We start from the raw sequence: 144179 nt of genomic DNA, 5'->3' as shown, positions 1-144179 counted from the left end.
TTGTTGGTTTTTTTTCCCCCTAAGTAGGTGCTTTGTGTGGAGGAAGGGCCCTATATAAGAATTCTCCCCTACCTGAGTCTCCTATAAATCTTCACTTAACTAAACTACCCAAATTCATCCACCAGACTTTCATTCCTGGTTTCAAACCACAATCCTCAGATCCTCCTGAGTATCTAGGCTTACAGAAATGAGCCACCAATGCCCAGCAAGTTTCATTATTTTCCTATATGAGCATACATTTGTTTTCCCATTGAGTTATACTATAGTTATTGTCCAGAAAAAGTTGAACAACAGTTGATCATTGATTTCTGACATCTCTAGTCCGTGACATTGACCAACTTATTAATTCTTAGTCTGTTTTGATAGCAATACTTCAGTAAATCTTGAAATCAAATTGCACATGTCCTCTAAGTTTTTGCACTGTTCTTGGGTTGCACTGATTTATCTTTCTTCTTCTTGTAATGTCTTTCTTAGGATTTTGTGCCATACCTTATAGTGTTTGGGGAAATTATTCTCTTTTCTTCTCTTGCTCCTCAGGGTTTATAGGAAGTTACTGCTATCTTCATAAACATGACATCAAATTTAACAGGAAAGGCATTGCCACCTGTAGCTTTGCATGGAAAATTCAATTTCTTTAGCAGATACAGAGTGGCAGGAGAATCTGCTTCTTCTGTTAGGCTTTGATAACTTGCCTCTTTCAAGAAATTCATTCACTTCCTTAGAGTTCATTTCCGTGAAAGCCCTTACCACATTCTCACATTATTCCCTTATTGGTCATATTAGATGGCATTTGTAAAGACAGCATCACCTTAGTGATGTACCCTTTGCTATTACTAGAGCTGGAAGGCTTTGCTTCCCTCCCCTTAGGGTTGTTAGGTAGCTAGGGGCTCACCCATCTTTAGGGGACTTATTATTCTTTCTTAGGAAACCAGCTCTGGCTGCTTGGTATTCTCCATTGCCCGTTTTCTGCAATATTGGTTTCTGTTCTTCTTTCCTTAGCATCTTAAGATACTTAGCCCATTGATTTTAAACTTTTTAAAGTTGTGCTATAAGCATTTTAACCTCAGTAATTCACCCTAAGGACTTTCAGCTGCATCTCACAAATTTTGATGTGTTGCGTATTTTTTTTTTTTTATCACCATTCGGCTCAGAACATTTTCTAATCCCCTGTGATTTCTTCCTTGATCCATGGGTTTTTCCAGGCATGTGTTGTTTAATTTCCAAATACGTGTGAAGTTTCCAGATGTGCTCTCTTCATTGCTTTCTAGTTTAATTTCATCGCAACCAGAGAAAATGCTCTGAGAAAGGGTTTCTATTTTTCAAAATGTATCGGCATGCTTCAGAACACTGCACAGAATCTATGTTGGTTGCCACTCCATGTGCACCTGCACAGAATGGGACACCAGTGGGTGTCAGGTGTGGCATGGTCCACCCATGCAGATTAGTTTCCAAGCACACCAAAGTGTGTATGTTGAGGCTGAGCTGAACATCTCCCGTAGCTCCGCCTTCCTGAGTTTGTCATTCCTCATCCCACAGCAGAAGCTCCTCCAAAGCCACACAGCTGAGCAGAGAGAATTTTTGTGGCCTGAGGAGCCATGGCCACAGCCCTATGGACACCTGGATACAGAGAATACAGTCTCCCAGAGAGACTCAGCCACACTCCAGCACAGAAAAGCCAGGGGGCTGGCTCTGATGGATCACATCTGTAATCCTAGCTACTCAGGAGGCTGGGATCTGAGGATTGCAGTTCAAAGCCAGCTGGGACAGAAAAAGACTCACATCTCCAATTAACCAGCATAAGGTGGCGATATGGCTCGAGTGGTAAAACGCCAGCCTTAAGCAAAAAAGCCAAGCAAGCGTGCAAAGCCCTGCATTCAAGCCTCAGTAAATATGTATATATGTATGCATGCATGCATGTATGTATGTATGTATGTACACACATACAGACACACATATGCCAGGAACACAGAGATAAGTAGTACAACAAAAATACTCAGGAGTCCTAGACAGACAGACAGACACTCAGGCATGCACAGAAGTACTGGTAAACTTCAACTGGACATGGATAATCCCAGAGCCAAACCAATCATCACAGACATACCTGCACACACCCAAAAACACCCAAAAACTACTGACAAAGAGACACACACAGGTAATCTGGGAAAACAGACATGGAACAGAAACCCAGTGTGGAGATACACATACACACATGTATAGACACAAAACTGGACACTGAAAGAACACAGCTCTGGGGACACAGGAAAACAGCCTTAGAAATACTGAAAGACAGTGGGCCAGTGGTGCAATGGATAACGCGTCTGACTACGGATCAGAAATACTGAAAGATATTCTTAACAGACAAATAAGGAGGCACAAGCTCATGGAACAAGTCACAGGAGATTCACACAGACAAGGTGTGTGTAAGCACACACACAGTATGCACACTCATAATCACTCACACAACCCCAACCCTGTACCTCATATACAAACCTAAGTATGTCCACACAAAGATACATGTAAGAGCATACATTTAGTTTCTTTGTAGTCCTGTGGGACCTGAAAGCCCCCTTTTTCTGTTACCTGCGTACTTGTTTATGGCTCCCCAACTTTGGGCCTAGAGTCTTCTCTACCATACTCCATTGAGTCCCCAGAACTAGTTCTGGGCTTGACATCTGTTGGGGTCCATCTTTCTCGCCTTGATGGAAGGGGCTTGATGCACCTCCCCCAGCTGGGGAATGCGGCCCTTCCACCCTCTCTACATTGGAATCCGGAGAAACCGGTTGGGCAAATAGACCCCCGACTTAGCTGGCAGCCAGCCAGGCGCCCACCAACCCCGCCCGGGTTCGGTGGGCTCAAGTGACATTAGCCCTTGGTCACGTGACAGCTCACAGCCTATCAGAATCCTGGCCAACCCCCTTCCTTCGGGATCATCTCCCTTGACCTTCTCTCAATAAAGTTAGTTCGCTCTCAGAAGCTTACTCCGTGGTCTATGTACGCTAGCTCCCAGGGAAGGATAGCGGTCACATTACCACGTAGGTCGCGCGCACGCCAGGCCGGAGTGACCCCTACGTCCCACCCTAACATACCTGCAGGCCGAGGGTTAGGGGAGAGGATGATACAGAGGGTAATAAGAGAGAAAGAAATAAGCATCTGAGCCGGATCAGAGAAAGAACCCCAGCAGACATCAGTTGAAGTAGCGAGGGACAGCCCTAGGTCTGGGTTGCAGCTGGAGGTTCACAGCAAGCCCTGTCTTGCTTATTGAAACAGGCTTTGAGGAGCTTCCACTGCCTGAAACCAGACAGCAAACACAAGAATCCTTGAACAACCCAATGCATAAATACCATGCTACAGTACATAAATTGCATTATGATCATTAATCATTATTTCAATCAGAAGCATTCCCATCTCACTCACAGCTCTGTCTCATACATAGTCCTACTAAGGCTCAAGAGACCTAGACAAGCAAGTGGGAGAAGTCTCGGAGAGAGATGGAACAAAAAACTGTGTCCGCACATATAGTTAGTGCTCAAGCTCTGGGCAGACAGTAGATGCTCCTGCAGTGGATATTGTGGTCACTGTGAGGAAAGTCACTTTTCCAATTCCTAACACCAGGGCATGTTCCAAGCACCCCAGGCCCTTGGCCCATATTGCTGAGGAGGAGAGAGCTTGAGAACTCTACACAGGGGCTGGTATGTGTGCACCCAAGAGTCAGTGGCTGCCATCTTGTGTCCCATCTGTATGAGAAGGTCTTTTTTTCATGTTGAAGCAGTGAGCCTCAGCCTGTCTCAATGTCCTCAGCCTAGAACCTGGCATACTTGCCTCCACCAGCTCTGGGCAAGGAGAGCAGGCTGATGTGCTGATGGCAGGGATGAGAGGTCTATGGGAAAGCTCACCCAGCTGCCAGGCCAGACAATTCCAGATAATGGATGGCTGTTCTTTAATGCTGCTGGGAAGATGGCCCCTTGTTAATCTGCTGCAGAGTCATTAGGAGAGAAAATGTTTGCTCCGTGGAGCTCCCAATGGCCTTTAAAAACTGCATGTTCAACACTAACAGCCAGAGAAGCTCATGCCTTAACCCTCCCCTGTCCACTGCAGGCCAAAACTTCAGGGAGACAGTGCTGAAGGTCACTGGCCTGGACTCCCTGAAAGCCCTGGATTCTATTTCCAGGCTTTTATCAGCCTGGTGAGCAGTTGGTTTGAGGACAGAAGTAAGACAAGAGAAAGGAGAGGGGCCCTTGAGGATCTGAGTCCTAGGATTTGTAGACAAGGACTTTCCCCATGATCTCCCCAGCTCAGGATTGGTTAGAGAGCTGAGCACTGTTAGGCTTGGGCTGGATGCTGGTGACTTTGGGCCACTCCCTCAACCTCTCTGTTTTTGGATTCCTGTGGGTGGTGGGATAGGGGCTCCTGCAGGGTGGGAGCTGGAGGGTGGGAGAGCCCAAAGTTATGGGGCTCATGTTTCACCAAGAGCCTGATATCACCCTCAACAAAGGTGATGTGTGTTCACTACTCTACCACCCCAATTCCTGCGCCAAACCTAGTCTCTGCTTTGACCTCATGTGGCCAGGTGGGAGGAAGAAAGCAGGTGACCTGGATGATCTAGGGCAGAAGAGGGCTCATGGTACTGAGACCCTGGGTTTCCTGCCCCGTGCAAGCTCTGCACATAAAATACTCTATACCTGCCCCACAACCACACCGTGGGGGTGGTATCACTCCCACATCCCCTCTCATACTACTAAGACTCCAAGAAGAGCAGGGACTTGTTCAGATTGAATCTGTCTGTCCATGCCAAATCCCAACAAAGCGGGGGGGGAGATAATACAAGAAAGTATGCCCCCACCCTGATCTTGCCTTTGTATCTGTACCTTCCTCCTCTACCCAACCTGCCAGCACAAGGCTGCCTTCCCCAGAAAGCCATCCCTGACCTCTTACAATCAGACATGAGGTTCTGCCAAGACAGACTACCCTTGTTCCATTTTCCAGCAGTGCTGGAGCTTTTGCCTCCTTGAGGCCCTGACAGGAGGGTGAGCTCACTGTACTGTCTCACCAGGTTAATCCAGGTGGTCCAGGCACTGACTTGGAGTGAAGTGTTGTGGGGGCTGCAGAAAGGATGGAGCAAACATCCCATGAGACTTATAGGTGCCTGGGGAGCCCACGTGATCCCAGGAGGACCTTGTCCTTTCTGACAGAGAATAAGTAGTCCATAGATGGAGGAAAACTGCTCAGAGTCACACAGTGAGCCACAGCCTGGGCAACTCTCTCAGATCCACACACCTGTCTCCGTGTCACCTACCCACAGCTCTTTATCCTCTCAGCTACAAGATGGTCCCTTTAGCCTGTATCTTTCTAGTGATACAAGTGTAACTCATGGGACAGCAGCAGGTAAAGGATTTTAATAGACTTGTCAGAATTCTGAACAGCAGGATCTTCATGTCTGCTGTTCAGTAGGGCCTCGAGTGGTACAGCCTGGTGACTGTTGCCACTATTGGCTTTAGGATCCAGAAAGGGATACCCAAACATGTTAGAAGAAGGATATGGGGTGTGGGCTGCAGATATCTGGCATGAGGGAGGAGGAGCCTTGGAACAGGAAGCAGCTGTGATACCACTTGGTTCCCTCCAGCCTGCATAGTGGTAAGGAGGGCTTGGCTGGTAGCCAGAATTCTCACATCCTGAACTGTCCCTGGGAAGCAACTTTCTCCTCACAACCTGCAGCTCCAGGCTGCTGAACACATCTCCTCAGAGTGGCAGTGATGGCAGGTTGCTCAGGGAGAAGACTGCAGCTAAGATACAGAGTTCATGGAGTAAAAGGAACTCAGATCTGAACTGGTGCAGAGATTCTGTGATCAAAAGAAGGCAGTCAGTATAGAGATCTATGATAAACTAGATGATTCCACACATGACTGCCAGTGATTAGGCAATAGTCATTCTGAACCTGTCAGAGTCCACTTTGGTCATAGACCCTTGTGAGTTTCATAAATATGAGGGGAGACTATGAGAATAAGGAATGTTGGAAGAGTTTGTCCATTTCCTTTGCTTTCAGAGGTAAGAATGTTCCCACAGAGCAGAGAAATCCTATGAAATATATCACATGTTCAAGACTGTAAATGTCTCCATTGAGATCATATTAGAAAAGCACCATAAAGGTAAGCAACACATGAATGCCTTCAGGAGAGGCAGTGACTTGAAAATACAAGAAAGAACTCGTACTAGAGAGAAACTTTACATATACATACAATGGAGGAAATCATTCACTCATTCCCATTACCTCCAAACACAAGAAACAATTCAGATTGGAGACAAATCGTTTTTAATAGCTGCATTGTGGGAAAATCTTCTTCCAGTTAGCTTCAAATACATGTAAGAACTCACACTGCAGAGGAACCCTATGACTCTAAGCAATGTGGAAAAAACCTTTAGTTATTGTATTTGCATTAAAATACATGAAAGGACTCATACTGGAGAGAATCTCCATGGATATAAGCAATATGGGGAAGCCTGTACTTATTATTTTCATTAAAATACATCAAAGAACTCATACTGGAGAGAATCCCTATGCATGTAAGGAATGTGGGAAAGCCTACACTTATTCCAGCCTCCTTTATAAACAAAAGAACTCACACTGGAGACAACCCAGAAGGAAGCAATATGGGAAAGAATTCACTCATTCCAGAAACTTTTCAAGGCATGAAAGAACTCACACTATAAATAGAAACTACTGACATAGCAATGTGGGAAAATTTTGTCATGATGATAAAGAAGAATACATACTGAAGAGAAACTCAAGTATGTAAGCAATGTGGGAAAGTCTTCACACATTCCAGTTTTCTTCAAACACATGAGAGAACTCACACAGGAATCTAACCCTAAAGCTAGAATACAGAAAGATTTCATTCAATATTAAGACTTTGTAGCAGTCTTAATGTATCATGAAGAGAATTTATATCTGTGTAAAGCATATATTTATTGCTTGTAGTCCACTCCACAATTCACTTCACAAGTGTGAAAGAAGACAGGAGAGAGAGAAATCTTGACTAAAAATACTGTACATAGTGTTTACTTGACTCACAAACACCAGAGCACCATGGATCAAAACCTGTCCTAAATGTAGTAATTTCTAGACCTCTTGGCTGAATCAAGTGTGAAACCTTTCCATGGCCATATTTGTGTATACTGCTATCCTAGCACTTTGGTTGTGGAAGCAAGTGGACCCATATTTTGAGAGCAACTTCAAACACATTAGCAAATTTTGGATCAGTCTGGGCTACATAAGAAGTTGCTGGCTGAAAGACAGTGGCCCAAATGCCTGACATACTGAAAAAACAGGTGTGTTCTGTAAACAAACAAACAAAAAACAGGATTCTGAACAGAAGGAGGAAGGTAAGTGAACTTGGATATAGGTCATTCAGCACAAATTACCTAAGTTGAGAATCAAAAGAAAAAAAGTGAATGGGTAAACATAATAGAGCTTCCAGAAAGTGTGATACAACATAACTAGGGTTACACAGAGATAGGTAGAGAAAACTATACTTGAAGAAATAAATATAGTGGCCAAGAATTTTCCAAATTTAATAAAAGACAAACCAAAAACCCAAGAACTTCAGAGAACCTCACACAAGAAACACAGACACAAAACATGGACACACATATGCACACATACGTGCATGCACACACACACACACACCACCTAGAAACTCATAGTTTAAACTACTAAGAAACAGACATCAAAATATCTTTTTTTGGTACTTCAGGCCTTTCAAGTGTCAAAAACACCTGATCTATACCTTCCTCCCAGCCAAACATTTAAACAAAATTCTTGAAAGCAGCCAAAGAAGGAGGAGCAAAAATAAGAAAAGTGACTTGTTTGTGATCTCAAATGAAACAGAAGATTATCTTTAAATTCTTAAAATAACAAAAAGAAAGTATGAAAAGAAAGAGGATGGGGAGAACAAAGAAAACAGAAAGGTGCAAGAGTCATACAAGAATACTAGGGCTGGAAGCTGGGAACTGGTGGCCTATGCCTGTAATCCTACCTACTCAGAATGCTGAAGTCTAAGGATTGTGGTTCAAAGCCAACCATGTCAGGAAAGTCCATGAGACTCTCATCTTCAATTAACCACCAGAAAACCAGAAGTAGAGCTGTGGTTCAAAGTGGTAGAGCACTAGATTTCAGTACAACAGCTCAGGGACAATGCCCAAGCCCTGAGTTCAAGCACCATGACTGACAAAGGAAAGAATACTAGGACTGGATTTCTTCAACATAGCAAAGAAGGAAACAAAATCAGCAGTGACACTTTGTCCCACCATCCTTGCTGCTCTCAGCCCCACCTCTAGTGTGTGCCTCCATCTGGGGGAATCAAGGTCCCTCCCACCTTTCTGGCCACTCCCTACCCCAAACAATCTCCAGGCCAAGGCTCTAGCTGGAGACCTATCAGAAATAATTTATTTCCCCTTCAGCCCCCGGGCTTCAGATGTTTTTTTCTCCTGTCTTTGTAGGCCCATCGCTGGCTAGCTGGGTTCTCAGAAAGAAATCAAAGGAGAAAAATCAAAACACTCAGTGACAGCTGTTGGTCCTGGATGGTGGAGGGTGAGGGCCTGGCCCTGAGACTGGGCTAGGAAATGAAGTCACCCCTGGGAACTGTGACTAGGAGTCTCTGCATGAACAAGGTTTCCCAGAAATCTGTGCAGGGGCAGCAAACCCACTCTTCCCTTCCTAGCTGGACTGGCAAGGGGATGCTTGTTGAATTGTGGGTTGCTGGTACAGGGGGAGGTGTCCTTGAGACCTTTCCTGGGACCTCAGCTCCTGGACTTTAGCTCTCTTAGCCTCAATTTGAAAGAAGGAGGAGGCTAGAGACAAACTCAAACTTCAAGGGGCAGCAAGCAGAAGGGATTTTCCAAATCAATTATAACCCCCATCATTGTGAGAAAGTGTTAGTATGTCACAAAGGATAATACACCTATTAGTAGCAGAGCCAGAACAGCCTATTAGCAGCAAAGCCAGAACTGCTGCATGCCAGTATGTCATGGCATATGAGAGGTGTGTGTGTGCACACGTGTGCATGCGTGTGCATGTGTGTGCATGTGTATGTGTGTGCATATTACTGTGTGTCTGCATGCATGCATGTTGGGCCATGACCATGGCTGCTCCTTGTGCATGATAATCACCTTGCAGGTTGCAGTTAACTTCTGAGCTGGTGGCAGCAACTCAAGGGACTCCAGATTAGCAGCTGGTGGGACCTGTAGAAAGGAGAGGGGGAAAATGGGGCAGAAATCATATCATTCTTTATTTTGTTTTTAGATTACTGAGCAAAAATTAAATTTAAGTTGTTTACAGGAAGGTAATTTTCCTAATCACTCACCCTGCTCACAGATCCACAGTTTGATTACTACTAATGAGATTAATTGAATGGTGGTGATTTCTTCTCTCTAGGAAGATCAGGGGAACTGTCTGAGGCCCAGAGGCCCCCTCCATATTTCCTCTTAGTCTGAGGTCTGAGGAGGAGGGGGTTATGGCCCTGCCTTGCCTCTCCCCACTTCTCTCCACTCCCTTCTCTGTCCTCCACGCTCCTGACAACACAGGGGAGGCCCTATCTGCTCCTCCTCTCTTCAGGAGGTGTTGCTGTACACAGAGAAGGAAGAATGAGGTGACATGTTCCAGGTCATCCTCCAAGGCTGGCAAGGCTGGTGGTAGGGTCACACATTAACCTGGGTGACCCCAGTGAGACCAGCTAGACTCCAGAATGGTCAGGCTGGAGAACCAGGCATTCTTCCCTCATCCTGAGGGCAGCTGGAAGGTGTGGCAGTACCTCTCTTTCCCAGATGACCCAAGCTGGCACCCAATTCATTTGCAGGATGTCATCTTTTCTCCTGGTTCCACCCTCTCCCCAGTTAAAGGCCCCTCCTCCACACTCCTAATCTCCTCCAGAAAAATACCTTTACATTGTGGGATTGTCAGCTCTCAGAGCTGCCCTTGGATCCTGCAGTTTCCTAGGTAGAGGACTAAGAGCTAATAGAGTTAAATTGCCTAGCTGCAGGTCTCACAGCAAGATGTGGTAGGGATGGTACAAGCCCAAGCAGGGCCCGCCCTACAGGAAGGTTCTGTTTCTGAACAAACTTCAAATGATCACCCACCATTGTGTTATCTCTATGTGTTGTCTATGGAGCTGCTTGCTAAATGCCCATCTCCTCCCTCAGCCAGAATCCCACAAAGGCAGAAGTCTCTCATTCATCCTGGTGTCCCTATCACCCAGTTAGGCAAATCACACAGTAGGATTTCATGTACCATATTCAGCCCACAGTAAAACTTCACATTGTCTATACTTTTCCAGTGAGCATCATGAGGTTGCCCAGCCCTAGTTTCCATAACAGGGAGCTGTGGAGAGTCAAATACTAAATAATAGGAAAGAAGCATCTCTATTCCTCTACACATACAACTTTTTTTTCTTTGCCAGTCCTGGAGGTTTACTCAGGAGCTGAGTACTGCCCCTGAATTTCTTTGTGCTCAAGGCCAGTGTTCTACCACTTAAGTCACAGCACCACATGAAGCTTTTTCTGAGTAATTTATTGGCAATAAGAGTCTCATAGCCTTTCCTGCCAGAGCTGGCTTCAAATCATGATCCTCAGATCTCAGCCTCCTGAGTAGCTAGGATTACAGGTAGGAGCCACCAGTACCTGGCTCTTTCCCCTTTCTTTGCCACCATCCTACATAACTCTCTCCCTCTCCCAGTGCCCCCATCCCCAGCTAATTAAACGGTGCCATGCAACATGTTTCATTTGCATTTGGCTCTGGGGCCTCAGTGCCTTTGGCTGTATGTTCATTAACTGGCTCTGGGGTAAAGAGAGCTGCTATGTAATGAACCGATTTTATTGCTGCTGTCTTCTCCGCCCAGCCTAGGGGGCAATTATATATTCAGTGGAAAGAAGGAGCCTCAACCCTCTACTAATGGAGCTTGGAGTTGGGGGTGAGTAGAGAGGAAGGTCTGGCTCTAAGGCAGGGAAAGTCTGACTGCTGTGGGGAAGGGGAGGGGAGGTTGAGCGCAGTTGGTCCCATCACTGAATGTCAGAAACCCATTGGTTTGACAAAGGTCTCAAACCCCAGGGAGTGGTTATTGCAAGCAGTCCCAAGTACCATCTGCAGAAGGGGTAACTAGCCTGGCACACAATGACCTTGCCTTTATTATGCTAGTTGCTGCTGTGATCGTAATGGCAGAGATGGTCATTGAAAAGCATCATGGGAAAGAAAACTTCTCAATGACCATTTATCCACACCATCTTTCCTTGCTGGGTCCCAGCTGAGCAGCATGACAGCAGTAGCCGCATCTGCCACTAGGAACCAGGCCCTGCCACTGGGTCACAGACTGGCAAGAGCTGTTATAACCTTCATCACAACCAGAAACATGAGCTGCTGTTACCTTGCTTCATGAGAAAGAAAACAAGATTCAGGAAAGGACATGTCCAGCACTACATGGTGCCAAGACTCAGCTGATCCAGCTTGAACCCAGGCCTTCCCCCTGGGTCCTTGTCACCACTCTATAAACTACAGTTTGAAAGGTGGGCTCATGGCACACAAGACTTCCACATTTTATATATGAATGCTGAAAATGGTCCCAAGACTCAAATTCCACAGTGATGGATTCTGCCACATGCAACAGACCCTGAATCTTCCAGCCAGACCAGAGCCCACAAACCCCTCCCTTCCTAGAACTGTGCTGGACTCTTTCATGAAAGCAAACCTAGGGGTCCCAGATGCCCCTCTCCCTGCTGCCTATCAGGTGAGTACTGTGGGAGAACCAGCCCTTGGCTCCTTGTCCCTCCACCTTCTCCCTTCCTACACAACTTTAGGGAGTGGGAGATTTGGAACTGAATTCCATATCGGTATACTCAGCCTGCTCATTGTCCCATAGCTGGCAGTGAGCACCTCCCCCTGACTGTTCTGCGAGTGACATTTTTCATGGTTATCGTCATCACCTGAGAAATTGAGTTCCTGCCAGAGGCAATTAAAATGGAATTCACTCAGCTTTCCCAGCCTTCCTTTCACTCTTAAAGCTGATGGTGAATTTCAAAGTGTGCACTTGGGCACAAGAGTTAGAAACCCAAGTTGTGAGGGGCCAGCATGCAGCATGTGTGTGTGTGTGTGTGTGTGTGTGTGTGTGTGTATGCATATGTGTGTGCATGGGTATGCCTGATGCCTGCCCTAGATGTATACTCATTTGCTTGTGGACATGAATGGATTTGTGCACTTCAGAGTGTGCATCTGAGCATCTGTTTCTGCATGTGCTCACTGAGAGGGAGGAGGGGGCCAACATTGTAACATGCAGGCAGCTCAGGAGAGGTGTTGATTCCTGAGTCTCATTTGCCAAGCCCAGGGTCTTCCTTTGCCTACCCTGTGTCACCATGGGCCAGTCGTTGCCTCTATGAATCCTCTGCCCATCTGAGACCCAGAGCTGGGGCTGGTAGCTCCCCATGTCTCCTCTGCCTCTTCTGTATGGAAATCTTTCTCCTCCACTGCTTTCCCAAACCCATTTATATCCCTTGTGCCTAATTCTTGAGTCTGCAGAAACTAACCCAGAAATCGGCTAACTGTATGTGCCTAAAAATCATCCAATGGGGAGGCCAGGTGGGCGGCTCCTCCCGCTCCACCACCCACACTCACACTTGCCATTCATTTTTCAATTCCTCCAGCATCTGAAATGACAATTAAATTCCCAGTGTAAATGCTGTTTTACCAAACTGAATTAATCACAGTTAAGGAAGGGCACAGACTCCACTGCCTCCTCAGAGCTGGGCTGGGGTTAACCTTCATAAATGCAGGTCCAGGCCTGCCCTGAAACTTGCTCCCAGCTCACAGGGGCCTCATAGCCCTCACCCTTTGTTATCTTGAAGTTGTTCTGCGGAACACCCTGCCTCTTCCCCTCCCCCTCCATGACCAGTGCTTTAGCCCAGAGAATCCTTTGCCCCAGAGTACAGCCCCTAGGGCAGCCTGCCTATGCCTCAACTGTGCTGCAAGCAAGGCATGTGCATGAACATGGGACCCCTCCCCCATACACGTACCCTGGGAAGTATTTTTAGAGCCAGGGTCAGGAGCCCCAGGCTTTTGCTGTCCCCAGCTTCCCCTTAATAAGCAAGGCATCTGCCTGCCCCCTATAGTATGGAGAAGTCCAAGCTAAAGAGACAGAATGACAGGGTAATAGGGTGGGCAGAAAAATAGCAAACCCAGGTGGAATGCAGAGTTGAGCCAACCACATGACATGGGCCAGATGGCATGCAGATGTGGACATGGAACTCCTGTGATGTTCCTGTCCCCAAGAAATTCATATCGAGAGCTGAGAAAAAAAAAAAACAGTCAATGCCATCCATGAAAAGGGAAACAGCCAATCATAAGTAGCCTAACCAAAGCCATAAACCCACCGCCAACCCTGCCTCGAGTGCTATCCTGCTCACTGAATCTCTCTTGTATCAGCAGCCTAATAAACTTTTGCTCCCTCTTACTCTTCTGTCTCAGTAAATTCTTTCATTAACTTGAAGCTCAAACAAAACAAAACAAAAGCAAGAGACAACTAAATTCGGTGATAGGCGACTTGCTGCCTATTGGAGTTGTGTCTCACCAGCTACCTGATCACCAGAGCCCAGTGAGCCCACCTCATATCAATGCACTCAGGAACTCCCAGGGACTCTGGGGAGACTCCTGAGGAGCATAAGCCCTGGTGTGAGTGGTACTCTGTACAAACTCCACAGAGACCCCCCATCTCCTCTGAAAGAGCGGAGGGAAGATCCACAAAACTATGGCTGCAAGGCCTTGATGGAAACCCATTGAAGCTGAGGAAGTGAACCAAGATGAAAATCAATACCAGTCCTGGGGAGGATCTGAAGTTTGAGCTGGCATGACTGGCTTGAGACCCAGGCTCATCCCCCTTGCCAAAAACTGAAGGTGAGGGCTGGGGATATAGCCTAGTGGCAAGAGTGCCTGCCTCGGATACACGAGGCCCTAGGTTCGATTCCCCAGCACCACATATACAGAAAACGGCCAGAAGCGGCGCTGTGGCTCAAGTGGCAGAGTGCTAGCCTTGAGCGGGAAGAAGCCAGGGACGGTGCTCGGGCCCTGAGTCCAAGGCCCAGGACTGGCAAAAAAAAAAAAAAAAAAAAAAAAAACTGAAGGTGAATTCCATCACCCAAAGCAGGCCCATTCTCCTTACCACTGGCTAGTGAGTTCTGGATAAACATGACAATGGAACATGGCTGGGTGGGCTGTAAGCGACATATTATCTCTGGGATAAGACCAAAAGAAAGACCTAAGGCAGGAGAACAGACATTGGAAAGCCAGATTCACAACACAGAGTGCCACTAGGAGAATGTGAAGTCTTCGGTATGCAGAGGGTAACCATGGCAACAACAGATGCAGCAAACAGCCGCCCATCTCCTGGCTGGAATCATGATACCTCCCCACTAAAGGCCTAGCCAAAGGAAAGGTATACGAATATCCAAGCACAAAACAAAACACACACACACAAAAATTATGTTGGTATCTAATGAGTCCTATAAAAGTTGTCCAGCTTGCAACCAAAAATTACAAGGCAAAAAGACACAGAGCCATCATTTAAAAGACAACTTGAGGGCTGGGGATATGGCCTAGTGGCAAGAGCGCTTGCCTCGTATACTTGAAGTCCTGGGTTCGATTCCCCAGCACCACATATACAGAAAATGGCCAGAAGTGGCGCTGTGACTCAAGTGGCAGAGTGCTAGCCTTGAGCAAAAAGAAGCCAGGGACAGTGCTCAGGCCCTGAGTCCAAGGCCCAGGACTGGCAAAAAAAAAAAAAAAAAAAAAAAGACAACTTGAAATAATGAGAAAAGTCTTACTTGAATTTAATAGATTATTTGAATGCTGAAAATGGTTACATTTGTCAAGACATATTGTATCCATAAACTGCTTTGTTAAATGGCAAATCCTTTGCACAACTACTTCAAGATAATAAATTCTCAAAAAAAAAAAAAAAGACAACTTGAGATGTGATGAGTTGTTGGGTACCCACCAGGAAATTAGAGAGAAATGACCAGGATGAGCACATAAAAAGATAAATAGCATGAAGGCCAAAAAGAAAGAAATACAAAAAAAAAAAGCCTCAAGTGGAAATGTTGAAAATCAAAATACCTATGTGAGCTCACTGTGGACTTGAGATTCCTGAAGTAATAACCTAACTGAAACAAGTAGATGAGAGAAAGAAAAAGAAAGGAAGAGGGAGGGAGAAAGGAAGGGAGAGAAGGAAGAGAGAGTGAAACAAACACAAAGAACATGCAAGAACTGCTTCTACATTATTCTGTTGCAGCCCCAGAAGAAAAATAGAGAAGGAAAAGGGAAAAGCATAAGAGCTGGGTGCTAGTGTCTCTTATCTGTAATCATGTTGCTCAAGAGGCTGAGATCCAGAGTCAGCCCAGACAGAAAAGTTCATGAAAACTCTATCTCCAATCAAAGCTGGGCTAGAGATGTGGCTAGAAATCCAGCTCAGTGAGAACACAGGTCCTGATTCCAAGCCTTTGTACCACCAAAGTAAGAAAAGAAAAAGCACAAGAAATATTCAAAGAAATAGTGTCCAAAAGCTTTCCAAAAGTAACAGAAACCAATTTTTCAGTCCAAGAAGCTTTGAGAACACCAAACAATGTCAATACCAAGCATAAGCAAAGGAATGAATGAATAAAACAAAAATCTACTCAAATTATTGACAGCCTGAGAAGTTAGAGTAGTATGCGTTGGCTGTTCTTCAGGAAGACGTGACAGGCCTGAATGTGTGTGCACTCAACCCCTCAGACCCCAAAACACTCCTGTTTTTCCCACAGATGGCTCACAGAGGAAATAGAAAAATCCACCATTATAGTTGAAAATGACAACATTCCTCTCTCAGTAACTGGGAGACTGGACAGGCACAAAATCGGTAGATAACCCAAGCTGGGTGGCCTGCAAAAACACGAGGACACATTCTCTTGTTCTCAAGTGCTCATCAGTACAGATGTTGTATATATAAAACAAGGCTTAGCACGTGTAAAAGAACAGCAATGGTACACATTACATTCTCAAATTTTAACAGAATGAAACTCAGAAACTAATCATTGCTGTACATCTGGAGAATAAACAAAAATTTGGAAATTGGCCAATATACTAATCAGAAAGAAGATCCTAAAGGAAATAGAAAAGATAGAACAAACAGAAATAAAAAATAATACATGTCAAAAATGTAAGGTATAGCAGTATTTTGAGGAAAATTTGTAGCATTAAATGCTGTTCTATTTGGCTTAAACTATCTCACAGGATACCACAGACCAGATGACTTAACCAGCATAGTTTATCTTCTCACAGTTTGAGAGTCTGGAAGTCTAAGGACAAAGTGTCAGCACTGTAGATTACACATGGAATCCTAACTATGTGGGAAGTGGAGATTGGGGAAGGCCTGGGCAAAAATAAGCCTATCAAGGACCCTATCTCAACCAATAAGAAACTGACTGAGTATAGTAGTGTGCACCTTTCATACCAGCCATATGAAAGTTAAAATAGAAGGAGTGCAATCCACACTGGGCCAGGCATAAATGCAAGTCTCTCTCTCTCTCTCTCTCTCTCTCTCTCTCTCTCTCTCTCTCTCTCTCTCTCTCTCTCTCTCTCTCTCTCTCTCCCTCCCTCCCTCTCTATCTCATCTCATTTTTCATTGGTATTGAGCTTTGAACTTAAGGCCTCACGCATACTAGGCAGGTTCTCTACCACTTGAACCATGCCCCAGACTTTTTTCTTTAGTTAATTTTTGGTAGGGGCTTGTGTTTTTGCTCAAGGCTGTCCTGGACAGTCATCTTCCTATTTTACACTTCCTGCATAGCTAGGATCAGAAGTACAAAGCACTGTATCCAGCTTATTTATTAAGATAAAGTCTCACTAGCTTTTTGCTCAGGTTGGCCCCAAACTACTATCCTCTCAATTTCAGCCTCCTCAGTAGCTGGATTATTGACACTAGCCATGGTACCCAAACCTCTTAAGAGTTCCTTTGATATTATTTACCATGAAAGATTAATTACTGTCTCTAAATACAGTTAGAGCTTCAAGGTATGAGTTTTCAAAAGACACAATTCAGTCCACACAATGCACCCATAAGAAGTGAAACTTTTTCAATTAGCATTGAGAAATGGAGTAAAATAGTACCAACCCTGAAAGCTTCTACTTTAAGAAAGATGAAAAATCCAAGCAAAGTAAATCTAAACAAGAAGGGGGGAAAATACAGGCAGCGAAGAAATCCATAAAATTGAAAATGTGAAAATGCTAGAGAGAAAAAAAAATCAATAAACCAAAAGCTGGTTCTTAAAAGAGCAGCAAAATTGATATATCTAACCAGGGAAACATCAAGAGAAAAGACAACTGACTGCAGTCAAGCCCGAGGGAAGGGACTCCCTGCTCACCCCCTTGGACTTTAAAAGACAGTACTTGATACCACAGAATGAGCCATGATAAACAGGTGTGTGATTGCAGTAGCAAACTCATGACTGAGGAAAGCAAGGAAGAGAGAAGATCGAAGGCTTCAAGGTCAAGCAGCAAAGCCTTACAAACATTCACAGAATACTCAACCAAATGACACACCAAATGTTTACCAATACAGACCATACTCCAGGACATTCAAAGGTCTCAATACATCTGACAGATTCACGTCACACGTTGTACAATCCTAAGGCTACCGTTGCTAGTAAGAGAGATATCTCTGGGACATTCCAAAACATTGGGAAGCCAAAGGACATGCTGCTTAAATAATCCGTGAGGAGAGAAATATTTGAAAGTATTTCAAACTGGGAAAAAAGCAAACAATGTACCTATAAAGCAATACCTAGAGAATAAACTCCTTCCTCAGATCCTGAGATTCTAGAATTGACACAGCCATGTTGGCATGTACCTGTAAATATAGAAAGAAGAAAAAACAATGTTGACTAGCATGCCATTGGCAGGTGAATATGGTGTGTTATATGCATGGCATCTCAATAAAACCATTTTCAAGAATCCAGGAAATTGTGTGTGAGATGTAGGGAATTCTATTCCTACAACTTTTCCATAGCTACAATGCCATTTGCTGTCCCTGAGAACCCACATGTTAATGGCTCGGTCCCTGAGGCTGTGCTCATGAGAGGTGGTGGTGGGCCTTTAAGAAATAGGACCTAGTAGGAGGTTAGATCATTGGGGTTCACTGTCAATTCAAGTACCTTTGTCACCATTCCTTCTCCATGGCCCAGTGAGCCGAGAACATGGGGACCCAAGTCACAGGGCTTCAATGTCCTCCAGGTCAGGGGCCCAGGTAAAGGTAGACTGAGGTGAAGGAACATCAGGCTCTGCACCTGCGTAGTTTGTGGGTCATCAGTGCAATGAGACCACCCACAGTTTCTCACAGGCTGCTCACCATCGATTCTGCTGGGTCGTGGTCACCCTTGTTCACCTCCCCACCCCTTCCTCCAGGATGCAGCTGCTTCATTTTCTCAGCTCCTTGTTGTCCTGGACCAGGGGAGTGGTGGCATACAGGTCCAGCCTGACCAGACTCCAGCATCAGCCAGAGTAGGAGCCAGTGTCACTGGGGCCGTGTGCAGTGGAAAAGCATAGATGCTCATATGTGTGGGCCACAGGGGACTCATCCTTCTTCTTGATGTAGGTGCCTGGCCAGGTCCTGACACAGAAGGTTTGCTTGGTCAAAGGCAGGGGCAATCCCCTGAGTTAGGGTGGCCAGGAGCTTTCCCAACGCTGAGGCCCAGGATCTAGGGGAGGACTCCTTCTTTTCACAGTTTTCACTGCTCTGGTGTCCCTTCTAGAACCGTACCTGGAGGCCCACCCACTTGTGTCTCCTGTGCTTTGTCCTGGTCAGTGGACGTCTAGCCTGAACTCCATCCGCAGACATGGGTTCTCTGTGATAGACAAGTGCTCCCACAGCCTGAGAAGGAAGTAGTCTCCCCTACAACTGTGCCAGGCTTTACCTTGTGCCCCAGCCCCCATAAACAAGTCGGGTTGTATACTTCTTTCTCCCCGCTGCCCTCCTCAGTGGAGGGTCTTGGTGCCCACAACCTGCAGAAAACTTAAGACCCACATAAAAGGCATCTTCTCCCCTGGGTCTGCTTCCCTCCCTTCTTTCTTTTCTTTAAGTAGTCCACTAGCCTTCATTCCTTCTTCTGTCTTGGGAAAGATCTACAAAGAATGTTGAATCTATAGAGTTCATGGATCTGGGAAGTTGTTGTGAAAAGCATGTTCATTTGCTCTGCAACAGGAAATGGCTTGGAGCAAGAGCGTGTCGCGCTGGGTCATATCGTGGTCCAGGCTGCATTGCTTGCTGTAGGTCTGTGTTTGAGCTCCTGCTCCTAACAGATCTCACAGCTTCCCTCTCAAGCTGTAATGCTCACCAGTATCTGCCAGCTTGGCCAGCCAGCCCTGTCAGGAGGCGTCAACCTCTGCTGGATGGACTCATGAGGAGGCTGGGAGGCCTCCACTTGGACCTTATTCCTTGAGGCCAAGCCCCTCTTCCCACTGACTCCAACCTTGAAGCTGCATGGTTGAGGTTTGGTTGTGCTCGGCATTGGTCTTTGGATCTGTGACTCATGCTTGGTCCCTAATGGCTTGATCCTTTGGCTTCCTGCATACTCTCCTCCCCAGCACAGCCCACCAGTGGGCAGGGTCTGGATCTCACAGCATCCTCAGACCCCTGTCTTGGGCGTTATGCCTTAGAGAACCCCCTTCTGGCCTTGCTCCCCTTGGCTTCTCTCCACACAACATGGGGTTTGCATGGTCCAGGGGAGGAGCCCCCTTGGGATGCCGGTCCCAGTTTGAGTACCTAGGAGCCTGGCTTCTCCATCAGATGGCCTGGCCCCACTCTTCTCTGTTCAGCCCAGCATAGATTGGATGGGGGAAGCAGTGAGCACCCAACTTGAGGGAGTGGCTGAGGGCCATCTGATTGCACATGCTGGGCATCTCGGCATGGAGGGAATGGCTCTCTTGTTTCTGTGCCAATCAAGGAAGAGAAGACAAAGAGAAGCAGGGAGCCAAGGACTCAACACACAGAGGACAAATGGCCTCCCATGGGGCAAGATCATTTGGAGGTGTGCAGGATGTAGGGACTTCTGGCATGTCTGGGTGTACCAATTCACTCTGCATCCCAGGCCCCAACTGGTATCAAATGTTCCCATCTTTCCACAAGCCATGAAGAGCAGAAGTAAGTGAATTAACCACAGCCCTGCAGTGGCTAGTGGAATCCTGAGGGTGCAGCCATGATGACAGCTAATTCTCTTCTCCTCAGAGGAGGAGGAAGAAGGCTCTATCAAAGCATCCAGTGGACAGGGCCTGGCTGTATCTTATCCAGGGGCCCTGAGGACCTTCCTCATTGCCACCCTACTCAACTCTGTTCACTCATTCACTCATTCATTTTGTGTGTGTGCACACACGTGCACACACACATACACCCGTGCTGATACTGGTGCTTGAACTCAGGGCCTTACATTCTTGCTTGGCTTTTTCACTCAAAGTTGGTACTCTACCACTTGAGCCACAGCTCCACTTTCAGCTTTGTGGTAGTTAGTAAGAGTCTCACAGATATTCCTGCCCAAGCTGGCCTTGAAGAGTGATCCTCAAGTCTCAGCCTCCTGAATGGCTAGCATTACCAGTACCTGGCTACTTTCTGAGAATATTTTGTGTGCTAAGCCCTGGGAACAGGGTTCTCTTATTCTGGAAACAGGGCAGAGCTAACCAGCCCATCAAACAAATAGAAAGATGAACTGAAAATAGATATATACTGCTAAGGGAGGAGGAAGGGCCTGAGCAAGAAAGAGGATGTGGGGACTTTGAGGATGCTGCTTCAAGTGCAGCCAAGAAAAGCACAAAGAAAGGAAGCCAGCACAAAGGATTTGTCATCCAGGTGGAATTATACCTTGAGCAGTGAGCATGGCAAGGAGGACGGGCTTCATGAAAGTCATTGCATGTTGGGTGGGGTCACTAGGTCTGGGGCTCTATCTTTGTGGCTCTTACCCCAAAGGATTTGACAACTGAGAAAAGACTACCTGGTGTGGGAGGCCATACATTGTGTTTTTGAGACATTGAAAGCAGATACCCAGGCAATCCATAACCTTTTACCCTTTCTGGTTTGGGGTCACCGGTGGAAAATGGTACAGCAGTCATTACTCCCTGATGGCCTATGCACAAGCTTAACATGGGAGGGTGGGCCCTCTGAGGAGGACATTGTTATCTGCATTGTTGGTCCAAGGTATGGGCCACTGGAATTTGGAATGGAATCCTGAATTCTGGGCTACTCCCTCATTCCTGCATGTGTCTACCTAGATGCCTAGGATAACAATCAAAGCCTAATTTGCAGGGGAGTCTCACCTAGAAACATTATTACACAGACTAGAGGGTCAGAGGAGGTATTCTGGCATTAAAAAAAAATGAGAAGGTTTTTTTTCTGTCACAGGAACTGTCTGTGCAGAGGCCTTGAGGCAGGAAGGGGCTTGGACATGATTGGGAACAGAGGCCTTAGGGTGGCTAAAGGAAGGTGAGAACTTCCACACACCAGGACCAAGTTGGGCAGGACCATCGATTCCCAAGTGGCAAGGTGGATGCGTTGCACAGGCATAATGGTGGCTCTAGAAGTTGTCTAGCAGCCAGGCTTCAGTGATGGTGAATGGAATCTTCTATCTCTAGGAAAGTCAGAGAGGTTAGATAACATTGCTGATGTCTGCCAAGAAGTGGTCCAGTCAGGAGTCAACTCCAGGCTTTCCAACCCCAGCTCTCCACAGTCCCAAGGTTGCTGTGGGGAGAGTTGACTTGGGACAACATTTAGTTTCTAGAGAAATCTACCCACCTCAGCAGCCCCAAAATTCCAAGAAGACAGAAGTCTGTTGAGGTGGGAAGTTCTTTTTTTTTTTTTTTTTTTTTTTGCTTCTGGAGGTCCAGCTGCTCCCTTGGTGAGCCGGGTACCTGCTGGCACAAAGGGCATAGACAATGCACCCCAGGGGGCTGGTTTGGGGTCTTTCACATCCAAATCCCAGGCTAAGGATTCAAGACCAGAAGGCAGAGGAAAGACTTGCATACCATCACAGCACACACGTGGGCTGCGTGGTCTCTAGTAAGAGCCCTAACTTCCTCTGAGCCTATCTCCTTATTGGTGAAGTGGAACTTCCATGACAATATCAGTTGGCACAGAGCCAGTTCTCTTCCCTCATCACTGTACTCTTGGGACACCCTTTATGATCTCCAACCTCCTCCCCTCCAACGCAGGAGGGGAGGGGGGGAAACCATTTGCTCCCTCGGGCTCCCAAAGGAGTGAGTTGCATACATGCTAACATCAGACTCCCTGGAGAGTAAGCAGCTGTCATGGTAACCATGTTTAACTGGTTGCTGGGGACCACTCACAGGATGCTCATGGTGAGGGAGGCAGAGGCCAGCACCACTGACACAGGAGGCTCTCTCCAACCACATGGGCCCAGGGTCTCTAAAAGTCTCACCAGTTTGGGGCTAAAGTAGGCTGGAGATGGGCTCTAGGGAAGGACAGAGATGGGAGGACTTTGAGACTAGTTCTCAAAATACTTAGAAGATCCAGGCACCAGTAGCTCCTAACCACTCAGAAAGCTGAGATCTGAGGATTGTGGTTCAAAACCAACCCAGACCAAAAAGTGTGTGAGGATCTTATCTCCAATTAATCAACAACAGCAACAACAAGCCAGATGTGGAGCTGTGTTAAGTGGTAGAGCACCAGCCTTGGGAAGGAAGGAAGGAAGGAAGGAAGGAAGGAAGGAAGGAAGGAAGGAAGGAAGGAAGGAAGGAAGGAAGGAAGGAAGGAAGGAAGGAAGGAAGGAAAGGGAGCTCAGGAACAGAACCCAAGTCCTGAGTTCAAGCCTAGTTACAGAGAGAGAGAGGGGGGGGCTCTAGCACTATGGACAGAGCCCACTGGCTAGGAGAAAGTTCGTAGGAAACAGCAGGGGGAGATCTAATAGGGAGCCATAACCTTCAGCATATGGCACTAAAATATTCTTGAGGCCATAAAGAATTCACCTGGCCTAACCAGCAATAAGCCTCACCCCTTTCATCATTGCAAATGTGCATAAAGAGTCATTGGCTGCTACTGGGAGGGTGGGCAGGAGCCAGGGTGCTGTCTGTCTCTCTCAACACAGCACATCTTGGAACCAGGGCGAGAATCCCCCTTCAGATAGTTCCCCACCTTAAAATGAGGGTGCTGTAGCAAATAATCGCTCAGGCCTTTGCCAGCCAGGAAGCTGCCTGGAGTCAGCATATTATAAACCCCACTCCCACCCTAAGGAAACCTTTTGTGACCTTTTTGTTGCATCATCTCTGCCCTCCTGTCCTTCCAGATGTGGGCTACAGTTGCATTTACTGCCTGGACCATCCATCCATGCCAAAGAGAGTGTACCACCTCCTTTTATCCCTGTCCCCCAATCATGCTGGGCTGTGGCTGGGGAGGCCCAGCCACAGACATGGAGCTAGTGGCCAACTGTGATACTTGATCCAAGCTCAGACTCAGGCAGAGTTCAGTTGGAGGTCAGACTTCACTACTTGCCCCTGTGGGATCTGGAGACCTGTTTCACTGCTGCTTCATTTTATCTCTAATACTGACCCCAGCAGAGGCCTCAGGAAGGCTTCCATCCAGTCAGTGCCCATCACTGAGGCGCCTCCCCCCACCCCATCTCCCTAACAAGAGTCATGGCTGTCATTTACTCATGGTTTTCCATTTGTGTTTCTCCATGATTAATCTATTGGCATGGAATTTGACCTCGGTGTCTTGCTGTAATAATCATTGTAATTACTACGAGCCTGTGAACTCACAACTGGTCCCCACACTAAGAAAATTGCTACCAGGGAGACGATAATAACTCCGGCTCTCATTAATGTAATAAAAGTGGTTAACTGTGCTCCCTCATGAGTATGGCCTCCATCTCAGAGTCCCTGACTGTTCTTGATGTGGGCAAGCCTCCTGTCTCCTCCTGGGAAGAACTTCCTTCATCTTCCTGTCTTCATGGTCACTGAGCAAGTCCTGCAAGTCCCTGAAGAAAGTGAGGCGATGATGCTTTGCTGTGACTCCTGCTTGGCCTCTGCCATTCACTGCTAGGGAGCACTGAGTGATTAAGCTGGGCCTGACGTGGGGTTGGGGGCTTTGCTGTTCCCCACAGAGGTGCTGCTCTAACTCCTGTTTTACAGATGTGAAAACTGAGATAGTCATAATGGCTGAATTTGGCTGACAGGATACTGAACAGGTCCAGGAAGAATGGCCCCTCACATCCTCTTCCCTCTCAGGACCCCTGCTCATGGGAGCCAGCAGAGCTCTCAAAGATCATGGATAACCCCCACATAGGACAGGAAAGTTGGGGCTGGGAGCAGGGGAGAGAAGGAGCTGCCTAAGTTCACACACAGGGCAGAGGCTAGGGCAACTCTGGGATCCCAGCCCACCTGTCATCTCAACACATTGCCCCAGCAACCACAATGGAGTCAGCTGATGGGTTGATTGGTTGGTGGCTGGTTGGGTGCCAAGTAGGTAGGTAGTTGGTTGGTTGAGTTAGTGGTTGGTTGGCTGGTCATTCATTGGGTTGGTGGTTGGTCAATTGGCTGGGTTGATGCATGGTTGGTTGAGTTGACAGTTGATTGGTTGGTTGGTTGGTTGAGTTTATGGTTGGGTGGGTAGTTGTTGGGTGGTTGGTTAGTTGGTTGACTGATTGGGTCGATGGATGGTTGGGTAGTTAAGTGAGTAGTTGGTTGTTTGGGTGGTTAGTTGGCTGATTCATGGTTGGTTGGCTAGTTGAGTAGTTGACTTGGTTCACTAGTTGGTTGGCTGGGTAGTTGGCAAGGTAGTTAAGTGAGTGGGTGGTTGAGTTGATGGTTGGTTGGTTGGTTCTGTTAAGACAGGGTCTTGCTATGTAGCCTAAGTTGGTCTCAGACCACAGTCCTCTTATCTCAGCTTCATACAACTGAGATTACAGGTAGGTATGTAGCATCACACCTAGGTTCTGTGCTGGTTTTGAAGGATAAATAGCAATTTTTCAGGTGAAAAAATATCCGTGAGCATCCCAAATAAAGGAAAGCTAATGATGTGAAGTGCAACCGCATGAATGAACTCTGTGTCACCCTCCAACTTCCACATCTGAGTCAGGGCAGAGCAGGGATGAATGATAGTAGGAACATGCCCATGAGGAACATTTGTTAGGTTCTATGTGTTACAGATGGGGAAGCTGAGGCTCTAGGAGACAAAGCTGCTTAACCCAGCATCACATGGCAAGACCAAGCCAGCCTCTGTGGGGCCCCATACCCGTGCTGCACCATGTCCTGCCACACTCTGCCTCCTCTGGTGTCGCTAGTGGATCCGGAGACTCCAGGCTGGCTGAGTCACATGATGTGCTGCATCCTCGCTCTGCGTATCCCCTGGTTGAGTATGGTGGGGTACACTACCCACACCCCCAGAACACAACCAGCTAATTGTCCTATGGCAGCACACCAGGTCCACTAGATACTGCCTGGGTGTGACATCTCTCAGGTCCCTAAGGACTGAAGCTCTGTGGGCGGGACCGGGAGACACTCCAGCAGAGTAGGGTGTTCTGGGAGCCAGAACCTAGGACCCAGCCTCCATGGCAGCTCTCACACCAGCATGTTCCCTTTACGCGCTCCAATAAATGTCGTCCATGAAACCAACAGGCGTTCCTGCACTTAGTGCATAATAACTAGTCTCATAAATCCAAATTATCCTATAAATCTAAATTAAATGCCCAGGTTTAAATGTATTCAAGAGACTTAATAAAGTGCCGCCAATGGCTATCACTAGCCCGTTTACGCTGGGCTGGCATTAATTTTTCTCCCTTTTTTTGTTAGCATGCATTGTGTGTGTGTGTGTGTGTGTGTGTGTGTGTGTGTGTGTGTGTGTGCGTGTATCAAGATCATTTTTTTTCAAATTTTTATTAACAAACTGATGTACAGAGAGGTTACAGTTTCATACGTTAGGCATTGGATACATTTCTTGTACTGTTTGTTACATCGTCCCTCATTCCCCCCTCCCCCTTTCCCTTTCCCCCCATGAGGTGTTCAGTTCACTTACACCAAACAGTTTTGCAAGTATTACTTTTGTAGTTGTTTAATCGTACAAAAGGTGTCATTGTCATATTACCATATGTGTGTGCTTTGGTCCAATTCACTCCATTACTCTCTTATTCCTTCCAACCCTGTTTAAACCATGTAAACAGTTGTTTTTAGCTAGTTTAATTATCCTATTCTCACACATGTGTATGAAGTATTCACCCCCTCCTTTCACATTCCCCCCTCACACTGGTTTCCTCAAAAAAAAAAAAACTGTCACCCCTGTTTTATATTTGTGTCATTCTTTTGCTTTTAGGACTAGATTCTGTGTCTGGACCTAGAGAACACGTGATATTTGTTTGTATCAGTCTGGATATAGCACTTAGCATTTCTAGTTCCAGCCTTTTTCCTGCAAACAACATAATTCATCCTTCTTTATGTCTGTATAATATTTCGCTGTGTCTGCATACCACATTTTCTTTATCCGTTCATCAGTGGATGGCAGGCTGGTTGCAGAGTTTGTCTGTCATGGATAGCTCTGTTCTTTCATTTTCAGAGGCTGCATTTCTCTCGCACATTTAGGTGGGAAGGAGGAAGCCCCACGTTTCCCACTGCACTTAGAGTCAAGGTCTATGACAGTGATCAAGGATGGAGAAGTTGGAGGAGGAAGCAAGACCTGCATCTTGAAGGACTTTGGGAGAGAGATGAAGATGGCAGTTTAAGAAGAGCTAAAACAAAAAGGCTGTGAGAGATCATCATAACTAATAGCTAGGGGCTGGGGATATGGCCTAGTGGCAAGAGTGCTTGCCTCGTATACATGAGGCCCTGGGTTCAATTCCCCAGCACCACATATACAGAAAATGGCCAGAAGTGGCGCTGTGGCTCAAGTGGCAGAGTGCTAGCCTTGAGCAAAAAAGAAGCCAGGGACAGTGCTCAGGCCCTGAGTTCACGGCCTAGGACTGGCCAAAATAAAATAAAATAAAAATAACTAATAGCTAGGTACAGTGTGATGTTCCTGCCATATGAACTGAACAGGAGCTAAGACCGAGAGGATCATAGTTCCAGGCCAGTCTAGGCAAAAATGTTTGTTAGAACCTCATCTCTGCAGGAAAAAGTTGGGCATGATAATGCATACTTGTCATCCTTGCTATCATAGGAAATGTAAATAAGAGGATCAAGGTCCAGGAGGCAAAATGACAGATCCTATCACAAAAATAACCGCAGCAAAAGGGGCTAGAGGTAGTCAAGCAACAGAGTACTTGCCTAGCAAGTTCAAACCCTAGTAGTGTTGTGCCAAGTTGCAAGACCACCCCCAAGAAGACCACCGAGATTCAGACACTCCGAAATGCAAAAGCAAGGCAAGGCTTTATTTAACGAGCTGCCAACTCGGGCCTCGTCCTACCCACCGACACAGCGGAGGTTAGGAGGAAGCCCCGAGCTGTGATTACACAGGGCTTATAAAGGCAAAGAACAAGGTTACAACAATCAGCTGTGCAAGCAAGATTAGAACACAGGTACAAATCTGATTGGCTCAGGGTTCGATTCTAAAATGGGGTTCACGTGGTGGGGCCTGACTTCAAAGTCTGGCACCTCATTTCCCCCTTTTTCTTTTTGGTACCTTGGGAGCCAATCATGGCTCCATTCTGTCCATTTCAATGGCTTGCATGTCTAGGGGATGATATAGAGGTAAGGCATGGGCCAGTAGGGCCCAATGTAGTAAACAAATGGCCTGTCACCATTTCTTACAAGAATATTCTCTGTACCTCTGTTTTGCATGTCTCTAGTTTATCCTGCCTCATCTTCCCAAAAACAACTCTGGTCCCTTGATTTTAAAGGGGGGCTGATGGGTGAAGATCATCCATCTTCTGTAACTTCTTCAGGCTGACTCAGGGGCGTAGACCTTACCTAGCCAGGAACCTATAACCTTAGTCTCAGTCTAACTTTCTTTTCTTGAGGCGAAGGCAAAGCGGCTGAGTTGGGTGCTTGGAGACCTCCCATGTTCCATCACGGTAGTTGTCATCCAGGGCAAAGGGGTCAGCTGGCCTGGCGTGGAAGCAATGAACCCAAGTGGCGATGCCGTCCAGGGTCCCCTCCACCGTGGTTAATCTGTTGATTGGGGGCATTGGCAAGCTGACAGGCCTTTAACAGATCTCAATAAGGACAACACAATCTCAGGTCTACAAGCTTTCTTTCCTAAACAGATGTATCAACTTAAAATTCTTACTGCCAGTCAGGGCTTTGAGTAAATGCGGGGGGTGAGATTTTAATCTATCCTCTCATTTAACAAACTTACCCTTACCAACCACTATCACATATGACTGGCAAATTCCTGCCAAGTAGACAGACATGGGCACTGGAAAGGCATGCTCATGAACTATTCTTCTAGGACTTCCCGGCTTTAACTTTTGAAAGGCCAACAGTAGTGACTCTAGGATCTGACACCATCTCTGCCATCCAAGCAGTGGCTTACTGCCTCTGGATGCTCCATCACTTTTGTCCCAGGAGGAGTGACTTTCGACTTGGACTCAGGGCCTGAGTGCTGTCCCTCAGCTCTCCAGCTCAAGACTAGCACCGTACCACTTTTGAGCTCCACACTACTCCATTCCCAGCACTCTGCTGGCTGATTAGAGACAAGCCTCTCACAGGGACCTTTCTTTGCCCGGGCTGGCTTCGAACCGCAGATTCAGATCAATGAGTCTTATAAGGGGCCACTTTACTCCAATTATAAGCAACAAGGTGGTCCACACAGAAGTAGTTTTTAAGCATGCTCTCTTACCTGGAACTTATTAAGGGTCAGTATTAGATCTTGACAAACTTGTAGGAATCACCTGTGCTTCTCTGTGGGCCTGCTGGAAACTGTTACAAAAAAACCTACAAAGAAGCTGGAATGGCAATTAAACATTTTGGTAGCCATAATTCTCCTTTTCTCACTTTGCAATAATTATTTAGGACAATTTTACTTCCAAATTTCTTCCAAAAGGCTACAAAAACAAAACAATTAATACAAAAGGAGGAAAACACACAGGCCTAAGAAAAGTTACGAGTTGGAGATCTCCCAAGCTGGCCCACAACCTCCTACAAGGGTGCAGAAGGAATGGACCCGAGTTGGCCCACAACCTCCTGTAAGAAGGAGTGGACCCGAGTTGGCCCACAACCTCCTGCAATGGTGCAGAAGGAGTGGACCCGAGTTGGCCCACAACCTCCTGCAAGGGTGCAGAAGGAGTGGACCCGAGTTACGAGTTGGAGATCTCCCAAGTTGGCCCACAACCTCCTGCCAGGGTACGGGAGGAGTGGACCCAAGTTGGCCCACAACCTCCTGCCAGATAAGCAGAAGGAGCAGACCCAAGTACAAGGTGGGCGGGTTGAGTCTCGTTTAGGAGGTCCTCCTGGTCAGTTCCGGCCAAAAACCAAACTGACTCGCGCCCTGCAAGCAAAAGCAAATCAGACAAATTACAGGACAAGACAAATGAACAGTGCTGTTTTCTTACCTTCGGAGTCTGGGATCTCGGGGTCTCTGGGGCTATCCCGGACGAGCCCCCAAATGTTGTGCCAAGTTGCAAGACCACCCCCAAGAAGACCACCGAGATTCAGACACTCTGAAATGCAAAAGCAAGGCAAGGCTTTATTTAACGAGCTGCCAACTCGGGCCTCGTCCTACCCACCGACACAGCGGAGGTTAGGAGGAAGCCCCGAGCTGTGATTACACAGGGCTTATAAAGGCAAAGAACAAGGTTACAACAATCAGCTGTGCAAGCGAGATTAGAACACAGGTACAAATCTGATTGGCTCAGGGTTCGATTCTAAAATGGGGTTCACGTGGTGGGGCCTGACTTCAAAGTCTGGCACCTCATTTCCCCCTTTTTCTTTTTGGTACCTTGGGAGCCAATCATGGCTCCATTCTGTCCATTTCAATGGCTTGCATGTCTAGGGGATGATATAGAGGTAAGGCATGGGCCAGTAGGGCCAAAAGTAGTATCCGAAAATAACTCTGGTCCCTCGGTTTTAAAGGGGGGCTGATGGGTGAAGATCATCCATCTTCTGTAATTTCTTCAGGCTGACTCAGGGGCGTTGACCTTACCTAGCCAGGAACCTATAACCTTAGTCTACTTTACCAAGGGACTGCAGGATTCACCTCACTTTGGAGTGAGCTGCCACTAGCCAGAGTAGTAAGGAAAGAAGGCAAAAAGAAAATTATAACAATATTCAGTCTAACTTTCTTTTCTTGAGGCGAAGGCGAAGCGGCTGAGTTGGGTGCTTGGAGACCTCCCATGTTCCACCACGGTAGTTGTCATCCAGGGCAAAGGGGTCAGCTGGCCTGGCGTGGAAGCAATGAACCCAAGTGGCGATGCCATCTAGGGTTCCTTCCACCGTGGTTCTTAGGATTTCAGTCCCCTGGTCTGAATAAATGGGGGGTAGGGACAGAAGCAGAATCATATCTTTTAGAGTCCAATTCATTTTCTCTACCTGTCCTGCACTCTGGGGTCTATAAGCACAATGCAATTTCCAATCCGTCCCCAGTGCTGCAGCTATTCCCTGACTTACTTTTGAGACGAAAGCCTGTCCGTTGTCTGACCCAATGGTGGATGGGAAGCCATACCTAGGTAGGATTTCTTCCAGGATCTTCTTAGCCACTACATTCGCAGTCTCATGCTTTGTTGGATAGGCTTCAACCCATCCTGAAAAGGTGTCTACAAAAACTAGCAAATATTTGTAATTTCTGTGAAATCTACTTCCCAATACACACCTGGCCTATTCCCACAGAGGCGAGCTCCTTTAGTAATCTGTTGATTGGGGGCATTGGCAAGCTGACAGGCCTTTAACAGATCTCAATAAGGACACAATCTCAGGTCTACAAGCTTTCTTTACTAAACAGATGTATGAGCTTAAAATTCTCACTGCCAGTCAGGGCTTTGAGTAAATGCGGGGGGTGAGATTTTAATCTATCCTCTCATTTGACAAACTTACCCTTACTAACCACTATCACAGATGACTGGCAAATTCCTGCCCAGTAGACAGACATGGGCATTGGAAAGGCATGCTTATGAACTATTCTTCTAGGACTTCCCGGCTTTAACTTTTGAAAGGCCAACAGTAGTGACTCTAGGATCTGACATCATCTCTGCCATCCAAGCAGTGGCTTACTGCCTCTGGATGCTCCATCACTTTTGTCCCAGGAGGAGTGACTTTCGACTTGGACTCAGGGCCTGAGTGCTGTCCCTCAGCTCTCCAGCTCTAGACTAGCACCGTACCACTTTTGAGCTCCACACCACTCCGTTCCCAGCACTCTGCTGGCTGATTAGAGACAAGTCTCTCACAGGGACCTTTCTTTGCCCGGGCTGGCTTCGAACCGCAGATTCAGATCAATGAGTCTTATAAGGGGCCACTTTACTCCAATTATAAGCAACAAGGTGGTCCACACAGAAGTAGTTTTTAAGCATGCTCTCTTACCTGGAACTTATTAAGGGTCAGTATTAGATCTTGACAAACTTGTAGGAATCACCTGTGCTTCTCTGTGGGCCTGCTGGAAACTGTTACAAAAAAACCTACAAAGAAGCTGGAATGGCAATTAAACATTTTGGTAGCCATAATTCTCCTTTTCTCACTTTGCAATAATTATTTAGGACAATTTTACTTCCAAATTTCTTCCAAAAGGCTACAAAAACAAAACAATTAATACAAAAGGAGGAAAACACACAGGCCTAAGAAAAGTTACGAGTTGGAGATCTCCCAAGCTGGCCCACAACCTCCTACAAGGGTGCAGAAGGAATGGACCCGAGTTGGCCCACAACCTCCTGTAAGAAGGAGTGGACCCGAGTTGGCCCACAACCTCCTGCAAGGGTGCAGAAGGAGTGGACCCGAGTTACGAGTTGGAGATCTCCCAAGTTGGCCCACAACCTCCTGCCAGGGTACGGGAGGAGTGGACCCAAGTTGGCCCACAACCTCCTGCCAGATAAGCAGAAGGAGCAGACCCAAGTACAAGGTGGGCGGGTTGAGTCTCGTTTAGGAGGTCCTCCTGGTCAGTTCCGGCCAAAAACCAAACTGACTCGCGCCCTACAAGCAAAAGCAAAACAGACAAATTACAGGACAAGACAAATGAACAGTGCTGTTTTCTTACCTTCGGAGTCTGGGATCTCGGGGTCTCTGGGGCTATCCCGGACGAAACCCCAAATGTTGTGCCAAGTCGCAAGACCACCCCCAAGAAGACCACCGAGATTCAGACACTCCGAAATGCAAAAGCAAGGCAAGGCTTTATTTAACGAGCTGCCAACTCGGGCTTCCTCCTAACCTCCGCTGTGTCGGTGGGTAGGACGAGGCCCGAGTTGGCAGCTCGTTAAATAAAGCCTTGCCTTGCTTTTGCATTTCGGAGTGTCTGAATCTCGGTGGTCTTCTTGGGGGTGGTCTTGCGACTTGGCACAACAGTAGGGAACAAGAGCTTGGCAAATGTCAAAAAGTCCCCTGGTCCAGGCTGTTTCATCCTGCCTGCCTCTCTCTGCTGGGTGCTCTTGTCAGCCTGGAGTATGATTAATGCTTTCCCTCCTGCATCTCATGGACCTCCTTCCATGCACAAACTGGCACTTGAGGCCTGATCCAATCCAGGGGATAGAATCTGCAGAATTTTCCAGAAGCCAGCTTGTGGGATGGGGCACAGTTTCTGGGCCTCTGAGATCCAGAGAGGAAAGTAAACAATAGCTATGCCCACCCAGAGGGGCCATACTGAGGAAGGACTTAGCCTAAGCACTTCAGGCCATGTTCTCTGTGCTAATGCTCTAGGCACCGCTTGAGGGTGAGGGGACTTGGAAATGAAGGCAGCCCCGGTCCTTTGCTCTGTGGCTCTCCCTCAGTCTCTCCCATCAAGCCCTTCACAAGGACCCAGCACATTTTTGCGTAAGATTCAGAGCCTAGGAGGAAAGCAGGAAATGACTCATCCTATCTCCCAGCCAATGTACACAAAAACGCGCATTATTAATATTTGCTTGGGGGCTTCTCCAAGGACCACAACCACAAATCATGGGAAGGAAGAGAACGGGAGAAACTCTACCAGCTCTGCCTGCCGCCTGCAAGGACTGCAAACATTCGCTGTGGCCCGGTACCCACAGTGCAGGCTGCGAGGAGTCTCAAGGCCCACTCAATCCACTCCAGAGAGGGCAGGGGAGTAGCACTCAGTAAGTTCTGTGGCCGAGAGAAGAACAGAATCCAGAGTGGGGGTGGGGGGTGGATGGAAAGAGCCTGAGGCTGTTTCCCAGGACATTAAGGAAATACATACTGCCTGGGTAAGATGTAAGAGAGAGGTAAAAGGGCTGCCCACCACACCTAGCCAGGAGCATAAATAGCATCAGCTATGGATACTGGTGGAGGCCTCTGTGCTGTGACTTGCCCTGACTCCCAGGGTGCTTTGCCGTGGCTCCAACCCTGCAGCTGAGCTAATGAAAACCAGCCTGGGAAAGTATCACTTACTCTGCACAGGAAATGGTCCTTCATTCCTTTGCCACTCTGCCCTCCCAGGGGCCAGGCAGCAGCTCCTTCACCCTGATTTCCCCCAGAAGTCCCATCGCAGACCCCAATCCTCTCCCAGGGCTCAGCAACTCCTCCTCCTCCCACCCTCTCCCCCACCCCCAGTCTGCATACCACTGCCCTGAGGTATGAAGTCCAGATGTTCTTTCCTACCTGGCAGGCTCCTGTAGACAGCCTCTGTCACCAGACAGCCATAATGGCAGCTCCCCTCTCCCCCCCGAGCCTGATCTGCACAGATTCCCATCTGCCACTGCCAGGGAGTTTATTAAATGGTTTATTAAATTGCTCTGCCCTGGTTTGCAAACCGTCTCTTAGGCAGGAAAAGAGACTGAGACCCCAAAGAGGTGAGATGAACTTCCCGCAGGCCGCACAGCTAGAAATGAACAGAGCTGTGAGTTTGAAGGGGACTAGAAAGGATGCCGGACAGGTATTCTGACTACAGTGAGAATCAGAACTGGGGAGGAAGTGGGGAGGGCAATGCAGTCACAAGGCTTTGTTCTTCTTTCTTCATTCTGCAATTACCAAATAATCACAGAGTACCTGTAGAAGGCTTGGAAGGTGCAATCTTTTACTCTCAGGCTCAGTCCTCACAAAGTCTAGGGTCCGCTGGGAAGAAACAGGTGAGCAGAATGCTGACAACAGTGTGCTGACAGGCAAAGCTTAGTAGGCTAGCCTCTCAGTAAGGGATTTTCAACCTAGGATCAGTAACAGCAGTCAATCAAGGAAGACGTCCTGGAGGATGTGGTGTCCAATCTGAGACGTAGATAGGCTGTGGGTCTGGCTCCTTGCCTGTGCAGGAGAGGAGTTTTGCTAATAATTCATGTTGCTATGGGAGACAGAATTGGACCGATATTACTGCTGTGCATGGATGTTTGTGCACGTGTGCATATATGTGTATGTAAATGGAGATGTATGTGTGCTTGTGTGTGTCTGTGCATGTGTGTTATGTGTAGGTATGTATGGGTACGAGTGTGTGTTGCACTTGTGCATGTGTATTAATGTACTTTGGGGTCAGAGAGGACGTCTGCAGGAGGCAGTGGTGCGCTGGGGGCTGAAGGAGATGTGGGCCGGGCCAGGGCACCTCCAGGAGAGCACTGGAGGAGAAGGTCATCACTGGCAGCAGCACAACTCCGCTCTGGCAGCGAGGGGGAGCCCTGCATCCTGCAGATGGCAGGGGTTCCCAGCCCAAAGGCCGGGGAGGGATGGAGGGGTCAGTGCAGGAAAACGGAGCTGGGGTCCACTAGGGGTCAGCTTGCAGAGGGGCGGTGCTGGGTCTTCTCTCTAAGGCCTGGAGAGCCATCGGTAGAGGAGAAGGGGGAAAGGATGCTTCTGCAAGCCTGAGGGGCCCCTCCAACCACCCCACACACACTTTCTTATAGTCCCTGGTTCCTCTGTCCCCCACCCCACTCCTCCAGACCCCATTCCCGCCCCCACCCCACCTCCAGGCCCTGTGCCTCCCGCCCAGGCCTGCGCTTGTGAGGGCCTGCAGCGCCACCTGCAGGCCGGAGTAGGCACTGCCCGTGGTCGCCCACCTGGCTGCCTGCAGGCTGGGTTCTGTGAATGGGTATCCCCCACCCCGTCCTCTCTGTCTCCCATCCCAGTCTCTGTCTCCTCCACAACCTCAACAGCTGTCAAATCCACTGCCCAAAGGACCAGACCCAGGACTGCTGAGCTTAGTGAGGGAGCCCTTCCCTTCCCAGCCTGGCTCCCCTGGGTCACAGCACCCGTCCTACAGGTGGGTAGTGAGGACCAAGGGGCCTGGTACCTTCTCAAGTATTTACCTGTTCTGGCACACCGGGTGGTGCAAGGGAGAGGAGGCTTAGGAGGGATAAGAACTACTGGCCAGAGAGATAGGAGTTTGCAGAGTGAAGCAGGAAAGGGCAGAGGCCTTCAGAGGAGGGGGCTCAGACTGGAGCAGGTGAAGGATCATGCTGGGGGGCGGGGGTTCAGGGCCCCCACTTAGAAAGATACAACAGAAGTCATAATGGTGTTGTAGCCGCAGTTGACTCCAGGACCAGAAACAATTCAGATTCTCCCTTCTTTCCCTAAGCTTAGGGATACCAACACCTCTACTTTAAAGGGAGAATGGGACAGATAATCTGTCCCTTTCCCCAGGCCACTGGTGAGGAAAGAAGTATAGCGTGATGTCCTGATCTTGGACCATGGAGGCATTCAGCCCCTCCTTCCTCCATCCTAGAACAAAGATTACTTCCCTGCACTCCCCACTCTGTCCTGAGGGAGTGCCATCTCGGTGGGGATGAGGTGCTAGAGAGCCCCCTGGAGAAGACCCCTTATAGATTTGAGGCATTGGCTTCTAGCCACCGTCCTCTCTGACTAATGGGTCCCTGACAGCCAAAATAGCAAGGGTTTTGCCTTCCCCTGCCAGCCTCCGGGGGGGAGGGGGGTAGCAAGCAGGGGAGAATCAGACATCATCATCCTCTCCCTCTCTTTCTTCCAGGGAAGTTAGGAATAGTGCTCCTACCTCACACTGCTTGCTTTTAAATAACTCCCAGTGTTTCCTATGAAACACTAGACAGGAAGAACTTATGATAATAGTCTAAGATCTCCAGACCTAGCATGAAACTATAGCCTTTAAGGCTTTCAGAGTCATGGAGTGTTATCAATAGAGTCCCTAAGATCATGGCATCATTAAATTATGGATTGGGAATTTTAAAACGAGTTGAACAAACAGTACAAGAAATGTATCCAATGCCCAACGTATGATACTGTAACCTCTCTGTACGTCAGTTTGATAATAAAAATTTGAGAAAAAAATAAATAAAAATAAAACGAGTTGAAGAAGTGCTGGGCCCTAGGGTTCTAGAAATTTGGGTTTCAGGGGAAGTGAGCACTAACCAACTCAAGAGTTGAGGTCACTGGATATTTGACTGGATGTCTCTGTGCCTTGGTTTCCATTTTAGTGATAGTACTGGCTTCCAACTGATGGGTTCCTGTGAGGATTTGATGATTACCTACATGAGATAGCCACATGAGGCATGTGGCAATGAAACCGGGTTTACAGAACCCAGGCCCCAAACCCAGAAGTCCCACGTGAGATCCAGCCACTCATCCCATGGACCAAGTAGAGACCTGGCAAAGGGCAGAGAAAGGAGATTTTTTTAACATGGAAGCCACGCTAAGACCCCACTTCGGTACATCTTTAGCTGCCTTTGGTAGTTCAGACATTGGCCTCTGGTTACATATGGGGAACTAGGGAAAATGGGTGGAAAAGGTAGTTAAAACAGTTCCTGGCCACAGGCATGGCCTGATTAGACGGAGCTGGGATTTCATGAGAGGAGATAGGACAGGGTACTGAGAGGCTCAAGAAAGGAAGAAACATGCCAGGCACCGTAACTCACACCTGTAATTCAAGCTACTCAGAAGTCTGAGATCAGAGGATCGTGGTTTGAAGCCAGCCTGGGCAGAAAGTCCTTGAGACTTTTATCTACAATTAATCAGCAAAAAGCTTGAAGAGGAGGGAGAAAGACAGAGACAGACAGAGAAAACAGCCCATGGTCCAGCCTCCCCTCCTCTCTGCCCCACCCACTTTACACAACTAGCAATGGTCCTTCCTGATCTTCAGATATCCCAGGTCCCCCATACTCTGCCCTTCCTTCATGCTGTCCCTCATTCCCCCTAGTAAAAGCCCCCTTTCATCCTTCCAGCCACCCCTGCTCAACATTTTTCTGACCTGCTGTCCCTTATCCCCCACCTACCCCAACCACTCACTGTTCTTTTAAGACTTTCCCAGCCCCAGCTCTTTGTATTTTCGAAAGCTCCTTCCTCCAGCCAATCAAAGATGTTGAAATCCCACATGAAACCAATGCTTATATAACTGTGTAAGCATCAACTATCAGAGCGGAAAGTGACTAGTCGACAATGTTACGTTTTGTATATATTTAATTAAACATGTATCCATTTCAATGTTGCCGTTTTCTATTTGTATTTTAATCCTATAACTTTAGCTGGCTGTTAATACTTTTTCCCTAGGCCCTTCAGCGCTCTGAGGTCCTGGCACTGTACCCAGCGCTGAGGATCTGATGGGGAGACCACCCCCCCCCACACACACACACACTCCCCACTCCTCACTCCGCTCCCACCCAGGCTGACCCAGCCCCTCCTTGGTCCTGCAGAGCTGTGCGTGTGTGAAGATTCCCCAGTGTACAGGGATGCAGTGGTGACATCTCAGCATCTTAGATGCCACCTGCTCAACCCAAGGCCAGGCAGACGAGGGAGCCCATGACCAGTAAGTCTCCTTCAGACAATGCCTGCTAGAGTTGTCCTGAAGCCAACAGCACATCCCTACACCTACATGTTATGAGGTGGCCCACTTGCACATGGACTTCTTAGGTCTTACTTCTCATGCTAGATATCAGAGAGACACTTCCCAGAGAGTCTCTGTTGAGACTTTGAAACTTCAGGGTTTGAACTTGGGGTCTCTCATGCAGCTTGCTCACTCTGCAGGCACTGTACCACTGAAGCCATGTCTCTAGCCCAGCTTTTTTTTGGAGGGGGGGTGGTTCTTTGGAAGGTAAGAGTCTAGTAGATTTTTCTTCCCAAGCTGTCTTAGAACTGTAATCCTCCAGATCTCAGCCCGAGCACTAGGATTACAGGCATGAGTCCACTGGCACCTTGGATGAAATGGAGGGATGTGTTTCCTGAGATGGTGGCTATGAGTCAGGCGTGAGAGCAGAGGCCTAGGGAACCTAGTTGGTCTCTGCACCCATCACCATTCCTGGGGGAAGACCCGATCTCCTGGGCTGGCTCCTGGGGGCTCTTTTCCCTCTTGGGCTTCTTCTTTCTTCCCTTTCCAGCAGGTCAGGAGGCCCTGGGGTGAGGCTGTAAGGAGCAGATGGAGAGGCTGTACCAGGTCTTGGAAGATCCAGCCTATAGCCATGTACAGCCCATGCAATATTTATTTGGTGCAGGACGCTTCGCATATGGGTGGCTGGTTGGCCACCCCAGGCCATCTGTCTGTATGGCCCATGAATGTTGCTAGAAAGAGCCAAATGGACTTTGGCAGTAGAAAGGTTCCCACCTCTGCTAGACAACCAGTCTGCCTCAGTTAGTGTTGGGCTGCTGTAACAGGAGACCTGAGAGTGAGTTTGTGACAAGCAGATCCATTGTCTCACACTTCTGGAGGCCTAGAGTACAAATCCAGATTCAAGGTGCCCTATCCGGCAGGAGCCTCCTTATGCATGTGGTGGACGGCAGAAGGTGATGGATGGCCCAGCCCTCCACACAAAGAGATGAGGCTGATTATCTTCCTGATGCTCCTCGCACCTGCCAGGAAGAGAGGGCTGAGGTACTGGAGGGGGGGGGGCTGGGGGACTGGAAGGGGGTCTGCTCCATGCATCCACTGTGGTCCTAACCTCCACGGAGCCTGTGCAGGTCCTCGCAGGCTTGGGGAGATGCTGGTTCCCCTCTCGCTCCCAGGGAAGTGTGGGGAGATGAATGAGTAGAGTGGGGTAAGGTGAGCAGGGCATGGCAGGTGAAGCTGGGCTCCTACCCAGAGCCCAGGCTCTTTTCTTGATCTAATTATCATCACTGAGAATAAAATGACACAGCTAAGAAGTGAGTCTCTCCCCTGGGGCATCCCAGAACTAATGCTGATTAAATATGAAATGGCTCCTGTCTTCAAGGTCCAGAGACCAGGAGCACAAAGCAGAGATGGGAGCTATAACTGCCAGCTCTGAGAATGCAATGTGTTTTCAAGTAGGGGAGGGAAGAGGAAGGGAGGAGAGGGGAGAAGAAGGGAGGGGAGGGAGGAGGAGAGGAGGGGAGGACAAAGGAGGGGAGGAGAAAAACAGAAGGCAGGGAAAGAATGGTGAGGTGAATAGAGAGGAGAGAGGGAGAGAGAGGTAGGAGGGGGGAAAGAGGAGAGAAGATGAGAGAAGGGATAGAATGAGGAGAGGAAGAAAGAGGAGAGGGGAGAAGGGAGAAGGGTGGAGAGGCAAGGAAAGAGGGAGAGAGAGGAGAGGACAGGAGAGGATAGGAGAGGATAGGAGGGGACAGGAAGGGACAGGAGAGGCCTCCTGCAGCTAGAGGCCCAGGCAGTGAGGCCCCAGTTGGCCCTGGTGGTGTAGAGCAGTCCTATAGGCTTCCTTGGCAGCCAAGACTGCCCATGAGGACATAGCCCGTCCCTGGCCAGTCCTTCCCCAGCTCTTAGCCAGGGCCTGTGCCCCCCACCCCAGCCTGAAAGTCCACTTTGGGGAAGTATGGGGTGAACAAAGCTTTCTCCACAGCCTGGGTTTCTCCCAGTGCTTATGTTTGATGCCCAGAGGGGAATGACAACTAAACAGCTGGGAGTGTCTTTACACCATGAGCTCTGTCAACCAGTCAGACAGCCAGCCCACATGTGGAAGCCACGCCAAGGCTATGAGAGCCATGTGGGTGCTGGTACAGTGAAATGACCCAGCACTGTTTCCCACGATCACTGTGCCGGAGGCAGGCAATGGATCCAGCTCTCTTCAGCATCTGTACAGACCAGAGCAAGAGACCAAGGGAGCCCTGCAGGCTGGCACCCTGAATATTAAAAGTTACAAACCAAGATAATGATGTGGTAAATAAAACAAATTCTAGCCTTTTCCCACAGCAATGACTTTCCAAGCTCTGCCCTGGAATACAAGGAGCTGAGAAGGGTGACCCCTGACCCCCTGACCCTTGACCCCTAACCCCTGAGCAGCCTGAGGAGCCCTCTTTGACCTTCCTCCCTCCCTCAGCCCAGCCTCACACCACAGTCTCACAAGATGGTAACAATCCTGTCTGCAGGCCCATGTTCTGCACACCCATCCCACACAGCTGCACAATTGGGGTCACAGAACAGATCCATGAGGGCCCTAGATGCAAGTTCTGGTCAGGCAGGTGGGAAGTTCTGGGACACCCATACATCCTGGAAGCCTGGGCCAGGCAAGCCCCATGCTCAGCCCTAAGGCATACACATGTGGATGGGCCACAGCAGGGACAGGGAGCGGAGCAAGGGCAGAAAGCCTGGAGGTATCTGAGGAGGACATTTCAGAGCCCTGGGAGCCCTGGGAGCCAGGATTGACAGTGTGTAGTGGAGCTTAAGATGGCAGAAGGGAGCCCGGGAGATGGGGTGATCAGGTAACCAGGGCCCAGGAACAAGTCAATGGGACAGTGAAGGTCAGATTTTGCATGTGCAGTGGGAGGCCAAAGTGACACAGGGCAGCAGCTGCAGGAGCCTCAGAAGGAAAGATGGCGAGTGTGGCCTGTCTAGCTCGACTAGGTGTGCTCAGCAGAGATGGACCAGAGGCTCAGGAGGGGGACTGGCAGGAGTTGGAGATGCAGAAGTGAACCCATGGACAATAGGCAGGTGTGTGAGTATAAATGCTCCCTACACCCCGAGGGAGAGGGTACTGGGAAGATGGAGGTGGGGGGGGGTGGACACTGGGAAGATCCAGAGATCCCCACCTGGCTGGTCGGCAGCAGTGTCTGTGGGAATGACCTGCTTGCTCCTGGCACCCACAGAGGTAGAGGAGAAAAGGGGTAGCCAGGAGGCAGCTGGCTCTGCTACCCTCACCTGCCAAGCACCAACTCTGCCCTCCAGTGATCTGAGTCATACCAATGTCCCCTTTCCACCTATCAGACCTAAGCCTCTTCCTTCCTAGAGAGCAGGGAGGGGGCCTGAGAAAGTCACCAGACCTGGGTTTGGCAGAGGGCTGAGGACAGAAGTTTCATTCTCAACTCTAATGAGTCAGACTATGGTAAGTGCTGTGCAGGGTACTTGCCACTGGAACTGTCTGCTGGGAATACTGCGGCAAGCACCTTCCGTTCAGCTGGAAGGTGAGGACGCCTCACAGGTCTGCCTAGCCTTAAGAATGGACTGATGCTTCAAGAAGACAAGGTGGGGTTCAGTGTGGAAGCCAGAAAGCTCAAGGCAGGAGCACACATCCATAAGACCACCAGAACCCAAAGGAACCTGGGGCAAGAATCATAATACTGCAATTTCTTTCTTTCTTTTTTCTTTTTTTTAATTCTTTTTTTAAAAAATGTTATTGTAAAGGTGATGTACAGAGGGGTTTCAGTTACCTAAGGCAAGCAAAGAGTGCATTTCTTTTGGAACAGTGTCACCTCTTCCCTCCACTCTCTCCCAACCCCTACCCCACATGTATAGTTCATTTTCAACATTGTGTCTAGTGAGTATCACTGCTGCATGTGTTCACCCTTTGTCCCATGATTTCTGGGCTCCCCCTTACCTGCCCCCAAATACATAAACTCACATCCAAGACAAAAGGTATAGAAAACAAAAACAGTGACAAAGAAAAAAACCATCTTGTTTCCATTTCATGGAATTCATTTTGATAAATATCCTTTTATCTTTAAGAAATTGACTTTCTACATGGAAAAATATCACAGTTTCTCAAAGCCTTGGAATCTCAGGGATTCTTATCAACAGGATAATTGGCTTCTTCGATGTCAGAGTCTTGTGTTTTTAAACCACAGCAATGTTGAGCCTTGGGTTGCCCAGTGGGGTCAGCTCCACCCCCTCCTCCTGGGTGTGATGGATGCATTCTCTGCTCAGTGTCCTGCCCACCTTGTGTCCTGTCGTTTCCATGACAACCCTGGGAAGCAGGGACTGTCCAAATGAAGAAACTGAGGCTTGGGGGAGGATAAATTGGTTGCTGAAGGTCAGATGCCTTGGAGGCATGGTGGCCAGTACCCACTCAGATCTCTCGGCCTCCTAAGACCACATTCCAGCCCCTGTTCCTTTGCCTGCAAAGCTTCTGTGCCAAGTGCTCAGCTCCTCTAGGCGTACCTCCAGGGATAAGGAGCTCACTACCCTTCCCCAGGGCCACCTGGGAATCCCAGCTCTGGACATGGCTGTCTTTCTCAGGGCATCTTCTCCTTGGCCCCAAATCCGCCTTGAGATCAATGGGCAGAGAAGCTTGGAACCCTTGAGGGAGAGGGGACAGCCACTGCAGTGGGCCAACAATGATGAGACATCAGGAGCAAGCCACTGGAAGACAAACACGAACAAAGCCCAAAACATTGAGTGGAAGGATAAGGGACAACTTTATAATTCAGAAATACAATTCCTCCTCAGTCAGAGTTATGGGGCCTGATGAGACTGGAATCCTAAGTGCTGTGCCTTTTAATTTCTTGGCTCTCCTCCTCAAAACTTGTTCTACAAAATGTGTCTTGTGCCATCCATCCTCCCAGATGGCTTTTTAAGTGAAGCTGTTTGTTATGGAGAAGAAGAAAAAGGGGGGACAGATGGAGCCCTGACAGCCCCCCACCCCCGCCCCAGGGGGGAAGAAGAGGGAGGCAGGACTGCAAGTGGGATGGTGGAACAGGAAGAGCCTGTGGTCCTGGGAATGCACAGAGCTGGGCCTGCCAGGACATGACCATGAGGCACAGCAGAGTCCCCAAGACCAGGGTGACCAGGATGGTCACGGTCAGTGTCTTACCTCAGGGTGGTGACTCATGGAATGAAAATCCCTGATAATGAGACCCAGATCTGGACTTCTTAATAAGCCACACCCAGATGTGTCCTGCTGGAGAGGATGGAAGCCAACACAAATGCTTGTTCCTGGCTGGTGTAGTCTTGCCATGCAACCCAACCATCATGCTTTAGGCATTTACACAAATAATGTCAAAGTTCACAAACACAGAAGAACCTACAGATGAACACTGATTGCAATTTGACTCCTAATTACTGGGATTAGAAAGCAGTAAGATAGCCTTCCATAGGTAGCTGGATAGATGGCAGTATATCCATTAACTGAAATACAATTTAGCAATGGAAAGAAATGAGCAAGTGAAATCCACAAAGATGCTATCAATCTCCTAATCTTCTTTCTGTTTTCTCTCTTTCTTCTCCTTCTCTCCTTCCTCTCTTTTTTTTTTGGGGGGGGAAGGATTGGGGGGTGGGGATCACTAGGGTTTGAACTCAGAGCTTTGTGTTTACTAGGTAGGTTCTCTACCACTTCGAGTCATACCTCAGACCTTTTGGGCTGGGTTATTTTTTGAGATAGGGTCTCACTTTTTTCCCAGGCCAACCTGGAGCATGAGTCTCCTACCTATGCTTCCCACTACAGCTATGATGATAGGTATGCAGCAGTTTTTCCCCTGGAATGGCCTCAAACTGCCATCCTCAGATTAGCTAGGATGCCAGACGTGAGCCACTGTGCCTGGAGGGTGCCATGTATCTTAAATGCCTATTATTAAGGGGGGGAGGCCATTTGCAAAGCTTATATTTATATGACATTCAGAAACAAAAGGGCAAAATCATAGCAATACCAAGCAGATTGGCGAGTAGCAAGGATTACCAGGAGATTAAGAGTGGTCGAAGAGGGGAAGTGTACAGCAAGAAAGTTATTATTATGTACAGCACTATAGTGGCAGGTAAAGAATTCCATGCATTTGTCAAAATCCTTAGAATATTACAATGTTCTGAACTTTATGTATACAACTTTATTACCAAAAACCCCACCATTTAAGTGGCCAAGAGATCCTGGAAGGAGATGTGACAAAAAAATGTCATTGACAATATATGGAGCAACCTCAGGAATACACAGGAAACAAGAAGGACTGACCTAAGTCACCTTAAAAATTATTGGAGGCCATCACATTCATCATTAGAACTGCACACAAGCACCAGGCTCAGCCTGATAAGATTGTCTCTGTGGGTATGAGTTTTGAAGTTCTAAAGAAATCATTGTATGATCCTCCTGGGAATAACCATCAAGAACACAGATGGCAGGCAGGTTTCTCACCAGTGCAGTGGATGGTTGCAAGCAAAAGAAAATGGCCAGAATGACCTATGCATGCATGGGTTGGAGGTGTAGACACCAGGGTGAACGTGCCTTAAGCCAAACACAGACACAAGTGTCCACATCAGAAATACTTATACATATGTGTCTAGGCAGGGGTGAGTGGAAAGAGGTAGACTCCCTTGCTCGGTGAGCCAAGACGCTGGCAGCAATGACACCCCAGTGCCCAAATCTCCATCTCTAATCTTCTCCATTAAGAGAAAGAATGATGACAAGATGGGACAGGAAATATACAAGGTGAGCCTGGAGCCTACTGCACTGAGAAGTCAGGATGCATGAAAAAGAAAACTCAAAACAACAGGAAGATGTCAAAGCAACATTGAATCAAGTAAAAGAGCTCTCAGAAGCAAATACTGCAATGATTGGAACACCAAAGTATCATTAGATTATCACCCAAAGTATAAAATAAATACCAAATGCTGAAATTATTAGATAGATAAGTGATAGATAGATACAGTGGTAGATAGATAGATAGATAGATAGATAGATAGATAGATAGATAGATAGATAGATGAATATAGACAGACAGAAGATGACAGATCCTGCCTGCAGAAGAATTCCAGATAATGCATATGCATTCTGGGATATTAGTAATTTGCATCTCCTCTTTTTTATTCCAATCAATTTTATTGATCTCCAAGAACCAGCTTTGGTTCCATTGAAATTTTCCATTGTTTTCTCCTTTGGTTTATCTTCTGACACTCTTTCCCTCTTTGTTCCCTTCATTGGATTTAATTTTATGTTCAGTTTCCAGGGTAGTAAGGTAGCCACTGAGGTCACAGATTTGAGATGTCTCCTCTTTCCTCTGTTAGTCATTCAGGATTGCAAGTTCTTCCCCAGAATTTCTATAACAGCACCCTACAAATTACCATTTTATGTTTAGTTAAAAACAAAAAGGTCTCTAATTCCCCTTCTGGCTTATTCTGTATCACATGGATGGTTTAGAAGTGTCCTGTTTCATTTCAAAACATTTGGAGATTTTTTTCAGAGATCTTTCCGTTATTGATTTCTAATTTAATACTGTGGTAACAAATGTTGTGCTTTGTGCAACTAGTCTAGTTTAAGTTGATTGAAATTGGTCTGATGGCCCAGAATGTAATCTATTTTGGTATATTTAGAGATACACTTAAAAAGATGATGAACCCTGCTGTGGAAGGTTGTGTAAATGTCAGTTAGACCAAGTTGGTTTACAGTGTTGACCGAGAGAGCTGTGTCTTTGAGGACATTATGCCCACTCGTTCCATCAGTTACAGAGAGTGGGCGTTAAATTCTCAGATTGTAACTGTGCTTTTGCCTATCTCTCCCTGCAGTTCTCAAATTTTGTTCCATGCCATGTGAAGTTCCATATATTGAGTCTATAAACATTTAGGATCATTATGCTCTGTGGATGTCCTGACATCGTGGCCTTTATCTTTAGAGATACTATTTGCTCTGAAATCTACTTCGTCTGATTTTACTGGAGCCCACCCACCTTTCCTTGCCAGAGACTGTGATTTTTAGCTCACTGGGCACTGCCTATCTTTGCTTTGCTGTCCATAGCATTGAGCTCCTGGGATGCAGTTGAGCTACTACTCAGCAATATGATCCTTCCACTCTTTTCTTTTAAGATTCTCTCCCCCATGCAGCTATGTCCTCTTTGGTACTGTATGCTGTAAGTAGCGGCCACCTTGGTCTTTTGAAATCTCAGCTCTGTGTCCTCCACTTTGAGCTTTGCTGAACTCCCCTGGGTTCTTCATCCCTTCCTAAAGTGAAACAGGCAGCTGCTTCATTTCTCATCATGGTCTGGTGTCCAGTGTCTTCTTGTAAATCATGTATAGTTGGTCCTCTATGTCCACAAGTTTCCCACTCAATGATTCAGCCAATCATGACTCAAAGTTATTTTTAGGTTAGGCACAGTGACTCATTCCCAGCTACTGAGGAGATAGAGATTGAGAAGATTATGGTTTGAGGCCAGTCTGGGTGTCTCAACAAATAAGCTGGATATGGTGGTTTCTACCTGTTATTTTAGCTATGGGTAAGGCACAGGTAGCAGGACTATGGTCCAAGGCTGGCCTATCTACAAAATAACTAAAGCAGAAATGGCTGTGCATGTAGTTTATTCAAATAGTATAGCACCTTCCCAGAAGCCATGAGGCCAGGAAGAAAGAAGGAAGGGAGAGAGGGAAAGAGGGAGGGAGGGAAGAAGGGAAAGGAAAATATATTTCTCTAAGCCTAAAGCCTGGACATCTAGGAGTAGGCAGGGATGCCAAAGGGGAAAAACTGAAAAATGTGTCTCTAGTGAATACATAAAGGCTTTTTTTCATTGCCTTTATTCCCAAAACAATACAGTATGACAACTGTATATACCACATTAGCACTGCATTGGGAATTAGAAGTCATCTAGAAATGATTTATAATAGGAGGCATGCAGTCTATATGCAAATACTATGCCATTTTGTATAGGGAATTTGAGCATCTTTCCATTTTGGTACCTCTTGGGGGTTTCTAGAACCCCTTTCTGGCTGGTACCTCAGGAAGAAGGACACCTGCTTTGTCACAGCTTGTAAAGGGAAGGTGAATTCCATCTCTGCCACTCCATCTTGCCTGGAGCAGGCAATCTCCACCTCTGGGATAAGAACGGATGAGTTGCTACCCGAATGGCTGAATGGCTTCGTGTTCAAATGGGGAAGCTGAAGATCTGAAGTATGGGCACTTGCTCAACGTCACACAGCAGGGTGGAAGGTATGGAACCTGCATTACCCTGTCCATGTAACAGCCCCACCTACACATGCCTCTGTGGTTTTCTCCTCTTCCCTGAACCCAACCCTCTCCTCTGCAGCTTCTGCTCCTCTGGCCATTGATGGGTCTTTTGAGGGTCTCAGGGACTATCTTTGTGTGCCTGAATTGGGACATGGTAGCACTTCCCAAGAGTTTTCACCTCTGTGAAAACAGCCAGAAGCCCAAACAGGAAGGGATGTGGGGAGGAAGTGGCTGCCCTAATCCTGCAGAAAATAAAAGCAAACTCCACCCCTACCCAAAGCTCCACTTCACCCATAGCAGCAGAGCTCCGATCCAGCAGAAGGTAAGCAGTTTTTTGACACATGAGCCAGCAGTCTGTATGGACTTTAGCTCCTGATGGAATGAGAGATGGGCCCAGGATGTGGAGATTGTTCATGCCTGTGTCCAGGGAATGGGTGCTAGGGTTCTGTGCTCTCTCGATGCAAACCTTCCTTGGGCCTAAGCTCGGTGTTTCGCAAGTCCATACTCAGCCTTGAAGCCTTCATGACCATGCTCATCCCTCCTTGCCTGACCAAGATGCGGAGATCTTGGAAAATACACTGTCCATCCTTGGGTTTTATTTTGCTGGGCTGCTTTGCAACACCAGCTCTCCAGTGGGCTCAAGAAAAGTTTCAGTTTTGTGGATTATCTGGCCTTTTTCTCATTTTGTCTCTTGGGGTTTTCTTATCCTAAATAGACACAAAAATTCATGAGAAGATGGAAGAGTAAACAGAATTCAAGAGAGCCTGAGCAAAGGTTGTCGGCATTGTAATCATGTGGCAAGATTTTCCCTTTAGAAAGGTCACTCAGTTCAGTCTTCAACAAATATGTATTGAGCATGTTTAGATGCCAGCCACTATGCTAGATGTGAAATGATGTAGGGGCAGAGAGGCCAGCTGGGAGGCTATTGTACAAACCAATAAATGGAAAGCTCCGAGAGGGAGATATAATATACCCAGGGCCACACAGTCCGTGAGCACAGCACTGGGACCAGAGCCCAGCAGCTTCACAGCCTGCCTGGGCTACCCTGCCACCAGCTGCCTTTCATCATGAGTTTTCCTGGAAGCCTCTGAGTATAATCTGATTTCTCACCCTGCCAGGAAATAGGAACCACAGGCCAGGGCTCTGTGCCTCCAAAAGATGATGAAATATAATCAGTGAAGATGCAATGAAAAGAGAAGGAGCGGGTGGATAGAGTGCAGCAAGCAAGTCTGCACACTGCTTCACAGAAGACAGTTAAGTAAGACAGATCTGGATGGAGTCTCAGAGAAAGCACGCTCATAGGCAGTGGTTCTACCTCCAAGAACACCCCCTTAGGTGAGAACTGGGCCTAGAGGTGTTCCCTTGCAGCCTGAGGCTAAGCATCCATGCAAAGCAGGAGACATCTCAGTGAAGGGCTGTTATGAAGCTGTTAACATTTGGCATTTGAAGAACTTCCAAGAAAGAGATGCACTGTAAGGTCTCAATTACAGGAATGTGCTGCCTGCTCACCTTGCAGTCCATGCCTTCAGAAAGGCTACTCATAGCAGTGGCCACATGATCAGAACACAAAAGCTTTCTGTTGTTCAAGTGCCAGGTGCTGCAAAGAGCCTCCAAGCAACAGCTCCTTTTACCCCGTAGACATTGCAGAAGAAAATGAGAAAGTTGAATGACATGTCTAGTGTCACAAAGCTGAGAGTCCAGGCTAGGATTTGCACTCAGGTCCAGAAGACTCTTAACTTCTACTGTGAAATGGAGAGACCATGTCACCGGAAAAGCCCTTGGGGAATCCATGAGTAGGATCTGGGAATCTCTAGAGATTTCTGTGATTATCCTGATAAACTGAGGTTCAAAGTCTCCCACGCCCAACTCCAAGATGGCCTAGACTCCTCCTCTGTTTGGATGCGTGCTACTCCCAAAGATGCAAAGAAACACACAGTTCTGTGGTGTGCTTCCAGTGGACCATGCTGACCACCAGGAGCTGCACAGAGGTGGACAACCTTTTGGCTGTCAGCTGGCCAGGTTCTCCTGCTTGCTGGAGCTGCCCATACAGCCATCACTTTCAGTGACAGAAAAGGGGCAAATGGCAAGGTTGGGGCATCCAGAAACCATCACTCAAGGGCACCTTGGATCAGGAGTTGGGGAGGGAACATTTCCTTCGCAGATTTGTTATTATCCATCAGCTACTGGTGCCCCTGATCTGCCCAGGCTGTCTGGGCCTTTCCCCATCCAGCTGGAGCTCTCAGGAGACACAGGCCTGTCTGTTCCCACACATGCAGAGGGATCTTATGAGCTTTCAGCACCCACCAGCTCCCCCCGCCCCCCACGGCTCTGTAGATGTCTCAGACACCTTGTTTTGATGATCTAGATGTTCTGATCTGAAATGTGCCACAGCAGCCATGCAGGGGAGTGAGGCTTCCTGGAAGGGGGTGGGGAGGGAAGGGAACATTCTGCCACACATGTCAACGGCTCCAGCTCAGCCCCCCCAGTACACCCTGATCTCCACCCCCCACTGCACCTCCCTTCTAGGGGGCTTTGGAACCTGGCCTCAGGCTGCCCATACCTCTTTCCCAGCTGGATGTAAGATCCAGTCATGTTCATCCTTGAGGCACTCCGGCTCTAAGTACTGTTGGCACAGGTGAAAGCAGAAGGAACTCTACATTGTGGGGCGCGTGTGTGTGCATGTGTGCATGCTCCCTTTACAAAGCATTTTTTTTCTTTTTAAAAATTATATAGTTGTTATCTTTAGGTAGTTGTACCAAGGGGTTATCATTCAATGTGCCAGTGTATGAGTGCAATGCAACTTAATCAGTGTCACCCTCCCCATTGCTCCCAAAATTCCACCAGCCCCCTCAATATTACAAGTTTCATAGGCTTTTTTATCCCCATGTTCCATCTTCTTGAAAGTCTAGGAGGGTTATTGGCCCCGTTTTATAAAGGAGAAAATGGAGGCATAGAGACAAGCTGCTTATACCACCTCTTTCAGTGATAGACATCAAATTCCCAATCAGAGTTTAACTGGTACAAAGCCATGGGTCTTGGCTATGTCACAGAATAGATTCTAGAGAACACACTGGGGTGGAGTTAGGGGCACAAAGCTTACTAAGGATGGAAAGGGAGGAAGAGAGGGAGGAAGCTAAGCCCACAAGAAAGGCCCTGTTTGCAGCTAGACAGAAGGACCTTTCCCTGCCAGCCTCTGGGCTGTGCAACTCACGCCTACTCCCCATGGGGAGTTCAAGTGTAAGAAAGCATAATAGAAGAGATAAAATATATGATCAAACTTATAAAAAAATACTGTAGCAAGTGCTTGTCTTCCAACTATGATAATCTTAGTTCTTTTTTATAAGGGGTAACATTAAATCTGACACTGAAAATAGCTGAAAGGACTAATAAAACTTTCTTCTCCTTAGCTCAATGTAGTATGTCAGGTCCTAAACCTATTGCAACTAAAAACCCCTTATCAAGGAAATGTACACTGTGGAAACTTATTCTAGATTCCTAGAGTCTGCTGTATGCAGTGTATCTAGAAAAATAAAAATAGAACGCCTAGCAAAAGGTTGGCTTAGCTAGTCCATATTGCAATTCCAGGAGAATTAACTGTTGGCCCTAAGGGGAAAAAGCCACCTTAATATTAGGGGTACTTAAGAAAAGAAGGGGGGGAAAAAAAGCTCAAGCCCTATGTGGAAATGGCTGGACCCTGTCAAAACCCATGATGAGGCAACCTGATTTGAAATACCTGGAGTAAACTAAGAAACAGCAAACACAACCTCCAGATTGGCTCGGAATTTCAAATTTAGGGAAGCCTTTCATTTTATATGTAACTACAAGGCATTTGGATTTCCATTTCAAGAGTAAAACATACTCTTCTTACGTTATTGTAACAGAAACAACTAAACAGATTAATCAGAGACTAAAGAATCTCATCCCTGTGAGTCATTCTAGTATTTAAAAACCAACCTCCTCCCTCCAGAAGACACTCAGGAGTAAAGAAAAACATAGTCCATAGAGAGTAATGAACCACACCATGACATTTAAAGTAGAAAATAGACGTGGCTTGCCCTCTCTACTATAGCTTATCAACCTAGTAGACCATTTCTGTGGATGGCAGATATATTCACTATGCTTTGTCTATACATTTTTGCAAGTCTTGAATGTTTTATTTCTTTTTTAAAAAAATACTGTTAACTATATAAGAAACGGTTTACTTTTTTAAAGATGATTTTCACTACTATCTCTTGGACTTCTCTTTTAGTTAAAAGAATGACTTGATATCTCCGACTACTGATCTTCTGATCCTGGTCATGGAAGCCTGGCAGCTAATTTTTGTTTCCATTTAAATGTCCCATCCTACCTCCTAAATTAGACAAGGAAATGACTTTTCCATTTCCCTTTTCCAGGTAGAGCAAATAGCCCAGTTGGAAGCTATAGAAGACAGACCACAGACCTCTGCACCCATTTTAAGATTAAAAGGAAGCCCAGCACTGGTGGCTCAAGCCTACTCAGTAGGCTGAGATCTGAGGACTGTGGTTCAAAGCCAGCCCATGCAGGAAAGTCTGTGACACTCTTATCTCCACCAGAAACCCGGAAGTGGCACTGTGGCTCAAAAAAAAAAAAAAAGAGCTCAGGGACAGCACTCAAGCCCCAAGTTCAGGAAATATCAAAAGCAAGAGACAGAGGATAAAAAGACAAATGACTACAAAAGCAGTACTTGCAAAACCATTTGGTGTAAACCAACTGAACAATTCATTGGGGGGAGAGGAAAAGGGGGAGGGGGAGGGGGGAATGAGGGAGGAGGTAACAAACAGTACAAGAAATGTACCCGAGGCCTAACATATGAAACTGTAACTTCTCTGTACATCACTATGTCAATAAATAAGAAAAAGAGATTATTTTTTAAAAGCCCCAGTTCTAGCCCCACAAGCAACAATAAGCAAAACTGAAAATTAAAAAATATATATACACATATATATGTACATATATATATATTAAAAGGGATTAAAATCCTTTGGAAGAGAAAGAAGACAGGGTGGATGGATAGGTTAAAGATAGATAAATAGATAGATAAGGATATGAGGAAATTATGTCATTTTTAACAAATATCAAAAGAATCAGACTCAGAAATGAAAAGTAGGAAGTAAAATGAAAGAGCAGATAAGCTTCTTTCCCTCCATACCTCTTTTCAAATGTTAAAGTACAAGGTTAGGAGACATAGAAGGGGCTGCTATCTAAACCTGCTTTCTTTGAAATGGTAAATGTCTGGGAACTCTTTACAAGTGGGTAGAGACAGAAAGAATGAGAGGATGTGTCTGGCAAAAGGAAAATAATCTGAAAGGTTATCTGATTTTAGGGGTGGGTTCGCCCATCTTACCCCAAAGCACTATCTATGGAGTAGACCACCTGTGTTCACTTAGCTCAGAAAGGATAAGAGCTACAAATAGGAATGAGCATTTTGAGTCTTTTAACTCCCATTTCCCATATGAAAAGTAAGAAATGTTTTTCTTTCTCTTTTTTTAAACTTCTCCTTACTCTAACCCTGTTATGCTAAAATAATTAATTGGTGAATTTTTTTTTAAAGCAAAACATCAGGATATCTGAAGGCCAGTCTCCCCACACACACTAGGGCCACTTGGATCCATTTCTCTACTCATGACACTCTTAGGGAGAATCTTCTCTGGCTTTCTGGTGGCTACTGAGCCTCCCAAAAGAGGGAATGTAGAAGGAGACATAAGAGCAAAGCAGTCAGTGGTCTTGTCCCTTCCCCGTTCCTATGCCCATCCCAGGTTACCCCCACCTCTAGGAAGCCTCTAGCCACCATACCCTTCTAAGGAGGAGTTGATGTAGCCATTCATTCACAGTTGGAGGAGAGAGTGCTGTAATTTGCCCAGTTGGGTCACCTGGGTCCCACATATTACCTTACTGCTGTCTGCTCCAATGGCACTAGTGCAGTCCTACCTGATCCTGCTGTTAGACCTCCAAGAGCCAGTGGCCTCCTGCTCTGCCTCCTCATCCCTGGACCTAATGAGACCAAAGTGGCCAAAAAAGTCACTATAGCCAATAAATCAGACTCTTATTGTGTCCCCTGGCACTTGTATGTCCCTTTGAGGAACCAGGATGCCTCTGCAGAACCCAGATTTGCAGGGATGAGAACTACCAAGTGCCCTGGTAGTGGTTGTAAGTAAATATTTCGAGCACCAGGAGTATAAACAGAGAAAAGAATCAAAAGGTGAACATAACAGGCCAAGAGATTTTATTGGACTGAAAACATGAGAAGGGTAACAAGGTGTCCTTCAGCCTGGCATCCCTGACAGCTTAAGGTTTCTTTTGACTAGACTGAAAAAGTGAAGTCAGGTGGGACAGATGGAAGCGGGGTGAGATGCAGGTGGGCTGAGAAAGCAGTATCATCTTGAGCAAGGTATTTCAAGGTCTCCACAGGACCTATATCTGCCAGGGGTGTCAGCACCAGATGTGGCATCGATCTCAGGCTCTCTTCCAAGACCGCCAGATGCGTGTATTCAGGGAAAAGGGGAGGGAGGATGATTCATCAGGGTCAGTGGCAAGAACAGTTCAAAGATAAGACCGTCAGGGAGGAAGGGAAGTGCTTTGAGTTTGTTATTTCCCATAAGTGATCACTTGGGAATGGTACATGGGCCACTTTCCCTACCCCCCCACCACATACCCCATCCTTTCTTAAGGCTGTGAGTTCTTATTGAAAACATCCGCTCGGCTCCCGCACCCCCTACTGGAAGGGGCTTTGAGGCAATTCAAATAGTGTATCTTGCAGGATGAAGGGCCATCCTCAGACTATTCTCTCCAAAGTGACTGTTAGCCAGGTCTTCTGCAGTCCAGATCAGGAGCTGCAGTGTGTGATACAAGCAGTGGACCCTTACCTCCTGAGCCTGCTTCTGGACTATTCTTAGTAAAGTGGCTCCCCTGGCCTAAAGGGCTGCTGGATGGAGTCTCATGCCTGTAGATCAGATGGTCGGGACATCCTCAGACAGTGGTGCTGCCGAAGCCCTGCCCACAGGAAATAATACAAAGCCCCACTAGAAGTGCATGTCCATTCCTGTGTGCACCTGTCCTTGTGAATGGACAAAGGGCGGCCAACTTGCAGTGAGTGGCAGATTGCTTTCCAAGAGCAGTATGGACCAGACTGGCAGTCTTCTGAGCCCCCAGAGGGGACAGGACAGCAGCAGAGACCAGTGTCCAGCCTTCGAATCTCCTTGCTTGTTTAGTGCCTCTTTCCCTAGGGATGTTTTGGTCAGCATGAACATATGGTGCAAAGATCTGAGCATTTATTGAGTACCTACTATGTAGTTTCACTCACCATCCCTAGTTTACAGGTTGGGAAACTGAGGCACAGAGAAGGTCAAGTATCTTGTCCAAGGCTAATCTACTAGAGGGTAGAAACTCCAGGATTGGAAGGATATCATCTGACCCTACAGCCAGGCTCTGGCCCCATGGTACAGGACTTCTACAAACACATGCAGTGAGTCCTGGTCCTGCTATCCCTGAGGAGGCATTTCCAACCCAAAGTGCCACAGGATAGAGAGAAGGCTCCATCTATACTCTACACCCTTCACCTTGTGGGGTCAGCCAGGTCCTTGTCCCCTATAGGTACCATTTACTCATCAAGTGCCAAGGGCAGCTCCATCAGGCTGCAAATGTACTGTAGCCTGTGGGGTCTACTCCCTCACCATCGACTATGCTCACACCCTCTCCTCCTGCTGGACTTGACAATGGAAGTCAAGAGGTCAGGTTCAACACTGCCATTGAAGCCCTGAGGGCCTTGATCTGGCTGGGTCAGGGAGGGATTCCATGCTTCAGCAAATTCAGGAATCTGGAAAGGCTCTGACTGGAAGAGGGTGAATAGGGCTGGAACACCAGTTGGGCATCTAAGCAAAGCCTTGATTCCAGCTCACTATTGTATGAGTGTAGTAGTCTAGCCGCTTGCAGGTCCTCAGATGTGGAGAGGGGTGACCTGAGAGGCTGGTGCAGCACCAGGTGGAAGCTGTGTGGTGGGAGCTGGCTGTCCCCCATCCTGGGCCCCCAGCCAGACCCATATGGTCATGTGTACACAGCTCTTTGTGACTTCCAGAATGTAAATTTATTCTGCATTCAGGCGCCAGGCACTCACCTTATCTGCATGTTACAGTCACCAGAATAAATATTAGGGACAAGTCTGAGCTCTTTCCTGTGTACACAAGTTAAATCCTCCTGCCGGCGATTCATCCAGGCAAGGATTTTGACAGAAATGCCATGCTTATATTAATTACAATGTAGGCATGGTAACTGGGCTTCTAGTCCATCAAAGGAGGAGCCAGCCCCCACCACAGGGACCAAGAAGCCTTCCCTGACTCTGCTGGGGAAGTGGAGAGGAGCATCCATTAGCAGCCTGAGTGCAGATCAGCCATCCTGCCCAGCATCTGGAGTCTCTGCCTGAGCCCTCTGCTCAGCTGCCTCAGGCTGGAGATAGAGAAGCTTTCCAGAGGGGTGGGAGGAGCAGGGAAGGCCCAGAATGGCACAGACACAGCCCTGGGCATTGGGGGGGGGAGGGGAGGCAGGGGGCTCCAGAGCCAGCCAGACAAGGGCAGCACTCAGTCTCCCCTCACTAGTTCAGCCATGTAACTTTGAAGAGACCACTTCATCTCCCTGGACTCAATTTCTTCCATGTGACCTGTGATCAATCTCTCTCTCTCTCCCTCTCTCTCTCTCTCTCTCTCTCTCTCTCTCTCTCTCTCTCACACACACACACACACACACACACACACACACAGAGTTCCGAGGGCAAGAGCAAGGTCCAGGATCTAAAAGTAGTGAGCTTCAATCCATTGACTGTTCTCCTGATGCATGCTGGGTGCTGGCTTGACTGAAAGAGATGGCTTAAGGTTCATCCTCATCATCCCACTGGGGAGATGTCACGCTGAGGTAGACATAGTGACCCCCTCCCTAGTAACCATGTTCATGGCAAAGACCATTTTGCCGGTATGTGGCTAGGGGAGGCTGTCCACTGGAATGTGAGTTTCACACAGACCAGGTGGCGCTGTCTGGATAGATAACAGAAAGCCCACAAGGCAGAAATTGCACACCTAACCTGGAGTTGATGTCACCCCCACCTGACCTCTGCCTTTCTGAGTAAAGACCTGATTAGTTTGTGTGTAACTGGTTTGGATAAAACTTGGAGTCTCCTCTTTCTTGGGATCTGAACTTCTTTCTGATATTAGCCTGGCTCAGGTTGCCGACAATAAACTCCTTTATCTTCTCTAAAAAGTGGTCTTGAACTCTCTCCTCTTCTGCATTGCCATAACATTATAGCCAGATGCACATAGACATTACATCTTTGTGTTCCTCTCTTAAGAATATCTTCCTTGGGGAGGGAGGAGGGCATGAGGGACAAGGCAACAAACAGTACAAGAAATGTATCCAATGCCCAACGTATGATACTGTAACCTCTCTGTACATCAGTTTGATAATAAAAATTTGAGGAAAAAAAATTAAACTAGTAGTACTTTATAAAAAAAAAGAATATCTTCCTTTGGTCTCACTGTGTATGAACATCTAATTGTGTATGGGTCTTGCTATTTGCTGAAGTACATAATCTGAACCTTTATCCTCTTTTTATTCTTTCTGTCTTTCTTTCTTCCTGTCCTTTCTTTTTGCTTCCCACCATATCTGAGCTGTCAGAAGCATATGAGTACACCCAGCTTCTTTTATTGCTCTGGCATCTTGAGAACTTTAATGTCCTGACTGGCCTGACATCAGGATTATCCATCTCAGCCTTCCAACTAGCTACTATGATAAGTGTGGCCCCTGGTACTGGGCAAGTATCTTTCTTTCAGATATTCTTGCTCAGTTCCTAGAGACTCGTAGTCATTATGGGCAAGCAGGCAGTCAGAAGGAGAGGCTGCTTGCCTTAAATTTAATTCTGCTTCCAGTGCCCCAAGCCTCTTTTCCCCTGAGCTATATAGCCTTCTGAGTTTCTAGGGGCATGCTGCTGGCTTTCCTTCAAAAGCCACTTGTGCTTTGGCTTCTACCTTGCTGGAGCCTCTTTACTCCCCCAGCAGGTCTCTCCCACTTTGGCCCTCACCGTGTGTGTGTGTGTGTGTGTGTGTGTGTGCGTGTGTGTGTGTGTGTGTGTGTGTGTGTCCTGGCCTGAGTGTGATCCTTGAGCTTTTTTGCTCAAGGCTTACCACTTGTGCCACTTGGAGCCACAGTTCCACAGTTCACAGTCCACAGCCACAGTTCCACAGTCCAAAGTCAACCTCATCTGGCTTCGAACCACAATCCTCAGATCTCAGCCTCATGAGAAGAGGCTTTTTCAGATAGAAGTCAGGCTGTGACATCGCTCTGCTGCAATCCTGTCCAGAGCCAGGGACCCTCTGAGTAACCCTGAAGGCCTCGTAGGAGTCTCCAAGTCCCTACATGGTATGGACCACTGCTCCTCTGTTGTCTCCTTCTCTCATCCCACATCTTGCTCTCTCCCTCCTCCAGATGCCTGGCCTGTTGGCTATTCACACACGGCAAACTCATGCCCTCTGTGTGGTGTGCTCTCCCCACTGTCAGCTGGGTCCTAGCTCTCCTCTGCCAGGTCCTCTGACCACCAGAGTCCACCTATGACCACTACACTAAATGTGCAGCCTGCCCTGAACAGTCAGCCATCATCCTCTTTGCCTTCCACATTAAGTAGAACATATCATATTGATTCTCTATGTCTATCTCCCTGCCCTGGCTGTGAGGAGGAGAAAATACAGCTTTCCCCAGCTGTTTACAGTGGGGACAGACTCCTGCACCAAAAGACAGAATACAGGAAGAAATCAAGTAATGTGTGTGGTGCACATCAAAAGAGAGAGACCTCAGTAAAAAGCAACTCAGTACAGTGGCTCCAGAATCTGCCTTCCAGACTCCAATAGGGACAAAGGCAGGAGAAGACAGGAACGTGTGGGGAAGGAAACAGACAGGAACTGAACTAGTGGAGTGGAGCATTCGCAGACTCCTGGCACCATCACCATCTGTGAGCTGATTAGGGGGTAAAGGGGAATCTACCTCACATCTTTAGGCTAGATGGGCAGAGAGAAAGAGAGAGAGAGAGAAAGAGAGAGAGAGGGAGAGAGAGAGACCTTTTGTCTTCATAAACCTCTGTTCTGCTTTTAGGCAAACATCAGGAAGATGGAAAACACCCACACATTGCAGCTTAAGCACCCGGTAGCTTCTGATTCTGCATGATAGAGGTGCATCTGAGGTGACACAATCTGGTTTCCTTCAAATGTCAACTCCAGGAGGACAGCGGGCCTTTGTGTTTCTCCATGGCAAAACACTTAGTTAACATGTGATGAGTGAAGGAGAGCCAAACTGAGCTGGGAAAGAGGTGAGTTCTGTGCTGTGAGGAGCAGGACAGATAGGGTCCTCCATGGGCCTGGGACAGTTCCTGTTCCATGGGCCTGCGAGCCCTCTTCCCTGCTCAGCCTCAGCCTCTCCCAGGATCCTCGCTCCTTCTGTTAGGCCGAAAAGCATGATGCCCCAGGGAAGTCTCCCAAAGGAAGGAGGCCTCTGCCTGGCCCTTGCTTGAGCCCAGAGCCCAGAGATTTTGTTAGTAAAGCAAAGCAAAGGAGAAATAGAAAGAGAACACACAATCCAGGCCCAAGTGTAGGCACATCTGATAATGGGTATAATGAGTGTTCTACTATTACAGATATTTATGGGGAAGGAGCAGGCTGAGGGAGGGGGATGGGGGGAGAGAGGGGCTGACTCTCCCTTTGTGCTGTTGGCCACATTGTTTATCAATGTTTCAAGGTTGGTCCACTCATTAACTTTCATAGTCCAAGCATCCCTGTAAACAAAAAGAGGTTCTGCCACATGCTCCCTTCCAGACAGGTATCTATCCCTGAGATAAGTATTTCTCTCTGTGAAGTTGTTTTGTGTTTTGGGTTTTTTTTGTGTGCCAGGAGTAGTCATTTTCCCAGGGGTTCACTTTTGTTTTTACCTCTGGATAAGCATCTTTAAAATACCCTTGCTAAGTTCCCAGAGCACATTAATTATTTGGGCAAGTGGGTAAGGTCAGAGAAGAGAGGTGTCCCCACTCCACCCCTTCTATTTCGTTTTGTAAGGTTGCTACCTGTGAGAGAGTATAAAGTTTTAAGCAAGGAGAATAGACCCTGTGTGCTTTTAGTCAAGCGGTTCATTAATATAGTATCTCTGTAACACTAGCTGCCTCATGTTTCCTGCTCTCTGCTCTCTTACTTCCAGGGGGGGCACTCTGACATCCCTTCAACCTAGAGCTCCCCCACATCCTGTGTATGCAGAGGAGGAGGGGCCAGCCGCTGAGACAACAAGCAATCTTGGGCTGGGTAGGCAGGGAGGCCCAGCTTCCTACAGAGGAGTTAAAAGATTAAATGTGGTCACTTCTCTAGGATTATATTAGCCTGTAAACTGTTTGGAAGGTCAGGTGTGCTAGTGACTCCAGCCAGTCATCCTAGCTACTTGGGAGGCTGGCATCAAAAGGATGGAGATGAGGCCAGCAGGTGCAAAAATGTTCGCAAGAACCCTTCTAAAGGACTCAGAATGCCTAGAAGGGCTATAATCCACAGAGAAGATAGAGGTCAGGTCTCCCAGAAGGGGAGCAGGGCACACAGAGGCTAGAACCTGGTCCCTCACATTCTCACTGGCCTCTGTGCTGGTGCTGTACATTCATTTCCATCACCACAGAATACATGAGTGTGTGCGTTCAAACATGTCATTTTACATAGAGAGAATGGGAGTTCCAGAGAATTTCAGTGATATGCCCAAGGCCACCCCACAGAGGATTCCCTGGAGACCACTAGCTGGGCCTAGAGGAAACTACCAGGGAAGAGACAGCCATGGTGGCTGCTTAAGTTCTCTGGCCTGGGATTCACCAGGAAGAAGTTCAACTCTTAGGGTCAGTCAGGTATAAGAAGAGATGCCCTCAGGTAGAACATGAAAAGTGGGGTACAGAAGGATTCCCTAGGGGCTGGGAATGTGGCTTAGTGGTAGAGTGCTTGCCTACCATGCACAAAGCCCTGGGTTCAATTCCTCAGCACCACATAAACAAAAAAAGCCGGAAGTGGGGCTGTGGCTCAAGAGGTTGAGGGCTAGCTTGAGCAAAAAGAAGCCAGGGGCAGTGCTCAGGCCTTGAGTCCAAGCCCCAGGACTAGCAAAAAAGAAAAGAATCCCTGAGAACCTAGAAACTTTGTGATTATTTGATGTGAGGCCCCAATGCTCCTGCCGGAAAGGTCGCTAACTTTGCCCATCTGTAACAAGGAGGCCACACGCTCACAAGTGACTCTGAAGAGGCCATCAGACCATGTTGACCCACCTAGTCAGCTCCACCAGCCACTGGCAGCGCCGCTGAATGTCCCATCATCTCAGGAACCACCTGGTCTGGGCCTCTGATTCTCCTGCAAATCCCCTCCTGTGCAGCAGCCTTGCAAAGAAAGACCCCGCCTGAGCACAGGTGAGCAAGCGAGGCACTTCCTCTCTGCTCTGCCTGAGGCTGCCTGATGCCCAGGTCCCCCAAGGAGGCCACAGAAACTGACCTGGAATCACTAAGCAGAAAACACACACCTGTTCTATTGCTCTTCCTGTGTGTGATGTGGGACTGGGGCTATTTTGGGAGCCTGATGCCTGTTTGGTGGGGGGGGGGGGGGGGAGTTGCCTCCATCTCTGCACAGATCAGCATCCCAGCTGCTGCCGAGTCAGCGATTCCTTTGCATCTCAGGCCCCTCCTGCCTCCTGCCTATCTCTGACAAGCACTTTAACGATGCCCATTAGGTAAGGACTCAGAAGTGGGTGCCTTCCTGTGAGGAAATAGCTTCTTGTAAGTGAGGTCTTCTTGTCTTAGGAAGAAAAGTGCCACTGAATTGACAAGGTCCTTTCCTGGGTGATCCCCACCCAGGGTCCCCTGAGGGAGTCGAATATTCCTGGCAGCAGAGCTCACATCTGGTCTGGCTCCCCTGTCTTCATCCCTGGACGGGAAACTCTGGCCCTGGCAAGATGCACAGAAGGAACTTGCAGATGCTGCCGGAGAGGAAGAAGGGAAGTGGGAGGAGGGAGCCGCAGTAGGTAGCTTGCTTCAGAGGCACCGTGTTAAACCCCGGGCAGGGAAGAAAATTGGCAATTAGCAGGTTGTGGGAATTGAGGACATCAGAAAGAATTCAGCATTAGAAATGGTGCACATGACCACGGCATAGGCACATGCGCTGTCAGGAGCCCGTAGTTCTGCACCCTGACCAGTTCCAGGAGCTTCTCACTTCCTGGCACTATCATTTCCCCGTGGTCAAGTCAGCCTCTCTTTTCCAAGTCAAGCACTGGACTGCTCTGCGCATGCATGAGGCTCTGGCAGAGAAGTGACCAGGTGGTCCCTCTGATTCTAAGGGTGGGTTCCGAGTGCTGTCTCAAATGGAAGATGACTGGTATGTTTCAAGCCCAAATGTGGATCTGACCTTAGCATTTCTCTGGGGGTGATCACACCTAGGAGGCATTGGCTGGGCGGGAGCACTGGCTCCCCACATAGGGAGGGAGGAGACCACCCCACAGAACCTAAGCATAGGGACATTCAAACCACCAAGCTCATCTTCCTCCTGGCCTTGACCCACTCCAGGTCCATGAAAGGGGACAATGCCCTGGCCCTTAAAGGATCATAGTCCCCTCCCCCATAAAACAAGAGACATGATGCCCTTCCCAGGGGTGTTGTGGATGCAGGGAAGTGCTTGTCTAAACCTGAGAGCAGAGGGCCTCATGGTCAAAGCTGCTTCTCTGACCTCTATGGATGCCTCCTCCTGACCTGTGACTCTGCTTCCTCAGGCCACACCCCCAAATCTGACATCCCTTTCTCATAATCCTTTTTTATCCTTGATGACACTTCGCACATGGTGCAATTATCTCATTGTTGTCTGGGTCCCCAACGGTCAGAGCTCCCCACACAGCAGGGGCAAGTGGGGCTCATTCCCAGTGGGCCAGCTCAAAGGAGGCCCCTAAATGACTCTGGAGGAAATCGGAGGAGGAGGGGGATGAAGCTGTACAGTTGGAGAGGAGCCAGGTTTCATAAACAGCCCTAACCCTAGTGGCTTCTCCCGGGAAGCCTCGAGCTCCCTCCCAGGCAAAGCCCTGCAGGATGGAAGCTGGTTGGGAGACCTACTCCAGGCAGGACCCAGGCTCCTTCATCGGTGATGATGTCCTCTTCACGGTGGTCTCCAGTGGCCCATGGAGGAAAAGTGAGGCATCAGAAGGTCACCCAGAGGACTAACCACATCAGCCAATGTGTCTACTGTCATTCCACCCATGCTCCACTGGCTGGATCTGCCCCAGGGACCAACCAGCACACACAGGGCTGGCAGCCAGCTCCCAGCACCAGCACCAGCCCCACAGTGGGAAGGCAGGGTGAACCTGGGAAAAGCAAGCCTCTGCCCCTGGTAATAGACAGCTCTTGACAGTCCTGACCACCTCCAGAGACCCCTGGCTAGGGCCTCTAGGGGCTGCAGCTGAAGGATACACTACAGCTCCCTCTCTCTCCCTCCCTCTCCCTCTCTCTCTCTCTCTCTCTCTCTCTCTCTCTCTCTCTCTCTCACACACACACACACACACACACACACACACACACACTGGTGAGATCTGAGAGGTGACAGCTGACTCTGCTGGGAACCTCCTTTGTCTGCCCACTGCTGATTCCGGAGCATCTGCCTGCTCCCAGCACTGCAGAGCCAGCAGGATGAACAAGCTTCCTTCTGAGATTCTGAGAGTGAGTTTAAGCAGCAGGAGAGGTGGGAGGGAGGGAGGGAAAGAAGGAGGGAAGGAGAGAAAAGGGGAAGGAGGCCTCAGAATCCCAGAGCCCAGGTCTCTGAGTGCAGATCCCGCAAGTGCAGGATCTGGAGTCTGTGTTGCATCCTGCTCTGAGCCTCCTGGGCACTGCCTAAGGCTGACCTGAGTGGCCCGTTTTACAGATGACACACCTGAAGCTCAGAGACATCAATGAATTTGAGGTGAAAGTTTCTTACTCCTGAGCCAAGCCAGCCTGCTCAACTGATTGTGTTTCTCCAAATGACAGTCCCTCCTGCTAGAGGAGCCTTGTCTTCCTCTCATTTCCTGCACTGACCCTTCCCCAGTTTCAGGAATTCAGAATCTTGGAATCAGAAAATCTGGGTGGGTGTTGAACAGGATGCTCAGAGACATAGCTTGCTATGGCTTGAGGCCATAGCGGTGCAAGGGAAGCACCCAGACTTAGTTGGAATAGAACTGGGAATAAGCTTGGGCTCAGTCATGCCATGGCTGTGTGACCCTGTGAGGCCCTAACAAGGAACCTCCTCCAATCTGAGCCACTGGGCACATGGAGAACAGCTGTCCAGGCCCCTCCCTCTCCCCCCCCCTCCCCAGATGACTGCTCAGGATTGTAACCCTCCACTCCAAAAACCCTGAGCCTCCACTCACCTCCACCATTTCCTCCTGGAAACCACTTCCCTTTCTAAGACTCCATACAAATGTCGCTGCGATTCCATAAACACAGTCACCAGGACCCAACATGGAAAATGCATCTCAAATTTCAGCTGCAGGATTTCTGGAGTAAAGTGGACTTGGAGTAGAGTCTAGGCACTGTTACCTACCAAATCCATGACTTTATCTTGGTTATTTTACTATGCATACGTGTCCTTACAAAGTCGAGATAATAATGGAAACATCATCTTATTCTATTTAAAGACTTTAAAAAATTAAACTGAACAGTTCTTAGCATTAGGCCTGAGATGAAATGGTAAAAAAAAAAAAAACCTCTCAGCTTTATTTTTAAGAGGCTTATTGAGGTATAAATGTCACTCAATAAACTAAACATATTTAAGGATGCAAACTTGGGAAGTTCTGATATGTGTGCATCTGAAAAACCATCACGAGCGTTCAACACTCCTAAAGTTCCCTTTTACCCCTTTGAGATCCTGACCTACAAAGATGATCTCACCCTACCCTGTCCCCAGACAACCATCCATCTGTTTTTTCTCACGAAAGATGGGCCGGGTTTTCTAGAATCTTATGTAAGTGGAACAGTACCATATGTAATCTTTCTGTCTGGCTTCGTTCACTCTGCATAATTATTTTGAGGTTCATCCATATTGCTACATGCTCAATAACTTACTCTCCTTTATTTTTGGGTAGCATTCCTCTGTATGTATCTCCAGTAGTTTGTTTTATCCATTGATGGCTATTGGTGAGCAATTAACTTGCATCCAGCTTTGAACTGTTCACAACAAAACCACTCTGAATGTGCCTGAGCAATTTTTGGCAAGCTTCAACAGCTGGCAAAGTTTTGTTTTGTTTTTTAGTCTGTTGTGCTTCAATCTTCACTCAATTCAGGGTATAACATAATTTCCCTTTGGATCTCTTCCTTTGTACTGTGGATTCTTTAGAAGCATGCTATTTTTGTTTTTAAATACTTGGGTATTTTCTAGATATCTTTCTCTTATTGGTCTCTAACTTGATGCTTTTGTAGTTAGAGAATATACGTTGTTAGAAATAAAAGGTAAAATTTGTTTTTCAAGGCCCAGAAAGTTATCTGTCTTGGTCAATGTCCTTGTACCCTTCATAAAAATGCATATTCCACCATTGCTGGCTGGAGTGTTCTATAAATGCCAATTAGGCTGAGTTGTTGGCAATGGTGTCCATGTCTTCTGCATGCTTCCTAATTCCCTGCTTGTTTTCTCAATTACTGAAAGCGGGCTAGTGCAATCTCCAGCCCAATCATCGGTTTATTTCTTCTTGAAGTTTTATCAGTTTTCTATCATAAATTTTGGACCTCTTTTATCGGGTTTGTAAACACTTAGAGTTTATATATCCCTTGAGAATTTGATCCTTTTATTATACAGAATGACTCTCTTTATCTCTGATGATGTTGTTTCTCCTGAAATCTATTTCATCTGTTATCAGTGTGGACACCTCACTTCCTTTCTATTAGTTTTGCATAGTATATATTTCCCATTCTTTACTTTTAGCCTATTTCTGTCTTTAGATCTAAAGTGGTAGATAGACAGCAACCCATAACTTGGGCTTGCAATTTTCTCCGGTATTATCATCTCTGCTTTTTTTTTTTTAATATTGGGGTTGGATTTTTTTAATATTATTCTGTTTTATTTTGTTGTTGTTGTTGCAGGACTGGGACTTGAGCTCAGTACCTGATGCTTTGCTCATTGGCTGGACTCTATCAACTGAGCCATGCTTCCAACCCCCATCTCTGCTTTTTAATTGGACACATGTAATGTGATTGCTGATACAGTCAAGTTTCAATGACCATAGTATTCTTACTCTTTGTTCTTCTACCTGTTGCTTCTTTACCTTTTTCTTTCTTTCTTCTTTCCTTTTTTTACCTTCCTTTGGATTAGTTTGGAAAGTGCTTTTGTTGTTGTTTGTGCCAATTGTAGGGCTTAAACTAGGAGCCTAGGTACTATCCCTAAATTTCTGCACTCAAAGTTAGCACTCTACCACTTGAACCACAGATCCACTTTTGGATTTTTTTTTCTTTATTTCTTTCTGCTTTGTTCTGTTTTTTTGTTGGTTGGTTGATTGGGGGGGGTGGGGTTTGTGTGTGTGTGTGTGTGTATGTTTTTTTTTAAGTTGGCCATGGGGCTTGAACTCAATGCCTGGGCTCTATCCCTGAGTTCTTTTTGCTCAAGGCTATACCCTACCACTTTGAACCACAGCTCCACTTCCCATTTTCTGGTGTTTAATTGGAGATAAGAGTCTCCTGGACTTTCCTGCCCAGGCTTGCTTTGAACCATAATCCTCAGACCTTAGTGTCCTGAATAGCTAGGATTACAGGCATGAACCACCACCGGCACCTAGCTAGTTTAGCAGATTTTATGATTGTATTTTATCTCCTCTCTTGGCTTCTTAGTTGTAACTTTTTCATTTTGTTATGTTGCTCTTTGCCTGAGGGCTCATAGTACACATTTTTAACTGGTCACAGACTTACTTTCAAGTGATAATATGCCACTTCACGTTGAGTAAGAAAACCTGACAACAGCCACTTCCGATATTTGCGCTAAAGCTGTCTTGCATTCACTTCTACATAATAAGCATTAAGTAGTCAATTATCTGTGAAAGGAATGTAGCAATTGCCGTTTTCAGAGCTCTTGATCTCTGGGTGTGGAGACCCTTCATTCCCATCTGCTGTCATTTTCCTCCTGCTGGCCTTGAAGAGTTCTTGGAACGCACACTGTCTAGTGATGAGATCGTTCCTCTTCCATTTCTGTATATTTGGAAACGTCTTCATGTTGTCTTATTTTATGAAAAATATTTCACTGTCAATAGACAGTTCTTTAAACATTTTGCTTCTTTGTTTCCTGGACTTTTGTTGGGGTTTTGTTGAGATACTGAACATAGGATTCCCCCATCTCTTCTACCCAGGTGCTGGGATTATAAGCATGAACCGCCATGCCAGCTTTGTTTTTGTTTGGTATTTTCTATTTTGGGTTTGGGGGAGTTTTTTTAGACAGGATCTTAGTATATAACACCAAGCTGTTCTTGAACTCAAAGTCCTCCTGCCTGAGCCTCTCAGTCTGTTTTGTTGTTGTTGTTTTTCAGTACTGGGGATTGAACTAAGGGCCTTATCGTTGTTATAGGCAGGTACTCTACCACTTGAGCCATACATCTAGGCCCCATTTTCACTGGTTATTGTTTTGGTAGGGTCTCACTTTATGCATGAGGTAGCTTGGACTGTAATCCCCCTGTTTGTGCTTTCTTGTGTCATTGGAGTTGACAGCCTGGATCCAGGATAACGAAAGCCATTGGTTGTGATGCTATCTTTGAACCTTGATTCCAAGCTGTCCTCAAATGACAATTCTCAATCTCAGCCTCCAAGTACCTAGGCTTACAGGCTTCAGCCACTGTGCCCAGCAACTAGCATTGTTGTAGATGACAACCCTCCTGTCCTCTACTTTTGTTGCTCTGTAGGTAATGTGTCATTTTTTTTCTCTGCCTGCTTTTAAGGTTTTCTCTTTGTCATTAGCCTTGGGAAACATTTTAGTGGTATGCTTTCCATTACTTGAGCTCCTATGTGTTACAGTTGTCATCAAATCTGGGTAGAATTTTCCCGTTTGGTCCTTCAAATATTTTTCTGATCCCTGCTAACTTTCAAAGACTGGGATTATATGCATAAGCAGCTTCAAGTTTTTCAGTTTTTATTTGTTTTGTCTGTGTGTGTCATTTTGATGCTCTGTATTTCTTTGACACTGAGTTAGCCAGCCTTCTTGTCTGCAGTGTCTAAGCTGCCATTCCAATCCTGTACTATGTTTTGTTTTGGGTTTTTTTAACCCCACACATTTTTATTTCCACTTCTTGAAACCCAGTTTTGGCTTTGCATTGATCTCACACAGATCTACTTAGTGTTTACAGCCTTTCTTCTTTGTTTCAGGATATATGTAATTCTATGATAATAACTCTTGTTCTTTGTGCCTCCTAATTATATAATTTGTGTCTATTCTCAGCTGACTTTGATTGATGATTAACTTTCATACTTATTCAATATATTCTTTTTGCTTGCCTAGAAATTTTTGATTGAATGCTAAGCATCGTAAAATTTACTTCCTGGGGCACTTGATACTTTCATTCTTGCAAATACTCTTAAACCTTGCTCTGGAGTAAGCACAGTTGAGAAACATGGACACATGACATCTTTCAATTTTTGCTTTTAAACTTGCTAAATTTGAAAAGAGTGGCTTTTAACCTAGAGCTAATTTTCCCTTGCTTCTGAAGCAAGATCCCTCTGGACACTCTGAACTGTGGCCCATGGCTGATAGACCAGTGCGGTGGGAACTGTTTGCATTTCAGGGCTGCTCCCTCCAACACTCTGGTGTTTTCCTCCAACCTTCAGTAGCAGTAGATTCCTCCCATACCAGGCAGTGGTCAGTACTCACCTCAAGGCTTGTTAATCCCTTGTTTTACTCTGCATAGGTTTCTCATCTCTGGGACTTTGCCTCAAAAGCTGAAGCTGCCTCATTCCCTGCGTCTCAGCTCAGTCTCGGCTCAGAGAAAAACCACGTCCTTCCTAGACACCTCCTTCATATCCCCAGTCTGTAATAATCTGTCCAGCCTATTAGAGGGTTATAGGGCTGTTTCCCATCTTTTGGGGATCATTCTCCCCATTGGTTGATGCCTAATGTCTTGAAAATGGTCATTTGACATATGTTGTTTGTGTTTTCAGTCAGGTAAATGTAATACACTAGGCTAGGACAGCTTACTAACGTGTATTGAGCACTAGCATATACCAGGGCCTGTTCAGAGCTTGTGCCAGATCAAATCATTTTATCTTCACAACAATCCAGGAGGTAGGAACCACCTTTGTCCCTATTTTACAGATGAGGAGAGCAAGGGGCAAGAGGTGGAACTACTCTACCTCATGGCTGGTCAGGGGCACAGCCAGCTTTCCTGATTGGCCAGGCCACTCTAAGGCTTGCCCTTTTCATCCTACCCAGCCCTTTCTAACCCTTCTTCCACCTATACATGGGGCAGACACAGACAGCAGCCTCCCTCCCCCAGGTGCTGGGGAAACTCTCTCATATTTCCAGGTGGGCCTGTGAAAGGAAGTGCAACTGTGAGATGCATCTTCCCACAGAAGGCACGGAACAAAGTAGCCACCACTGCTGCTGCCATTTGTACTGTTATTAATAATTATTATTATTAATATTACCAGTGTAACCAAGCTGGTAACGGGATACCTATTCACCCAGAAACCTGTGGAAGTGCACATAAAGGAGCACGTGGGATATAAATCCCACTGGGGTTCTTGCCTTTGGACCAGGACATCTCTGACACTGGAAGGCCCCACTTGCCCTTATCCCAGAGGAGGAATGGCTCCATCCAACCCACTCAGGGCCATCAAAGCTGTTGTCCTGTTGCCAAAACAGGTCTGCCATCCTCTTCCAAAGGTTTAAGGAAGAATGAAGACCTGTGAGGACCACTAGGTACTGGTGGTTCACACCTGTAATCCTAGCCACTCAGGAGGCTAAGACTGAGGATTGTAGTTCAAAGCTAACCTGGACAAAAATGTTCATGAGATTCTTATTTCCAATTAACCAGCAAAAAGCTGAGAAGTGGAAATGTGGCTTAAGTGGTTGAGTGCCAGCCTTGAGAGGAAAAAAAAACTGCTAAATGAGATAGAAAGGTCCAGAGTTCAAACCTCAGTACTGGCACATACACATGAAAAGACATGTAGGGAACATCAGTCACATGGACCTTGGGGACAGACCACAAAGGCTTAATTCCTGGGTCCTGTTGAGCTTTGTGACACTGAGATTCTGTTCCTTCGTTCATAAATAGGGAGCTAGAACAGTTGCTTTAGAAGACAAATCATTTAAGCCAGATCTTGAAGAGAAGCATTAAGGTGGGTCCTAGAACACGTCACCCTGCTGAGACCTGGCTCCAGGGCTCACCCAGTGCCTCTGTGGTCTCAGGAAGACAGCTCAGTGTACTAATCCTTGGTTTCTTCATCTGTAAGATGAAGCAAATGATTTGATTTTCCTCATAGTTGAATCATGAGGATGAATTGTGGTAATAACATTTGAGAAGATCTCATAACAACATTGGATGAACTGCCATAATCACATCTTTGATTCCTTGATCACTTACCTCAGCCTGTTATTTTTGCCTGTAGTAGGGTGTGAATTCCAGCAAGCCTTGTGCTTGCTTAGCTTGCTTACTTGGCTGGCACTCTACCATTTGAGCTATATCTTTAGCCCAATGTTTTGCTGTTTATCGTGGAGATAGAGCCTCCTAGATGACTGCAGAGGTTGGCCTTGAACTAAGATCCTCCAGATCTCAACATCTGGAGTAATTATAATGACAGGTGTGAGCTGTTGGCACCTAGACTTTTGGACATCTAACATATCCAACCCTTGTCAGTGACCTCCACCTTTAAATCCATACACCTTATGAAAGTTAGAAGTGAAGAGACAAAGGGTCTCATCCTGTCTCTGAGCAGATGAGGAGGGACCAGAGTATAAGAGTTGGCTGGATGCTTTACTAACTTCTTAAAAAGCCTGGTGTGGAAGCAGTAGTGTCATCTCTAATTTCTCCGATGCTCCATTTAAATGAAGTCATTACCCAAAGGCCTCCAGGTGTTTAGAGAAACAACCTAACAATATGGCAAGTGTCTCTTGTGCATGTGGAATGATGTTCTCCCCGAAGCACTGTGTGCGTGACACACATGTTTATTTTAAGACCAAGTGGGTCTCTGCTATTAGAGGCCATTGGATCTAGCAGAGGAAATTCCACCGGCCTGCAGAACACCTGGATCTCCTGAGCCCTTCTCCGCCAGAAAGGCCTGAATGGGCTGGAGGGTCAGGTAAGGGATTCTATGAGACCCACTGTGTGGCCTGACAACAACACATCCACACCTCATCTGTTCCTGGGATCCAGGTCAGCTGAGCTGGACCAGAATCGCAGAGTCTTCAGATGCCATAATCAGCAACAAGATGCGACATCAGTGACCAGTATTTCCCAAGCACTTACCATGTGCCAGAATATGTACTGTCCCCACTCGGCATATGCCAAAACCATGCCAGAGAGGAGTAAAATGACCTGCCAGTGTCCCACACATGCTAAGTCGCGGAACTGGGATTTCAACCCAGGCCATTAGGTTCCAACGCTTGCACTGGAGTCTCAGAATTGAAGTTCAGAAGGCAACACTCCTCCTTAACTTGGCCCCTTCAGATGTGTATCAGATAGCTTTCACTGCATAACAGAAAGCAAAACAACTTTACAAACAGAATATGTGTGGAGCAACAGTTTTGTAACACCAGAATCAAGGGCTTGCAAATTTCTAGAGAAAATTTAGAAAACAAATTGTGGTTAATTTGGGTCTTTGGGGTGGAGGGGCATCAGGGACGGGAAGGAGATTGCACTGGGGCTTGAACTCAGATCCTCATGCTTGCTAGATTGTAACTCTACCACTTGAGCCATAGCTCTCACTCTGTATTTTGCTGGTTTATTGGAGAATAGAGTCTTGCAGTCTTTTCTGGCAGTGCTGGCCTCCAAAGGCAATCCTCTGGCTCTCAGCTGCTACCACCCTCCACTCCATAAGTAGCTAGGATTACAGGCATGAGCCACCTTCCTGGCAATTTTGGACAATTGTAGTTCTAGCTAAGTAGCAACTACTCAGTCCATACCCCTAAACCATGCAGCAGGCAGTAATACACACACTCCTCAAGCAGCTTACACAGGGCTCCCAGAAGTCAGAGTAGATACAAAAGGACACTGTCCTCCAGATAGCAGAATCGGTGCTCAGATCTCTGTTGTTCCTGATTGCAGAACAGGCCAAGAAATGGACAGCCAGTGCTGCTATAGTGGTGTCTCCATCGACAGTGACCTCCAGGGAAGTTGAAAGGCCAGCACCCTCTGACCTATCATCCTAATGACTCAGGAAACTGATATCTGAGGATTGTGTTGGGAAGCCAGCCTGAGCAGGAAATTCCATGAGATCCAGATCTGCAATTAACCACCAAGAAGCTGGAAGCAGAGCTGTGATGGTAGAGCACTAGTCTTGAGCAAAAAAGTTCACAGACAGCACCAGACCCTGAGTGCAAGCCATGGGCATCAACACACACACACACACACACACACACACACTCACACACACACACACACACACAGAGCTAGCATCCTTTCCCTCTCTTCATTTTTCTCTTTTTTTCCATGTTGAGAGCATGAACATCCAAGACTATATGTGTTGTATATAGTATGCTAAAGGAAAATTAGAAATAACTATGCATGCCAGGGAAAAACCCAAAGAAGACTCAAGAAAGTTGGCATTTCAGACTGTTCCTTAGCACCAACATGGAATACAACAATTTTTAAAATTACACACACATTGGTGGACTTGATGGCTCTATAAGTTTCAACCACTGAGAGGTAGAAATTGGCAGGTTGGAAGCTTGAGGCCAGCCTCAGAAAATTAGATAACTCATCTCAGTCAACAGCCCAAACATGATGGCTCATGTCTGTGATCCCAGCTACACAAGAGAACTAGGAAAGAAAATCAAGGGCCAAAGCAAAAAAAAAAAAATGCAAGCTCTTACTTGAAAAGATAACTAAATTTTTTAAGTGCTGGGAACATAGCTCAAGTGGCAAAGCAATTGCCTAGCAAGTACTAAGTCCTAAGTTAGAAAAGGAAGAAAATTTGATTTCAGGGTTGCTACTTTATTGTATTCAAATATAGGACTTTTAGCAAAGATAGATAGATAGATAGATAGATAGATAGATAGATAGATAGATAGATAGATAGAGGATGCTGGAAAGAAGAAAGGCAGGGTAGACGGAGAGTCTGACTGGACTACAGGGGGGAGATGGCACCCATCGTAGGATCTGTCCATGAAGCTCTTTCTGAGAAGGAGGTGTGTGAACTGAGATCACAGTGGGAAATGGAGCAGTTAGCTCTGCCTGGTGGGTTGGGAAACCAAGTATAGAGACCAAATCTATTCTTGCCAGATGTTTAGAATGTAATAAGGAGACAGGAGGGAGTGCCAGGCAGGGAAAGCCAGCAGCCACACAGGTCCATAGCATTCTGGGGACTTTACTGTGGCCAGGAGAGGGCTGGAAGTGTGCTGGAGGCCAGCATGTAACACACCTCAAGTGAAGTGCCAAAGAATGAAACTCTTAAGGCCAGGGGTACTCTCTGATGACATCGCACCCTAGGACTTCTTTCTGGAGATTTCTATGAGCCAGGATTGCAAAAGCCATTGGCTTTAGCTGAGTGAAGATTGAATGTTAATGAACTTTTATTTGAATAGATTTCTGAGGTCCTGAGGTCCTTGGATTCAGAGACCTAAGTAGGTGGGAGGAGACAGAGTCTTGCCATCCCAGGCTTCCTCCTAAGAGGAGGGGATCTTGAGCACATGGACACAGATAAGGACCAGGACCTCCACCCAAACAGCTTTTCCATGCTGCCCTTCCCACCCCAGAAGGGCTAGCACTGCCCAGATACCATGCTTCTATTACAAATCCTTACCCAGCACCCTGAGGAACAGTCCCAGAATGCCAGCCCCAAATAACCAGCCCAAACCAGGTCAGCTTCCTCGGCTCCTATTTTAGATCAGCCCAGCCGGTCTCCCCTGGGAAGCCACATGCTCTCATTTACTCCCTGCTCAGTGAATCAGTGGGACCTGCGACTCGCAGCAGGTGGCTGCAGGGAAAAGTTTCCTGGACTGTCACACAGGCCCTTTGATGGAAAGTCAGCCTAGTAAATAATTGAGATATCCAGGCTTGCTGTGAAGCAGGATGGATGGGGGCCGTGTCCCAGTTCCTCCAGCATGGCAGAGCTTTGAGGCTCAGTACAGGAAGGGAAGAAAAGTCTTTACTGAGAATCAGGAAAAACAGGGGACTGGGTAGCTAGGGGGAGGCAAGGACAGGGAGGTGTGGCTATAGGTAAGCATGCAAATCAGGCAGGTAGCAATTAAGAGCTGGGACCCACACTCACACATGGATATCAAATTCCCAGATCACTCTCTTCCTAATGACCAGACTAGTAGAGATGCTGAAGTGGAAGAAAGTACCAGGTTTTCAGGCACCCAGCCAGAGAACACAGAGAGAGGCAAGGCTCCCCATGACCCAATTCGTAAACCCAGGGCAGAGCTCTGATTGGCAGGATGCTCTATGTGCCTACCCCTAAACCAATTAGAGTATCTACTTGGGTTTTGTGGTTGGTCACTTCTACGTCACATGCTTCCTGATTGGATGGGAAGGTTTTGATTGACAACCTGAAAGGAACTGTGGTGAGAAAGAGGAAAACAGGAAGGAAAAAAAAATGAAAGGCCTTTAGCTGGAAGGAGTGACAGACATTCTGATGCCTTTATGATGTGGCCCAAGACTACCTGTCTATCTCTCCAAGCCACACCCTCCTGCACTCCATACTGTAGCCTTCTGAGTGCTTTCTAGGGTTCTGAATGCTGCAACCCCTGCCTCACCTCCTGCCCCACCCATGCCTGGTGGCGACTCCCCTTCTGTTCATCGCTTCTGCCTGCCTCAGCAAACCTTCCCTCTCATCTCTGCCATGATGTGCTCTACTTGTGGTCTCACCCCCTTGAGAATACTCAGCTTTATTCTCTACTGTTCCCCAGTGACTAACCAACTAATCACCACTAATCAATTAATGAGCTGTGATTATTGGAAGACCAACTGCTTGCCATGTACTGTGGTTTCCCAGGTTTTGAGAGTGGGAGGGGATGTTCACATTCCAGCTAGATCCTGAGGGGCAGAAATGTCCCGCCTCTCTGACCTCTATCTCTTCATCTGTGACACAAGTTTACTGACCTGGGGCTCCAGTCATGTAAGTCACGCAAAGATTGGCCTTGGCCAGCTCAGGGCTATTCCAGGGCGTTGGACATCATGAGAACCCCAGGACGTTAGTTTCCTAGACAGCAGAGCAGGGGTGGAAGACAGATTTCTCAAGCATATAAAAGTGAAATTCTGTAGTCAAAATATTCACTGTATTTAGATGAAAATGGAACTAGAAAAAATATTGAGGAGATGGTTTGGGGCTGGGAGAGATGAAAGAGATGACACTGATCAAGACTCACATTTACCTGATTCCACTTTTACATATTCACATTGGATATTACGACATTGGATATTATTATTGGATATTATCACATTGGATATTATTGGATATTTTTGCCTACCCTTTCTCTCTCCATTAGTCTGCCTCCCTCCCCTTGATCTCAACCCTCCTCCCTCCATAACACATGTTCCAGATTCCTAGTATGCATTTAATTAAACTATAAATTAGTTGTTCAAAGGAGTTTCCCCATTGGAATCTTCCCCTGCATATAGCATACTTCAGTTAATCCATTTGTGTATATAAGCATATGACTATTTTTGCCTGTGGTAATCTGGTAAATAGATGAAAGAGTGGGACAGCCTGACAAGGGGTATCAGAGGCATCTGGGGTGATGAGTCCTCTTTGGAAATTCATTCTAAGGAAATAGTCACGATCCTGGGATCAACTGAAGCTCATGGTATGGCCCTCCTTCACCCACTGAGAGGGCACAATTGGCCCCTCAGTTGGAACCAGAGTGGATGGGCCTCTGAGTGTATCAGGGGGAGCACTGTTTCAGAATACCCAGGGTGAGGAGGGGACAGGAAGTCATAGGGCCGCTAGCTCCCCAGAGTCTTTATGCTCAGGCTTTGAGACAGCATAGAAACTTGCCCTGACCTGCAAGTCGGGGCCTACTATGGTTACCCTTAGCAAAAAGAAGAGCTTTTGTTAATTGAGCACCTACTTTGTGCCAGGTATCATGAAAGGTATCAACACTTCACATAGAGGTACAATCCATAGGAGATTATCACTCATGTAGGGAGAGCATGGCCAGGCAGCAACAATGACCCATCACTGGAACCCATGCTTTCTCTCCTGTGAGGCCTACAACAACACTGGTCCAAAGAGAAGATCACAAGACTCATTGTATGAATAAGAAGCAGGTTCCAGGGTAGGGAGCATCCAAGGATGAGCAGAAAGAAACCTGGTACACAAGATGCTCCCCCCTGGCTGAGCTGTTGGATGTCTGTTACTTACTAGTAAAGTATCTCCCCACTTCTTTCTGGAGGTACCCATGGCCTGGGCAGCAGGGTACAAGATGAAGACATCTTTGCTCATGTGTCCACTTCCACTCACAAAACCACCGGCTGTTTATGTGCTTGAATTTTCCAGACTCCAGACCCTCTGAGCACCCCCCATCTCCCACTGCCTCCTGAGACAGTGACACAGGTAGCACCTCATCTCACTGAATCAGCCTCCCACACATGGAGGGGCAGTAAGTAACCTCTGCATCAGACCTGGCCCCCTAAAAGGGAATTTGCCCACCCCTGGAGACACCTCTAACACCCTACTGCTGTCCTGCCCCTGTGGCTCTGAGCCAGAGTTGAAACCGTTAAGGATATGGATTTCCTAGGACTGAGCTTGTGAGGCCAAGGTCAAGGTGGTGATCGAGGTGTAGAAGGAGCAGGAAGAGGTAGCACCCTGGAATTATGGCTGCTGTCCTCCACAGCACTTCTCCTCCCACAGCATGGCCGGCAGCTCTCTGAGTAACCGCAGATTTGTATTTCACAAGGATTTATTAGGCAAAACACCAAGGATGTTTCTCAAAGCCTCTGCTGACTGAAGTAGAGATGAGCCTGGTGAGAAACCCACAAATGTTCGGTTAAAATAGATGTTGGGTACGCGTGCAAAGAGCATTGATTTCCAAAGTGCTGCTGAACTGAAAGGCTTCGATTAGTCTCTGCTATGCACGTTCATAAAGAGAGACCTCATGGAATGAAGAAGTTCCTTCTCAGCAAAATGGAGCTGCCTGAGGGCAGGCCTGGGACTGGCAGCTGCAGAGGCGGAAGCAGGAGGGGGGTGTTCAAGTTCCCACAAGCTTTCTGAACCCAGAGCTTGGTTGTCAGGTCCTGAAGCTCACAAGGAAAAGCCAAGCGTCGAGTGTGGTATGAATGTGAGCTCAGCCATTGGTCACCAGCCAGCTGAGTGATCTCGGGCATCAACTTCTCTGGCCTTCATTTCCTCATCTATAAAATGGGCTTGGTCATGGGCAACCCCTGAGCAGGGAGTGGTGACTTGGTGATGCATGCTGATTGGCAGAGGGCTGGGCACAAAGGGAAAGCCCACTGTGTGTGCAGAGCCTGTACTGACATCACCAAGACCCCTGAACATCAAACAGCATTCCATGTACTTCCATTACTAATCACCGTTAAACCTGAGAGCCACCTTCTGTGGTGCGATTTCCTTTAAATATGGGTGGAAAGGTTAAACGCGTCTTAGAATCTGTTGGGAAATGGCAGATCTGGGTTGCCAGCCCAGGTCTGTGTGATGTCAGAACCCACACCTGTCACGCCCATTCTTTCCTACTCAACAACTCCCCCCTCCTCCTCTTCTTCCCCCCTCCTCTTCCTCCCCCTCCTCTCCTCCTTCTTCCTCTCTTTCCCTCTCCACCTCTCTTTTCCACACCTGCTCCCGGCCCACCATCATGTCTGCCTCACACATGCTTGCCCTTCCCTCGGTCTGGCATCTTGGAGTCTATTCTCCCATCAGAACGTGGCTCTAGATAGCAGAGGTCTGTCAGTCTGCCCCCACCCCGGCCCCCACCCCCACCCCCAGGATTCTGAGCTTTGAACCAGACAGACCTGGGTTCCAACCCCATCCCCGCGGCTCCAAGCTCTGCCCTCACTGCCAAGTCAATTCCACTGCTGACTCAGGTTGTCTTAGAACCGGTCAGAACCTTGGTGTCCAGCAATACTGAAAAGGAAGAAGAGCCATGGGTGCACTGCTAGAACCAGGAGCCTCCCGGTGCAGACAGGGTGAGAGGGGGAAGGAAGAGGTGGAGGCACAGCCATCGCCATGACACCCCAGTGTGCTCACATCTCCCCAGGGTGGAGGTGGGACTGTCTTCTTGGGAGCCACGGCTTGGTGGGACCTCATGGCTAGCTGTGCACAGTGGTTGTGAGGGCTGAAGCGATGCCTGTCACTTCACTGCCTGGAGCTTCCTTTGGGGCTGGTGCAAACCAGAGTCCCCCATCTCATTTGGCACAAGAGCATCTCGCTCACCACATCTGTGGGTGACTGAGCAGACCCAAACCCTCCCAACCCACCAGCGACACTAGAAAGAAATAAAATAGCTGGGGTTTAAAGTCAATGCCAGTTGTGATCATTTGTTTTTACAGTACATGCTTGCCCACCCTAGATAATACAAACTTAAATGAGCTGCCTTCTGTGAGTGGCAGCTGAGTTAGTGCTCAAACTCACGGACTCCCATGTTACTCCAACAGATCAGGGGTGGGGACAGCAGGGACTCAAGAGCCAGTCTAGCTGTGGAGTGGGTATCTCCAAGGTACAGGTCTCCTGGCTCTCAGCAGAGATTGTCCAATAGGCACAGCCCCATGTAACAGGAAGCACACAAACGTGACAACTCAAAGCCATGCCCTGAGCCAGAGGCCACCGTCTAGGCAAGAACAGCCAGAGAGGGGGCCCCCACCCAGGAACTCAGCCCAGCTGCTCTCAGAGCAGCCTAGATAACACAGAACTTGGAGGTCGTGATCGCTGACCACCAAGAACAAAAATTAATTACTTCTCCATCCTCCACTTCCTTCTCATGAACATCAGACTTAGAGAACTCAGGGTTCAGAGCACGGCACTTCTGGGGTCAGCTATCTTGGCTATGGCACTGCCTGGCTGTGTGACCTCAGACAAATTTCTTTGCCTCTCTGAGCTACATTAGCCTCCATTGTAAATTGCAGAGAATTAAACTTGCCGCACAGAAGTTTTTGGAGGGTGGTAGGAGATGTGCTCTGATACTGTGTCTAACCCTTTACAAACATCATGGAGTCTAATTTTCTCCATTTTCTCAGCAAAGATAAAACTCGGAGTCAGAGTCGAATTGATGCCATCCCCTAAGCTCAGCAAGGCCAGGCCCAAGATGCAACAATCCAGCTCCTTGAATATTGTATTTATTTGATTTAACAGTAGAAAACAACAGTGACACAGGAGAGAAGACAGGTAAAAGGATGTGTCTCAAGCTCCAGAAGATAAACCCAGGCCAGGCCAAGAGTGCTATCTTTTGTGACATGTAACTGTGTACAAAAAAAAATTGTCCTGTGACTCAGTTTCTCTATCTGTGAAGTGGGTATTGCAGATGCTAGAAGAAGATGTGGCTCATGGCGAGTCACAGAAAATGGCTCCTTCATAAGATCACTGATAATAAAACTAATTTGTCTTCCTTGTACAGCTGGAGGCCCAGAAGGATGCTGGTCCCTATCCTACCCAGAATTCCAACCTAGAGGAAGGACATATCAGCAGAGCCGGATCTAGGGCCCATCTACAACTGACCCTCAGCTGCTGCAAGGGAAACACACAAATAAAACCCATAAGGCTCTATGAGAAGTGCTAGGGGCTGATGGGAGCTGAGTTTTAGGCCCACGGCAAGAGCTTTGTGAGGTCCCTTCTGGGCTCTCTGACACCCTAGCCCCAGCCTGATTTGACGTTCAAGGCCTCGGAGGCTTGGCTCCTCCTCAGAGCTCTTTGCCATGCAGCCTCTGGGACCACTCACAGCTGCCTCCCACGCCTTGTGCACACCTGTGCTGCCCAGCTGCTCACCTGACAGAGCAGCTCCCCTGCCACATCCACCTCCCCACCCCTCAGAAGGTCCCCAAATGTTCCCAGCTGTTATTGCTAAGCCATCCTAGGTCCCAAATGAGGCTCTGCTCCACCCAGGCTGTGCATCTTGGGTAAGTGACTTGACCTCATCTCATAGGGCTGCTGCAGGGAGGGGGACACACAGGCCAGGGCTCCAATCAGGTGTGGAGCTGGGGTTGGAGCCTGGCACACTTCTAAGCCTGCAGAGAGGGCACAGGGTGGGCATTTATTCACCAGAGAGAAGGTTTGGTTGTTTCAGAAAGGATGTGGGGAAAGGAAAACCGAATGACAGCCCTCCTGCCCAGCTTCATAAGCAGCATTGATCGGAGGCAGGAGCCTCCAGTGCTGCAGCTGTTTGGATCGATTGGGCCTGGATGGGCCTCTGGGGGTGGCGTGTGCTGCATTCACAATGCATCGACCCAGGCCATGGGCTGTGGGATTAAAGGCATGCACAAAGCTCCCACCACACACCACTGGCCTTCATGAGGGCCGTGAAGGAAGAACGAGCCCCTTCCTGAGGTTGCCCCTGCAGCCAAGGGGGCAATGGCAGAGAAAATGAGCAAACAATCCCTACCATACACAGCCACACAGCATGAAGGCACCTGCTCAGAATATGTGTTCTTTGACATTAGGGACAGCCATTTTCCTCTGGGATACAGCCTTGTGCCAGGCACACAGTAGGTACTTACTTGTTCAGTACCTGAAGTCCTGTAGGTCCTGTTTGCCTGGAACATCCAAACCAGGAACATGAGAAGCAATGTCAACGATGCTGAGGCCCAGAGACAGACACAACAGTCCCAGAACCACACAGCAAGATCTTTGCCCCAGTCAGGACTGAAAACCAGGAGTGTGGAGCATCTGTGTGGGGTTCCTGCTCACACAACCATTTAGTGTGTGCAATGATATGGCATGGAGATTTTATTAGAGTGTAAAGTTGATGTCTATAACTGAGAAAATCCCCAACTATTTATACATGTATTGAAAGCACGTTTCTCAGGACCTACACTGCAGAAGCACAAATACTTGAAGGCTCCATCCCATTCGGCAGCAATGGGCCCATCGTCCGTGTGCTAAAGTAAGTGGGGAAATGCACAGGCCGGAGGGCAGGGACCCCGGAAATGAGCTTCACAGGCTTCCACGCGTCCAATTTCATGGCTGTAGGTGTAAACGACAAAAGCATGCTGTGTTATGAACTCATCTCTCACAGAAGACTCCCAGCTTTATGGGGTTTTTTACTCTTTGGAAAGAAACTAGCAACTTCTCATGTAGAATGTGATAGGTCTTGAGGCAGAAAATATCCTCCAACAAGGAGGAAGAAAAAAAGTGTAATTTATTGGGGTGCTGCCGAGTCTAACAGATATTAGTGCTTGCAATGCATTTCTTTAAAGCCAGATCATGTATAGCAGGCATTCTTATCACCTTGGCCCAGCTTGGTGTCTGAGACACAAATACCTGGCTGATCTCTACCCTTGTCTCTCTCTCTCCACACACGTGTGTGTGTGTGTGTGTGTGTGTGTGTGTCATGTCTGTATCTGTGTGTCTCTCTCCCCCTGTCTCTCTTGTGTTCTTCTCTCTCTCTCTCTCTCTCTCTCTCTCTCTCTCTCTCTCTCTCTCTCTTGCTCTCTCTATTCTGGGAGATTGAAGTCAGTGATAAATCTCTGAGTTATACTCCCACCACTGCCCTCATATAAACTTTAGTGCCACTCTCCATGCATGTTACCCCTCCACCTGGTAAACCCTTATTCATTCTTCAAAAGCCCACCATACCCTTAGCCCACTCTCCATGAGACTCCTCTGAGTTCACAGGTGCTGGGTCAGGGCCAAAGGGTATGTATACTCATATTTCTGGGTTAAACATCTTGCTTCCTAGTAATACGGCTCCTCATTTGAACCTCTGTCATTCTGCACCCGGCACTCAGAGCCATTCCTCTCTCTCCAGGCCTCCCATGCTGCCTCCTCCTCCTCCTGGACACAGAAGCTGCGTCCACCCTGGTCCAGTTCCCAGACCACATGCGTTCGCTCCCTGTGCCTGGCTCGCAGTGTCCTCCCCTTCTGTGTGGTGAATCAGGACTCAGCCAGATTGGCTAGGCTGACCCTGACCTCGATTCGCTCTGCCCCCACAGCAGCCGTTACCTGTGGTGATCCATGGAGCCCTTGTGTGCACCTGAGCCTGCGATGCAGAAGAAGGCTCCTGAGAGGTGATAGCAGGGCCAGCATTGGAGGCCTGAGCTTTTTCTCCTCATCTAAGCCTCTGTCTGCTTTCCCCCAACCTCAGAGGAGGAAGCACGGTGGAAGGGTCAGGACATCCAGGTCCCAAAGGCTACACCTAGGATTTCAAGCCAAGAGATAACATAGTTGGGTCTTTATATTTAGTAAAGAACCAAAGGAAGGAAGAATTATATCATGGAAAGCTCTTTATTTTCCTCCCCTTCTGAAAATACATTTTACACAGCCAACAATAAAAACAAAATTCTCCCTAATACCATCCCCAGAGATAGTTCATTCTAGATATTTTCCTTACCCATACGATAGGCTTCATTGAGGTGGTGTTTTTTTCCTGTGAACATGATGACTGCACCCCCCCCCCCATGGCCAGGCAGAGTACCTGGCACTTTCCCTAATTGCCCCCCCCAAGTCCCCCAATGGGACACTGATGAAGCCAGGCATCCCAGTTCCCCCACAAGCAGCTGTGTCTGCCCCCTGGCAGTGTGGGAGAGTCAGGGAACAGGCCGCCTGGGGAGACTCCCCTGTCTCTTTGCCCCCTCCACCTACATCTCTCCACCTCAATACCCCTCTCTTGTCTACAACCTACCCACCCCAACTTCTAATCCTTTTTCTCCCTTTCCTCCTTCCCTCTTTTTCCCCCCTCCCTATGTGCCCTGTGTTTGTTTTCAGAACCTCAGAATCCTTCCCAAGCTGGTGACATTTACTCTTTGGAATTAAAAGTATTTTCTATTTCTCCTTCTCAGAGCGAGACCGGCAGGTGAGATTTCCCCTGGTGTTCATGCCTGCCCACTGGAGGTGAGATGCTGGGCCACGGATCCCAAACATCATCCCAGCCCTGACTGTGGGAGTCAGCACCCACCACACACCACGCTGAAGACACTGAAGAGCCCTGTGGAGCCCATTAAATCTTCCCGTGTCGGCTGAGTGAACTCTTCCCTCTCCAAGTGTGTGCTCACTCAGGTGAGGAGCGGGTTTGAAGCCCACCCCACTCTCACTGTGGGTTCTCTTCCTCCCTCAGCACTGCCCATGAGTTTCGGGGTGTGTTAAATGCTTCCTAGCATTAGGAGAAGACAAGGACAGACAGAGGCAGCTGCGAGAAGAAAAGACAGCATGGACACATGTATGTGGAAAGCTGTTGGTGCAAAGGGCTGGAGCCCCATAATAGGAGCTGAGTGTGGTCTGCCCCTATCAGGTCTGTGTGGGTCAGGATTTCCTGGGTGCGAGTCACAGGAAACCCAGTTTATCCTGGGTAGACTTAGCAATGCTATGACTCATGGGAGTGGGTGTCGAAGGATGGGCTGGTAGGGTGGTGCAAGGTAGGACTGCTCTCAGAAGGAAAATATCCTGTCAGTCAAGGAGGCAGCTGGACATGGTAGCACACGCTTGTCACCCCAGCACGGAGGAAGCTGAGGAAGGAGGAACATGAGTTTGGAGTCAGCCTGGACTACAAAGACTTTGTAATAAAACCAATTAGAGGAGGAGGAGGAACAAGAGGAAGAATACAATAAACAAATCACAGAAGAACACACTAAGAGCTCTCCACGAACCCAGGCACTGGGCTCAAGGTTTTGCATGCACTAACTTCTTTACCCTTAGAATTCCATCGAGTAGCCGCAGTTTTTGTCTCCAGTTTATAGATGAGGAAACAGAGGCTCAGAGAGGCTGCAGAAGTCCTTCAGGATCGGGCTGAGTCAAAGTTTTCACCAAGGTCTCCAGATTAAAAAGTCAGCCTCCTCCTAGAAGCTGAGACAGCAGGGTGTGTCCAGGCGGGAGCCAGTAAGAGTCTCTGGTAAACAGAGTAGGGGAAGGGGTAAAGACCTGCAAGAAATGCTTTGGGGGACTTGGAGTTTGTGAGCAACTGGAATATGGATTATCTTTTGCATTCTCTTTGCAGATAGAAGTTGTACCAAGAGGCTTCCTTATGATATTTCCATACAGGTGTACAATGTACTGTGCCCTTGTCAAGATTACCCTCTGTGTCCATCCTTCAGCCTCCCTCCCACTTCGTGAATCAATTTCAGCACCTTCCATTGTTCTGTTTTCATACATGTGTTTAGAGATACTTCGGTCACATCTGTCTCCCTTCACCCTCTCCTTTCACTCCCGCCCCTTCCTGCAGTATTCTCGTTCAAACCAACCACTTAACACTTCCTGCCATTGCTTTTGAAGATTAGATTCCATCTGTGAGAGACCATGCGATCTTTATCTTTCTCAATCTGGCTTATTTTGCTTCACATGATGGTCTATCTACTTTCCTACTAATAACAATTTCATTCTTTATAGCTGAATAATACTCCATTGTATATGGACACTGCATTGTCTTTATTCATTCATTGGTCTTTGGGCACCCAGTTGATTCCATAGATTAGTTACTGTGAATAGTACTGCAATAAACATAGGTGTACAGGTATCTTGACTGCATATTGACTTAGTTCCTTATGATATATGGCCAGGAGTAGTATAGAAGGATGATATAGTAGTTCTATCTCTAGTTTTAGGGGTTTTCCCCCCTTTGGTTGTAGTTTGTCTTATAAGAAAGATCCATACTGCTTTCCACAGTGGTTGCCCTAATTTATATTCTCATCAGAAGTGTGTGTGTACACATATATACATATACATATACGTATACACATACACATACATACACACACACACACACACATATATATATATATACATATATATACATATATACATATATATATATATATATATATATATACCACACACCCCATCCTGGACAATATTTGTTGTTGCTTTCATGCTTAATGATGGCTTTCCTAACTGGGATGGATGGATGGATGGATAATCAATGGTTTTTTGATTTGCATGCTTTTTCTATGGCTAAGGGTATTGAATAGTTCTTCATATATTTCTAAACTATGAGTATCTCTTCCTTTGGAAACTGTTTAGTTCACTAGCTGTTCCAATTGATTTGTTGAATTATTTATCTTTTCTTTAATTTTTGTAGCTCTTTATATATCCTGGATATAAACCCTTTATCAAAGGAATAACTGGCAAAGGTTATCTCTTATTCTGTAGGTTTTCCTTTGATTGTGGCTTTTTTTTTTTCTTTTGCGGTGCAGCAGCTTTGTCAATGTAAGCCCATTTTTTTCAATTCTTGTTATTTTCTGAGCAATTAGGATTCTATCCAGAAAAAAAATGTTAAGTGTGCTTATACCTTCAAAGGTGTTCCCTGTTTTCCTCTAGCCATTTCTAGGTTTTACTTTGATATCTTTTATCTGTTTACAGTTGACTGTTGTATGGGAAAGAGCAGAGACGTTTCTTACACTGCCCTTAGCCCTGTGCCTTTGTGCTGCTTGGACAAGTGGTAGCATGGAAGCCCATAAAGGACCCACCCTGGGTGGGCATCCTTGGTCCAGGAGGGAAACGGGCAGAGTGGACTCAACATCCTCACCGACTGGCCATGGGACAAGGCCTGGCTGCAGGAAGAGCATCCAACACAAAACAAAGGATCTGCTGCAGCCCTGCCACCCTGTCACTTCCCCAAGAGGGCAGAGGCCAGGGTGTCCTGGGGCCAGGGACACAGTCTGTCTCCCCTGGGCTCTGTTCCATCTGGCTCCAGAGGACATGAATGAAGTTGCTCTTCAAAGCCTCTGTCTTTGCTGGACATGGACACAGAAAGGTGTCTCACTGAGACAAAGCAGAGCCTGGCTCAGGAAAGGGCAGAGGCGACACTTGTCCAAGGCCAACATGGACAGAAGTAGCTCACACACACAATCTGTCTTCCTTATTGTCATCCACCCACGGAATTTCAGAAGGCTCTTTTTTTTTTTTTCAAAGATCCATCACAACCATGACAATGACAGCTCCCAAGTGACCCAGCTTAGCCATGCCACTGGCTTGGACTGTCTTCTCATCATGCTTTGCCTCTACTCAAATCCAGCACTGGAAGAATGAAAATTAAACCCACTTCCACTCGACTGGTCCTCAAGATCTCCATCCAACTGATCCAGGAGTCCTTGCTATTGCCTGTGCTCCAGCCAAACCAGGCCAGCTGGATGCATTTGTCTGCTCATTTTCCTGTGCACTCACAGTGAGTGGACTGAGTGTCCGCTGGGCATCAGGCTGCCCATAGGGCTCCAGGGGTGCTGCAGAAAACATGATGAGCATATGGCCACCGGCCAGGGAAGGAAACAGATGTCACACAAGTAGAGCTGCCCCTGCTTGTAAGCTTCCTGCCTCCTCACTCATACTTGCAGTTCCCTTTTATCCATCTATCTGTTCATCTACCATAGGCCTGCACACATGGCTATAATTGGGGATGCAGAAGCAAGAACCACACAGAGCCGCTGTGTCAGTACCGTTCCTCTTCCTCATCTCAGCAGTGGCTCCACCAACTCCACACCAAAGCTATGCATCGTCCTTCATCCCTTGTTTCCCCCATCTTCCCTTGGAATCACCACCAAGCTATTCTAAAACCTGGCCTCTTCTGGCCTGTTCTGCTCCATAGCCTTCTTTCTGGTCCACAAGGCCAGCCTGCCTCCTGGCCTCACTGACTCTAGAATCTCCATCCCCAATCCAGCCCCATGCTGGAAGTCAGAGGGAAAAACTGTGACCATATTATTGTCCCGCTCAACAAACCCCTTAATGGCTGGCTACCTGTTGGACTCAGGGTGATACACACACACACACACACACACACACACACACACACACACACACACACACACACAGTGTGCCAAGACCACCCATGTTTCAGCTTCCTTCCACACCTCTGACTCTGATTTTCTCTCTCACCACCATGAGCTCCTTCAAGTTCCCCAATGGGCAGGTTCTTTCTCCTCCATTCTGGATATTTCCTTCCTTCTTCCTGGTCACTTCCTACTTGTTCAAAAGCTTTCATAGGAGTGGCCTCCTCTGGGAAGATTTCCCTTCTTATCCAAGTTTAGTTACTATCCCTTCCCCATCACTGCCCCCAAGCCAATAGGCAGCTCTCCTCCATGGAGTGACTCAGGGACCTAGACTCTGTCCACCTTGGGGCTCAGGAAATTCACTCTCATCATCTCAGATTCTTCTGTTTCAGCTGGCAGAGGAGAAAGAGGGTGGAGAAAACAGGCCACCATAACACAATCCCCAGCCCACTGGTGGAAGCCAGTCACAGGGTTAGCCTGGGTGAGGGCCAGAAGCAGTGAATCAAGGCATGAGCGGGGCAGTGCCCCTCAGAAGGTCCTGGGGGACGATACAGACCTCTCTGCACACCGAGTGGCCTCAGTGCTCCACCTCCCAGGTGTCTCCCCACATCATCCCCCTGTGTTTTCTCTGTGTTCCACCCCCCCACCACCTGTTTTTATTTGTGCCAGTTATGGGACTTGAACTCTGGGCCTACGTACTCTCCTTGAGCTTTTTTGCTCAAGGCTAGCACTCTACCACTTGAGCCACAGTTCCACTTCTGGTTTTTTCTGTGCTTAGTTGGAGACAAGAGTCTCATAGACTTTCCTGCCCAGGATGGCTTTGAACCTCAATCATCAAGTCACAGTAGCTAAGATTATAAACATGAGCCACTAGCACCTGGCTAACTTTCCCCTTTTGTAAGGATATTGGTCATATTGAATTAGTACTTGCCCTTCTGATCCAATTTTAAACTAACGGCCTCTGTAAAGGGCCTATTTTCACATGAGCCCACATTCTGAGGCACATGGGGTTAGGAGTTGAACAGATCTTGCGGAGACACAACTCAGTGCCCAGCATCCATCATCTCCACTACATTAGCAACACCACACAGGCATTTTCACCATCACTGACCACACCATCTTGTAAGGTTGTAGTAGAGGGCAAACAGGGAGGTGGGTACAGGTCTAGACTTTGTGTCAGATGGAAGGGAATTTGAGTCCTTCTTTCTGAATCTTCTCATTGGAGGCAGTCATACAGAACTTGAAAAGGCAGGAAGTTGCCCTCTGGGAAGGGAAAAGAAGAGAAAGGAAAAGAAGGGAAGGGAAGGGAAAGGTTAAGTAGACAGGCAGGGAGGCAGCAGGAGCATAGGCCCAGCTTCCCTTCTCCCAGGAGAAGCCCCTGCACACCTGGGGAGCCATCAGGTACTGAGGAGAGATGTTGTTGGCTCTAAACACTCAGTGCCAGCTGGTTTTCCATGTTACAGGTTTTGAAATGTGATGCATTAAAAAAAAAGTGAAAAAAGATGCTATTGAAATGGAAATGCGTTATGACAGGTATAAACGGAAACTGCACTTCCTTTCAAGACATGTTTTATGTCATTCCTGAAAGAATTTCTCCTAATAAAAGAGCCCCAATGCTAATTGAAATGATGGAGAAGACTGGGTGGAGGAGGGAGAGGGGGAGGGGCAGGGGTACTGCCACTATGAATGATCTTCACACCTCCACAGCACAGGGAAGAGGGTCCCACGTGGAAAATGAGGGGCCTGGCAGGAGCCTCAAGGGTCACCAACTTACTGGGTGATCCTGGGGATGTCACTTAAGGACTCCAGGCTTCCATCTTCCATTTCCTTATGTGCCTCCAACAATGACAGCCACCCCAGCCACCCTCCCTGCTCCAGGAAGACTGAGGCCAGGGCTGAGCAGGGAAGGGATTTGTGGGATTGAGGGGTGCAGTGAGGACTTGGAGGTGGCTGAGTGTCCCCTTTCACGGGGCTGCTTACCGTGTTCCAAGTTCCTGCAGAGCGCCGAGCAGGTGAAGGCGTGGGAGGTACTCACCTCTACCCCCACAAACCCTCGGTGACTTTCTTGTATGGGTGACTCAAACCCCAGGACAGGGTGACCCAGACCCTCTGCCTCCCAGTAGCACACCATCTCCTGCACACCTGGGACCAGCATCTGTGGTGTCCTCAGAGATGATAGGGTGGGGCAGAGACACCAAGCTCCGAAGACAGCTCTTCATGAAGCTAACTTGTCTCCCCTCCCAGAAAACCCATACTCTCCTCATTGTGAAGGTGAGGAAACTGAGGCTGGGAGGCTCTGGATGCACAGTTGGAAGGCAGGGCTTCACCCCGGATCCCCTGACTCCAAAGCTGGTGTCTGTTGCGCCTCACCTGGAGCTCCCAGGAGTGGGGGACTTGCTCCAGCTTATGTGAGCCTCCAGGCTAGCAGCCAGGCTTCATTCACCTAGACCTCTAGGCTGCAGTGGTCCCCAGATCCCACTCTAAGGCACCTCTGTACTAGCCTCCTGTGAGAAGCTCACTAGGGTTGCAGGCACTGGGCCTAGTCACAGCTCCAGAGCCAGTATCATCTCTATACTCCTTAAGCACTTCCCAGGAGAGCTATGGACAAGGACCCCAGCCCTACTCTCCCTTCACACAGCCTTCCAACTGTGTCTTGAGGCTAGCAGGACAAGCACTGTGCTAAGCAGTACTTTATGACCCTATTTCATAGACCAGGAAGCTGAGCCTTTGGTTGCATAAACGTTTGCCCACTGTCACTTACTGAGCTGGGATGTGGACATGACCAGGTGGTCCAGAGTCAATGCCTTGCATCCCTACACTATGCTAACACTGATCTGCTCCCTTAAAAACATCAACAGCAATGGACAGCATTTATGCAGGACTTACTGTATGCTAGGCATGGCTTCCAGACCCTGGAAGACTCACCTCCCTGAGTCTCAGGACTGCTCATGGAGGCAGGTGTATGATCCACATTGTTCATGGGGGCTGACTTGGCTGATGCCACACAGCTGGTAGTGTCCAGAGCAAAGTGGAAGACGGGGACCTCACATCTCAGCCCTACTCTCCTCTGACTCTACTCCTTTCTGGCCATGGAGATTAACAATGCTTCATAGATAAAAGGAAATCTACTAATCATTTACTAAGATAGGCACTTACCCCTGTGCCTGGCACATAGCCCTCGAAGCACAGCTGTCAATGGGCTCTCTTCACAGATAGGAACTCCTACACAGCCCAAAGGAAGAACCCAAGTGGAACTAGTTCCTATTTTATAGAAAGGAAGCCAGAGGCTCAGAGAGGTTCTGTGACTTGGGAGAGGCAGGCTTAGGGATCAGCTGGCTAGTTTACAGAACACTGTCCAGGGTAGCCAAGCTTCTGCCACCTGTGGAAGGGAGCAAAGATGTGAAAGCACAGAGAAAGCGGGGCATGTAGCTTGCACTCCTTGATCAGCCATGCCCGGTGGCCATGCTGAGACTGTAGCCATCGGCTGTCATCTGGGGAAGGAATCCAGCTGTGCCCCAGAATCCTACTTTAATGTCACAATGACTACATGAAATCCTGGGAGGCTGACCCTATAGACGACTCAGAAGCGCAGCCTCCAAAATTCCCTAGCCAGGCTGATAGCCCCTCCAGTGACACCTAAGTCCCTGCCACAGCGTACCCCACACCTCTGGTAACAAGGCACCAGCCACCCATCATAAAGCCCCTTAGGCTGAGCTGCATTTGTCTCCTCCTTAAGATCCACCTCTGCAGCCAGAAGCAACCCAGGACAAGTGGAAACACCCATCTCAGTGTCCAGACACTAGCCTTGACAACAGCTCCACCACCAAGTTGATGTCCAGCTGACCACCAACCAGGTGCCATCCATGGGAACCCAGGCCCTCTGTCCCCCTGAGCCTCCCTGATGCAGATGAGGCTTATAGAAGCTCAAAGGTTTGTCTGAGGTTACCGTTCCATTGAGTGTTTGATACACAGTACCCAGACTTACCCTCTTCTCTCTTTTTCTTTCTTTGGGTCCTGCTGACACCTGGCGGGGGACCCTTTCTTAACTCTCCTGGTGAATGGCCTTCGAGCTGCAGAGCCCACCAGCCCTGCACCCCCATTCGGCCCTCAATTCTCCTCACGTGCAGTGATGAACATTGTTACAATACAAGTCACTTTGAGTTGTGGTTTTAATTTGGAGCCTGAGCATCCTGATAAATACAAAGGTCATGATAATTTACAGGACTGATGAGAGTGTTAGGAGATTATCAATGAGGGAGGCACAAAACCTGGAGAAAACAGAAACACGACAGTGCTTCAGAACGCTCGCCTGATTCCGTGCTCATGTGTCACAGGTTGCAGAGTAGCCTTGCTCTGGGCTCTCCTCCCCAGCCTCAGACACCATTGGAACCAGATCCACCCTTTGCAGACTCGGGGACAGAAGGGCAGAGAGGGGAAGTCCCTCGACTGGGATGACTCAGCTAGTGAAGATTAGAGCTCTGAAGCTGCCGGGTTATCTAATGCCAAACTCAACAAGCATTTCCCAGCAGCCAGGGCCCTCCATTGTGCCAGGGATTGATCGGTTTCCTCTCAATGCCACATCTGCCCTTCTCTGCTCTGATTTGGGCTTACCAAAAGCAGGGCCTTGGGAACCTGTTTCCTTCGCCAGCTGGCCTGAGGGTAGACTTTGTTAGTGGAAGTTACAGGAAGGGAAGGGCTAAAGGGGACATGCCAGTCATGTCTGGATGTCATGGGGATGCTGATGTCCACGCAGCTCCCGGGGGGCGGGGGGGGGGGGGACTTGGTTGGCTTTTCGAAGTACTGTCCAGCCCCAGCCCCACTGATCTATGGGACGCGCCAGCAAGCTCCTCCACCACCAGGTGGCGCTTTTCCGTGGGCCAGCGCCAAGTGAGCCCAAGGCAGCCTTCCTGGACACTGGCAGGAAGTGAATTCCCAGAGAAATCTGAACTTGGAGACCAGTGGGGAGGACTCTTCCAAGTTCTTGCTTTTTATGATGGTTGCTCTCTGACTTGGCTACCTGTAGACCCTTGGGAAGCCTGTATCCTTTCATAGTGGTTTAATAGTTCATCATTATGTGGAGTCTCTCCTGTTCATACTTTGGTCTCTGTCTCCTGACTGGGTTCTTTCCACATGGAATTGACCCCGGAAGGAGTGGTCCCAGGAAACTGAGTGGCAAAGATAGCATCTTGACATCAGTCTGGTCTCTGCCTGGGATTGAACACAAGGCTGAGTTTCTTTCTAGAAGGAAGTGGGTGGCTAGTGGTGGGTACGTGACCCACAGTGGGTCATCACTGAGTTCTTGCCGGGGGGAGATGGTGACAAAGGCCAGTGGAAGTGAGTGTCTTGGGGCAGGAGGGCTGTCAGGAGGCTGTGTGGCGATGGCAAGGATTTCCTGAACCAATTAAATCTGGAGGGTGACTGAGGTGCTCCTGAGTACACTGAAAACTCACCAAGGAGTCCACAGGAAAGCGTGGTGCGAGCTCAGGCCTCTCGGAGAACCAGATCATCTCTAACAGTAAAGAGAAATTATTACACACCTGGCATAGATGGCACTGAAAGTCTGAAAGTTCTGTGGATTGCAGAACACCAGTCTCAATTCAACTCACTCATCAGATGGGTCTCTCCAAGAGCCAACAAGACATGGAAACTGAGGCAGGGCTCTGAACAGTACACCCCAAGGGCAGAGGATCCTATTCCGGGGGGCCAGGGAGGACCAGAAAGAGAGTGAGAATGGTGTCCTCATTTCCCCAGGTCAGATGTGGTCACTGAGCAGAGACTTCAGAGTGAAGGGAGGTGCTAGATGCTCCTTTACCCAGCCCTGGCAGGTGTGCCTTCTCCTTACCCACTCGGGAGAGCACCAGGGAGGTGGGGGGGAAGCAGAGGCAGAAAGTCTGTCCAGCTCCTGGAGGACACAGCCCAGGCCTTCCTGGAATGGGGGTTGGTGGCTTCTCAAAAAAGAAAAAAAAAGCCTCCTGTCTCTTTGTGTCCTGAAAGGATTCATCTTTCTCTCTTTATGCCAAGGCTTGAAGGCCAAGCTTTCTGCAGAGGAGATGACGTGGACTTTTAGACAAGTGTGAGGTCAGCACAAGCTAATGGGGTCTTTTCCCATCTGTGCCCAGGTGTGGCAGCCACCAGGGGAAGGGCGGTGGCCGAGAGGGCTGCAAGGTGCTCAGGCCTGACACTGATGGCTGACCTTGAGTTTGTGATCAGCCAGTGCTTTGATCTGGGGTACACTCTGTGGACTGCTGCAAATCTGACTGTGAACTTACCCACATCCAGATGTGTGAGGCCCAGGCAACAAAGCAGGTGGAGCAGCCATGCCATCCCCACCCACAGTAACCCTCAATGCAAGCCACAAAGAATGCCAGTGATCCCTGTTCTCCTACACACAGAGGAACTGAGCTGCCTGACAGTGGAGTCCAAGCTCCCCTGTTCCAGGGCCTCCAAGGGCTTCCTGCAGCCCCAAACCAGAGAGGCAGCACTTCTGGGCTCCACAGTCCCTTATGTTATCTGTGCCAGCCACAACTGCTTCTTGGTCATGCTCACCTGCCACTCCAGGGCCTTTGAGCATACTGTTCCTGTAGCCTAGAATACTTTTCTCTTCACCTCTACCTAAGAAACTCTTGCCATCATTTCTTAATAAGAAAAAAAAAAGATTTTTCCAGGTTACCTATGACAGCTGTATAAGCATTTATGATAGACTGTTTTTGTAGCCTGTTCTCATCGTAATCTAAACTCCAGTGGTGCCGAAATCGCATTTGATTCTTCTTCCTATTGTGTCCCTGAACCTGGCACGGTGTCTGTCATGAAGTGAGAAGCTTATAAATATTGACTGACTGACTGAATGAATGAATGAATAAATGAATGAATGAGCCAATAAGGCGCTTCACCAGTGTTTCCCATGGGTGGACAATGTAAGCATAACCAACTGTCTGAGTGTTTGGGGGTCCCCACTAGCTTGAGGGGGGTCTCAGAATTAAGAGGTGGCCCAAAAGAGCACTTGGAAGGTCTAAATGAAGGCAATAAGAGATCCCCATGACAAAGTCAAGGTTGAACAAGGCCTTGGGGGAGGAAAAGGAGATGGGGAGGAGGAACTGAAGCCACCTCCTTGTCCCTCACAGCCAATCTAACCCCAGAAACACCCATATACCAAGGGCAACAGGTCTGCCGGGTCGCCTCAATGAGTCTCCCACCTTCCTTTGGTCACCGAACCCCACACTGTAGCCTTCCTTGTTCCTGTCTGCTCGGATTGAAGTTGACATTTCCCAAGGATGACAACGCCTTTCTCTCAGCCCTTTCCTGCCACCTTGAGACTGACACATCCTGCCCTCAGAGCAGGGAAGGAAAGAAAGACAATTTCTCAGGTCCTGGATAGAGCAGATGGTGATGGGTGGCTGGCTGTTCAATGTGCTCTGACAGGCCGCTCGGAGAACCAGGCACCCCCCGCCCCGCCCCCTCCAGTCTAGAGACCCACAAATAAATCCAGCATTTAGATAAGAAGGGCCTGTGGAGAGCACTTCCTGAGATTTGGTGATAAGAGGAAAACAGACCACAGATAGACCTTGATAATCACTGTGAGAGAAGTAATTACCCACTGGCATCCTGAGCCAGGATGCTGAGGGCAGGGCACCTGCCCAGGTGATCTGTCAGCCCAGACGGATGGCTCCTTAGGAAACCGTGGTTCAGGTCTCTCTCCCTTCCGGTCTACTCAAGGCAGCACTGTTTTTATTTTATCAAAATTGTCACTCTTCCTCTCCCATCCCTGAGTGAGATGGAAGGCACCCTGCCCCCCCCCACCCCCAACCTAGCCTGACTGAAGAGTGATTTGTAGTGCTCATCCAGGTAAGGAGATTGCTTCTCATTTCCGGAGTCCTCCCAGGGTCTCCTCCCCCATTCCCCATGTCAATGAGCCACTGGTGCCCAGAAGGAATGGAGGACCCAGCTTCCTGTTCCTGGTGATGAGACAGTGCCACCAGACTCAGTTCCTTCATTCATCACCTGTGAATTGGGAATAACAGGCTCTCTTTCCTCTACTGCTTGACATCTTTTTAAAATAAGAGCTGAGCACTGAACACCCAGGCTGCCAGGCTGCTCCCCCTCTCCAGGGCTGACGCCCCTATGGGTGCTGTTTTAGAATTCAATTTCTGGAGGCAAGTTGGCCAAAAGGGATGGACAGCAAGGCCTTTATGTACCATGATGAGTCCCCTGAAATCCCCATGGTGAGTTACTTTGGAGCTGAGGCATTTCAGAAGAATGGAACCCCCTCATGTCTCCGTGGCCTGGTACATTCATGCACCCACTCATCCACTCTCTCATTCAGGCACCAGGATTTACTTTTCATATAGTCCATGATGAGCCTGCCCGTCTACACCTGTTGGGGGAGGAGGGCACAGAAGCTGGTGAGGCCAGTGCGGTGGGGCACTAACTAAGGATCCTGTGTGGGTCTGGGGCAGCTCTGAGCAGAGTCAGTCTATATGTGCCCAGGAAGGTTGGGGGAAATGCACAGGACAGGAGACACTGCACTGGACTGGCTTAGGAGGGTGAGGAGAACTTTGGTAGGTAGTCATGGGGAAGAGGGCACTCCAGGTAGAAGGGATAGCACATGCAAATGCCCAGAGGCTTAAAAGTATCCAACACGTTCAAAGACAAGCCCATGGTCAGAAAGGCTTGAAAATGGGGTAAGAGGAGAGATGTCAGGCTGCAGAAGTGGGGGTTATCACTCGTCTCCCTTTGAATGATTCTCACACAACTCCTTGCCATGTTTCTGTGCAAATCCTCAGCTCTGCTCCTGCCATGCTGTGTGTCTCTGGGCAAGTGGCTTTGCTTCTCTGAGCCACCATTTTTCTAGTGACAGAATGAAGAACTGTGGCCCCTCATAAGCATGTAAGGGGAGTAAGATCTCATCCATCCATCCATTTGTCCATCTTTCTGTCCATCCACCCTCTGTCCATCTGTCTATCCACTGCTCACACAGCAAGTGCTTTTTGAGCAACTTCTCTCTGTCCAGCTTTGTGCTGGATGCAAGACTGGGATAAAGAGAATGCAAGGATGGAGAAGACACCCAATTCCATGCAACTCCTCATCTGCAAGAGATGATTTGGTTGTACAACCCACATAAACATGTGATGATAGGACTGACACAGGAGTACCGGCCTGCCTGAGTCCTGGAGGGAGGTGGGTGGATGTGTCCTTGGCTCTGGGACATCTGTCACCACTTCTTTTGCCCCAAGCCCTTGATAATCCACAGGTACTGTGATCATCTACAGCTGTAGCTGCTGCTGATAAGTCTAATGCCAACCCTGATGGCCACAAGGTCCTGGCCACTGGGCCAGAGGCGCCTGCTTGGCCTTCTCACCCACGTTGCCTCCACCTGTCTCTCTCCCCTTCCCAATGATGTTAATGCAGTGATGTTACTGTGAGCCAAGGAGACATGGAGGCTGTGAGTGACTAAGAACTCAGCTCCAGAGCCAGCCACGTCCATTGCTGGTGCTGCATCCTGTCGTCTCTTGGAGCCTCAGTTTCCTCGTCTACAAAGCAGAGGTAGCGACCGTCCCTTCCTCATAGTTAACTCAGAAAAAGCCTAGTGTGGTGCAAAGTATGCAGTAGGCACTCAATAAGGGGCATCATTGGTAATGTAATCATTCTTTAGCCCTCTCTGAGTCCCTCTCAGGTCCCCATCTGCTGGCCTCACCTCCATGCCTGTGCTCTAGGCTCTTGACTCTGCCCTTGGGAAAATCTGAGTCATCTTCATCAGTCCCAAGGGAACAGTATCTGGGCCTTAAGAAGCCCAACTCCCATTCTGTCTCCTACCACACCCCACTTCCACTCAGGTCCTCTGTCCTCCAGGGTTCAAACCTACCCTGGCCTTCTCAGGAGAGGCAGGGATGAGAGGGGAAGAGACATGCTAATGGAGGCCTTCCTGACTCGATGGTGATGTTCAGGGAAGATGTACAGGAGAGAACAGCCAGAAATGGTGAACCTGAACCTCAGAAATGCACAAGAAACACTCTCAATGCATCTTCAGTAAGAAAATACCTACGGATAAACTGAGCAAAAGAAGATACAGAGATCAGAGATCTGAGATCAAATACAGAGAAATGGACAGAGTCATGTTCCCAAGAAGAACAACTCCATGTTGTCAGGAGGGCAACTCTTTCCTGTTGAGTTACATATTATTTTGTTTTACGTATTTTATTTATGTGGTACTAAGGAATTGAGCCCAGGGCTTCATGCATGCTAGGCAAGCACTCTACCACTAAGCCACATTTCCAGCCCTGGTGAGCTACATATTAAATGTACTCCCCATCAAAATCCTGCAAAGGTTTTGCTGTTGTTGTTGTTATTTAGGGGGAGGTGGTAGAAATTGATAAAGTGACTCCTAAATTTATGTAGAAATGTGTATGATTTTGCAAGAGAATAAAGTCAGAGGACTTGCATTACCTGGCTTTAAAGCTCCCTACAGAACCATGTCAAAACAGATAATGCTGCATTGATGCTAAGTTGAGAGTCCAAAAAATAAGCCAGATATTTATGGCCAATTGATTTTCAAGAAATATCCAAGATGGTTGTATTGAGGAAAGGACAAAAGAAGGTGCTAGAAACCCACATGAGCCTGCACACACCCTTGCTTCCCACCACACACAAAAGATGCCCAGAAACAGAAGGCCAGAGACTTAAAGGGAAGATCTAAAGCTATATATCTTGGAGAAGAAAACAAAGGAGGAAATTTTCATGACTTTATGTTCAGCACTGAATCTTTCTAAATGCTACCAAAAGGGCTACCCATTAAAAAAAATCAGTATGTTACTTTAACAAGATTAAAAACTTATATTCCAAATTACAACATTAAGAAAATGAGAAGACAAGCCACAGACTGAGAGGAAATAACTGTAAATCTACAGATCTTGAATCTAGAGTATACTAAGAACAGTCAATTCAGTAGGAAGATAAGCACATTCTAAAAGCCAAGGTAATTCACCACCGAGAGGAGACTAGAAGTCACCTGATCAAAAGCTTTGACAGAGGAAAAGCCTATGGCAGGATCCAATGCCCAGAAATCATTAAGAAAAAACACTCAACTTTCAGCAACCTAGAAATTTAGAGACATTTCCTGAACCTAATAAAGAACATCTACAAAAACATAGAAAGGGAAAAAAGAAAACAGCTAACACAGTTAATATTGAGATTAAAGCCAAGAGTCAAATAAGGTTAGCCCCTCTTCCTATATGTATTCAACATTGTCTTAACTAATGCAATGGTGCAAAAAATAGAGAGATACAGAGGAGAGAGAGAGAGAGAGAGAGAGAGAGAGACGTCTATATAACATATATGTTATATATATGTATATATACATTTATGTGGAAGGATGGAAGAAATAAAAACTCTTTTTATTCACAGATGGTGTGAGATCTAGAAAATGCATCAAATTCTGTAAAACATGCTTCCTAGAATAAGTGAGCATAGAAAAGTCACAGGATACAAGATTAATACCCAAAAGGCAATTGTTATTTAAATATTATTGAAAAATAAATATTTTTTATTATTTTTATTGTCAAAGTAATGTACAGAGGGGTTGTAGTTACATATGTAAGGCAGTGAGTACATTTCTTATCAAACTTTTTACCTCCTCCTTCGTTTATCTCCCACCTTTCCCCTTCCCTAGTTCCCTCCCCATCCTCCCCTGAGTTGTACAGTTGGTTTACAGCATATTGTCTTGTAAGTATTGCTGTTGCATTGGTTCGAATTTTAAACATGCAAACTGAATACCATTTGTGCCAGTGCAAAGAAGAAAATACTTAGATATAATTCTTACAAAGCATGTACAGAGTCTAGAAGTGTAACAAATACAGAATATTTTAGTTACATAAACAGAAGATAGATATTCCATGTTCATTGATTGAAAGACTCAATAGAGTTAAGATGTCATTTCCTGCCAGCTTGATGTATAGACTTAATGCAACCCCAATCAATGTCTCAGCAAAATATTTTAGCGGTATTGGCAAGCTGATTTTAAAATTTATATGAAAAGGCAAAGGACCTAGAGTAGCCAGCAGAGTAACTAAAGAACTGAAAAAGGAGAACAAAATTGGACCTGAACAATCCAATTCCAAGATTAGCTACAAAGCTAAAGTAATCACGACAGCAAAAGTCAGACACACAGATCAATGGATCCCATAGCATACCCACAAATAGACCTGCACAAATATGATCAGTTGAACAGTTGTAACAAAGGCGCAAAGCAAGTCAATACAGAAAGGATGGTGCTTTGAACAAAGGCAACTGGAACAACTGGACCTCTATATTCCAAAAACAAAGATGAAGAAAAAGAGGAGGCGGAGGAAGAAGAGGAAGAGGAGGAGGAGGAGGAGGAGGAGGAGGAGGAGGAGGAGGAGGAGGAGGAGGAGGAGGAGGAGGAGGAGGAGGAAGAAGAAGAGGTGGGGAAAGAAGAAGAGGAAGAGGAGGAGAAGGAGGAAAGAGAAGGGAGAAGGAAGAGTAGGAGGAAGGAGGAGGAGGAGGGGGAGTGGGAGAAGGATGGGGAGAGGGAGAGGATGAGGGAGAGGGAGAAGAAGGAAGAATGGAAAAAGAGGAGGAAAAGGAGATGAAGAAGAGGAACATGAGATAAAGGAAAGTGATAAAGGCAAGATGAAGGGGAATAGAACTATGCCCAGGTCTAAGAAGAGAAGAGAAAAGGAGAATAGAAGAAGAAGGGAAGGGAGAGGAGGGGAGGATATGTTCTTCATGATTTGTCACCAATTGACTAAAACAATATTAAAGTGACACTGCACTGGAAAGGCAAAATGGTAGCATGATTCAGGAGGCAATCTGTCTGTTTTTCAATCTGTCTGTTTTTCACAAAGCTAAATAAAATAAGGTCCAGTAATCATGTTTGTACGTATTTTTCCAACTGATCTAAAAAAAAAAGTCTGCCCCAAAACACTGACACAACTGCTCATTCTGCCCAAATTACAAGCAATTAGGGCCCTTCAGTTACATGAGTGGATGGCATATTATTCAGAAAGAAAATGGGTAATGTTGCCAGGCCCCTCTTAGCTACTCAGGTGGCTGAGATCTAAGGATCTTGGTTCAAAGCTAGCCCAGAAAAAAAAAAAGGCCTGAGAGACACGTATTGCCAAATAACCAGCAAAAAGCTGTAAGTGAAGAACAAAGCTAAGGGAGAGGAGCAAGCCCTGAGTTCAAGTCCAGTTCTGACCCACAGGAAGGAAGAGAGGGAGAAAGGGGAGATGGAAGTGAAGGGCAAGTAAGGAAAGGAAAGGAAAGGAAAGGAAAGGAAAGGAAAGGAAAGGAAAGGAAAGGAAAGGAAAGGAAAGGAAAGGAAAGGGCTATTGCTCACATAAAAATGAGCAAATTTTAAATCCATGCTGCCCAGTGGAGAAACTGCCTGAAGCATGTTTACCCTGATCCCATTTATACCCCGTTCTGGAAACAGCAAACCTATGAGCAACCTCAGATCTCTTATGAGGGATCTACTCCCAGTCTTCCCCTCCATCCCTGGTCTCTGCTGTCACTGTGTTTGTAGATATCACTTCTACTTACTCAGTGACCCTAGTTGGATGCTCAGGGGTCAGCTTCACACCTCCTTTCTGTTACCCCAACACCCAGCCTCTCACCAAGTCCTGACAAGGTTACCCCAAGTGTCTCTCAAGGGCCTGTTCTTGGCCCTTCTGTGGCCACTCTTCGGAAAGCTCTGTCCTCTCCTGTCTGCATACCTGTACCATAACCAGGTCCCTGAAGTCTCTCTGTCCCATTTTCCAGCCATCATGACTGTAAAAGATCACACACACACACACACACACACACACACACACACACACACTTCTGCAGAATTGTGTGGTAGCACACACCTGAAATCCTAGCTATTGAAGATGCTGAAATCAAGAGGATCATGGTTTGAGACTATCATAGACAAACAATTAGCAAGACCTCATCTCAACAAACAAGTTGGATGTGGCAATGTGTGTTTTTCATCCCATCTATGGGAGAGGGAGGAGGTAGAATAGGTCTCCAAGAAAACAAACAGACAAACAAACTTGAGATCCTGTTAACAAAATAACTAAAGCAGAGTGGACAAGGGTTTAAGCAATAGAGAACCTGCCTAGCAAGTGGGAGCCATAAATCCAAACTAGTTTTTAACATCAAAAAATTAAAATTTAAAGTAAATACAGAGATATTGGAGATCTGAAACATCCCCAGTCTGGCCTTGCCCTCTCTCTGGATAAGCAGTCCCTCTCCACCCTGGGCTCTGGCACCTCCCGCCTCCCTTTGGTTTCTTCATTATGCCATGCTCCATTTACCACAGGGCCTTTGTACCATCATTTCCCTCCTCCATGGTCAGCTGTTCCTGAAATCCTACAAAAGATATTGCTCTATGGTTTCTGGGACTTGTTTTGCTTTTAATGGCATTTTAGGTTAACTTCAAAAACCGTCATGCCAATGCATTCCCCATAGTTTCTGGAAAGCTCCACGTGTGTCCTGGGGGGTGGAACAGATGCAACCCTCCCACTTCCCAACACCCATCCGATCTGCAGCCAAGGCCTTTCTAGCTGCTCCTTCCATTCACTCTGGGGACACCAGAGCAGCCTACCTCTTCATCCTGAGCTGCTGGCTCATTTGTTTAAGAAGCAGGAACTCATCAGAGCATCAGCTCTCCAGGTAAGTTCTGGAAGACTTGTCCTGCTTGAGAGTTGGCAGTGTTGTTCCCTTCTGAACCTGCCTCCTATTCATCTCAGTTGGTTTCCACGGCACCAAGAACAGTGCCTGCCATCTTCATGTTCACTGGGGGAAGTGCCGCCTGCATCGCCCAAAACTTGGAAAGGAAATCAAACAGGTTGCACTGGAGCATGCAGGAGATGTGTGTATGAATCAAAGTCATTTTCTCGGGGCCCCTGGAGAGTGCAGCATTCAGGGGAAGCCATGCATTCAATGAATCCTCCATGGAGTAAGGCTCTGGACACTAGGAGGCTGTGGGTCTGCAACCAGAGAAGCCCAGAAGAAAGCAGCTGAGAGCAGAAGTGAGGCCACAGTGAGCCCCGAATGAATGTCCTCTTGCAGGAAATAAAAGCGTGTAATAGCCACCTCCCTCCAGCACCCCAGTCTCAAGCTGACACCAGCATCAAACTTTGCTGTCTCAGCCTGTTCTCCAGTGTGTGGGTCAGTTGCATCTCCTATAGTTCCTTCCCCCATCTCCTTCCTTCCCACAGAGGAAGATGCAGAAACCGCCCTGCAATGGCATGTCCAAGGGTGAGGGCGCATTAGCCCCAGACTGTAATGGACGGAATAGTCCCAGCATCAGGTTGAACTCTTGAGAGCTGCTGCATCAGCACCGCGAGTTTCTGGTGCAGTGTGTCCTCTGGCACAAGGCAGCTGGAAACACCACACCACTTCAAGGTGACTGGAGCTGAGGAGACCAGAGGCCACCCAGAGCCCAAGAGAGTCAAAACGAGTCTGGGAAGGAGTCTTAGAAATTACCTGGTTCTGCAGATGTATAAGCGAAACCCAGAGAGTGAGCAACTCAACCCAAGTTACACAGCAGCTTTAGAGATGGTGTTGGGCTCTGATCCCAGATCTCCTGAGGCCACGTCTGGTTGCTCCTTTTACTCTGCCAGAGCATCCTCGGAAAATCAGATCTCTTTCCTCTCCAGGTCCCTCCTTGCCTTCCTCAGGATTCCTGATAGTCAGTCTTGAGCAATCTGTCCAGTAACATCCCTGCTTCCTTTCTGTCTGCACTGAGCTTCCCATTGGCAGCCAGCTCTTCCCCCATCGGCAAGTCCTGCAGTGGCAGGTGCAGAAGACCCGGATGGGCCTGGGGACCTCAGGTGCACTCGGATGCCCAGAGCCCTCACCTCTCTCTCCACTGGGCTCCTCTGCTCAGACCTCAGGGAGACTATCTTTGCCCAATTCAGGATCTGCCCCTCTCCTGCCTCAGCCCACAGAGGGGACTCCATCTTCAGGACATGCTGCACTCTCGGTTTTATTGTTGAAACTCCTGGACTGACTCCACTGTTGGCTTCCTATGAACCCACTCTGAGTGGAAGTTGTCAGCTGTGACTTCTGGGTAGAAACTGAGCAACTAAGAGGTAAAGTCACCACCCAGCGTCACCCACATGTCCCTATAAGGGCCTGAGAAGCCCCTAGGGGAGGGTCAGGGGGTGCACACCCATCCCCTTCCTCCATGGCCCTGACTGCTGAGGTGTTTTCTGTGGTCTTATAAATCCCCCCTGGCTGTGTTTACCTGTCATCACCCCATCCATCCTGCCAAGCTGCCAGCATCTGGCCAGCAAACACGACTCAGACCCCCAGCCCTGCTCCTGAGGAAGCTCATTTGGCAGCCATCGCCATAGGCTGTGTCAGCAGAGGGGCTGTTCCACACAGGGCTTTGCAGGAAACACAACACGGCTTATTATGGGAAATGACTGATGACAGCTAGAAGACTCAGATGAAGACCTGCACAGTGGGATGGCAAGAATTATATAGGCCATCAGTTAACCATTTGGGGAACACACAAAAGGCTGCCGTAAAAATCAAAATAAACCTTTACTTGGGTGAGTGATGGCATGTGGGACCCAGCCCCAGTGCAGAGCTGAGGGACTCTGCATTGTCCCAGGCTCCCACAAGGCAAGGCAGCTCACCCTTACAGACCTTGGGGGCCCTCTCATTTTCTCTCTTCTCCACAAATTCTTTTCTCCTTGTTTCCTGCTCGAATTTCCCCAGCAGGAAATGGCAGGTGAGAGGAGCAGAGGGGAGGGAGAAACATAAAAACAGGAGGGGCAGGGGGCTGGAGGCCGGAGCCCAGCCCACCTCTGATATAAATCACAAATCTGCAGCTTGTTGGCTGTGAAATTTGAACAAATCTTTTCACTTCTATAACAATAGGAATGTCAGTGTTCTAGGACTTACCTGAAAAAATAAGTCCCACAGATTCTACTCTTGTTTTCTCATGATTCATCCCTCCCTGCTCAGCCTACATCATTGCTCTTATTCTGTCCTTCCCCAGGACTCAGCTTACTGACAGTGCTGAGATGGGTGTTCAACCCAGGCTGGAAAAACTATCAGAATGTCTCCAATCTCTGTTTGGGAAATGGAGTCTTTGAGCTATGGAAGGCCAGCTCAAAGAGTAAGTGCTCAGGGTAGAGGCCACCCTTTTGCTATGGCCACGGAGGTTCAAAGTGATGCGCATCTACAGTGAGGAGAAAGATGAGTGAAGGGAAGAGGGATGGATCATCCTCCCCATGAGTCTGGGAGATGGAGGCAGAGTCAGAGACAGACAGACAGACAGACAGACGGAGAGACAGAAATGAGACAGAAACAGAGAGATCCAGAGGGAAAGAGGAAGAGAGGGAGGGAAAGAGGGTAGGTTACTGTAGGTGATGCCTCGGCCTCAAGATGCTTGACTGTTCTTTCTACATCTGGGTTTTGTGGGCTCACTGTGTGCTTCTGCTGAGCAATTCTTTTTCTTTTAATTTTTATTTTCTTTTTCAGCAGTTCTGCGGTTTGAACTCAGAGCCTCTCACGTGTTAGGCTGGTGCTCTACCACATGAGCCATGGCCCCGGTCATGCTAAGCACTTTTTCTACTTTGCAAATTCATGGATTGGGTTGGGGGAGGAGTCTGTGCATGAGGTAGGTTTTCTGTCTTTTGTCTAAACTAGCTTAAGCAAACAGGGATCCATTGATTCACGCAATGGAATTTTTTCTGGTATGGCTTGTTTCAGAAGGGGACTCCAGAGATGTCACTGAGACCTGGCTTTTCTCCATGCCTCCTTCAGTCTTAGGCTGTGTCTAAGATGGTGGAACAGCTGCTATCTGTGGACTTATGGAATGGCTGTGGACAGCAGTCTCATGGCTGGCTGCTCATGTGAGCACCACTGCATCTTTGGGTCCATGGGGTTGTGTGTTCTCTCCCAGTCAAGGACTGTGAAAAAATACACTGCAGAGTAGACCCATGGGCTATGAGTGCAACCTAGACAGGATAGGGACAAGAGAGAGCTTCAGATAAGCCACAGCTGCTACCAGGAGAAGAATCCAAATGAAGAACTCAAAGAGGATGGTGAGGAAGAAACAATATCCCTAGCTAAATGCATATGGAAGTTTGGATCCCAGTCCCTCCTCCTCCTCCTAACCTGGTAGCTTTTTTGAACAGTCCCTGGAGGCTAAAAAATCCAGCCCTTTGCCTCCCTCAACCAAAAAGGCCTGAAAGCTTGTCTCCCCACTGTCTTTGCCTCTCCCCCACCCCAGTCTGGAGGTCCCACTCCATACCACTAGTCTGTGTGGTGCTGGGAGGGAGAGCAGATGACTGGCTGTGGGGATGAGGAAGGATGGGCTGATACAGAGGCATAGCAGAAAGGTTTCCTTATGGTGTGCTGCATAGCTTGGCTGTTCAATGGGTTGATACCCACCCCAATGTGGATCAAAGAACTAAACACAGAGAGAGAGAGAGAGAGAGAGAGAGAGAGAGAGAGAGAGAGAGAGAGAGAGAGAGAGAGAGAGAGGGAGGATAAGGGATAAGTCTGGACAAGCTAGATTGCAGCGTGTTCGGGTCCTAGTCATAATGTCCTAGAGTTTTATTAGATGCCACCAGTGGGGAAAATGGGGCCTCAGCATGTGGAATCTCTTTACTTCTTTCTCTCCTGCAGGGATAAAGAACACTTCCTAAACCCGATTTGTGGGAGAGCCCCTAGCTGCTCTCACCTGCTGTCCTGTAGATCAAGGTCTACAGAGAGCTACCCAGCCTTCCCCTGGCTTCACTGGGATCATGGAGAGACCCCTCCCAGTGGGGGTCTGGGATGCTCTGTGGCTGTGTGGCTCTGCCAGCCCTGGGAATCTTTGGCAGTCACCCTTCCTCTCGTCTCTTTCTCCTTTGATTGTCACTAGAGTTATTTCAGATGATAGATATGTCGAGTGAGACAGAGCAGGGAAAGGCCCCTCTGATAGTTCTTACAACTTTATGTGGTAATACAGTTTTCCCAAAATAAAAAGGTTAATTTAAATAATAAAGTTAATAGATGTCAGAAAAAATCTCCATAAATTAAACTGACATCCTCAATGGTGGTGTCATTGTGCAAATAGAGTCAACACACACACACACATACACACACACACACACACGTCTAGTCCTGAGGGGCACAGGATGGGTCCCCTCCAATAACTCAGGGATGCTCTAGTCCTACAGGTCTTCACAAATCTGAATGGATTTGCTCATGGAGGTCTGTTTGTAAACCAAGGTTATTCAGCCAGAGAGCTCTAATGGCCATATACAGCAATGCTCCTTTGAGAAAATGTGGTCCAACCTCCAGGCATGAGCTACACATGCCCTCATTGGCCACTGTAAAGAAAAGGGAGAGGAAAGAGCAAAGAGAGCGAAGCCAGGTCTGTATTAGGGTTGGGGTCAGGGTCAGTAAAAAGCAACATGCAAGGTGAGATTATGTCCACTTCCATAAAAAGGACTCTGGTGAAGCCACTGTGTAGATAAAGGAGCTCAGAGCTCGAGATAACAAGAATCTTACATGAGGTCCCTGCTGGGATCTCATTCCCCAACCTGTGACTTCCTCCATCCACCTGCCCAGACCTTGGCTCTCACCCTTCTCCCCTGCTGGTGTCCATATGCAGCTTTTAAGGCTAAGAAGATCACCATATCCACCTACCAATGAGAAAATGGGGGTTCAGAGATGGAAAGCAACTTGCCCAAGATTACACAGCAGAGAAGAGAGGGGGCTTGGATGGAAAGCCCAGGGTGTCGGGCTCCTCCAGGGCTCCCTGTTCCCAGCCTCCCCAGGGAAAGTGCAGAGATGTCACTGGGACCTCCTCTCCCCATAAGCAGGGCCTCAGCCTCCATCTAGATTCATGTCATACTCTCTTCTCAGCCTCGAGGGAGAGGCTGGATAGCACTGCTTAATGTGTGCTTTAATTACTATCTTCAGGAGAAACTCAATCCAGCAAGGAAACATAAAGACCTTGCTCCTGGTAATTGAAGACCTCCCTAGGCTGCACACATGCTCCACACAGCCCTTTAAGAGCCACCATTAGGCTCTATCGGGTCAGGAGGAACAGCCACCTGATCACAGGGTGTCTCCCTGTCCCCATAGAGAACTGGGCACAAGGGGGTGGGGGTAGCAGAGTGTGGTACTCTGAATCTTACACAGGTTGATGATCCGGGTAGATCCAGAGGTCTGCAGCTCAACAACCAAAACCATCATGACAGCCCAAGCAGTTCCAGGGTAGGAGAGAGGTGGCACCATGGCTGCCATTAGCCCTGAAATCTCAGCCACAGCAAGTCCAGCACCAGTCCCAGGGAACATTACTAGATCCAACTGAATGTTCAGGCATCATTGGAGAGCTTCTGCTACTAACCAAGGGTGTAAAACAAGAAAGAGAGAGAGAGAGAGAGAGAATATGCTAACAGCGCTTGGTTGATCTCATGCCACCTCTTCAATAATGCAATGAGATTGCCCTGCTATAGCCCTGGACTTAGGAGCTGGAAGGACCTTTCACAGGCACCAGGCTCAATGCCCTGGTGCTGGGAGATAGTGGAGATGCATAAAGAGGAAGTGACTCACTCGAGGGCACTCTGCCCACCCTACTCCCAGCAGACCCCTGCCTTGGCCATGGAATTCCACCTGCCTGGGCAGGAGCTGGACTTCCCTTTGAGTTCCACTGCAGAATCTCCAGTCCTAGTGGGCCTCATCCCCAGTGATAGAAGCCATTCTTAGACACTAGCCCTAGTAAGAACAGCCCCATAAGAACAGGGCCCAGTGAGGCTATCCCTTCCTCATGCTTCTCTTCACACCCTAGACAGGAGTTCAAACAGGGAGCAGAGAGCCTCATTTCACTGGAAGTCCCTCTAGAGTCTCACCTGGGGACAGCAGGCTTAAAAGCTATCATGTGCCACATAGCTTAGGGGTTTCTGTGGATACCAGAGGTTTCGTCCTGCTCTGTGTCTTACTAGCTAGCCATGCCATCCAGGTAAGTTAATTAACTTCTCTGAGGGATTGTACAATGAGGCAAATATCTCCTTTCCAAGGCTGGGCTGGGGAAGAGGGGAGAAGTTCATGCCTATCAACCCAGATATGTGAAAGGTAGAGACAGGAAGATTGGTCTAAGGCTGTCCCCAGTCAAAAAAGTGGGACACCCTAGCCAAAAAATAAAAGCAAAAAGAGACAGGGACTGTAGCTTCAGTAACCGAACACTCGGGGCACAAGGCCCTGAGTTCAAACCTCAGGACTACCAAAAGGAAGAGCAAGATGACCTGTAAGTCTGTTGAGGCTTAGATATGAAGTATCCATAAAAAGACTCCTGGGTTGAGGGTCCCCAGCTGGTAGAACCAACCATCAAGAGGTGACTGGATCGTGGAAGCCCTGGACTAGTGTATGGACTATCCAATGATACATTCGTAATTTGAAGGCGTTCTTGAAAGGTGACTTCATCGGCAAATACTTTTATTTGTGGGGCCCAGCCGGAAGGAGTAGATCACTGAGGACATGACCTTTAGAGATCTATTTTGCCCTGGGCTTCCTCAGTCGCTCCATCTGCTTCCTGGCCACTGTGAGGTAAGGAGCTCTGCCACACCTCCACACCACTCTGATGGTCTGCTTCCACCCAGGCCCAAAGCAATGAATCCAGCTGCCCACAGACAGACACCTCTAAAACCATAAACCAAAATAAATCTGTCATCCTTTAAATGGCTTCTTCTCAGATACTTGTCACAGAAAAAAAAAAAAAAAAACCCTAACACAGCCCTCCATTCTCAACTTGTGCCCTGTGGGCCAGCAACTATTGAGATGTATATTCGAGGTCCAGTATCTCATGGAGACTTCATGCACCTACATGAACCCCCAGGCCCAACACAGCCAGGTTCAAGAAGCCCTGTAGTCCGGTCCTCACTCCACAGCTTCTCTCCTATCACACTCTCTTGTCAGATGGAACTTCCTAGGGCCTCGGTCTTCTCCAGCCTAGCCTTGCTTTTTTTCCCTGAGGATGGCTGGAAGGTCCAACCTGCTGACTCCCCAGAGACACTTGATAAACAAGACTCCAGCTCTTTCTCTGCACCACACCCAGGCCACTATGGGAAGTCTCTGAGCAGCTCACTTCCTGCCATTTGCAGGCTCTGAATTCACTGTGCAGCTCAGGCTGTGGACATCCCAGTATGAGTGCCGAGAGAGGGCCCAGGATCTCCCTGCAGCAGCCATCATCCATCTCTCCAATCCCCGCTCCTCTCTATGCCCCACTCAAAGCAGGTCCTTGCTTCCCTCTCAGTGTAGGTTCCGAGCTCGCTGTTTCTCTCTGTTTGATAAAGCGCAATTCATTTAAGGCTCTTTCATGGCTATTTCACATCTCCAAAGCATGCTTTCCATGGAAAGATCAATTCCAGGGAAACGTTTAAGGTCTGTGGAACTTAGATCCATTAACAAGTGCTAAGTGGCCCATCGCTCACCAAGGGGCCTTTTACCTAAGACCCAGAAATGATAAAACTCTGCCTTGCCGCCCCACAGGGAGCCTTGGAGACATTTACAACAAGGATTAGAAACCTTTGGGTTTGCTTGTTTCTCTGCCTGAAATTGGAGTTCCTTTCAGAGTGCAGGGAGAGAAGCTGAATAGCCACACTTGATCAAGGGAAAAGACATGTCCACATCACCCCCCTGGAAAGGGAGCCCTGCTCCCTAAAATCTGAGCATGGTTGGTGCAACAGCTGGAGCCCCTCAGGGTGGGACTCAGTCATCTGTACACACACGTGAGTAGTGTGAGCAAAAAGGGAGCCTAGAAATGCTACCTCAGTGCCACAATTCACTGGGATAGCCCACCCAGGTAGGGCCCACAACAAGGACAGGAAGAGGAAGGAGAAACACTGAGAGGGAGTGACAGCCAAGGTTCATGAGGGAAAACTAAAGTATGACATTGATCCCTGGCCCATTCTGATCCCTGGGACATATCTATGCCCCCTGACACCCGACGTCAATGTGTCATACATTATTATACTTCAGTAAAGCCTCATAAACCCAGTGCATTGCATCAGACTATGACCCTACTTCACAGATGAGGAAACTGAGACTTGGAGAAGGGAAGTCCTTTGCCTTCAACCATCTTAATTGTAGTTCAAATGCAGGTGTATCTGATACAGAAGTAAGCCATTCACTAGAGTACCTTTCTCTGACTCCTCCTTGATTACCCCCAGGATGGGGGCTAGAAAGACCACCACTTCTCATGGCAGTCCAGCCCATCTCTGAGCAGCTTTGACTATGTAAAGCCCTTCCTTCAGGCCACATGGAGGGCATCTACTGTTTCTTCCACATGGTACTCCTTTCTGTATTTGAACTGGCTCATCCTTCCAGAGCTTTTTCTCCCCCACATTCTTCAGCCCCCTCACCTCCAGATTGCTCATTAGACACCCATCTATCAAGAGGGAGGGTGGTCTCTCATCTCCTTTTTTGCGCATGACGAAGAATATTTTCCCAGGACAGAGCCTACCTGGCAGCTCTGTCTGGCCCAAGTATCCAGCAGGGACCTGAGCCATGTCTCATGATTTCCATCACTCTACCTGAATGTGGGAGCGTCTGGGGTTACTGTCATCAATGAAGTGAATTCTCCATGTCCACCACTCTCTGACTATGATCAGAAATCTTCCCTCTGGGTATCTGAATAGTAAGAGTTCTATTGAGGCATTATTGACAAAGTAAACCACATGTGTTGAAAACGTACAATTTGAAACATTTTGACCTAAGTCTCCATTCAGGAAACATCACCAGAAACAAGACAAGGAATGTACCCATCCTTCCTGGGAGTCTCATAATCCTTTGTAATCTCTGTCCCCGGTCTTTCCCTGTAACTTCCCTCAAAGCAGAGCACTGGTGTGAGTGACTGCATGCCCAGAACCCAGGGCAGAGTGCTAGGGAGTGTAATCAGCTACCTCTGCTTCGTGAGAAGTTCTGGCTACTGTCCTAGAGCTCTTGAGCTGACCGTGATGGTGCCATCTGCACTCAACAGAGTGTGTTTGCTTTTGTTTCTGGTAGAATTTATCAGCTGTTGGCTTGTGGATTTATCTGTGGTTTACAGTTCTCAGAATACAGTATATACCCTCCTTTAGGCCTTTGAGATGGGATGAGGGTAAGATCAGGAATTTATAAGGCTAGGTAAAAGCTTGGGACAAGACAGACCCATGGAAGGGGTCCACTGAAATCTGGAAAGGAGTTATTGGAAAATGTTGCATTTCTCATTTAAACAGGTGAGCTGGGACCTCTCAGATCATGGAAATTCTATGAAATGCCTTTCTGAGAGCCTAGAATTGTGTATTTTGGAAAGTGAAATGTGTGTCTTAGTTTCTGTCAATAATGTCTATCACTATTTGGGATATAAGGAGCTTTATATTAAGAACTTGTATTATGGTATTAATAAAAAGCATAGGTGATTTTGCTTTATCATTTGGGTATCTGTGAGGCAAGGGATTACCAGATTCTTGTTTTCTTTTCAGTACTGGGGTTTTCACTCCGGACCTCTTGCTTAGTAATCTGGTGTTTTACCATTTAAGCCACCTTTCCAGGCCTATTTTTTGTTGATTATTGTTGATATAGAGTCTTGTGGGCTTTTCTGCCAAGGTTTGCCTTGAATCATGATCCTTCTGCTCTCAGCTTCCTGGGTAGCTAGGATTGCAGGAGTGAGCCACAAGCACCTGGTACCAGTTATTTTTTCACCCTAAAAGGAGAGATTTTTAGGCAATAGCTCAATTGACAAAATGTCATGGATTGCATCAATACTGGGGACCAAATTATAGTTTAAACTAGGGATTCCACCAAACTTAAACACTGTATCCCTTTGCAATTTTAAGATAGTAATTCACTGTCCAATAAAGAAAACTGGCATGTCTCACTTTATCCCACAATCACATAGCTTGCAAACTCCCATTATGCTCTAACACAATAAATAATGTATTAGAATTCAAAGATAGTCTTCAGTAACTTGGTGTGGTGGCTAGCCTGTAATCTTAGCTACCATAGAAGCTAAGATCAAGAGGATCTCAGTTCAAGGCCAACCAGAGAAAAAAAAGCTTGTGAGACCCCCAGTTGAACCAGTTTTTTGTTTTTTGGTTTTTTTAAATCTGGGAACAGCTGACTTGGGCAAGAATCAAGACTTTATTCAAAAAGTAAAGAAAACAAAATGGCTGGAGTTATGGCTCAAGTGGTAGAGTACAAAGCCTCAAGTTCAAACTCTAGTACTGCCAAAAATAAATAAGTATGTAAATAAATAATTAATAAATAAATGAGACTTTAGCATTGACAGACTGGCTTGGTAAGATAGGATCTTACCATTTTCCACATTTAAAACAGTTAAGATGGTCAAAGGATGGTAATTTCATGCAGGGCTTTCAAGGGCTACAATTTATTCTATGAAACCCAATCAATAAGTCACTGACTCCCTATTGCCCCTCCATTTAACAGCCTAATTTTTCCTATATTTAAACTTGTAGGTCACTATTAACATATGTGCTGTAGTCCTCCAAAAGGGCTCCTGGCTGGTATCCAATATTATTAAAAATCATTGACTAGCCAATCAACAGTAGATGTTTTGGTATTACAGCTTTGGCTGATCTGTTCAGCTCAGCTCTTCTTTTAATAGCATTTATGATGCCATTTGTCTTCACCTCTGATACCACAGCACATGATCTGTAGGCTCCCATGGGGACCTCAGCTGATCCACATTGCACGCCACCTTTGCAGAACCCCTCTTCATTGTGTCTGTGTCTCCCCAGAGCACAGGCATAACCTGACATCAACAATGTCGCCTTGGGGGAGACTCATTTAGGTTTATTATGAACGTGCACTTATGAGTCAAATCCAACGGGCACTCTCATAAGTGCCCTTAGAGACTCCCTCACCAGAGATGAGGGCAAACTTCTCCTCTTGCCTCTGGAGTCCTGGGAGAATTTACAATGGCTAGAACTGCCTGCCCAAGTGCATCTAATGTAAGCTAATGTCCCCTTGGCCTTGTCAATTTCCTAAACAGCAAGTAACTGGTGATGCGTGAGGCTCTCTGGAAAGTAGAGGCTGTCATAGAGCATGCACCTGTGATGTTTGAGACCATGGAAACAGCACTCACAGGTAGGGCGTACTACTTATGCCTCTTTAAGATGGGAGTCAGCAAATCTGAGTTCCTAGGGTATCTCCCACCTGCAGGAAGGATGGCTTCTCTGGTCCTCAATCCTTGGCCAGATACCAGACTTCTACCTGGGCTCTCTGGCTGCCTGGAAGCCCTTTGTGATTACAAAGGGAATGGTAATGGGAGTCAGTAGATTACACGATTGCTTGATGGAGGGCCTTGAAGTGATACTGTCTTCAGTCTCTTCTCAGGGCTTCCAGTCTGCATGATCCTGAGCCATCCTTACACTGAGGCCTCACAGGTTCTGGAGGGGTGGACCCAGGAGGCTCTGAAGACTGTGCCAGGCAACATAGGCAGGTGAAGCTGAGGGAGCTCCACCTGGACCAGCAGCATGGCCTGTCCCACCTATCCCCACAGGTGACTCCAAGCAAGTCACAGCATTCCCCTAAACCTCAACTTCTTCTTCTATAAGCCTGGGCCCAAAGCACTCACCTACCTGGGGTCCCATGAAGGTTTAATGTTGAGAAGGTGCCGGCAAGAGTGGGAGGCATTGAGGACTAGAGCTGAACCTGGTGTGGATCAGGCGCCTCCACTCCAGCCCCAGCTCCTTTCCCTTCCCTCCCTCTTCCCACCCTCTCACTTGCATCCTACAATAGCAGTGCATTTGCTGAGTTCCTAAAGGCAGCTTGAATTCCTCTGAGGATGCTGTGCCTTCCCCGTAACGATGCTCATCAGTCTGCCTGCCATCGAGGCGGCTCTCGGGTTAATACGTGTAATGTAATGAGGCGTTGCTGCTCTGTTAGAAAACTCCTGAAGAGGCATGTTTGCTCCCAATGGCCTAAACTGAAGCATAGATTAATATTAATATTAGGCTTGAAAAGTCAACCAAGAAAATGAATCTAACTGGTTCCTTTTTCTTCTTCAAGTAAGAGCTGGATTTGAATTAATTTGAGTTAAAGTTGTCATCTCTTAGAAGAAGGAATAAGAGGAAGATCTCTATGTAGCCCTGTGATTTCTCCCCAACTTGCATGTTTATCTCCCCCTTCCCCCGCCCCAGCCACAGCTATGTGTTTATAAAACACCAGGAGCAGCCTGGATGTGAACAACAGCAAAGGCAAGAGCAGGAACTGGAAGCTCCTACATAAGGGCAGGGCAGCAGTCACAGTGGACAGGGCAATGGGGTCCATGGCCTATTTGAAAGTAAACAGCTAGGAAAATGGACTCAGCTGGCTGTAGCCCCCGAAGAGGGCCATAAGAGCAGAACAGGGTCCCTCCCAGCTGTATCTGCTCCACCTCCAGAAATCTCTGGATTTCTAGGAGTCTTCAGGACCCTTGGATGCATAGCCAGTGCCTTGAGCACCAGGGGGCTAGTGTCTTCCCATGATGCCACTGTACATGAAGGAATCAGAATTCAAACTCAGGTCCAATGATCTGTCCCATGGCACCAGGTCTCCCTGGAAGTCTCTATCAGTTCTCTGTATGTGAAGGCTATTTTCTCCATTTCTTCCTCTCAGACCCAATTGTCTATCCTTGACACATAAAAGGAAAAGCTGAGGCCTTCTCCAACACATCTGGTAACCCTACAAGGGTAGAACCACAGCTGGTTGATCAAAGACCATTAGTGGTCAGGAGGGTACCTGACCTGTGGACCTCCCACAAGTAACCTCCCATGGTCTCCCACAAGTCACAGAGTCAGGGGAGACCCTGCCTACAAGGAAGGCCCCAGATGACATCACAGTCTGAGCAGGAGTTTACAGAACCAGGCTGGAGGGAGCCAATATCCAGACCAGGGGTTCCTGAGTCCTGCACCAAAGCCCTAGGGAGGAGCAGTGACTTACAGAAGGAATTCAGCAGCTGAGCTGGGCACAGGGAGGTGGGGGGGGGCGCTTAATGTACCCCCAAGAGCCAGGTAAGGACACAGAGAGGACACTGAAGCTGGTCTGGTGAAAAAGGTAGCATCACACACTACTGGTGTAGTGCAAATTGGAAAATCCACTTTACCAAGCTGCTTGTCAGTATCTGCTGATGCTGAACCCCTGTATGATGCATGTTGCAGAAATTCCACCTTTACACATCACCTAGCAGAAACTCCTTCTTGTCTTCACCAAAAGCACATGCAAGAATTTCACAGAGGCCCTGCTAGTAACAGCCCAACACCAGGAAGTGTATACACTGCTCCCAGAGTCATGTGGGTAGATAGCTACATGTTCAAAGAATACATAACACACACACACACACACACACACACACACACACACACACACACACACACACACACGAATGAATAGTGCAGAGCTTAATGTACCAACCTGCAAAAATTATACTAACAGAATGTTGGACAAAGTGGAAACAGGATCCAGAGGAGTGCAAGACAGTGTGATCACAAGATGCTGAGGAGAAAACAGGATGTTGATTACCTGTCCCCACAGGGAGAGTAAGTGGCAGGCAGGGACACAAGGGGACATTCTCAGGGAGGGGGGGGTTGCCAGTCCTGGGGCTTGGATTCAGGGCCTGAGCACTGTCTCTGGCTTCTTTTCGCTCAAGGCTAGCACTCTATCACTTGAGCCACAGCACCCACTTCTGGCTTTTTCTGTGTATGCAGTGCTGAGGAATCGAACCCAGGGCTTCATGCATGCTAGGCAAGCACCCTACCGCTAAGCCACATTCCCAGCATTCTCATTCTTGAGTGCCAGTCCCATGGATATATTTACATCCAGAAAGTTCTGGCCATTCCTCTATGATTTATGTACCTCCTTTTATGTAAACCTTACAGCACATTATACTGTAATAAAATGATCCCTTTTAAAAAGTTAAGCCCTGGGATCCTTACTGAAATGCCCAGCATGTGCCAAAAGGCTTGGCTACAGTCATATCAGAAAGACTTACCCAACACATAGTCTATGAATAAGTCAGGCATTGCTGAATGGATGAATAAACAACTGAACAAATAGATGAGTGCAGGAAGCATGGAATAAATGAATGGACCCAGGGGCAATGAACCAAGGAGCAAAGTGATGAATGAAATCACACTGAAGGCCACAAGTGGATGAATGAACCCATGCGATAAAAAATAAGAGAATGAGTTGGGCACTGGTGGCTCACACCTGTAATCCTAACTACCCAGGAGGCTGAGATCTGAGTATCACAGTTCAAAACCAGTCTGGGCAGGAAAGTCCATGAAACATTTATCTCCAACTAGCCACCAAATAACTGGAAGGGGAGCTGTGGCTCAAGCGATAGTGTTGACCTTGAGCAGAAAAAACAGCGCCCAGGCCCTGAGTTTAAACCCTAGACCAGTGCGCGCACACACACACACGCACACACGAATGAATGAATGAATGAATGAATGAATGAAGTAACCATGAATCCATTAAGGAACAAGAGGAAGAAGGACGGAAGGAACATCCTGCCAGTGGAGTGGGAATTAATAGAGCTAAGCAAGGAATAAGGAATAAATTAATTCATACTCAATTTGTGAATGAAAAACAACTTTGCCAACTTGTCAACACAGCAAGTGGATAGCTATAAAAACATACAACTCAGTAATCAAATGAATAAATGCACAAATGCATGGATGGATAAATGGTTTGGTGTGCTCTGGTTAGACCTGAAGAGAAGTAATTTACCAAGCAGAAAACTCCCAACTCCAGGAAAGTGCCTGCACGTCTCTCATCTGGCACTCAGGCTCTGCAAGTGAGCAATTGTTTCTCAGAAGACGTTCCCAATGTAACTTCAGTTTGGAAGTATAAACTATATGATTGAACAAATACACAAACGCATTGAATATGCTGTTTGCTTCTCAGGATTAACTCCAGATTTAGCAGGAAGAGCTAAATAGAACTGACTGTATTGTTTTCCCAATTGTGTTGCTGGTAATAATTACCTATTATGTAGCAACCCCTGGCATGGTTTTAATACTCGCTATTTAAATAACACATTTACTCTGTCTCCTTACAAATTAACCTCGGGGAGAAGTAATTAATGTCAGCATGGAAAGATGTGCCGAATAGCCTGGGATTGAGTGGAGGGTGGGGGCTATAGCTGTGATTGTACCATGTGATGCTTCCCAAAGTTGGGTGCGACTGTGGACAGTCCTCAAGTCTGAGAACTCCTGAAGACATGGGTCTAGGAGATCAAGCAAACCCTTCTCCACCTGGGCCTCAGTCACCTCATTTCTTAATCTAGATGGTACCCTAAACTCTCAAACTCACAAGATAACAACAGTAGGACCAGAATGGGGTAAGCATTTATAACAGCCACCTCCTCCCCCAAAACTAAGGGTAGAATCAAGTCTCCCTCCTCAATGCATTGCCTGGCACATGGTAGGTTCTTAGCACATAGTAGGTATTTAGTATGAAAAACTAGCTTTTTTTTCTATTGAGTCTCAAAACTCACCCTTATAAACAAAAGGTGTTTTAATAAATAGATCATCTTTCACCCGAAGCCCTTTTCTCTGCTCTCTAGTTCTTCAGCTCCCACCTCACTCTTGGGCTGTCAGTCCTCCAGTTTTACTCTGGCCCTCATTGCCAGTCTCTGCCTTCCTGCTTCCTGTTTGATGCCTATTATTATTCAGTAGGCTTCAATGAGTTCAGAGAGAGCCCAGGGCACTGCTCCAAGTTGAAGCATGTGAAGAAATAACTCATCTCCAGGTCTCCACCTGGACCCCTGACCCAGCCCACCATTGATACATGGTCAGCCAGGGGTTGATCTTGGAGCAGCCAGGTCCCTGCTAGGGCTCAGTCCCATGGTGTGGACGGGGCCTTGGATTCCAGGCTGCATCTGAGGCTAGGAATTTCTACTGCTTCCTTCTGGAGAAGAGGGCAGGCAGTAGGGAGCTGGTAGCTCCTCCTCCTCCTGACTTTGCTAGGTTCTTCAAAATGGTCTTAATTGGCACAAATGGCTCTTTGAGGAAGCTGTTCTGAGAGAGAGAGAGAGAGAGACAGAAAGAGAGAGAGAGAGAGAGAGAGAGAGAGAGAGAGAGAGAGATGGAGGCAGCACCCAGGAAAGATGGGGGCATGAGTAGTGGGCATTTCCTACTGGCAGAGCAGGGTCCATCGTTAAGAGTTAGGAGTTAATCCCATGGTACCAGAGTCTTAGATTCTCCCATGCCTTTCCTCGGAGTCATATCACCTTCATGGATCAGAAAAACCATCCTCACCCTGTTTCCAAAGTTTCTGGGTCTAGAAAGTAGGCAGAAATGATTGAGGAGGAAGAGCCAGTTCATGCCATGGGAGGGAGGAATGAAAGGAGCAACATACCATTTGTTATCTCAATTAATTAATAAGTGCCATAACTAACCCAACTGAGGATTTCTATTCTCCAGTCACCAATGGCTCTGGGCATGCACTTACTTAATCCTTGTGACAATCGCATAAGGGAAGTCCCATTTTTACCATTATTTTTATTCATCTTTGCTCTTATTTCAGAATAAATTAATTTAACAAGAGTTAGTATTAGCCTACTGTCCTCATTACATGGTTAGGAAAGTTGGGGCACAAAAGACTTGAGTGGATCCAAGGAAAGGAGTGTGGGCTGGGTATCTACATGGACTTGGGGGTTAGAGCGTGAAGAGTTCACCTCTCGCTGGGTGCCAGTGGCACTCATCTGTACTCCTAACTACTCAGGAGGCTGAGATCTGAGGATTGCAATTTGAAGTTAGTCAGAACCCCCCCAATAAAAAATCCATAGGACAATTATCCCTAACCACCAAAAGGCCAGAAGTGGAGCTGTGGCTCAAGTGGTGGAGCACCAACTTTGAGCAAAAAAAAAAAAAAAAAAGCTAAGAAACAGTGTCCAGGCCCCAAGTTCAAGCCCTAGTACTGACACCAAAAAGAAAAACAGTTCCTATCTCTCCATTTAGCCCCACTCCAGCTGTGTGGCCGTGATCAGATGTCCTGGGTCTCTATTTCCCCTTCTGTAAAATGAGCTATGGAATATGACCCCTGAGGTACTTGCTCATCTCTTTTCCTGAAGGGAGGGTCAGGGCTACATGGCCCTGCCAAGTGGCTCTGGGCACACTGCGGTCTGGGCATCTCCAAGAGGAGGATACTGGGCCCTTAGCAAGAGACAACCTGGCTGAGCCACTTTCTGGGAGCTGGTCTCTGGTCCATGAGGCAAGCTTAGAAGGCCCAGGGACCTGGAATCCCAATGCTGCTTCCAGGGCTCAGCTTCTTTCATCTATCAGAAAATCGTTCAGCAGGAGGAGTCCTCACTGTCAAGTTCAGAGTCCTGGCAGGCACGTGCTCCTTCCCACCCTCCAGATACCCACTTTCCCACGGTCTATAATTCATTCCCTTCCCAGCACCCTGTCTGGAGATCAGTTCTTCCTCATCCCTACTGGTACTTATTTTCAGCCTTTTCCATTTTAGCCTGTCTAGCGGGGCCTTGTGGCACCTCTGGGGAGCTCGAACCAACATTCCTTTGAAGATTTATGGAGTGGAGCCCCATCTCCAGCATTTGGGGGCCATCCATACTCTTTCTCCTTGATGGCTTTCTAATGAAAATCGCATTTGCATCCAAACCGAAATTATATTGTCAGCAGCTAATTATCACTTGTCAAACAAGCCGGTACCCAGATTGTGGGTTTAATTTCCACATAGGTTTGCAGACGCCTTGCTCCTCTTTTTTGACAAGATATCTCTGAGCAAGATTCACTCATCGCTGGAACGAGTGCTTTTCTTAAAACAGTTTTAAAAATAAATAAGTTTCCTTGGTGTCTGAGTCAGAGCTCATTGCAACTAACTGAAAAAAAAGAAGAAAAAAATTGGGTCCAGTTTTAGCAGAGAGAGATTGTGTGAAAAGGGTTATCCCACAAGACTCAAGGGAGCCGTGACATCAACAGATAGAAGACCCAGCCTCACCAGGACTGAAATCCCCCGGTGGGACCCCCACCCACCCACCCATCCACACTGGGGCTCCTTGTGATTTCTCTCCCTTGTCTTCCATTGCCCTGCTCCTCACCTCTCAATGCCAGGATGACCATCCCTCCTCCTTGGAAATCCCACATCCTCAGGTCAAGGGCACCAAGATGGATCCACAGCTGAGTCACATCCTGGTTTAGCCTATAACTTGTAGAGGCCCAGCGAATCCTAGCCTCACAGGCTTTTACCTGCTAGCACAGCCAAGTCCCACCTTGCACAGCTGTATGCATTTGCATGCTGGCACACAAGTCCAACCTTTTGCTCTTGGCCAAGGAGCCATAAAAGGTGTATCTGTGCCTATCAGCATGGGGCCCTGGAAGGGGGTGGACTTAGGGGCAGGAAATGGTCAGAGAAGACTCTATCCCAATTCCTGGTGGGTTGAGGTCTAGGAGGCAGGTAATCAGGCCATGACAGTGAGTCAGGTCCTCAGGTCCAGTCCATCTTCTTCATCCTCCTCTACCAGAAGAATGCTGGATGGGGCCCAGGGCTATGACAGCTGCTATTTTGCTCTGCCTTGTAGGCTCACTGTCTCCTACAGACTAATCCAGCTTCTAAAGCTACCTCTGTCTCTGACCTTGGTTGAGTCTGTGTGACATGGAAGTATGATATGTGTGTACAGTGTGTTTGTATATATGTGCATGGAGTGTTTGTGTGTCTGTGTGTGAAGAGATGTTCATTTACATCCATGAGTGCTTATTTCTGTGCATCTACATGAATCTGTGTGTCTACAGATGTTTGTGTGTGTTCTGAGTGTACTTACATGCCTGTGTACCCATAAGTTCTCCACAGGTTTGCTGGAGACCTGACTCTAGATGCCAGACTAGTCCCTGGCTCCCTCTGTCACTTGCACTTGCCTGTGACTATGATCCTCCCCACCCCAGTCTGTCCCCACCCAGACACCTTTCCCTCCTTCTCCTTCCTGCATTGACAGAAATGCTGTTCTCCTTTTGAATCACTTGTTGCAATTTGCAAAATGATTTCTTTGGTTCTAGCAAAAGGGGCTGCAGGAGCCAGCTCTGCTGTGTTCACCCTGGAGGATCTTTAGGAAAATGTTGTATCAAAAGTGTTGTCTTGTAGCAAAGCAAAAAGAAGAAGCTGATGGAAGGAGGGCATTATGCATCCTGATGGGGAGGAAGGTGGGGAGGGATGTGGAGAGAAGAGTGAGAGGACAGATAGCAGAAGAGGCTGTGAGCCATCATTCAGAAAATTATGTTCTGACCTCTGCCTGACACACCAGCCATGCCATCTCTGATAATAGGATATTTTTTATCTACTACCTTTTCTCCAGCTACCTCAGGGCCCTCAGCCCCTCAATCCCTACCTGGGAAAATTGAACCCACAGAAGTGGAAAACTCAGGGACAGTTTGGAGTAAAAGCTTGATGCTGTAGGTCTTGGCCAGCAAAGGCTCCCAGGGCCTAGTTTGTCCCAATAGCCTGGGGAAAGGGAGATTGGAGGTCAGGGTGGCTCTGCTCACATGATTTCTCTCACTTTCTCTCTCTCCCTCTCCTTCTCTCTCTGTCTCTGGCTCACCTCTTTCTTTTTCTGCCTCTTCTCTCTCTTGCTCTCGCTCTCTCCTTCTGTCTCTCTCTCCTCTGTCTCTCCTCTCTCTCTGTCTCTCTCTGTCTCTCTGTCTCCTCTCTCTCTCTTGCTCTTTCTCTCCCTCCCTCCCTCCCTCCCCACCCCTGGCCCCTCATGACCCACTTCCCTACTCAGCCCCTTCTCCCTTCTGCCCCTGGACAATAGCCCATCCCTCCCAATCTCTCTCAGTCTTTCTCAGGACAGGACAAGGCTGTCTTTTCTTGCTTTTACTTTATATTTATCCTTGTATTTCCACCTAGATAATTTTCTTCCATCCTTATCTGATGGACATCTGGGAATCTGGCACAGCCGCCCTGTGCCCCAGGCAAAGGCCTGTCCCTGACATGCTCCAAGGTACCAACACAGGAGGAAGGAGAGCCCTCAGCAATCTCAGCCCCATTTGAGATGCAGCCTCCAGCCTGGGATTCCTGAATGAGGATTGTCCAGGTGGCTGATAACCTGGATGTAATCCACATGTTACCTAACCACTCTGAATCCTGCTTCCTAGGCTGGGAGTGGGAGAGGGTGTATTATGGCCCTAACCCATCATCCCATAGGTGACTGGTCCAACCAGCAGCACAGCAGTGGACAGGCGGTGACGCCCCTCCCTGAGCCAGCAGCTCCTCTGAGGGGACCCTCCCGTAGCTCCAGAGAAGAAGGACAATGATCTAATGACTCAGCTGCCCATTAACTTGGAGAGATGGCCCTCCAAAAACACTGGACAACTAGTAGCTTTTGTAATTCTCTCAGCTAATATTGTCACCTAAGAAGCTATTCTAACAAAATAAAAACAAAGAGGGTGATTTTTAAATGAAATATAAAGTTGCAGTATTATTTCTGATACTAAAAAGAAAATGAAGCCATTCAAATAATATAACTAGACGATTCCCTCAATAATGGACCATTAATGAAATTGACCATTTTTAGCATGATTGGAAGTGGTTAGACTGCAACACAAAGTCAGAAAGCCCCAAAGCTGAGGTCAGCAGTATCAGGGACTACAGAAGGTTGCATGGCTCCTTTGCATGGAAGGATCATGGGGCTTGGGTTGGACAATGAGACAAGGGTGAGGAGAGGTTTTGGTGACCCTCCCCAGTGAAGCATCTGAGAGGGGATCTGTGCTTCCCTCTGTGGCTGTGACTGCACACACAGGTTCACATGTGGATGCCCCAGGACAAGGGCACCTCCATCTGTGGGGTACCCTATGTGTCTGGAATGATCCAGGCCCTCCTTGCTGACTGACTGCAGTGGACATAGGGACATACAGGTGTTTGGCTGCTTAGAACAGCTAGGATATGTGTCTCTCTCTGTCTCTCTCTCTGTTTCTCTCACATTCTCTGTCTCTGTCTCTGTCTCTCTCTCCCTGCTTCCTGCCTGCTATGAGGTAAGCTGCTGTACTCCACCACACCCTCCCACAAGGATAAATTGAACTGAAACAGTGAGCTGAAATGAACCCTTCCTCCCTTCCATTGCTTTGCTCAGGTGTCTGGCTATCAGTGTGAGAATGCAGCATCCCTCCACAGGTAGAACACAGGGCTCCATGACTGCACTGTACCCATCTCACTCATCCCTGGTCCTGAGAGGGCAGAGCTGTGTCTTCCAACCTCCAACCCCTCCCCTGCTATAGGAGCTAATGTAGAGCCTAGCACAGAGCTTCTAACTCCATGTGCTGGGTAACCTGCATACAGGAAGAGATGAATGAATGAATGAATGGTGGATGAGTCCAATGAGTGTGAAGTATACGAATGTAAACTATAAAGCACTGTCCTGCATGCAGGGTGCGGCTCTGGTGAGTGGACAGATGTGAGGCATGAAAGAAGTGAGGTGTGGAGAGCCAGGTCTGAGAACTCATAGTCCCTGGCCTCTGAGAAAATGAGCTCCCCCATCCCCATCCTCCCAAACCTTGTCCTTCTGCACAGACTTGGGGGTCTGCACTGTCCCCACTCCCATCCACCCCTCCTCCTGTTCTTACAGCCAGCACAGACATCAAAAGACAAGGCCCGTGCTCTGTCATTTTCCCTGAAAAACTGTCGAGAAAAACCAAATGGTTGTCATTAAGCCAGCCACAGTGCTCTGCCTCAGTATTTTGTAATCGACAGGGGACAGGGGACGGACACCCGGAGAGGGACAGCCGGGCAGGGAGCAGAGTGTGTAGGGCAAACAGCTTTCAAAATGTCAGCTCCTGGTTTCTCAGGGAGACTGGATTAAGGATCACTGAAGATGAATTTTGCCATCAGAGGAAGGATCTGTCTCCCAGAACGCTTCACACTGACAGCTAGCTTCAAAGAGTTGGACAGAAATCATTTTATAAGCAGACGAGATCAGGGAGTGAAACGAGGCAAGGCGGCCCTGAGAACTCTGGAAGCCACTTGACAAAACTGTGCTCAGTCCACAGCAGGGGTTTGAGTGAAACCAAAGAGCCATTGAAGAGCCATTGTCTTTCCACCGGCACCTCATATGTGTACTCCCTGGAAAAGGTCCTCTTCGCCGGTGTGGAAGGAAGATAGGAGGGAGGGGTGTCGATGGAGTCAGTGCTGTTCCAACCTGGGCAACTGAAGACACCTTTACAGAGACACAGGATGAAGTGGAGAAGGCAGGGGCTCTGAGCCACAGCCTGGAGTATTGAGACCCCCCCCCAACTATCTCAGCCTCTAATGATGCCCACAGCCCCCAAGCCTCAGCTCCAGCCAGACCACCCATGGTCTCCAACCACACACCTTTTGTGTTTCCCTATCACCCTGCCTCCTCTCATCTCCTGAGAAACCTCCTACCTCCTGGAGTTCAACTCTTTCAGTTTAGGTCAGTACCTCTTCCCCAAGTAGTCTCTAACTCATTTGGGTACCAACTTTGTTGGTCCCTCCTCTATTCTGGCAGACATAGTTGCATCCCTCCTACAAGGCTGACCTCAGTCTCTTCACCAGACCTCGTGCTTCTGAGGGTGACAGGAAACTTCATTCTTCTCTCCCTGATACCTTACATAGCCTGGTACAGCAGGCATCTGACATGAATGAATGGATGGATGGATAAATGAATGAGTGTAATTGAGTGAGCAAATGAATGAGTGAATTAGTGAATAAGCAAATAAGCCAGCAAAGAAATGAGTGGGTGAATGAAAAGTGAAAGTGAATTTGTGAGCAAAGGAAGGAAAGAACAAAAGGAATCAGGGTGTTCCAGGCATCAGGAAAAGAAAAATAAAGTTTTCCTGTTAGCCTGAGAAGCATGAGATCCGGTGAAGAGAATAGTCAGCCGGGTAGAAGAGATGCAGCTATGTCTAGGTGAATAAATGAGTGGGTGAATGAATCAATGAGTGAATGAGTAAGCAAATAAAGGAATCAATGAGAGTGAATGAGTAAGTAAGTGAATGAATAAATGTGAGTGAATAAATTACTGAATGAATGTCACAGACTCAGGTCCCCTGATACACCAAGCTCGGTGTTAAGTATCTCACAGGCCCATTTTTGTGTTTTTTTTTTAATATTTCAACAACTCCCTGTAATGTGGACTTACAGAAGGGAAACTGAGGCCCTGAAGTTATGACCACAGACCAGCAGCCTCTGCTGCAGAGCAGCAGGGAGGATCCACCCAGAGTCTGTGTGCTTGGGAAGCAGCACCCACAGGAAACCTCACAGCCTCCTCCCTGCTGAGCTCAGTAGAGACCTCTTCCTGGCCCACTCAGAGCTGTGCTCCTCTGTCAACACCAGGGATGGGCTTTATCAACCACACACTGCAGAGTCAGGTCCTGTGTGTCTCCCATGAGCAGGAAAGGTCTGTTCAGATCCCAGAGATTCTGAGGAGGAGAAACTCACATAACAAGGAGAAGGAACAAAAAGAATCGCAGTGTGCCAGGGAGATTAATTCACCACTCAGACATGGAAGAACTGTGTTCAATTACTTCCATTGCATTTCATTTGCATGAATGTGTTGCACTTATCTGCCTGCGAGCCTCAGATTACCCAGAGAGAAAGCACCATGCACAAGAGGAGAATGGGCTGAGACACAGACAGAAAATGCTCCTGAAGCCAGCTTCGCCCAGAGAGGAGACAGAAGCCAGGCTTGGCCCTCCCAGCAGGGGACACTGGGTCCTGGGCCCCAGCATTCAGTACATAGTGTCTGGCAGTGTGTGTGTTGCACATCTGTGTGAGTGTGTAAGTGTGCCCTCTCCTCTTACGACTGTTGGGCTGCAGGTTAGATTTCACATAGGAACGGGAAGGTGGGGGGGGGGGGGCGCGGGTGAGGGTGCTCCACTGAGAGATGCTGGGCCCCTCTCACAAGCCCTGGCTGTGTGAGAAAGCCCCAGCGCTGGGGGTGGAGGTGGAGACACGCCTCGAAGCTTCCACTCGGCATAAGCACAGCGAGTGGCAGTAAATTACTCCAAATAATGAGACTGTTTGCTCAGGAAATCGAGGAGACAGTAAACAGTTGCCAGAGTAATTAAACACAGGCGGAGGACGTGCCAGGCCTTGCCAAGCTGCTCCCACAGCGGCCTCCCCTCCCTGGGGTGACATGGAGCCACCGGCTGGGCCGGTGGAGTAGAGCAGACAGAGAATCATGTTGTCTAACAACCCCTAGTCCCTGAAGGCTATGATTCTGAGTGACCAAGATGGGAGCTTCAGTCTTCTAAAACATGGAGATGCCATCTAGGCCTACCTAGAACACAGTTGAGTTTCAGAACTTACAGGACTTTGCCAGACATACCCTACAAATTCCTGCCTCTTTAACCACTTGGTAAGAATGTACAGCTTCTCAGAGGCAAAGACAGATGCAGGCAGGCCCTTGATGTCTCTATTCCTGTAACTTACCATCAAAAAGGATACAAGGAGAGGAAAGGGTGCTGCTCTGCTTCTTCAGTTTACGTTCTGGTTTTAACTCTGGAGTTCAGCTCTTTTCATATTTATTCTAGTTATTTCTTTTCTTTGTCTGTCTGTGCTGTCTCACTTGACCACGAGGCAGAAGAGGTGGCCACAAACAGCTGTTCCCAGCTCCAGAAGAGCCCAGGGAGACTTCTGATTGGCCCACCTCAGAACCAATACCCGTAAGGTAGTGTGGTACAGTGCTCTGATTGGCTCAGCCTCCTGAGCTGGGGAAGGTTAGGTTAAGAAACTGAGTTCCCACTCATTCTTTAGGACTCAGCCCTGCTCTTTCACTGCTGCCCATGGCCATTCTCTGGCACCACTAAAGTCTATCTCGTGCATACCACATTTGCTACTGTCACAGCCATGATCCACTGGTGCTCACATCTCCTCCCAAGACCTTGGCTGGTGTGAGTCTCCTTGGACATGGAGGAGTGTTAGGAAATGATTTATTGTTCATCACCCCCCACACACACACACCTTTCCTAGGGATCCCTAACAGTCTGCATGGCTCACAATGACTGAGATTCAGTATAAAGGAAAGAGGAAGGGAACGAAGTAGTACATACAGCCAGTCCAACAGCAGAGCCACAGGGCTCTTCTGACAATTCTCCCCAAATGACTGCCTGGATGCCTGTGGAGTTCTGTGTTACCAGGATGTGGTCACAGGATGTGATTTAAGAGAAGATCCCCTCCCATCTTACCTCATGCTGGCTGTACAATCTGAGGTCTTTAGCCATGTCTTCTGCAACCAGCTATGGCCACAGGTAAGACCCGGATCTGCAACATTTTGAACCCAGCAGCTCCACTTCGGGGCAAGGATGCAAGACAAAACCATCGATGTGCACATCAGGAGGTATGCATGAGGTTGTTCGTTGCAGTCATTTTTTTGTTGTCGATGATCTGTTTGTTTTTGTCAGTCCCCCTAAGCACTGTCCCTCAGCTTTTGTGTTCAAGGCTAGTGCTCTCCTACTTTGACCCACAGCCCCATTTCCAGCTTTTCGGTGGTTAATTGGAGATAAGAGTCTCACAAATTTTCTTGCCCGGGCTGGCTTTGAACCAAGATCTTCAGATCTCAGCCTCCTGAGTAGCTAGGATTACAGGCGTGAGCCACCAATGCCCAGCTGAAGTAGTTTTAAAGAAAGGAAAGTGGGAAAAACCTAAGTATCCATTAGTGGGGGAAGAAATGGAAGGAGGGAGGGAAGGAGGGAGGGAGACAACCCAGATATTAAACATGATGCATGCCTTGTGAACAAGAATGAGCTAGTTCTCCCTTTAGACCAAAAGATGTCAGTAATTTCAAATGATTAAAAGCCAGATACAAAACAACACAATAATATCATGACACAATACAATTTTTGCTTTTTAAAACCAAACAAACATAGCTATGGTGTGTGCGTGTGTGTGTATGTGTGTGTGTGTGTGTGTTATTATAAGGACCATAGACCACACTAATAACTATGTTCCATGGCAGCAGGCTGAATCTGGAGGTGACCATGAAAGAGATGGGAGCAGAAGTATTTTCTTTATCTGAATTCTCTCAAAATCCAATACACAGTGAGACTGCGTCTGCATGCAGCACGTGTGTGATTAAAAATGATTTTAAATGGCAAGATGTGCTTATCATATCATTGTTGTACTAATGGGAAAACAAAAACAACCTAAATATTCATCTATAGGGGACTCACTAAATAAATGATGGTGCCCATGGCAACAGAACCACAGGCAGCCCCTGAGCAAAGGGAGACACGCCTCATACAGAGAGAGCCAACGATAAAACAGCCAGTATGGACTTCAGGATCACAGAATTGCGCTTAAATCTTGGCAGTGGCTGCTCATAGTGCTGCTCATAGAGGGTGGCCTTGGCCACCCTATACCCGTGAGCCCCATTCACCCATCTTTAAAAAGCAGTATCAACAGAAGCTACCTGGAGGACAGATTGATTTAATGTGTCCAAGGTGCTTGTTACAAGCCGACACATGACAGTGAACCCACAATTGTTAGGCGTATTGTTGCTTTCAGCATTTCTTCTTGGAAGTAGATTTGAAGTGAAGAGAATATGATATATGCATTGTTTCTTTAGAGGATCTTATTGAGATATAATGGGAACCACAAAAGTGAAATATATTTCAAGTGTAAAACCTTAAAATACATTTCAAGCGTAAATTATTATTGAAGTGTACACTCAAGAACACATTGTCACCTCAGTCCAGATAGTGAATGAGTCCATTGCCAGCACTGATGGGCTTCTTTCCCTTTCTTGTCCCTCCTTCCTTCTAGCCAGGTCAAGATAGGAACTGGGCTGCTGTTTGACACTAGACATATCTACATGTCCTAGGTTTTGATGTGAATGAATTCACACAGGGTGTGTCCTTTCTTTCTTGTCTCCTTCCTTTCAACATGATTTGGCCACTCAGCCATGGTGATAAATGGTCTATTCCTTTTTAGTGATGTGTAGTATTTCATTTATATAAGTCTCTTCTTAGATTTGTCCCTATGTGTGTATAAATGTATGTATATATTTAACATATGTATGCGTGTGTATTATATATATATATATAATTTATCCACTCTTCTATTCATCTATTATGGGTACCTCAGCTGATTCCATCATTTGGCTATTGTGAGCAGTGCTGTAATAAACATAGATATGCATCTGTCTTTCTGGTATATTCGTCTTCTGTCCTTTATCCAAAGGCTATAGGTTTGTTATAGATAGCCTTTATTAAGTTCAGATGTGTCCATTCTGCTCCTACTCTCTTCAGAGCTTTCATCACAAAATGATGTCGAATTTTGTCAAAGGCTTTTTCTAAGCAATTGAGATCATGGTGATTTTGTTCTTCATCCTATTTATATGATGCATTACATTCTATGGATTTATTTATGGGTGTTGAACCATCCCTGGGATGAAAACAACTTGATCATGGTGGATGAACTTTTTTGTTGTTGTTGTTGGGTGATAGTTTATTGGTCCTTAGCATTACATCTTAATTACCAAGGTAAATTCACATACACAACCGCAGGTAAAAACATGTAAAATAATATAAAAATAAATCGAAGGCTACTTTTTTATATTAAGTAGTGAATTAAGTACTGTAATAAATAGTATAAGCAAAAAGGTTCATTCACACAATTCAGTTTCACTGAAGTTACAATAGTGTTTGTAAATATGAGTTTTAAATTTTAAGTTACAAATATTAAAGCACTGAAAAACTAGTATAAAAGTGAATTTTGGCAGGTAAGTGAGCTCTTACATCATTAGTATTTGGCCCCCTGGGGCAACAGGAAGCCATTTCTCACCTACTTTTTGAGGTACACTGTGGATGAACTTTTTGACGTGCTGTTGAACTCAGTTTTTAAAATTTTTACTGAGAATGTTTGCACCAATACTTATTAACAACATTTAGCCTATAGTTGTCTTTTTGCTGTATTTCTGTCTTGTTTTCTGTTTCAGGGTAGAGTTTGAGGACTGTTGGTGTTTGCTCTTCTTTGAAGGATTAGTAAAATTCAGCCTACTCTTATAATAGCGATTTTTCCTTTCTTATATATTCTTAAAATATCTTCTTCAGTGGATAATATTTCCTTAAGTACCTTTTGCAGTGCTGGTTTACTAATCATGAATTCCTTTAGTTTTTGGTTATCCTGAAATGTTTTTATTTTTCCATCAGTTGTGAAAGATAGTTTCACTAGATACAGTAGCTTAGGTTAGCAATTGCTGCCTTTCAGGGCTTAGATTATATTTTTCCATGCCTTCTTTCCATGTAGTGTCTGTGTAGAGAAACTGAGCTTGCCATTGTAAGGTACTTCTCTCCTTTTGTTTTGTTCTGTTTTTTGCCAGTCCTGGGGCTTGAACTCAGAGCCTTAGCACTGTCCCTGGCTCAAGGCTAGCACTCTTACCACTTGAGCCATGGCACCACTTCCGGCTTTTTCTATATATGAGGAATCAAACCCAGGACTTCATGTATATGAGGCGAGCACTTTTTTTTTATTAATAATTACTTATCTATTGTCAAAGTGACGTACAGAGGGGTTACAATTACATATGTTAGGCCATGGGTACATTTCTTGTACTGTTTGTTACCTCCTACCTCATTCCCCTTCCCCCCTCCTTTTCCTCTCCCCCCCATGAGTTGTTCAGTTGGTTTACACCAAATGGTTTTGCAAGTGTTGCTTTTGGAGTCATTTGTCTTTTTATCCTGTGTCTCTCGATTTTGATATTCCCTTTCACCTCCCTAGTCCTAATACCAGTATATACAGTATCCAGGGTACTCAGATGAGATACAGTGATAGCGCAGGTACAATCACAGGAAGGGGATACAAGAGGATCACCAATAAAAGAAGCTACGGTTTCACATGGCATATTGAAAGTAATTACAGCAGTGATATAACACTCGTTTCCATAACATGGAGTTCATTTCACTTAGCATCATCTTATGTGTTCATAAGGGCATAGCTATTAGGCTCTTGTGATCCTCTGCTGTGACTAGCCTAAACCTGTGCTAATTATTCCCTATGAGAGAAACCAGAGTCCATGTTTCTTTGAGTCTGGCTCACTTCACTTAGTATAATTTTTTCCAAGTTCTTCCTTTTCCTTACGAATGGGGCAATGTCATTCTTTCTGATAGAGGTATATAATTCCATTGTGTATATGTACCACATTTTCCTGATCCATTCATCTACTGAGGGGCATCTGGGTTGGTTCCATATTTTAGCTATGACAAATTGTGAGGCGAGCACTTTTACTACTAGGCCATATTCCCAGCCCTACTTCTCTCCTTTTTACAGCTTTCAATATTCTTTCTTTGTTCTGTATGTGTAATGTTTTTACTATAATGAATCTAGGAATATTCGTTCTCTGATCTTGCTCATTTGGATTCTATTCAGGCTAGTGCATGTGGCAAAACATAGCCTTGTGTTTGTGGCAATCTTTAATGAAAACCAACCATCTCTCTTACTCTGATCCTTTTAGATAAATATAGGATCTTCATGCTCTAGGAAAACCTTCCTCAATTACAACTAAATATTTGGTTGGTGGGGGGGAGGGGGACAACTAAGCCTTAAAGGAGAGGTTGAGGGAAAAGCAGACTGAGGTAAATACAGAAATTTTTAGTTAATGTTGTATTGGGGTAGGGAAAGAAGAGGTGAACTGAGGAGATTTGAGTAGATATACACATATGTATAAATAAAAACAAACAGAAAATACCAGTGATCAAGGAAAAAGAGAAAAACTAAATAAAGTGATGTACAAGTGATCTGATTACCAGACATGAGCATACATAATGAGAAAAAGTTATAGATGGGAAACAAGAAGTAGAAGAGAATAGGTAAGAGAAGTAGAAGCAAATAGGTAAGAGAAGGGTTCAACTTGTAGATAGGAGGATATAAATGGGGAAATGCTATGGGAAGGAATTGATACTTTGAAGGAGAATTCTGAAAGACAAGTATTGAAAGTCAAGTATTATAATTCCAGAAAAAAATAAAGAAAGGGAGAGAAGAATCTCTTCTCTGGTGGTATGTGGCTCCAGCTATGTGTGGATTTGTTCCTCACATCTATGCCTTGGCTTGAACTCCACTGAACCCTTGAAAGGGCCCCCTGTGGACATATCTCTACACTGTTTTCTCCTTCCCAGTGCTCTGCCCTATGAACTTCAGATATGTCCATCCCCACAGCTCTCACTGCCGTCTCTTCAACCCAAGGAGTCCACCTTACTGAGTGATCTCCTCCGAAAGTGCTTTCGGGGAAGTAAGTTGAAGACAATGTGCTTCACTGTCTGTCCTCCATAGTCTGGGCTTCAGTCTTGGAAAACTGTGGCTGGCTTGGTTTGAGTTCAGCTTTGTTTACACTTATCTTTAGTGTTAGGGATTCAACTCAGGGCCTCATACATGCCAAATGAATCCTCTACCACTGAGCTGTACCCTGATCCCATAAACCATTATTTTATAGATTTTGTCCATTTGTTTGTTTTGTCAAATAGCAGGGAACATCCATCCCTGTTCATCTATCTTGAGTAGAAGAAAAGTTCCTCATTTTATTCTTCATGTGTTTTTGTCCATTGTGTGTGTGTGTGTGTGTGTGAATATTTACAAATGCCCTTGTGTTCTTTTCCAAATTAAAAAAAGAAAGTCCTATCCAGATGCTCGTGGCTCACATCATAGTCCTAGCTACTCCAGAGGTTGAGATCTGAGGCTTCATGGTTAGAAGCCAGCCCATGTAATAAAGTCCATAAGACCCTTACCTCCAATTAACCACTAACAAACAAGAAGTGGAGCTGTGGTTCAAATAGTAGAGTACCAACCTTGATTGAAATACTTAAGAAACAGTACCCAGGCCTTGAGTTCAAGCCTCAGTACCGAAGGGTTGGAGAGACAGAAGGAAGAAAGGAAGGGAGGGAGGGAGGGAGGGAGGGAGGGAGGGAGGGAGGGAGGGAGGGAGGGAGGGAGGGAGGGAGGGAGGGGAGGAGAGGACAGAGAGGGAGGGAGGGAGGGAGGGGAGGGGAGGGGAGGAGAGGGAGAGGAAGGGAAGAGAGGGAGGGGAGGGGAGAAGAGAAGAGGGAAAGGAGAGGAGAGGAGAAGAGAGGAGAGGAGAGGAGGGGAAAGGAGAAGAGAGGAGAGAGGAGAGGAGAGGAGAGGAGAGGAGAGGAGAGGAGAGGAGAGGAGAGGAGAGGAGAGGAGAGGAGAGGAGAGGAGAGGAGAGGAGAGGAGAGGAGAGGAGAGGAAAGGGAGAGAGAAAGCCTTCCCTGTTAAGATTCAGGAAAGGAAAAAATGCAGTCTGGCTGCCCAGGATAGGTCCTTTCTGCTGGGCTATGCATCCGTGTGCCAGGTGGGGGACCTGAGGCCATAGTTCCAGCCACAACCAGCTACAGCGTCTGGAGAGAGTGGACCAGAGCATCTCCACCCTTACCTCAGAAAATTGCTTTTGATTCTATGACAGTGATTACAGAGAAGTGCACAGGAAATGAGCTGGTCCTCAGAGTACGATGAGCCAGGCCACAACGGCTCTTCTTGACAAAGGACATGGCTGTGGGATCAGTGTTCTCTTTGTCACTCACACACTCTGTGATTTCACATCATTGTCAAATTTCTCCAGCTGATGTTGGCTGGTGCTCAGCTACCTGACATTGTACAGATAAAAAGATAAGCAGAGGGCAGTGAGACCCTCAGCTCTTGGACATTGTTCCTGTGAGTCTGTTCATTCCTGAGAGTTAATGATGAGATTGACAAAGAGGGAAATGACTCTTCTTTGAAAGTCACATGGTCTATTACTATCCCTTTTGGCCATTCTGGGAGGTTCTACCCAACTGTAGAGAGAGTACCCCCAGATCATGGCCTGATCATTGGGACATCAGTGTCACACAGCTCCACAGAAATACCGACAGTTATTGCATCAGCTTTCAACCTGTAGGGCATGGGGTCCATTTTGTGCAGCAGAAAATGTTGGTCAACTCAGCTGTGTGGTGGCATCTGAGAGCTCCAGTCCATACCCTGAGCACCTGCCAGGTACTAAGCCAGTCAGGCTCCAGGGACATCACAGTAAGAGGGACAAGAGAGGGCTACTGTCTCCATGAGAGTGCTTCCCCTCGTCTTTGGCAATATCATTCCTGCTTGTCTGCTATGAGCTAAGTGTTTCTCAAGCATTTGTTTGCCTTTGAATCCTCATAGACACCCTTTGACGTAGAATATTACAGAAGAGGAAACTGAGGCTCATTGCCTGCTGTGAAGTACTTTGCAAAGCTTTCTCAGTCTCCACAGTCTGCACCCCACACATCACAGGGCGGAGGCACCTCTCCTTTTTGATGTGTCTGACTAGGCACTAAGCTAGTAAAATAGGGGTTAAGGAGGAAATTTAGAGGAAAAGGCTTATAAGCTCCTCGCTACTTAGATCTCAATACAATCATCTATAAAATGGAGATAGCAAACGTGAAAGGCTTATTTAGTAGCAGGAGTGATATGGGAAGCTGGAAAAACATGGAGCCCCAATAAGAGCTTCTCCATGCTAACACACAGAAATTTGGAAAAAGATTTAGCATTTTCCCTCACAGATCACAGAACAACACTATCTGAACTTACTAAACAAAAATGGAATTTTTTGGATACAGTAACTAAAAAGTTGGAGTTTCAGACCTGGGCCTTATCCAAGAGAATCCCATGAGCTCCTCAGATTCTGGGTTTTGTTCTCCCCATCTCTTGCTTCTATTTTCTGTGATCCAATGGCATCCATAGACCAGACCTGGTTCTACGCTCTGAAATCCACTTTTACTAAAACCACTATGACTAGGCCAGGCTTGTTTTGGCTAGTATTAGCATAGGACAGATGGATATATAGACATATTCCTTTTTGCTTTTAGATTATTTATTATGTTGTAATTAAAGTGTATTTTTATTGGCAGCTGACACTTGGCTTTTGCTCATTTGTCTAGTAGGGCAATCTCTGTCTTTTAATTGGGGTGGCTCGATCATTTACATTTAATGTAATTGTTTATATAATTAGATGTAATTGTTTATATAATTAGGTTTCAGTTTCTTGCTGTATGGTTTTTCTCATTTTCACAACTGTTCTTGGTTCTCTTCTTCCTCTTTTTCTGCCTTCTGCATTGTGTGTGTGTGTGTGTGTGTGTGTGTGTGTGTGTGTGTATGTATGCTTCCATTTTACCTCCTTTCTTGAATTATTGGAATCATCCTTGTTTTGTTAGGTTGGTGGCTTGCTTTAGGATTTATAACATATGTCTTTAATTTATCACAGTCTACTTCCAAGTGATATCACAAAACTTCACATGAGAACCTTACAGCATCACACTTTCTCTTCTGGGCTTGTGTGCTAATTTTCTGATATGTTCACTTCTGCATATATTAAAACCTCACAATACATTGTCATTGGCTTTGTTTTATATTGAGTTATCTTCAAAAGAGATTTAAATAGTAGGGAAACAGTACTTTAGCATTTATCCAATTAGTTACCATTTGCTGTGATTGTCATTTTTGTGTAAATAAATCCATATTGTCATTCCATATTATTTTCCTTCTGTCTGAATGGTTCCCTTTAATCTCTTTGCCCCTGGATTGAAATCCATGCTTCCAAGAGGAACAATGCTCCCAAGGGCAGACACTAGATCTTATAGCCTCCATAGCTCCCCCGACCTCTGTAGCCTCATTGCCAAGGGCATCAGTGTTCAAGAACTGGGAAACAGGAATTTTCTCTGCTTCTATGTGGAGCCCAGCTCTGCTCTGGTAACCACATGATGGGTATAGCTCAGAAGCAGGCGGATTTCCCCACCTCTCTGGGATATGTGCCGTGGGAACCTCCAGGCACCTTTGGAAGCTTCTTGAATGTAGATGAATGAGAGCTGGGGAAGAAAAAGACAACCTGATTTGTGAGCCCACAGGAAATGCTCCATGAATTCCCAGCCTCGGGCTTGGAAAGGGACAGCTAGTCTGCCCCACTTCAGGATTCCTTAGGACCATTATCCCACTGGCCCCATGTAGGATACTTTACTGTGCAGAGTTGATGTGACCTCCAGCTGCCTTTGATCCACAGGTCAGTCAGTGTTGAGTTCCCCTCCAGGAAATGCACTCTCACAAAACCCCGGATCCCAGAGTCTGGGTCTATAGGCAGGAAGCAAGCCTGAGCCCCAGGCACCCAAACCCAGGGTCCTCCTCATTCTGTCAGAGCCTGCATGGCTCACCACAATGGTGGGCCCAAGGCTGTTTGCAGAGACCCCTGCACTCCACCTTCCCAGATCTGTCCCCAGATCCAGGCTCACTGGATCATTTTCTTCTAAAGCATCCAGCTGGTTTTGTCAGAGCAGAGCAGGGTACAGAGTGGAATGCATCCCAATCCAGTCCAGTCTCAGAGGCCCCACAACACTCATCTGGCTACTTCCCCAAGTCTGTACAAGGCTGGTGCCAGGGCCCAGGCTCATCAGGAGATCGGATCCTTTCCTCCCCGGGTGACATTTGAAGTGAACTTACTAAAAATCCAGCTCTTTATGTCAGAATAAAACCTCGCCAGATCCTCTAAGCACTCTGCACTTCCCACACTGGGTTTCAGATCAAATCAACTCACGTGGTTAAGTCTGGGATTTGGCCAGCTGCTGATCTCATCTTTCAGATGATTCTTTGTTTCTGAAGAATTTCAGTTTGTTCCACTTTTCTGCCTCTCCCTGGCTGGCAGGTTCCCCAGAGGCCAGGAGTCTAACCTCTGTCCCTTGGACATATAAAAGTCACTGCAGGTGGCTGCCTCTACCTGTCCAGCACCCTCACTCCATGCCCTACATCCTGACATCCCCAGGACACCATGTGCTATGCCCCAGACACTGCCAACCAGACCCCGCCACCTCAGCCTTTGTACAGGCCATTCCCTTACTGCCTGCCCTTCTTGCATCACCATCTGCCAAGCTCCTGCCCAGGGAAAGGCAGGAAGAAAGCAACACACATTCTGTGCTGACAGTGCTGAGACCACATTCTCTGTGGATCCCAACAGCTCAGCACTAGCTACCAAGTGAGCTTCACCAGCCCATTTTGCAGGTGGAGCAACTGAATCTCTGAGACCATGTCACTTGCCCCACATCATCCAGTGGTCAACAGCAGGGTTGGGACAGCCCATCAGTCAATCCACAGATCAGCCCCATTACCCATGTCTGGCTCTGAGCAGCCACTCCAACCATCAGAAGGGCCTTTCCTTTCTCCTTCCTTCCTAGCTTCAATACATAACATCCCTTCCCTGAGGGGGTCTCCATCTGTCTGCCTCTCTCCCCAGCCAGACTTTCCTCAAGGACAGATGCAGGCTGAATTCTGCCCTGGGAAAGGGGAATACAAATTCCTTTGAACAGATTCCTCTGAGCTGTAATAAGCCTGGTGTGGCCCCTGGGTTGGGATCTAGGCCACTTCTTTATGTGTTCTGATGAGAGAGGGATCAGGGAGAGGCACATGAGATCCTATGGGACAAATTTTCAGATGAGAATCAGCAGCCAGATCTGCCCAACACCAGACAAGTGGCCCTGCCTCATGGTGACCTCCCGTCACTGTGAGAGTTTGAGCTATTATGCACAGGACAGCAAGGGAGGACAAAGATCCTTTCCCAGGCTGAGATTAGGATCACAAGACACTGCTTTTGCTCTGTGTTTCTCAGGGATCGCCCTGGCACCCTAGAATCTTCCTTCCAAGCCTTCTCCAGCACTTCCTTCATGATGTCTGCAAAACACCTTGCAATTCTAGAGTTCAAGGATTCTGTGAAAGGGATCAGCTGCTCCAATTCTGGAGCAGAAAAAGATTTCAGTGTGTGTGCCTTTGGATCCAAGAGAGAAGCTGATTCCAAGTCTCTCTGCATCACAGATGCCATGGGGAGAGGAGGAGAATAGAGATGGTGAGATCTGAGAATCCTGCCCACAAGGAGAGGTTCTAGACTGCCCTGCATCTCAACATCTGCAATAGAGGAGGCTGGGGAGGACCTCAAGCTCCCCTTGGCATAGAAATGGGCCCTGAATCCCTAGATGACAAAGCCCATGAGCCCAAGGGGACATGGCTGAGCTCTCTACTACTTCTGCTGTGACCTCCTATGCACATTAAGGATGTTGCCTTTGCTGAGTGAAGTTTCTGGTGCGTCTCCCTGGGTGTGAGCACCTTGGGGTGCCAAAGCAGCAGCAGCCTACAGCCATTCCCATCTGTTTTCTCATGGCCCCACCTGCTCCACCATGAACTTCCGCATGCACACACACACACACACACACACACACACACACACACACACACACACACTTTCCCATAGGCTAATCTTTTGAAGGAAGTCTCTGAGCAGGGATGTCCTGCCAGATGCAGTCAGTTTTCTCTGGAAGTTTGGTTCCTAGACAGGAAGGAAATGGGGAACAGACAAGGAAGGGCTGGAATGTTGGTAGGGACAGATTTTCACTGTGTTCTCCAGGCTCAAAACACACACACACACACACACACACACACACACACACACACACACACACACGCCCAATCTCAGCATTTCCTAAGCACAGGGCTGGGGACCTTTGGTACCTACTACAGAAAGAGCTTGAGCCCCAGAGCTTTATAGACTTGGCTGTGGAGATGGCACAATCCATCCCTTGTCACAGCTCTGGGAGGTGTAACTTGTGGTTGCAGCCATAGTCAAGTCAGAGCAGCTCTGAGGGGCTGCTCCCCACTCAAGCTACCTGGCCCAGGGCCCTGCTCAGACATACCTAGTGGGGAATCTGCTGAGGATGGAGCAATGAGCTCCTATCCCCTCCCAGTGAAAGCCAGGATCCCCTCACCAGAACAAAGCCATGAGTGCCAAGTAACACGTACCACATCTGGACCAACTGTGCCTAGCTACTGCCATTGCTGTGCCCTACTCCTCTCATCTGACTCAGCCATAACACATGAGCTCATCCCATGTGACAGAGGAAATCACTGAGGCTCACAGAAAGCAGAGCTCCTCTCATAATCATCTCAGATGATAACTGAGGCCAGCCATGTTCCAGGGCCGAGCCCCAAGTAGCTCTAGAGAAAAAAGTCATGGTAGCAGAAAGCCCTTCCATAGTGTCAATCTTCCATATTAATTGCATTCACATCCACAACAGATGGGGTACCACGCCACCCCATCATATTTTTCACAGAGCTTTGGTTCAGGAGATAACTATGTAATTAAAAGAGGAGAAATGCAAAATAATCCTCTTAGTGAGCCTTAACCACCCTCCCTCCCTTGTAAATCTATTAATGAACTGTAATTGCAAAAACAGATCCTTTATTGAAACATGGTAACCAATTCACTGTAGGCCAAAGAGGTTCCCAAAACCTAAAGTCAGAAAGAAGAGTGTATTAATTAGCTTAATTCTTTATCTATATAATTTTTAATTAGTTGCAAAGCAATTTTCCATTTGCCAATAGCAGAGGCTTTCTGGGGGGTGATGCTGAGTTTTCCTTCTTCCAAGAACTCAATTTTAACCTTCTGTGAATCAAACCTGGAGCAGGGAGAGACATGGAAATCACAGGAGGAGAGGGGGTTTCATGAGGACACGGAGCAGATGTGGGAAGAATTGGGTCCAGTTAGCACAGGAGTTTGGGGCTGAAAAACCCTAAGATTCTAACCAACCTACCCTCACTGACAAGGAGAGTAGGGTCTGTTCAGACTAGCCCCACAGGAAGCATGGGACACAGGGGACAGCAGGGCTGAGGAAGGATACTTCAGCAAGTGACTGGGTGTAGGACAGGCTCCTTGTAGCTGAGTCTGAGATGGAAATTTGTAAGATGACAGGGGGGTGCCAAGGAAGGATCATGGTCAGGAAGAGGGATGTGAAGGAGGCCATGCAGGGCAGGCTGACTCCAGCCACCGACGACATGTGATTCTACCCACCCAATGTCCAGGCCTCACTTCTGAAAACAGCCTCCTATTTTCCTTGTGGAACCACAGAGCAGCCTTCTCAGACCTTGGGGAACCTCCAGAACTCACTCAACCACAGATGGATAGTAGAACTCCAGAACTGGCCAATCAGAGCCTTGCATCTCCCTGCCACAGTGATTGGCTCAGAGAGGAGCCAATCCAAGCCAAGATGCCCCAATCCAAGCCCATGAGGATGAGTTCTAAGACTTTCTGTGGACTTGATGAAATCCAAGTATGCGCCTGGGACTCTGGAGCATTTGGAGAGGACATATCCTGACAGAATGAGAGTCCTCTGTGGTGGTGGTAGAGACAAGAGCCAAGAATAGAGACACCTAAGGACATTTAAGTAACTATAATGCTTTTGATACCCCCATCATTCTGATTTCTATATAAACACGCTGCATCAAATGTGTAGCCCAAAACTGTTTCTGATCTATGTTGGACCTTTTGTAGTTTTAAAACTACAGTGAATAGGTTGGTTGAGACAGCAATGAATTAGGAGGTGAAACTGTGTTGATATTATTATTATAAAATTATAGCCATCTTTACTGAAGTAGATTATAGACTACAAGGGCTGAGCACTGATGCATTTGTCATACATGCAGAACCTTAAATTTCCCAGCCTTGTCTGTGAGGGAGGGTCTACTGTTCCCCACTTTTTCAGTTGAAAAAGAAAATTTGTATTACTTTCAACCAACCACTCCTCTATCCTGGTACAGCACACACACGCGCGAGCACACGCGCGTGCACACACACACTACTCCTGCCTTCCTGTGGATTACTTGTTATTTTTAGAATTTAATTTTAATGTATCTGGACTGCTTTTGAGTGTATCTCTGTATAACAGCTTTACTGATTGCTCTAGATGTTAAATCCTAACCTTATCTTGTGTCTTCTCTTCTCTCAATTTCAGTTCTTCAACAACTCAGGGAACTGAAGCCCAAAATTAATAAATGGAAAACTTCCAGAAATAAGCAGTTTGTATGTCCATCCTGAGTAGCTTGGTCCAGTGTGTCCATGTAGTATATGCTACCCTCCCCTTGGACAGTTCCCAGAACCACTGTCTCCATCTCACAGTGGTGTATATAGGGTTGGTTCAGTGCCACCCAAGGTTTCAGACAACCAGTGGGGTCTGGAATATATCCTCTGTGGATAAGGGGAGGAAGCTACTGTCAACAAGATATGACAACCTACTGGTGATGTCATCTTACCACTTTGAAGCATACAAAGTTTCCCTACCTTTACTGTCTCGTTCATAATATCAGCAGCTTGACTCTTTCTCATGCACATGTTCAGATCAGTATCAGAATAATGATTTTGTTTCAGACACCAATTAATTCCAAGTTTCTTTTAGAAAATGTAAGAGGAAAAACATCCATTGGGATTAACCATATTTTTGCTTACTGTCTTCTTCCTAGTGTTTCCATTTCATAGTATGTTTTCTATTGAGAATTCTTTTAGCCATTCTTTAAGGTTTCTTTTTTTCTTTTTCTTGTCTTGGTACTGGGGCATGGTCTCAGTGTCTTGAGCTCTTCCTTGTCTTTTTTCATTCAAGGCGGGACACTTGAGCCACACCTCCACTTCCAGCATTTTGCTAGTTAATTGGAGATAAGCGTCTCACAGACTTGTCTGCGCAGTGGGCTTTGAACCATAATCCTCAGATCTTAGCCTCCTGGGTGACTAGGATAAGCATGAGCCACCAGCTACTGGCTTCAAATTAGTTTTCCTTCCTCTCAGAGTGTCTTTCTCTTTCTCCAGAAGGAAATTCTCACTGAGTAGAAGATTCTGAATGGGAGAATTCAGAATTTGAAATTTTCTGTGCCACTTCTTTCTACCCTCCATGGTTTCTGATGTTATTCTACCATCCCTAGACCCTCCTCATACATAAGAGGTCATCCTTGTCCTACTACGTTCAAGGTTTTTTTAATTTAATTTTTACTACAATGTAGCCCTGGTATGGATTTTTAAAAATTATCCTGTTTGGGGTTTACTCAGTCAAATTTAGAAACATTTTTTAACTTTTTAGTTTTTTGTTTTTTAAGTACCCACACCTTTTTTTCCCTTCTCCTTTTGGGACTCTGATGACATTGATGTTAGATTCCAATACTCTGTTCTCCCCATATCCCATCCAACATAGTTTCTGTTGTTCAGATTTTAAAATTTCTATCGTTCTACCTTCAAGTTGACTGGTTCTTCTGTCCTCTCTCTGTAACTATTGAACCTAATTGTTGGCTTTTCCTTTGGGTTATTGTTATTTGTTTGTTCTATGAGCATTTGAAAAAAATTGTGTGCATTCTATTTGGGGTATTGTATGTATTCCAGTAGGGTTTTTTTTATTGTGTTATTCAGATCTTCTCTATCTTCTCTGTATATTGTTAGCATGTATAGTTTGGAAAAGGATTTTTTTTTGTTTTGGTTGGGCCCATCCCACCCAACTGTCTTTCAAGTGATTTATTTAGACAATTTACATTTAGTTGTTAATACGTTAGAGCTTACACCTGCTATTCTATTTTCTGTTTTGTTTCCCATTCACTTGTCTTTTTTATTGCTAAACATTTTCTTAGGATTCCATATTGATTTATTTGTGGTGTTTTGAGGAACATTACTCTGTGTGTTCTAAGTATTATGACATACATAACTCCTCACACTCTTTAGAGCAGCAATATTTTCAGTGTAGACACCTTACCTCCATTTAGGTCCTTTTCTTCTCCCTACTTTCCAAATATAATTTTCTTAACTACTTCCTTTACTTACACTGAATACCACCCTAGATGGTGTTTAATTTTGTTTCAGGCACCAAATGTGATTTAAGAAACTCATGCAATAACTGGGAGAGAGCAAGGGAAAGAATGACATTGTCCAAAAAGAAATGTACTCTTTTTTTTAAGTTCTTGAGTTTATTATAAAGAAAAAACACTGGAATGAGGGAGGAGGTAACAAACAGTACAAGAAATGTATCCAATGCCTAACGTATGAAACTGTAACCTCTCTGTACATCAGTTTGATAATAAAAATTTGAAAAAAAAGATTAAATTATGTAATCTTTAAATTAAAAAAATAATAATAAAGAAAAAACACTGAAGTGCTCTTGTGCAGTAACATCTTACAGGAGGGAGAAACAGCTGTTCAAAACAACTCACCAGGTTCTGGCAGTAACAAAGAACAACACGGGGCTGAGATCTGAGAAGGGAATAGACTGAGTGAAGACAAATCATGCAATTAAATTAAATGGCATCCAGGAAAATAAGCAAAACAACTTCAAGACTTACAAGTACAGGGGGAAGCCTTGGAACTTATTTTTTTAAATGTTCATTAAGCTCCAATGATTGTTTGCTGCCATCCTAATCTACGGTCATGCTGAGTAAAGCTACAGCTAAATGGAACTTAAACTGTATTCACAAGGTGTTAATGTTTACGTCTTATTATCTGTAGTCTCTCGGAAAAAGCCAAGATAACTCCAAACCGTGCTGTGCCAGAAACTGGTTTCTGGATCAACAACGTTGCTTTAGCATGCAATGAACTGGTTCATTCTAAAGTGGTCACGGCTGTGGATGATGAGAATTTTGATATGGTACTTTTATATGGTTCATCTTTTTGGTCCATGTGAAAACAAGTTGTGTTTTTTAATGTTAACTGTTTTCTGACGCTTTGAAGTCACTGTTACTCTTCCCATTTCCATCAGATCAATATGTGGTCCGTGGCAATACTGTACAAGTTTAAATTTTCATTACAGGGGGCTGGGAATGTGGCCTAGTGGCAAGAGTGCTTGCCTCCTACACATGAGGCTCTCGGTTTGATTCCCCAGCACCACATATATGGAAAACGGCCAGAAGAGGAGCTGTGGCTCAGGTGGCAGAGTGCTAGCCTTGAGCAGGAAGAAGCCAGGGACGGTGCTCAGGCCCTGAGTCCAAGGCCCAGGACTGGCCAAAAAAAAAAATTCATTACAGGAAGTAGTGTGGGGTACAAAGGAGTCACATGTGGCTTGCCTTTACAAGGTACTCGGTCAAACTGCAAGAGAGAATTTTAGAGTGCCATCAAGCTCCATGATTGCAGCTTGGTTAACCCAATGAAAACAATAGTTAGGAATGCTCAAAATCATTACTACATTCCAGCCATGACACCAGTTATATCCCTGTATCACCAACTGATGAGCTCTAGACACCAGCATGAGGCCACTGGCATGATTAAATGTCTCAGAAACACCCTGCCCAAAGATGTAACCACCTCGTCAAAGGAGATACACCTCAAGCACCACAATCATCTGGATCTGACCACAGAAAGTCACACATTGGACCCTGGGGAACTTCCTATAGGCGATCAAGCGCTGATGTGATCCAGTGTATCTATGGATAGTGAGAGACCACCATGTAGACAGAAGATCTGCCCGGCCACCAAGGCAGTCATAAGAAGATAATCAAAAAGATCTGTAAAATATTTCCAGACTTTTGCACTTCCATATTTCCTTAAACACTCATCATAGAAACCATACACTTGTGTGATCTGTCTGCTCTCATGATTCCCCTGCAGAATGGGGATGCATTCACAGTAAGGAACCTTAAGAGCCACGAGCAGTGTGAGTTTCAACTGAATAATATCTTCTGTCAACATAATCTCCCATAAACAAGTAATTTGTATCTGGCGATTTGCCACTGATTCTAAACAGTACCATGAGATGATGAAAATTGCCCATGCACATCTCCATAGACAGTGACTGAACAATCAAACCTCTTGTGCCTTGGATTATTTTACTAGGATTTCTTTAGCCTTCTCACAGAGACTCGTGCTAGGACTCGGACAGCTGCTTGCACTCGTTCTGCTGTTTGGTCCACTGGTCTGGCTCCTTGGTGAACATTTTCTTATCCATGATGCCACACACCCGGAACCCACTGCCACACCAGGCTGGTACCATGCTGCCACTTGCACACAGGCTCCGCAATGCTTGGCTGCCAGCGCTGTGACTCCTCCTTTCCCAAAGGTACTCTTGACCTGACTAGCATACCTATAACCCCTCTGTATATCACCTTTATAATAACAAAAAAAGTTTTAATTTAAATAAAAAGGAATTCATGTAAGGAAGGATAGTCTACTCTCCTCTGCACACACTGATTATCTCTACTCCTTTCTAGAGCCCCAAGCTTTCTTTTCTCTCATTGTCTCCTCAGTTTAGAGAAACTCCCTTAACTATTACCTAAGGGTATGGTTGCAAGCCACAAATTCCTGTTCTTCA

General features: G+C 47.1%; 1 pseudogene; it reads right to left on the bottom strand.

Annotated features, from left to right (window-relative positions):
* Window positions 1-79282: 79282 nt before the first annotated feature.
* LOC125355651 lies at window positions 79283-143816 on the bottom strand (annotated as a pseudogene).
* Between the last annotated feature and the right edge of the window lie 363 nt (window positions 143817-144179).

The sequence above is a fragment of the Perognathus longimembris genome, chromosome 7 (assembly GCF_023159225.1).
Source record: "Perognathus longimembris pacificus isolate PPM17 chromosome 7, ASM2315922v1, whole genome shotgun sequence".
In the NCBI taxonomy this organism is placed as follows: Eukaryota; Metazoa; Chordata; class Mammalia; order Rodentia; family Heteromyidae; genus Perognathus; species Perognathus longimembris.
This window is presented reverse-complemented; position numbering and strand designations above follow the sequence as displayed.